The sequence below is a fragment of the Moschus berezovskii genome, chromosome 1, assembly GCF_049115385.1.
Source record: "Moschus berezovskii isolate FMDL1 chromosome 1, NW_MosBer_1.0, whole genome shotgun sequence".
NCBI classification, from domain to species: domain Eukaryota; kingdom Metazoa; phylum Chordata; class Mammalia; order Artiodactyla; family Moschidae; genus Moschus; species Moschus berezovskii.
Window position 1 is genome coordinate 151,247,084 of NC_142460.1, and position 144,179 is coordinate 151,391,262.

The following is a 144,179-nucleotide window of genomic DNA, read 5'->3' on the forward strand; positions in this document are numbered from 1 at the left end:
TGACTCTTTGTGACCCTATGGACTGTAACCCTCCAGACTCCTCAGTCCATGGGATTCCTTAGGCAAGAATACTGGAGTGGGTTGCTGTGCCCTCCTCCAGGGTTTCCTGACCCTCATCTCCTGTGTCTCCTGCATTGCAAGTGGATTCTTTACTGCTAGCACCACCTGGGAAGCTAAATAGAAAGAATGACAGTTGTCCATGACATCTCTGATTTACGATCAAAGTCTACAATCTAACAACCAATGAGGTTTTTAAGCATTTATTATTTAAAAAGATTATTTATTTTTATTTTTGGCTGTTCTTGTTGCAGCACGCCGGCTTTCTCTACTTGCAGCAAGCAGGGGCTACTCTGTTGTTGCGGTTTGCAGGCCTCTCATTTCAGTGGCTTCTCTTGTTGTGGAGCATGGGCTTGAGAGCACGCTGGCTCAGCGGTAGTGGCCTGAAGGCTTAGATGCTCCGAGGCATATGGGATCTTACAGGACCAGAGATCAAACCTGTCTCCTGTATTGGCAGGTGGATTCTTAACCACAGTACCACCAGGGAAGTCCCCTAATAAGGTTTAAAGTAGTCTGGAAGGAAGAACACTCAAGTGTATGAAGGCCAATAATAATCTTTCATTCTTCTATCTAATTAAAGAAATGAGTATTTATTGAGTATCTACTATGAGCGAAGCAATGAAGGGGAAGGATCCTGTGTTCATCTTTCCATCTTGTCAGGAACTAGGTTGCAAACATCCCTGCAAGTTTCTTTACGCTTCTGACTTCTCTCTGACCTGTGGAAATCACAGAATGGTCTGTCTTCAAGAAAGAGAAGTTTCCTTGGCATTCATGATTCCCTTGAACTTCTGTCTGGATTTCAGTTCATTTGCACCAAATTATTAAACTCCACTTATTTATTTCACCAGCAGGCTTGTGGGACAGTTTTCTTCATACAGAGGGGAGAATGGGCTGTCTTTCTGGAACATTCCGAAGCATAGTTGGAAGATGGTGATCTGATAACAATCAGAGAGAGATATGACACACCACAGATGAAAGAAGTCTCAAGAGGGTCAAAGCTTCCAAAATAATAAAAAATGGAAAGAAGGAAGATAGAAGAGGTATTTGCTACTGATGGTGAGTATGAAAATCTGCAGTCCTAATTCAGACATACAGATATGTACCTTTATGAAGAAAACTGGAAATGATAACTAAAAGGGTAAGTATATAAGATTTTTTCCTACTTCTTTAAATTTCATTGAAAGGATTATTGACTGTCTAAATAACAATAACAACAACAACAACCCACAATGGCTTGTAGGGGTTATACATACAAGTAAAATATATGACAGCAAAAGCAAAAGGCTATGAAGGGTGAAATGAAAGAAGAGATTGTAAGGTTCTTATACTATATGAATAGTGGTAAAACATCACTTGAAGGTATAACAGGAGAGGGTAAAGAGGTATAAACCTTAAAGCAACCATTAACAAAACAAAGAGCTGTAGTTTGCAAATCAACAAAGGAGATAAAATGAAGCATAAATAATGCTCGCGTGTACTCAGTTGCTTCTGTCATGTCCAGCTGTTTGTGATCCCATGGGCTGTAGCCTGCCAGGCTCCTCTCTCCATGGGATTCTCCAGGCAAGAATAATAGAGTGGGTTGCAATGCACTATTCCAGGGAATCTTCTTGACCCAAGGATCAGTCTCACGTCTCCTGTGTCTCCTGCATTGTAGCCGGATTCTTTACCCACTGAGCTACCTGGGAAGCCCTAAACAATACTCAGTTCATCCAAAAGAAGACAGAAAATGAATAAAAGGAGCACAGAACAGATGGGACAAGAGCTACTATTTTTTAAAAAAAGTATTTCTTTTAGGCAGTATAAAGTTACGTCTTGCTTTTTTAGCCAAGTAAAAAAATCCCGGGATAGATGACTTCACTGATGAATTCTATGTAACATTTAAGTAAGAAATTATATCAATTCTACACAGATTTTTCTAGAAAATGAGAGAATCCTTTCTGTCTTATTCTAGGAAGTCGATATTACCCTGACACCAAAAACAGACAAAAGACATTACAAGGAAAGAAAGCTATAGACTATATGTCACTAAATTGATGCAAAAATTTGAAATAAAATGTTAGCAAATAAAATCCAATAATGTGTAAAAAGCGGTTATACATCACTTGTGAGTTTATCCCAGGAGCAAAGTCAGTTTAATGTGTGTCAACTGATCAGTGAAATTAATGAACTAAAAAAAGAAAAACCATATAATCATCTCAAATATGGAGAAAAACACTTGATGAAATCCAACCTCCACTCCAGATAAAAACTCACAGCAAATAGCAGTTTCTTCTAAAGGAAACTTCTTCAAATTGTTAAAGGACATTTATGAAAAGACTAGAGATAACATCTTGGAGAAGGCAATGGCAAGCCACTCCAGTACTCTTGCCTAGAAAATCCCATGGATGGAGGAGCCTGGTAGGCTGCAGTCCATGGGGTCGCTAAGGGTCGGACACGACTGAGCGACTTCACTTTCACTTTTCACTTTCACACATTGGAGAAGGAAATGGCAACCCACTCCAGTGTTCCTGCCTGGAGAATCCCAGGGATGGGGGAGCCTGGTGGGCTTCCGTCTATGGGGTCACACAGAGTCGGACACGACTGAAGTGACTTAGCAGCAGCAGCAGCAGCAGCAGAGATAACATCTTAGCTAAAAAGGAAGACTGAATACATAAAATCAGGAACAAAACCAGAATGTCTGCTCTCACTACGTCTATTCAACATTGTGCTGGTGGGGTTAACCAATGAAATAGGCAAGGAAAAGAAATAAAGGCATTCAGACTGATAATGAAGTCGAGCAGTCCTGATTTGCAGGTCACATATCTGGCTGCACGTAGAAAATCTGATGAAATTTACAGAAAAGACATTGGAACTAATAAGTGAGTGCAGCAGTGTTGCAGGACACAAGAACACAGACAAGCACAAACTAGTTGTATTTCTATGTACGAACAACCAATGACCATACTAGGAAATATTTTTGAAAATGTTCATTGGAGTATAGTTGATTTACAGTGTGTGTTAGTTTCAGGTTACAGCAAAGTGAACCTGTTACACATACATCCTCTCTTCTAAAAACTGCATTAACAGCATCAAAAAATATTAAATACATATTAAATACTCAGAGATGAGTCTCTAAGTTGGGCACGACTTGGCAAATGAGGAACAATAGAAGAGGCGAATCTAACAGAGTCTGTGCAAGACTTATCTGCTACGACTACTAATCACTTTAGAGAGAAATTAAAGAAAACCTGAAAAGAGAGATATATGTTTTTCATGAATTGGAAAGCTCAATATTGTTAAGAAAGCCATTCTTCCCACACTGATCTACAGATTCAAAGCAATCCCCATTGAAATCCAAGCAAATTTTCTTTTTGGGAGAAATTGACAAGCTGATTCTAAAATTTGTGTGTAAATACAGAAGACCTAGGACAGTCAAAACAAATTTCATACAGGACAAAGTTGGAGGACTAATACTAACTGGTTTCATGACATTACAAAGCCGCAGTAGTCAAGACTGTGTTGTATTGGCATCAAAATAGACAAGTAGATCAGTAGAACAGAATAAAGTCCAGAAAAAGTCCACACATACAGAGACAACTGAATTTTCACAAACACGCAAAGGCAATTAGGTGAAGAATAGTCTTTTCATCAAATGGTGCTGGGATCTTTAGGTATCCCCAGTGGCTCAGTGGGTAAAGAATTCTCCTGCAATGCAGGAGACACAGGAGAAGTGGGTTCAATCCCTGGGTCAGGAAGATCCCCTGGAGCAGGAAATGGTAACCCACTCCAGTATTTTTGCCTGAAAAATCCCATGGACAGAGGAGCCTGGTGGGCTATAGTCCAAAGGGTTGCAAAGGGTCAGACATGCCTGAGCAACTAAGTACTAAGCACCATACAATAGGAAAATTGTGATCAACATCTTACAGGATACACAAAAATTAACTCAAAGTGAACCAAAATCTAAACACAAAACCTAAAACTATAAAGCTTTTAGAAGAAAACAAAGGAGAAAATCTTGTGAGCTTGGGTAAAGCAAACATTTCTTTAATAAGACACCAAAAAGGGACTTCCTTGATGATCCAGTGGTTACAGGTCCACCTGCTGGTGTGGGGGCCACAAGTTCTATCTCCGGGCAGGGAACTAAGATTCCATGCACCATGGAGCATATGTGGTATGTCACAACTACAGAGCCCATGCTCTAAAGACTGCGAGCCACAGCTACTTTGCCTGCACATGACCTAGAGCCCACGCATTGCAAATAGAGGATACCCCCACTTGCCACAACTAGAGAAAGCCCATGCAGAGCAAGGAGAGCCCCATGCACCTCAGCAAAGACCTAGGGAAACCAAAAAAACCCCACCAAAATCACAGTGTATAACAGAACAAATGAAAAATCTGGATTTCACTGAAGTTAAAGATGTCTGCTCTTAAAGGACCCTACTAAGAGAATGAAAAGACAGGCTACATAACGGGAGAAAATAAAACATACGTAAGATAAAGGATATCAGATCTAGAATATGTGAAGAATTCTCAAAATTTAATAATAAAAACCAAACAAAGCCAATTAAAAATAAGCAAAACATTTAACAGACATTTCCAAAAAGAAAACACATGGATGGTAAATAAACATATGAAAAGGTACTTAACGGCATCAGCCATTAAGTATCTGGAAATGAAAAACTCAGTGAAATACCACGTCACACCTAAACTTATTAAAAAAAAAAAAAAGCTGATCCTATCAAGGATGGGAAGGAAGTAGAACTCTCACACACTGGGAAGGTAAAATGACACAACAACGTGGCAATTTCTTTAGAAGTTAAACATACACCTACCATATGATCCAGCATTTTACTCTTTGATATTTACCCAAAAGAAAAGGAAGCACATGCCCACACATGAATATTCAGAGCAGCTTTATTTCTAATAGCCCCAATCTAGAAGCAACTCAAATGTCCATAAATGGCCAATGGATAAACAAATTGTAAAAAGGAATGAACTACTGCAGTGCATAAAAATATGGACACTTCGTAAAATAATGAAAAGAAACTAGGTTTTCTAAAAAGCACATAAAAATCAAATACGTTCATTAGTGATCCAAAAAATGAAAACAACAAGCTATTAAACTCCAAATTTAGAGTCCAGTTAGTGAAGACAGCACTGATGATGGGAAACTATTAGTGACCTGGAGATCCAATGAGGGAATTTTATTTTCATTTTTAAAGATTGGTTAGAAACGGCAAGTTGATTTCAATAATCAGGATCTCACTAATTATTAACTCACGTGCTCAGATGTAAATGTCCATCCTTCCATATCAACCCGCCTGCAGAGAATCCGTTTATTATTATTATTATGGACAATTTTAGACGATGAGTAGAATGAACAGTATAATAAACTCTCATGTTCCCATTACTGAGCTTCAAAATTTTTCAACTCATCACCTCTCTTATTTCATCTATAGATCCCCACCCACTCCCTGTGCCTCCAGCCCCGACATCAGGCTATTTTATCTGGAAATATTTGTTTGTATTTCTGCACGAATTGTGTTATTTTCAGTCTCTGTTTCAAATTTCTAGTAATTCAGAACCAGTCCTGGCAACTTCATCAGAAAATCTTGGAGGGGCTGGGAAGGAATGTAGGACTGCCCACACATTGATCAACTTGCCAAGAGATTTTTTTTAAGAAAAGAAAAAAAGAGGCTTATCTTCTCTGTTTACAAAAAAAAACAAACTTGCTTTTTCTGTAGCTAGTGGGTAGTGATATTCTATTAGACTCTCTGTGAAAATCCCAGGAGCTGTTGTGTAACATGACTGTTATCCAGGAAAGGAATGTGCATTTTTAGATGGAAATCTGAAATTCTAGAACACGTCCCCTGTGGGCAATCGGACTCTTACCGGCATCCACACTTGCTTTACAGGAGGCTACTTGATATGGGAAGTAACCCAACAGATGCTGTGTTCCCATGAGTGCTTCCAAGACATCAGAAATGTCTTCATCTTCATCCCTGGAGATGTTTTCACAATGGGGTTCTTTGTTCTTCAAAACCTTCAAAAATCTCTCCACCCGATTTTCTTTCTTTTCTTGTCTTTTTCTTTTCCCCTACTGTGGAACCATCCACCTTCTCAGATGCAATAGCTCTACTGGTTGCTGCCAAGGGAAATACTGCATTGAATCCAAAGTATTTTTAGTGGGAAAGAAATAACTTTGAAAACAGAAATATTATTGATACTGCTTCTTCCCCCTTTTTTTTTGTTGAATTAAGGTATGCTATACATTAAAGAAGTACAGGAATCCTAACCATATAGCTCGATGAATTTCTACAGCCATATGTATTCATGTCACCATCACCTGGACACAAATGTGGAACTCTTCTAGGACCCCAGCCAGCTTCCTCATGTGTATCCCCAAGATCAATAACAAAGGCCCCTCCGAAGTAAAACTCTTCTGACTTCTACAGTCAGAGCTCACTTTTGCCTGTTCTTGAACTCACCTAGGTGGAATTATGTATTTTTTGTGTCTTTTAGTCAACATTGTTATGAGATTCATCTATGCTATGTATAGTAGTGGTCCATTCCTCTTCAAAAAATTCATTATGTATTTTTCCATTGTATGAATATTGCCTCTGCATATTTATCTCTTCCTGTTGATGGACATTTGGGTTGTTTCCAGTTTGGGGCTGTAAGGAATAGTAATGCTCTCTTGGTCAGTTATATATATGGTAATCATTTTCTCTAAGGCTGTGTCCTTGCATTTTTACTTCCTAATATGTCTTTTGATGAAAAAGTTATTAATTTTAATGATCTATATGTGTGATTTTTTCTTTATGATTACTGCATTGTATACTCTGCTAAAGAAGTCTTGCTTACCCCAAGGACACGAAGATTTTTTCTTTTGTTTTCTTCTAGAATTTTTGTTGTTGTTGCTTTACATTTCAGGTTTAGGTCTATAATCACTTTCAACTGAATTTTTTGCCATGACATGAGATAGAGGGAAGATGTATGTTTTTCCACAAGGATATGTAATTGACCCAGCAACACTGGTTGGAAAGACCATTCCCCCCCACCCTCACTGAATTTTAGTAACACAATCCATCGACCATATTAGCAGGGTCTAATCTTTTCTGTTCATTGGTCTATTTGTTCATCCTTATACAAATCAAATGATCCTAATTTTTATATCTTTACAGTGAGTTTCAATATCTGATAATATAAGCCCTCCTACTCTTCTTTTCCTTTTTTTGATTTTTTTTAATTGGAGGATAATTGCTTCAAAATATTGTGTTGGTTTCTGCCATACATCAATATGACTAAGCCACAGGTATACCTGCATCCCCTTCCCCCTGAAACCCCTCTCATCTCCCTCTCCATCCCAGCCCTCTAGGTTGTCACAGAGAACTGAGTTGAACTCCCTGTGTCACACTGCAAATTCCCATTTGCTATCTATTTTAAGAAGATATACAGATAGCCAACAAACACATGAAAAGATGCTCAGTTCAGTTCCATACAGTCACTCTGTTGTGTCCAACTCTTTGCAACACCATGGACTGTAGCACGCCAGGCTTCCCTGTCCATCACCAACTCCTGGAGCTTGCTCAAATTCATGTCCATCAAGGAGTCAGTGATGCCATCCAAATCTCATCCTCTGTCGTCCCCTTCTCCTCCTGCTTTCAATCTTTCCCAGCATCAAAGTCTTTTCCAATGAGTCAGTTCTTTGCATCCGGTGGCCAAAGTATTACTTATTATTTGAGAAATGCAAATCAAAAGTACAATGAGGTGTCACCTCACACTGGTCAGAATGGCTATCATTTTAAACATCTACAATCAATAAATGCTGGAGAGGATGTGGAGGAAAGGGAAACTTCTTCAACTGTTGCTGGGAATGTAAGTTGATACAGCCACTGTGGAGAACAGTATGGAGATTCTTTTCATTTTTTTTTTTTTTTGATTGTTTACAGCTATTTTATGTTCTTTGCATTTCCAAGTAAATTTTGAATCAACTTGTCAATTTCCACAACACAACTCAGAAAATTATTATTGTCACTGCATTGATTCTATAGGTCATTTTGGGACAAACTGACATCTTAGTAACATTGAATCTTTCAATGAATATGGTGTGTTGCTCCACTTATTTGGCTCTTCTTCAATGTCTCTTGACACTGTTTTGTAGTTTCCAGTGTAGAGGTCCTACACCTATTTCATTAGATTTTCTTATTTTTTGTTATTATAAATGACATTGCTAACATTTCATTTCCTAACTGTTGCTAATATGTAGACATACAATTTTAAAAACATTGTTCTTGAATCCAGTGACCTTTCTAAATTCTCTTATTAACTCTAGTTTTCTATAGATCCGTCTTTATGTATACAATGATGTCATCTGCAAATGTTGGTTGTATTTCTTCTCTTCCAAATTTTTAATATTTTGTAATTTCACATACATGTCTTATGGAACTGCCTAGATTTCCAATATAATGTTGCATAGAAATAGTGGGCAATCTTTCCTGTTTGTTGACTAAGAGGAAAGCATTCGATAATTTATCATTAAACATGACATTAGCTGTAGGTGTTTTGTGGATTTCTATTACTGGATTAAGAATGTTTCCCTCTTCCCAGTTTTCTGAGTCTTTTTAAATCATAAACAAGGGTGGCATTTTAGCAAATGTTTTACATTTACATCTGGGATGATAATGGTTTTCCTCTTTTACTTGGTCAATATAATGAATTGCATCATTTTTTTATTTTTAAATCAACTCATGAAACAAACCAACTTTGGTCAGGATAAACCTTTTATCTTGGATTTGCTTTGCATTTTTGCTTAAGATCTTGTATTTCTATTTTGTGTAGTTTCTGGAAATGTTGTGTGCATGATGGTTGTTCAGGAGTGGCCAGATACATAAACTTCTGGTTGTGCCGGGTCAGACTCTGGGTCAGTGCTGGGAAGGCTTCATCTAGGAGTGGCTTCCACATTCTCATCTACTCTAAACCAGCTTCTCCTGTCACTCTGCAAGGGGCATTCAGCATAGAGACCACTTTAATCTTCCGTTCCGTTCCGTTCAGTCGCTCAGTCGTGTCCGACTCTCCGCGACCCCATGAATCACAGCACGCCAGGCCTCCCTGTCCATCACCAACTCCCGGAGTACACTCAAACTCATGTCCACAGAGTCGGTGATGCCATCCAGCCATCTCATTCTCCGTTGTCCCCTTCTCCTCCCTCCCCCAACTTTTCCCAGCATCAGAGTCTTTTCCAGTGAGTCAACTCGTCGCATGAGGTGGCCAAAGTATTGCAGTTTCAGCTTTAGCATCAGTCCCTCCAATGAACATCTTAGGACAGTCAAAATGTGCTCACACCCGGCTGATCAAAATAGCACTGCTGTTGTTCGGTTGCTAACTCATGTCCAACTCATTGTGACTCCATGGACTGCAGCATGCCAGGCTTCCCTGTCCTTCACCATCTCCACGAGTTAAACTCATGTCCATTGAGTCGGTGATGCCATCCAACCATCTCATCCTCTGTCATCCCCTTCTTGTCCTGCCCTCAATCTTTCCCAGCATCAGGGTCCTTTTCCAGTGAGTCAGCTCTTGGCATCAGGAGCTTCAGCTTCAGCATCAGTCCTTCCATGAATATTCAAGGTTTATTTCCTTTAGGATTGACTGGTTTGATCTCCTTGCTGTCCAAGGGACTCTCAAGAATCTTCTCCAGCACCACAGAACAGCTCTGGGGTAATTCCAATCCTAGCAGACCAGTGGCATCTTGGAGCTAGCTCATACTAGCCTGCAATAGCTGATGGTTAAAATTTCAGAAGTTTTGAAAGCTGGTTATTGATTACAACATTATTAAAAATTCAATCATATAAACTTGCAATTTGAAAAATTAAATTAAAAACAAAGGTAATAAAAACTCTAAACTTATCACTTTTAATTATATTACTATCAACCTTGCCCTGCTTCCCAAGAGGCGCTAGTGGTAAAGAATCTGCCTGCCAATGCAGGAGATATGGATTTGATCCCCAGGTTGGAAAGATCTCCTGGAGAAGGAAATGGCAACCCAATCCAGTATTCTTGACTGGGAAATCCCATGGGCAGAGGAGCCTGGCAGGCTACAGTCCATGGGGTCACAGAGTTGGACATGACTGAGTATGCATGCTCAAGCATGTATCTTTGCCCTATGGGTAACTGACATTTAGGTATCTATATGGCAGAAATAATATTTAATGGTTGGCCACTGATCATCTTTTCCCAACTCTGCATTTAGGGACATCATACTGGAGTTTGAAATTGGCTGTGGTGGGAGTATTTATACTATGGAAAACAGCAAACACTTCAAATCAGGCTTTTACATTTTTCTCCAGAGAGCTAGTTGTTAGACATCTGTAAAGTGTTAGTCACTCAGTGGTGTCCAACTCTTTGTGACCCCGTGGACTTTAGCCACCAGGCTCCTCTGTCCATGGAATTCTCCAGGCAAAACTAATGGAGTGGGTTGCCATTTCTTTCTCCACAGACATCTGCAAACACATGGCTATAGCAACTTCTGCATCTGCTCCCTATGTCTCTTCCCTGTTTGACACCATCACCAGTTTACTTGTTTGTATTCCTTTCCTACTAGATGATAAATTGCATAAGGGTGGAGATTTTTATTCATTTTCTTCACTGTGGTTTCCTCAGCACCACCAGCAGGGCCCGGCACATGGCAGGCCCTAATACATATTTTTCTAATGGATGAATGGACGGATGGCGAGTGTCCTCACCTTCCCCCACCTAACTCCGGCATGCACCCAGTCATCAAGCCCATGGAAATGGGCTTTTTGAATCAGCTTTCTCTTCCCAAACCCCTATTCCCAAGGTCTTCATTCAGGCCTTCCTGGTTCTTGGGACCAACAGACTTTCTCTTGATTTCCCCACCTCTACTTTTGACTGCTTGCTAAGCCCCTTTCCACAGACACTCCAGGAAGGCTGTACAAAAGCATAAATTAAGTATCTTTTCTGCCTCATGCCTGCCTTGGCTCCTGCAACAGCATTTAAGAAATCTAGTCCAGGCCCTGCACCTGCTGCTTCCTGTTAAACGGTTGCGTTATACTTGGGAAAAATACAATTTTGATGGTAGCCTAAGGCTCCTTGGAGATGCTTCAGCTGCTTAGCATTTGATGTTCAGGTGGGAGAGGCACGGAGCGGGAGGGGGGCTTTGCAAGCACCCCAAACACATATATTTGGAACAAACTGGCTTTTATCTATTTCACTAAACTTTTGGATCTTTGCAATTTTGCTTGAAAAAAGAATTTTTCAGATCTATAGGATCAAGTCTGTGGAATGTGCTCTTGATTCACATATATCCACATTCTTCTTTCTCCTCCCTGCTCTGAAGGACCTCTATGGACAAGACCAATCAGATCTCCTTGTTTGCGGTGCTCCTCAGGGCTGCAGCCTGTGGGCAGACACTAATGGAGACGGGAGGAGGGACAAGAGATGGGTCGGAGTGTTAACGCCCTTGCTCTATCCCTGCCAGACTGTGGTTGGCACAGAGGATTCCTTCATCTAAGGCCATAGCTCCTATTGGCTGGCTCTCTTATAGTTACAGATCCCCGCCTTTCCAGTTACTGTTTCCTCTCTGAGCCACCCAGACTGAGTGACATAACAATCTCCCCCACCCACCCGTGCGAGCCCAGGGTGCTTCACTCTCAATGGTTGGCTTCCCGAGCCCTGCCCCACCTCTGTATGATGCCTTTCTATCAACTCTCTTCATCCTCCCTTTAAAAAAAAAAAAATTATTTTCGGCTGTGTTGGGTCTTCGTTGCTTTGCGGGGCCTTTCTCTGGTTGCGGTGAGCGGGCTCTTTGCTTTGTCATGATGCACAGGCTTCTCGCTGCGGCGGCTTCCCTGTGCAGCACAGGCTCTAGAGGACCCGGGCTTCAGCCGCTGCTGCTCCCAGACTCTAGAACTCGGGCTCAGTAGATGTGGTGTGTGAGTTTAGTTGCTCTGTGGCATGTGGAATCCTCCCTGACCCAGGATTGAAACAGTGTCCCCATCATTGGCAGGCGGATTCTCAGCACTGGACCACCAGGGAAGTCCCAGCTTCCTTTTGGAGTGTGTTGACCGTGTCCTCCTGGAACTCCGACCCCTTCAAAGCCCTTATTCCTGAGTGCGGCGGCTTACGAGCCTTCATCCTTACTGCCCCCTGCCCCCTGCTCCCCGCTCAGCTCATCCTCCATCACCTGGCCGCTCCCTATCACACTCTGAGCCCTTTCCCACCTCCATGCACTGCTTCTGCTGGGCCTTCTCTCCTCGGGGCCCCTTGCTCACACCATCAGCAGGTACTGGGCTTTGCATACACCCATTTGCATCTCAGTCTCTCTGCTGGGGTGTGGCGGGTGCCCCTGGATGGCAGGAGCAAGACACCCCTTGGGTGTGGCACATGGCCTGACAGAGCCATTTGTTGACTCAAAGTGATGATTGAATGGCGACTCTTTCCTTTAAATGCCATCCCTGTGCAGCAAATCATCCACACATTATCCCTGTTGAATGGAAAATCCCCCAGGCATAGAAGGAGTGTATCCGAGGCCTCTGTGCTGGTTGGAAGAAAAAGGACTCATGTACCTGAATCCCCCGACATGGGCTGGTGGGCGGGGCGCTCAGCAACTCCAGGATTCCTCATACAAAAGAGTCCTATTTACTGGGTAGAAAAAACAAGTGAAGACACTGTCACCACACCAGAGTTGGCTTGTCACTGGCTTATTCACTCCCAAATCCATCAAGAAAGTGGAGGGAGCACCACTGTTACTGGCCAAACGTGTCATCTTGTGTAAGAAGCAAGGTTTCTAAATATTAGGAAACACACTGTTCTTACAGCCAGGTCTCACTATCTCAAATTCTTCCATTCAAAACCAAACCATCTTTAGTCTGTCCCATACTAGTTATTCTTCGGTTATTCTGACAGGTCATGACAGCACTCTCTGAGAAATTCTCCACATACCTTGGGCCCCCACAGAACAGGGAGGGTAAGTAGGGCTGGAATCAATCCGTCACGAACTGTGCAGCACTAAAGGAAGGGAAAAGGAGAAGGACTCCCTGGCTTTGGACTGAATCACATTGGTGACAAGCGCCATTCAAAATATTCCCCTCTAGGAGAATGCTGGGTGGGCTGGGTCAGTTTTTTTCTCTTCTATAACACACAGTTGGCCCTTTGTATTCAGGAGTTCTGCAGCCTGCAAGTCCACCAACCAGATCCACGTGCAGCTGGTTGAATCTGCTCACGTGGAACCGCAAATCGGAGGGCTGACCTCACTGCACCATCTTATACCATAAGGAACTTGAGCATCTGAGGAGTTTGGTATCTCTGGGGAATCCTGGAACAAATCCCTCATGGATACCGAGGGAAGACTGTACACGCTAACTAACCTCTTCACTGAGATGATGGACTCAAGCACCTCATCCAGGTGGGCTCAACCCTGCCTGCACACTGGACTCAGCTGGAGAGCTTTAAAAACTACCAAGGCTAAGACACCACCCCCAGAGGTCCTGATTTAATTGGTCTGGGGAAGGACCTGGGTCCTGGGACTTTTTACAGTATTCCTCAAGGGATTCTAACAGGCAACCAGGCTTGTATAATCATATAATGCAGCTCATTAACAGGAGGACCCAAGGAATCGGTCCTCAAGGAATTCACTGTCTAACCAGAGATGCTCAGGGCATCTCTGGTGTCTGGGCAGAGATCCTTGATGCCTGTGAGCTCTTTGGACATCAGTGGCTAAGCATGTGAGATATTTCAAAGTCAAATCCAGAACCAGCAGACGCCCTTTGTGAAGCCTCCCTTGGTTTGATTGTGCGTGTGTGTGTGCGTGATGTATGTCCTGGGGATAGTCCAGAGAGGCGAATGCAGATGCCTTGACCCCGACTCAGACAGTTAACGCCCAGGAGGGAGGTTGGCAGTGAGAGGTCCCCTGTGTCTTGGGAGGGGTGGATCACAGAACAGGGGCCCCTTCTCAAGGGGCGGTCACTACTCAGCCTCTGCCAGCATCACCAGCAAGGAATGTAGGTTTGGTCTTACCACACCTCCCTAATTTTTAAGAGGTCAGAAATCTGGATTTTCTGTTCAATTACTTGATTTTTTTTCTGAGTTGGGCTCAATTTCAGTAAATCACACACATACTCGAAGTAGGATGACAAAACCCATCTGCAGACTGGGATGGGACCCAGGCCCCCAGAACTAGAGGGAACAGTAGACCAACTCTCTGTGTTTTAGATTAAAAGTGGAGATTTTCTCTCCTCACTGTGGACCAGGGGAGTAATGTGCAGGCTCTTTTGCCCCTTTGCTGAGGCACAGGTGTGACTTATGTTGAATCGAGGTTCCGGGGAGTGGGTAGAACTGTCCTGGCACAGATCAATTGCCATGTGACTCTGCAACCTGCTGCCTGTGACATTGTGAGGTGATATAACCATTGTTTCTTGGTGAGAGAAAGCCCCCCACTAAAGTAGCCAACTGCTGCCATGAATGATGGGAAGAAAGTAAGGGAAGGAGGGGTGGCTCCAGAAATTGGGAATGTGGCACTGGGGGTAAAGAAAGAATGGTGGGACTGATGGGAGGGCACTCGGCAGGGCTCGGGTCTGTGGGGAACCCGGCCCACCATATGCTATTTTGCAGATAATTAAAAAGTGATTAGCAGGACTTTTGAGTATGTGCGTCCGTCAGGAACCTCAGAGAACGTGCCAGCGGTGAGAGGGCCGGGGGCTGGGTGATGATGGACGCTGGCCCTGGGTGGTGAGGAGGTGCCCAGGGTGTCCACCAGGGAAAGGCTCTCAGAGTGTGTGTGTGTGTGTGTGTGTGTGTGTGTTGGTTGGTCAGTCACTAAGTCATGTGCAACTCTTGCGACCCCATGGACAGTAGCCCACCAGGTTCCTCTGTCCATGGATTTCCCAGGCAAGAATAATGGAGTGGGTTACCATTTCCTTCTCCAGGAGATATTCCTGACCCAGGGATCGAATGGGCATCTCCTGCTTGGCAGGCACATTCTTTACTACTAAGCCACCAGAGAAGTCCGAGTGTGTGTGTAGGAGGTAGCCTGGACGTGTGTTGCACGTACGCAGGCGCTCTGAATGGGAACCTGGGGCAGAGAACAGAACAGGGGCTCCCGACCTCAGCTCAGCTCACAGCGGGGCAGAACCTCCTGCTTGGAGCAGAATGGGGCTGCCGGAAGTTCCCCTCATCGGAGGGGCCCCACCTCCCACTCCCTATCACTTGTTTGGCTCCCTTGTGTTTTTCCAGAACTCGGCATCTCTCCAGAGGCCTTCCTTGGTTGCCCTCAGCAATGGGATCCCACTGCTCCCCACTCTGGTGCCCTTGGCCCAGCTCATCTTTTCCCTCTGATGTCATCTCACAGTTGTTTTGCTTTTGCGTCATCACCTTTTCCTTAAAATGTGAGCTCCATCAGACAGCCCACACCTCCCTCCTATCCCCAGGCAGTGCTGGGTGCATGCAAATGCCCAACAATGCCTGCAGAATGGTCAGGGAGTCAGAGGCGTGAGTTTCCAGAGGATCCAGGAATTCCTCCCTGCTACTCGCCTGCCTTCCCTCCCCGGATTCTCCTTGCAGTTTCCATGGGCACCCTAACTGTAGATGGGACTCCCTCTACCCCTCACCAGGCCTTTGCTGAGTCCATGTGTTTGGTCCCAGCGCTGTGTGGGAAGGAGCAGGCCCAGGCCCTACTATTTCAAGGCTCATGGACCGAAAGCAAATGAGGTCACAGGGCAGAGAGGGGCTCCAGTTCACGTGCTTGGGCAGGGGTCCTAGGTGTCAGGAGAGGCATCGCCAGCCCAGGAGACAAGGAACTGATTCTCAGAGCAGGTAGACTTTGGTGGGTGGGTTTAGCAGGGCTTTGTGTAAGAGAGTGGCTCAGAGCTCTTTGGGGAGGGTGATCCTGGAGAACGTGATGTGGGGGCTGGGAGAGCACTGCTGAGGGAAAGGAATTACATGAGCAGGATAGTCGAGCTGGAAAGCTGGTGCTGAAACTGGGAACTTATGAGTTGAGAAAAGGGTCCTTATCCTCCGGTAACCTGGTCCAGCCCATATATTGTGTAGAGAAGGGGGTGACTTATCCAAGGTCACATCATATATAAATCTGGATTCAAACCCAGGCTTCTGACCCCAAAGCCGGAGGCAGAGCCCGCCTTCTACAACCCAGACCTGCCTGAGACTGAGTCTTGGCCTGGGGTCAGAGTGGTGGAGGACACGGCCCCTGGGGATGGGTGCAGCATGTCTGGTTCTTTTGGTCTGTCCTCACCAGGGTTGTCTTCCCTAAAGAAACAGGTGTGGAGTGCCTCTTCCAGGAAGCCCTCCCTTCAGGTTCTATCTGCCCCAGTCCCTTCAAGAGCTCCCTCTTCCTTCATTAGGCTGTGCCATGAATGACTCCATTGGGGATGGATAGATCTGCTTGAGCTCACGGTCCTCAGAGGCTGGCAGAGTGCGTGTTGATGGTCTGTACTGCTGAATGGATACTGTACCAGTCCTGGCCTAGACCCCAGCCTGAACTGGCTCCTGACTTCCTTCCAACTCTGAGCCTGGTTGACCCACACACTCACCCTTTGGCAATCTGCACTGCTCCTTGTTGATGGCATGTCCTGCCAAAGTTGCATCCAACCCCACTTTTGGGTCACTTTGAAACTGTTGGCCCTTCGGGTTTATCCTGCTCCACCCTGTGCTCCCTGAAGAGCCATCCCATGGATATCACAGCGCTGGCATCCATAATTTGGCCTGTTTTTCCACCATGGTAGTTAGCCTTACATGGCCCCCAGTCCCAGGCTCATTCTCTTGGCTGGGGCAGGCCTTTGTAAAATGCCTAGAGTCTGGGCTCACATGGGGACAACCAGACAGAAGAGATGGGACGTGCCTGGAGACGTAAGCACAGGCCTGCCTTCTCAGGGTTTGGCAGCTAGGCTGACAGAAGTCACTCTCCCAGCCCCTCCCCAAAGAGCAGTGAATAAACAGCTGAAGGACTGAACGACAGACTTTATTAGAAACGCTCTTCATTCATCAGTCAATTCACATTAAGGTGGCAGGAGGCAGTGCCGTCTGGGGCTCTGGTGTCCCACAGTTGTGACAATTTCCAGTTAAAAATCGGTCTGGGCAGGGAGTGTTGGAAACACAAGAGATGCCCTGTGGTGGCGGCGGTGGCGGCAGCATGGGTCCCCAGGGAGGACAGGCCAGGCCGGTGAAGAAGGTGCCCCATGCCCACCCTTCCACTTACAAGGCTTCCCCGTGGCCCCAAGCTGATAAATACACAGCACGTCACACACGCACGCGCACACACACAGACACACACACGTGAAACAAGCAAACTCGCGAGAGTCTCCTCAAGTGAAAAAATAATTCGGTCAAATAAAGCTTTGTGGCAGCCAGGCTGCATCCTGAATGGACAGTTGCCTGGAGACCCTCAGCCCCCCGGGAAGGCTCCCCAGCCAAGGACATCACCCCCTCCGGTGTCACAAGGCCCCCAAGCCCCCCATTAGCACCTGTGGACTAAGTACTGCCCTCACCACACTCCTCTTTTAAAATGCATCGCTACTTAAAATAACAACAATAAAGGAGACACTCATTCCCTGGGGTGAATTTGTCAGACTCAGCTTCCCTGAAGAGAGGTGCCCGGAGCATCCAGAGACTGGGGGTCAGGGTGGGGAAGGGGAGCGCATGAGCGGGGAGGTAAACAACATTCAGAGAGGTAAGCTGGGACGAGTCTCAACACTGCTTTGTCCGCTCGCCAATTCCACAGCTGGGCATCCCTGGGTCACAAGTCTTTCAAAGGGGCAGAGAGTCCTAAAGTGTCCTGACAATCCTGCTGCTCTGGGAGGGCCGGGGGCACAAAGGGCACGCATCAAGCTGCTTTCACCATTCATTATTCAGAGGCAAAGTTCTCCCCAGAGCAGGCCAATTTTCCCCTGGCCCTGTCTGCAGTGGGGCCACAACACAAAGTCTCCTGCCCAAATGTTTTATTCATTCTCTTGAATAAGGAAACAGGTTCGCGGATCAATATCGGTGGCCGCTGTGTCCTGCTCAGCGGGGCAGGATCTCCAACCCGGCGCAGGCTCCGGGCTCTTCCTGGCTTCCAAAGAGGTGTCTGACTTGGGAGGGTGGGTTCCAAGGCAGCAAATCCTTTTGGCAACAGACACTGTGTTTTCAAACTGGGGACGACGTCCTGGCCTTTCAAAGAACTGAATGTCCCGGCGAACCAGGGTGGGGAGGGAGACTCCTTCCTGATGTACTGTGTGACCGAGAAGGGACAGGCCCAGGCTGTGGGTGCCCCCGCTGCCCCCGGCTCACTGGTACTGCAGATAGTTCTTGAGAGACTGAGGCAGGGGCAGGGAGCTGATGTCCTGCAGGCGCTGGCGGCCCAGGGCCAGGCGGATGCATCTCCGGCACAGGTCCATCAGCGGCAGGGGCTCGGCTGCAAGGAGAGGGAGGAGGGTTAGAGCCTGTCCTCACATCTCTCCCATCCACCCCACGCACAGTCCCGGATGCCTACCCCCGGGGCTGCCCTTCAGCACCCTGAGCTCCTCTGAAAAGCTTTCTCTGGTCATATTAGGGGAAACTGAAGGCTTAGAGCAGTGTTTTTCAAACTGTGGGTGCAACAGACTAAAGACCCATGAAATCAATTCATTGGGTGGTGACCAGCCATAAAGAAAAGAAAGGGAAAGAAAAGAAAAAAACAGAGAGGCATGCCCACAGTAAGGGGTGAATACTGTTCCATGAAAGCTCTCTTTCCGAGGTAGGTGTTCATTGTGTCTCAATGCGAAAAATACTCCTCATTGCAGGTCATGATAAAAGTGAGAGCAGCTGACCTAGGGTGTATCCTCTTAGAAACAGGTGGGGCGGGGGCTATTTGGAATGTCTTTAAACCCGCAAACTTCTCCTCATAATCTCCTTTGATAGTCAGTGGAAGAATGCATTTTCTTCTAATGTCTGTTTCTGGAAAAAATTCATGAACTAAAAGTCATCCACTGTGGAACCTCTGGACATAGGACCAAGCTTTAACTAGGTTTATTGCAGACACACTTGCTGCTGCTAAGTCACTTCAGTCGTGTCCAACTCTGTGTGACCCCATAGACGGCAGCCCACCAGGCTCCCCCGTCCCTGGGATTCTCCAGGCAAGAACACTGGAGTGGGTTGCCATTTCCTTCTCCAATGTGTGAATGAAGCTCTTATTCTCTTCCAGGCCCTCTGACTGGACTCTGGGGATACCGAGAGTCCAGTACAGAGAGCTCTAAGCCAAGGAAAAAGACAGCCCTGAAAGTGGAGGCAGGCTTGACGTCTGGAGGTTTAAATACATGAATAACTGTAGTAGAGTGTGACATATGCAGTAATTGTTACATGTACAAGGACAGAAGCCAGGACATTGTTTGAAAAGCTTTAAAGGGAGGATACCTGAAATGGGGTTTTGAAGGGTGAATAGGAGTTTTATGTGATGTGAGTTGGGACATGTTCTAGGCAGAGAGAACAGGTAAAAGCATAGAGGAATAAGATAGGACAGGCTGGGAGGTCTGAAGAGAGGGGAATGGTGCTACTCAGCTGGATCAGGGATGAAGAGGATGCTGTCATTTGCTGTCTCATGTGGCTTGTGCAGCCCTAGTTTTCCCAAGCCCACAGGAACATGCTAGAGGCCTGCAGCTGCATCTTAGCACTTTTTTTCGGTCAATAGAACATGTGATGTTTAAAAAGCATTCTATAACATGCTAAGATACAATAAAACTGTAAGTGGTAAGCACTAACACAAGAGCTGTGACAGGAATAATATCACAAGGGAATGGAAAGAATGGGGGAATGTTGAGAGTTATAGGAATTTTCATTTATTGGAGTTGCAGAGTTAATGAGAAGAACCCTTAAAATCAAAGCCAGACTTGACTGCTTCATTGGGAGCCACACACAAGAGCATACCTAGCCGTCCTTCACGTGGGGCAAGGCTGCCTGGTGGCATATCTGGGTGGAGTGTTGGTGGTTTTAAATGCTCTCACCTCTGTATCCTCTTTCGATCCTCATACAAACTCTTGAGGCTGACCAGGGAGGCCCAGACATCCCTTCTTTCCCAGGCCTAGAAAGCAGATCACTCACCCAGAGTTTTGTGGTCACACGGTCAACATGCTTAGGCCAACACCTGACACCCACCTCGAGATGTCCTTATCTCTACCCTAGCAACACCCCTGCACCCAGCTCTCCTCCCCCTTTTCCCACCTGGTTCTCATCCAAGCTTTGCACGCTCCCCAGAATTAGGCCTCTGTGGACCCCTTTCCCTGCCTCTCCACCTGAACTGTCCCATCTTTGACCTCTTGACCTTCCCATGATCTTTTAGTTCCTGTAGAACCAGTGCTTGCAGCCTGTGCCACTGGACATTAGGGAGAAAAAAACCTTAAGTCCTTATTTAATGAGAAATTGCTACTTACTTACCAGGCAACATGAGAGATGAAATACAGTTGTAGCTACTGTTTACTGAAGGTGTGTTATGTGGCCAGGTGCTGTGCTAAGCTCTTTATCTGTCCCAACTCATGTGCTCTTTAGACTTCCCTGGTGGCTCAGAGAGGAAAGAATCTGCCTGCAATGCAGGAGACCTGGGTTCGATCTCTGGGTTGCGAAGATACCCTGTAGAAGGGAATGGCAATCCACTCCAGTATTCTTGCCTGGAGAAATCCATGGATGGAGGAGCCAATAGTTCATGGGGTCATAAAGAGTCAGACACAACTGTACCCACTCACGTGGGAATTGGGTAGGAGCTATTATCATCCCCATTTTAAGGAGGAATAAATAGAAATACAGAGCAGGTAAGTTACTTGTCCAAAGACACACAGCTGGTAAATGGCAAAGCAGGGAGTTGGACTCAGGCAGCTAGAAACTGAAAACTGTCTAATCTCTTAGCCACATTTATTGAGCTTCTATTCTGTCCCTTTGCTATGTTAGGTTTATTTCATTTAGAGTTGATGCCATCCACTTCAGAAAAAAAGGATACTAAGGCTCACAAGCTGGAATCAAGATTGCTGGGAGAAATATCAATAACCAAGTGAAGAGGAACTAAAAAGCCTCTTGATGAAAGTGAAAGAGGAGAGTGAAAAGGTTGGCTTAAAGCTCAACATTCAGAAAACGAAGATCATGGCATCTGGTCCCATCAAGACGGGAAAACAGTGGAAACAGTGTCAGACTTTATTTTGGGGGGCTCCAAAATCACTGCGGATGCTGATTGCAGCCATGATACTAAAAGATGCTTACTCCTTGGAAGGAAAGTTATGACCAACCTAGATAGCATATTAAAAAGCAGAGACATTACTTTGCCAACAAAGGTCTGTCTAGTCAAGGCTATGGTTTTTCCAGTGGTCATGTGTGGATGTGAGAGTTGGACTGTGAAGAAAGCTGATCGCCGAAGAATTGATGCTTTTGAACTGTGGTATTGGAGAAGACTCTTGAGAGTCCCTTGGACTGCAAGGAGACCCAACCAGTCCATTCTAAAGGAGATCAGTCCTGGGTGTTCATTGGAAGGACTGATGCTAAAGCTGAAACTCCAATATTTTGGCCACCTCATGTGAAGAGTTGACTCACTGGAAAAGACTCTGATGCTGGGAGGGATTGGGGGCAGGAGGAGAAGGGGACAACAGAGGATGAGATGGCTGGATGGCATCACCGAATTGATGGATGTGAGTTTGAGTGAACTGCAGGAGTTGATGATGGACAGGGAGGCCTGGCGCGCTGTGATTCATGGGGTTGCAAAGAGTTGGAGACGACTGAGCGACTGAACTGAACTGAACTGAACTGAAGGCTCAGAGGGAAAGAGGCTTGTCTGGACAAGCACAGCACAAAAACTTGTATGTGGAACTTCATACTGCTTCCTTTAAACACCATGCAATAATGAAAGATCACTTAAAGTATGAAGAAGGAGAGGGTCTCCTGCCTCTCAGGCTCACACAGTCCGAAGACTCTTACTCTGGCTCCGACCACTTTTCAGGTCACCGATGCCCATCTCTCCCACCATGAGGTCTGCACCCACCTAAATGGGCTGCCTTAGGGCCTTAGGAAGCATCACTATGAACAAAGCTAGTGGAGGTGATAGAAATACAGTTGAGCTATTTCAAATCCTAAAAGATGATGCTGTCAAAGTGCTGCACTCAACATGCCAGCAAATTTTGAAAACACAGCAATGTTCACAGGACTGCAAAAGGTCAGTTTTCATTCCAATCCCAAAGAAAGGTAATGCCAAAGAATGCTCAAACTACCGCACAATTGCACTCATCTCACACGCTAGTAGAGTAATGCTCAAAATTCTCCAAGCCGGGCTGCAACAGTACGTGAACCGTGAACTTCCAGATGTTAAAGCTGGATTTAGAAAAGGCAGAGGAACCAGAGATCAAATTGCCAACATCCACTGGATCATGGAAAAAGCAAGAGAGTTCCAGAAAAACATCTACTTCTGCTTTATTGACTAACCTAAAGCCTTTGACTGTGTGGATCACAACAAACTGTGGAAAAGAGATAGGAATATCAGACCACTTGACTTGCCTCTTGAGAAATCTGTATGCAAGTCAGGAAGCAACAGTTAGAACTAGACATGGAACAACAGGTTGATTTGAAATAGGGAAAGGAGTACATCAAGGCTGTATATTGTCACCCTGCTGATTTAACTTCTATGCAGAGTACATCATGAGGAACACTGGGCTGGTAGAAGCACAAGCTGGAATCAAGATTGCCGGGAGAAATATCAATAACCTCAGATTTGCAGATGACACCACCCTTATGGCAGAAAATGAAGAAAACTAAAGAGCCTCTTGGTGAAAGTGAAAGAGGAGAGTGAAAAAGTTGGCTTAAAACTCAACATTCAGAAAACTAGGATCACGGTATCTGATCCTATCACTTCATGGCAAATAGACTGGGAAACAGTGAGAGACTTAATTTTTGAGGTCTCCAAAATCACTGTTGATGGTGACTACAGCCATGAGAATGTTTCATTTTCACACTTGCTTCTTGGAAGAAAAGTTATGACCAATCTAGACAGCATATTAAGAAGCAGAGACATTCGTTTGCAAACAATGGTCTGTCTAGTCAAAGCTATGGTTTTTCCACTGGTCATGTATGGATGTGAGAGTTGGACTATCAAGAAAGCTGAGCACCAAAGAATTGATGCTTTTGAACTGTGGTGTTGGAGAAGATGCTTGAGAGTCACTTGGACTGCAAGGAGATCCAACCAGTCCATCCTAAAGGAAATCAGTCCTGAATATTCATTGGAAGGATTGATGCTGAAGCTGAAACTCCAATACTTTGGCCACCTGATGCGAAGAGCTGACTCATTTGAAAAGACCCTGATGCTAGGAAAGATTGAAGACAGGAGAAGGGGACGACAGAGGATGAGATGGTTGGATGGTATCACCGACTCAATGGATATGAGTTTGAGAAGGCTCTGGGAGTTGGTGATGGACAGGGAGGCCTGGCGTGCTGCAGTCCATGGGGTTGCAGAGTTGACATGTCTGAGTGACTGAACTGAACTGAAAGGGGCTGCCCTGCCACCAAGAACGCCTTTTCCGCTCTCATACCTGCTTATTTCAATGTGGACCCTGCCAGCCATATTCCTCTTCTCGCGTTCTTCAGGGCCATCAGACACCCCCCTCCTCTGGTATATGCCCTCTGGGGGATCTCCAGGAATTCGAAGTCCCTGATTTCAAGCTCCAACTCTGCCAGCTCTGTCTGGCACTGGGAGCGCTTGTTTCTTCACTTGTAAAATGGAGCAACAATCCCCAGGTTCCCAGAGAAGATTAAAGGAAATGACAGAAGCACAGCGCCTCACCCTGGGCATGGTGCATAGCGGGAGCTGGGGAAACTGGTCCCCACTCTTGGTGTACTGGTGGAACAGGCCTGGGCACCACCATGATTGGAAGCGCTCTCTTCCTTCACCCAGACAAATGTGGCAAGGACTTTCCATTTATTTATTTATTTTACCTTAAAATATTTTTAGGGCTTCCCTGGTGGCTCAGTGGTAAAGAAGCCACTTGCCAATGCAGGAGACATGCGTTCAATCCCTAATCCAGGAAGATCCCACATGCCATGGAGCAACTAAGCTCATGCCCCACAACTACTGAGCCTGTGCTCTAGAGCCCAGGAGCTGAAACAACCCAGCCCGTGTGTTGCAACTACAAGGACAAAGCACTTAGAGCCCGAGCTCCGCAACAAGAGAGGCCACCACAATGAGAAGCCGGCACACTGCAACCAGAGAGCAGCCCCCGCCAAACAGACCTAGAGAAGAGCCCTCAGAGCAACAAGAATTCAGCACAGCCACAAATGAATACGTAAAAACAATGAACTTACAGAAAGTTACTATGGTACAAAGAACTTTTTTCCTGACCCATTTGAGAGTAAGTTGCCAACCGGATGCCCAGTCACCCCTAATTATTTTAGTGTGCGTTTCCTAACAAATGCGCAATGGGGTCATTCTCCTGTGTGCCCCACACTGCAGTCATTAAACCAGACTATGTGGCACTACTGCCATGGATTAATAATACTCAGGCCCCATTCAAGGATCACTCACAGTTTCAAAATGTCCCTTCTAGCAAAACAGCCAGCTAAGAATCATTCGTTGCATTTAGTTGTCCTGTCCCTTTTATCTCCTTATTCATTGTTAAATTACAATTACAAGGAGATGGTGAATTTAAAAGACATCAGCCTGACGCATCTGTCTTAGGGCCCCCAACCCCCAGCCTGGGCCTGTCACAGGGGGATGGCCCAGAAACTGTCTATTAAATGAATGAATTGACTTGCTACTTTGGAGTGTGTCTTCTATAGCTGTTTCAAGCTGTTGAAATAAATTGCTCTCAACTGGCAGGGTTTCTGACTTAGCTCCCCATACTCCTGTAAACCCCCTGAGAAAGGGCAAGAGGCTTGTGATGAGGGTTAAATGAGTTAGAAAGTATAATGCACTTGGCACAGTAACCAGCACACAGTGGGTGTCAGACATTTGGCACCTCTGACTATCTCTTCCCCATCCAGGTCACTCTTTGTGAGGATGAACTTGGGCAGGGCTGTTAATGAGATGGGGTCTGCTGGGAGGCCGGGCTTCCCCGGTGGCTCAGACGGTGAAGAATCTGCCTGCAATGTGGGAGACCAGCGCTCAAACCCTGGATTGGGAGGATCCCTTGGAAGGGGGAATGGCAACCCACTCTAGTACTCTTGCCTGAAGAATCTCCATGGGCAGAGAAGCCTGGCGGGCTATAGTCCATGGGGTCACAAAGAGTTGGATATGACTGAGCGACTGAGCACTGCTGGGAGGACAGCAATTCTTTCTTTGAGTGATGGGAGATGGGTTAGCATTTTGCAACAGGAAAATTTGGAGCTCTTAAGGTTTGACAATCACTGCCAGCATTTAAGAGCTTTTGTAAGAGCTTTTAAAGCTCCAAGCACATACTAGGTCTTCAATGTCCAGAATGCTAAGCCTAGTCAGCAAACTCAATTCTGTGTGTTCCCTGCCCACTTAGGAGCTGAAGAGAGGGAAAGAGCTCTGTTTTTCCCCATTCCTCCATAGTCACTGAAATCAATCCAGAGCCCAAACTCCAAAGGAAGTGAGGGAAGCGAGAGGGGCTGGAGTTCAGAGTATGCCTTTAGCTCTCAATGTGAAATACAAACCATCTCTCCTAATTTCTGAGGGAACTTTAATTGATGACTTCACAGCAATCCCAAAGCACACAGAGAAAGTTCCTGCCATGGCTGTGGAGCTTCCAGACCTCTGAGGATGTCCAGCGTGGCCTGGGCCATCCCCCAACTCCTCTTTCTTGCTCCCTCTGGCTTTGGAGTCATTCTCAGAACTGCCAGATGTCAAGGCTTAGAAATGATCACCCAGGTGGGAAAAGAAATACAGCATCTTTCAGTGTGGGAGCCACTCTCAGAAATATTTTCTGACAAAATTGAATTTATAAAGGAATCATTGTTTGCAAAACTGAATTTCCAAATAACTAATAAATATATGAAAAAGTCTCAATTTCAAGAAGTATCAAAGAAGTTTGAATTAATACCATGATGTGACTCTGCTATATGCCAACAACAATGGCTGAAGTGAAAATAAGGTAGTGGTAAATGCTGGTGAGGATGTGGAGCAACTGGAGCGCTCATATGGCTTCAGGAGGGTGTGTTAACTGGCACAACCATTCTGGAAAACTGGGAGTGTCTACTGAGACTGAACCTATGGCCCACAGCCTCTCCTGGCATATACAGGCTCACCAAATGCATGTGCTTGGATGCTTCAAGAATTCTACTCTCCACCCGTGGTGGAGTGCACGTACAAGCTGTGTCTCTTCTTATGGTGTGGTATGTGTGGTGTTTCGTCGCTAAGTCCCTTCATTCTCATGGGTGATTAGTAGTCTCTCCTCATGCTGTGTGTGCTTAGTTGGTCAGTCATGTTCGATTCTTTGTGACTCCAAGGACTGTAGCCTGCCAGGCTCCTGTGTCCATGAGATTCTCCAGGCAAGGATACTGGAGTGGGTTGCCATGCCCTTCTCCAGGGGATCTTCCCAACCCAGGGATTGAACCCAGGTCTTCTGCATTGCGAGTGGATTCTTTACCAGCTGAGCAACCTGGGAAGCCCCCAGTCTCTTCTTATAGTAGAATACAAATCAGCCATGAGAATGAAGGAACCACGTGTGTGCATGCTAAATCGCTTTCAGTTGTGTCTGACTCTTTGTGACCCTTTGAACTGTAGCCCACCAGGCTCCTGTGTCCATGGGATTCTCCAGGCAAGAATACTGGGGTAGGTTTCCATTCCCTTCTCCAGGGGATCTTCCCAATCCAGAGATCGAACCCAGGTCTCTTATGTCTCCTGCATTGGCAGGTGGGTTCTTTACCACTAGCACCACCTGGGAAGCCCAAAGGAACCAAAATTACATTAAAAAAAAAAATGGGTGAACCACTCTTAATAATTCGAAGTGAAAGAAATACCTATGTTGAAACCTTATCTGTATAGAGCTCAATAGCAGGATGATGAAATTGGGCAGTGGTGACATTGGGCGTGAAATCGGGCATGGTAGGGAGCAGTGACTGGGGAGCAGTGGATATTGTTCTGCTCCTTGATTTTGAGTTCTGGCAATACTAGTGTGTTTAGTTTGTAAAAATTATTAGGCTTATCATCTGAAACTAGTATACTTTCATCCTATATGTTATACTTCAAAAACAAGTTTATATTAAAAAAAATTAATCACTGGCTGCATTAGGAATGCCTTGTCCCCCTGGTGGGTGGGTGTGGACACAACACAAGCAAGGCACCTTCCCACCTTCTGGCCTCAACAGACAAAGGAGGTGGAAGGGGCTGGCTTGGAATCCCAGCTCCTGCTCTCACCACCAGTGGTCCAGAGAGCTGGCTCATCCTCCCAGAGTCACATTTTTCTCATCTGTAAAATGGGGGTAGCAACACCTCTATCTATGCCTTGTGACGATGGTATGACACAACATGCTTCTTGTTACAAAGGCGTTCTCTCTACAGTATGTCTTATGCCATCAGCCCAAGAGGAACCTTTAAAAATAGTAAATAATTTACTTATTATGGTCCTAAAAATGCCCCAGTATGTCATCCTAATTGACAACAATGCTCTGCTCTTGACGAAGACTTACTGGAGCCAGGGCTGGATGTCTGGTTCTGTGCTAAAAATATCACAAGGCAATCATTTCCAAAGTTCTCCAGTGAGCTGAGTTTTCGATAATTCTCCACCACTTACCCCCTGCATGATCCACAAAACTTCCCAGGAGCTCTGTTTTCTTGTCAATAAAACGGGTGCATTAGCTCATCTGGATTTGATGGTCTATGTGAAGGAAACAGTGGAGATCTAGGCACTTGGTGCCTTAAGCTCTTTATCTGGGCCCCTAGAAGCCTCCTCTGCTGATGGTGAGGAGATGCCAAGACACCAATTATCACCCTACCCCCATTCCTGCAATCATATTTTGGAAAAAAAAAAAAGATGAACATTTTTAAGGTCAAGATAGGAAATTCTTTTGAAACAGTTTAGATGATGGTCAGCAGATAGGGGAAGCTTTCAGTGACAGCTCTGAAATCTGAACTTGACTAGACACTTTGTTTTCAGGGATAGAAAGGAGAAGACACACATGAGGGCAAGCACACCCACATTCTACATGTCAGACACTGTACTAATCACTGTCCACAGACTACGGTTTTGGTGTCTAAGGACTCACAGCATTGCCTGCATGCCTCTAGGCCTCCCTTCATGCTGTTCCTTCAGCTAGAACACCCTTTCCTGTACTGCCTGGCCAGACATCTGTAGGTCCTCTTTCAGGACTCAAATTAAGTGTCACCTCCTCCCTAATGAGGTGGTGCCCCCACCCTCTAGGACTGCATCTGTCAGGTGTCAATCCACTTACCTAACTATACAAATGGATGAATGTGTCATTACCTGCTCACTTCTAAAATACAGCACCCCTCTACCAACTGGCCCTCTCACGGCCAACAGAGACCTCAACTTACATCTAGAAAGCTCATAGAATCTGGAGTTTTCTCTTAGCAAGCTTCACTGTTTCTGTAACAAAAAAGGTTGTGACTACAGCCGGAACAAAAGCAGCATCTTCAGATGAACAGATGCTTGTTCAATGCCAGCAAGCATCATGGGCACAGACACTTCTATCAGGTGGAAGTGCCCGAGGGGCTGGCCCACCCACCAGCTCCCTGACCCAGGACTCAGCAGTAAATAATTCTCACCTAAAGACTCCACGGTGCTCCCAAGCAAATAGGAACTACACTGCCATGGAGTGAATAGCAGCTGCATTTTCAGATGTGTTCAGTGGCTCTAAAAGAAGAGCCTCTGTCCACCCAGCCTGAAAGTTACTTCAGGAGATACTCCAGCAAAATGAAAAAGGAATTCAGAAAACCTGATGGCACAAGCTTCCAGGAAATGGGGAGAGTAAATGGAACACAGACACAAAGGAAGGCAGAATAAGTGATATGAAGGCCCGTTAGACTGTGACGCTTGGAAGAGCCTCCAGCCAGTGGCTATCGTGTCTCTAAAGTGCTGCCCCGCGTGGTGCTCCATGCCTCCTGACCTCTGACCCCAGACCTCGGTTTCCCCAGCCTCAGACCTTCCACTGTGCCCTCTGGAAGTGCCGCTGCACACAGATATGGCACCCCACCCTAATGAACCCAGCACCCTCTCCCAGGACACCCCTGATCCTTCAACCTGCCCTGGGGGCTGTTGGTGACTCAGGGCAGGAGGTGGGCAGGACCCCTTGCTTCGTCAGCCACACACAAAGTTCTACAGCCTCCATCTGCTGTGAGAAGTCCCAGCTCCTCCGTGGCTCACACCATTTGGCTCCATGCTCTCCTGATCCTCAGTGCTGTCATCTGCTGACCTCTAGCCCCTCATTTGTCGGGGCTCTGGCCTGGCCTCCCTGGTCCCTTCTCCACCGATACCTGCCACCCCCTGAAGATGGACTCCTCCACAGGCACAACCCTCTCAATCACTCAACCTCCTGGCTCGGGACTGATTCATTGTCAGGGCCACGTTCCTCCAAACCCACGTCCTGGGCCACACCACGGACCTCAGCATCGCCCTTCAATGCCCCTTCCAGGAGCCAGTGACCGCCGATCAGCCACCGCCTCTCCCCTTCCCGCCATGACCATTACTGCGCTCTCTGTTGCTTGGCCCGTTGGCACTGCTTTTCCTCGCCTCCCTCCTCACCAAGCTGAGCAATCCATTATTCCTGGGACGAAGAGTACGGGGGCAGGCAGGCAGGTGGGATGGGGTGGCCGGGGAGTGGAAGTGCAGGGCTGGGGGCTGGACAACGAGCTGGGCGCAAGAAGACTCTGGCATTCAGGTCATGTGCGTCCTGTTCCACCTCACAGCTGACTGGGAAGAGACAGAGCAGCTGGCATCCCTGGGCTCTGGCTGGCCTCGGCCACCATCTGGCACAGTGGCCTTCCCATCCTTCTCGGGGCCTCGGCTTCTACCCGTGTGGCAAGTGGATTGGCAAGAAGGCTGGGGGTCCTTTCCACCAGCTGACGCTTGGCAGCACAGAAGTCGCATTTCATCTTGGCAGTGAAAGGACTCTGACTGAACCCAATCAAATTAGGCTTCAGTGCACAAGAAAAAGTGAATGGCAAGGCCAAGGAGACCTGTGAGATACATGTTAGGGGAGCCTTGGAAACCCAGGGTCGTGGCTCCCAAGCTGTTGGCACATGCCAGGTAGGCTTCCTGGGGGAGGTGATGCTGAGGCTGGCTGGTGCGTGTGTAGTCACCTCCAACTCTTTAGAGCCAATGCATGCAGCCCACCAGGTTCCTCTGTCCATGGGGATTCTCCAGGCAAGAATGCTGGAGTGGGTTGTCATGCCTTCCTCCAGGGGATCTTCCTAAACCAAGGATCGAACCCAAGTCTCCTGCATTGCAGGCGGATTCTTAACCATCTGAGCCACCAGGGAAGCCCAAGAATACTGGAGTGGGTAGCCTATCCCTCCTCCAAAGGATCTTCCCAACCCAAGAATAGAATGGGGGCCTCCTGCATTACAGATGGACTCTTTACCAGCTGAGCTACCAGGGAAGCCCAAGCCTAGCTGGTTACAACCTGCTATTATTTGGAAGGCAAGGCTGGCAGCTCAGAGGCTGTACCAGGTGAGGCTCATTTTAGCCACAGAACTGTCAAAAGAACAAGGGATCTGCTGACCTGAATCCTCTGTCTATGGATTTTTCCTCCACTGATACTCTCTGCCCTGCTGGCCAAGATCTCACTAGGGCTGGAGGTGCTGTTCCGCTTACTCTGCAGCCATGCCTGGGCTTGCCAAAGCCAGGAGGTGTTAGCTGCTGCGCTCCCTCAGCTGTAAGGATGAATGAATGGCTCCAGGAGTGTGCTGGGGACTTCCCTCCTGGGGGCTTCATGGCCTTGGCCCCTGATGAGGCGTCTCAACCTCCAAGCAGAGGCAGCCTGGAGAAGCCTCTATGTTCTGGGGTTGGGAAAAAGTGGGGAGAAGGAGGATGCTCCCATCTCCTGCCCAGTTTCTGAGAGCCAGGCTGGGGTGTGGGAAGCTGTAGTGGAGAGGGTTCCAAGTTCAGCTTCCACCCTAGTACAAGGCCAAGGCCAGTCTGCTTCAGCAGCAAACTTGAACCGTGGAAGATAACTTCACTGGTCCATCCTGCAGATGGAGAAGCCAAGGCACAAAAAACATCACTGTTTTAATGAAAGCCTTCTCAAGAAGGGTTTGGAGGGATACCCGAGTTCTAACGTCATGTTTGTGGACTCTGAAGACAAAGTCTTGTATAACTGATGCTCATCACTCAGGCATGTATTCATCAGACTTCTACATATAGACATGCTTTGCAGGTCCTGAGAACTCAGCCAGACACACAGAGATTCACAGGATGACAGACAGGACAGGGAGACTGAAATAAGCCCAGTGGGGTCTATGCTTAAGAGAAGGAATTGTAGTGGGAGCTGTGGGAGCCAGTAACAGGGGCCGCCTAAGCCAGCCTGGGAGTGTCCAGGACGGCTTCCTGGAGGAGGCGGCAATTAAGAGAAGTTTAGCTCTCTTAGCTGAATAAGAGTTAGCTCCACTGATGGATAAGAAGGATGTCCGTTGCCTCTGAAGGCATACCTCTAAGATGTGTTCAAAGAATCTCTCTTGTGTAACATGGGGGAAAGTTCACAGTTTTCCCAGCACATACTTTGAAGGAACAAGAATCACTTGTTAGAGAAAATGTAGTCTGTTAAATTTTAAAAAGTCAGTGTCCATTTCTCACTGGAGATGGCTGTACCCTAGGGGTCTTAGTCAAGTGCCCATCTGGGTGACTGGGGGCACTTGGGGATGGACCCACCCCACGTGACATCCTGGGCATCACCTGACGTCGTGGTGACGTCGTCCTCGCCCCTGAGGACCGTGAGATCCCACAGGCAGGGCCTGGCTCTTGTCCTTGTGCCCAGCCCCATGGCTCTGCTTTGGACATCGTGGGTGTTGGGTCCATGAGAATGGGGGGCTGGTGTCTGGGACACGGGAGGCAGCTGCAACGAGCCTTCATCTCTACAAAGTAAACTATGGCCCAGCTCTTCTGGTGCAAGGAACGAATTTAAAAGTAGCCTTTTCCTACCATCCAGCTCAAGAAGCCTCCAGCAAGGTTCCTGCAGGCAGACAGAATTAGCAACACTCTGCTCCGGCTCCTTGGTCTGGAGCTGGAGGGATGCTCCTGACTCAGCTGAAAAATTTCCCATAAAGTCTGACAGTTTTCAGTTTGGAGCCTGCCCCAGAGAGCCGCACGATGGCTGGACACCCTGCCCCTGGGCTAGGACAGCCCCTGGTCATGTGGGGAGAGGAGCCCCGGGGGAGCGGGAGGAGGCCTGGTTGGCGTGCACCCTACACCACGGGTCATCCCAACACCCTTAAGAAGTTTTCTCTGCTGCTGCAGCCATGGGAGCAACCCGGCTGCCCTTACTGAAAGAAGCACGTCCAACATGGGAAGACTAAAGCGGGAAGCAGGGTACTCACCCCATCCAGGGCAAGGTTGGGGGCCTCAGGGATGGGACCCCCATTCCTCCTGAAGTGTCTCTTTTAAAGAAGAAGAATGAGTGTGCGGAGAACAGGAGTTGCCAACCTGAGAGCAGGTTTACTTAAAATTATGGTAATGAACGGGCTTCCCTGGTGGTTTAGATGGTAAAGAATCTGCCCGCAATGCAGGAGGCCCTGGTTCAATCCCTCGGACAGGAAGATCCCCTGGAGAAGGAAATGGATACCTACTCCAGTATTCTTGCCTGGAGAATTCCATGGATAGAGGAGCCAGGTGGGCTACCGTCCATGGGGGTCTCAGAATTGGACACAACTGAGTGACTAACACTTTCACTACTCACAGGGTAATGAACACAGTGTGGTAGGGGAACAGAAGGAGCAAACTAGAAAGTCGGAGAACGAAATAAAACAAGGCATTATCTAGACACATACTATATGTGTCTAAAAAAATCTACAAGGAAGGGCAAATACAAAATTCAGGAGTGGTGGCTTTGAGGCAGGGTGTGGGGGTTGGCAAGGCTGGACCAGGGAGGCACAGAGGTGCCTGGTTGTCAATATTCCAGTCCGAGGTTGGCTGATGGACTCATGGTGGCATTAAATTAGAGAGAAAGAAATATAGAAATCACCAAAGTAGAATGGAAGAGGGCTATCCACGGGATCAGTGATGACCGTGTATTGCACCCAAAGGCTATGTTTAACAATAAACAAATGACCAGTGCTGTGTATCGGAAGTTCGTGTGTGCGTGCTAAATTGCTTCAGCTGTGTCCAACTCTTTGCAACCTTATTGACTATAACCCGCCAGGCTCTTCCATCCATGGGACCCTCCAAGCAAGAATACTGGACTAGGTTGCCACGCCCTCCTCCAGGAGATCTTCTCAACCCGGGGATCAAACCCACATCTCTTTGTCTCCTGCACTGGCAGGCGGGTCTTTTACCACTAGCACCACCCAAGAAGCCCATCAGAAGTTGTTAAAAACAAAAAAAGGAAAAAGGGCAAAAGTTAATGAGGAAAATCACAAGTTGGCCTCAGTCTGGCTCAAATGAGAGCTTGACTAGAAGATGAATTACAGTTAAATTCTAACTGATGGGTAATTACACTCCTGCCTGCTGAGAATGTAGTATAGCTCGGGAGAAGACATCACTTCACTAGAAAGGAGAAGCACAGGTCTGGGGTGAGAAGACATGGAGTTAAATCTGGTCTCACATGGCAGATGTTCCCTTTGTAGAAGGGTGACAACCCCTGCCTCACAGGGGAGCAGGGAGAGGATGAGAGGGTGGCAGAGGTACCCAGCATAGGACCTGGCATATGTGGGCCATATATTTGCTTTCAGAGCAGTTAGTCCTTCAGGACAAAATGAGCCTAGGTGTGAGCTAAGTGAGCTGGTGTGGTGAGCTTAGACCCCGACACCCCGTGTGGGATGCCCATATGTCGACAGCCACAGATAATTCTGACCAGAGGTCCGAGCAGGCCAGCACAGCCACTGCATTAGGAGCAGGGGTCTGGACCCAGCCCCAGGGGACCCTGATCCAGCCCTGTCCATCAGCCTCTTCTACTTTGGGGGATGTTCCTTCCAGTCTTTTCATCAGAAGCATGAATGTTGGTAGGTTTTCAAAGCCCATCTTGGTGTTCTTCCTGGGCTCTTTGGTTGGACTTTTGGAAATAATCATAGTTATGAACAGTCATAGCAAGAACCTCCCTAGCACTTCCTATGTCATGAGATGTCCCGAGGACTTTATATCTTACTGTACGTGCTCCTCACTATGACTCAGTGAGGCAGCTACTATCGTGAGAGCCCGTTTACAGACTGAGGAGACAAAGGCCCAGAGTAACTGGCTGAAAGCTGCAGTTAAGTGGTGAAAGTGGGACTGGAATTCAGGCGGTGTGGTTCGGGCCATATTCTGTAGTCACACACTCTTGGGAGGTGGTGAGACAGTCTGCACTGGAAATGCAGCCCTACTGATTCCATCCCTCAGGGGCAGTGCTCCCCCCTGAACCCCAGACCCTGGCCCAGCTCCAGGAGGTGGTGCTAGCTTGCTGTCTGTGCACTAGAGGTCCCTGAATGAACCAGCGATGGGCCCCTGGCCCAACAAAGTCCAGCCCTGGCTGGCAGGTAAGCTGTGAGGTGGCCCAGGTGAGGGGCTCTGCCTATGGGGTCAGTTACTGATGGGTTGCCGAATCCACCTGGTTCTGTCTGGGATTTGGCCTGAAGACCTTGGAGAGGAGAAGGAAACAGGTGCAGACCACACGAGGGGGCCTACCCGCTCCGGGTCCAACCACAGAACCACCCACCCCTTCCCACGCAGCCCTGGGGCTACGCTCCTCCCAACGGCTCAGGCCGACTGGTACAGTTGACTCCTGTTTTCTAGCAAATCGCCAAGGTCAGGCCAACTTCCTTCCACTTGGGAAACGGCATCACTTCAGCCTCTTGCTAAACAGCATCAGCCCCAGGGGTTTAATATGAAGGCCTTCTAATGGATTTATTGTGTTTATTTGACCTTTCCCAGTGTGAGCTCAGAAACGGGCCCAGAGGAGGATGGGGGAAGCTTGTTTTTCTTAAGCTAAGCGAGACTGATGAGTACACTGAATTCTTGGACGGAGTCTGCTGAGGTTTCCCACCCTGGCTCCCCGCTCTCTTAGTCAAAAGATCCAGTTAGACTCAAGAGGAATCCCGTGTTTATGGGATAGCTCTGGAAGAAGATTGTGTCTGCTAAGAAGTGGTAAATGATGAGATCTGCAAATGAATATTTTCAGTATGTAAAGAGCCCTGATAAGGGATAATAGCTGGCAAATTCAGAAACGACCACTCTATTTCTAATTCTAGTTTCAAGGCAAATGACTTCTTGTTTTTAAACAACTTTTTAAAAAGCTAATGGCCACCAGTGCATGAATGAAAACCACTTCTAGTATCACAAGTACATCTGTGTTTTAAACCAGAGGCTGCAAACTCCAGTGCCTCACGACCAGGCAGGTACCCAAGTGACCAGTGTGCAGCAGATGGAAGCGGTGGGCAGGGGGAGGGTGGTGGCACCCACAGACACCAGAAACACACACACCAGGGGCCACTGCTCAGCTCAGACCTCGGCTCCAAGCAGGAATGTGGGCCCCTGTTACCAGATTCCCTGCCTTTTCCAAAAAAGCCAAGAATTCAAAATTTCTACATGACATTTCTGAGTTACTGTAATTTAATATGGCCACACAAAATATTTCCAGGCCCAGACACAGCCCTAGACAGGCAGTGCCACCTCTACTGCAGACTGAAGCTTATCTACCACGGTGATGGGAAGTTGGAAGCTGCCCCTCGGGGGCAGCTCATCCCCCATGACCTGCCAGAAGGTCTGATCCAACCACAGAGGCACAAACTCCAGTGGACCCAGGAATTTGCTCACTGTCCGTCCATGGCCATAACATCCACAACTATATGTAAAAACAAACAAGCAAACCCGAGCTTCACAAAAACCCATTTTCTCTCTGCAGTCTCAGCGTGGATTTTGAGAGTCCAGACTGGGCATATCTCACCAGACACACCCACTCTCTTTTCCCCTCCAGTTCTTCACGTGGGTACCAGGCTGGTGTGTGCCAGCGTGAGGACGACAGGAGTCGGGAGCACTGCAAAGACCCCCACTGGAGGATGGAACTGCTACCACCACCACTACAGCAAATATGGGGTTCACGCCGCAGGTGCTGTGCGAGTACTGCCCTTGGGTAGCCTGGTTAGTCCTCAGCACCTCTGCACATGCCCCGTGTGCCCACATTAGAGCCAAGGAGGCTTAAATGCAGAGAGGGCTTGTGTCTTCTGGGAATAGGCAGAGCCATGGGCTCCACAAGACACCCCTCAGTGCCCAGAACACTTCTGCATTTGGTATAAGCCACCTATAATACCATTTTCCTGTAAAATCAGACAACTTCTTATTTCTTATTTTACTCTAGACAAGGAATGGCAAATGATAGAGGGTTATGAATGAAAACATATTCGTAGAGAAAAATGACATACAAAATCAACCTTTTTGATTGTGAGCTGAGAAAAATGCAGAAAAATCCCTTAGTTCAAGGTGTGGCAAAACCACATCCCCTTGACCTTGGATAATAATAACAACCTAATAACATTGGAAGGACTGATGCTAAAGCTGAAGCTCCAATACTTTGGCCACCTCATGTGACGAGTTGACTCACTGGAAAAGAGTCTGATGCCAGGAAGGATTGGGGGTGGGAGGAGATGGGGACGGCAGAGAATGAGATGGCTGGATGGCATCACCGACTCGATGGACATGAGTTTGAGTGAACTCCGGGAGTTGGTGATGGACAGGGAGGCCTGGCGTGCTGTGATTCATGGGGTCGCAAAGAGTAGGACACGACTGAGCGACTGAACTGAACTGAACTGAATAATATTGTATTATTAATACAGTATTAATAAAGTTATTAATAATCTTGAAAGTTGCTAGGGGATAGATCTCAAATGTACAAATAAGAAATGGCAATTATATGAAGTGATGGCAAAAACTTCATGGCAATTAGAAGGGGAAGAAGTAGAAGCAGTGACAGATTTTCTTGGGCTCCAAAATCACTGAGGATGGTGATTACAGCTATGAAATTAAAAAACACCTGCTCCTTGGAAGAAAAGCTATGACAAACCTAGACAGAGTTGGACCATAAAGAAAACTGAGCACCAAAGAACTGATGTTTTTGAACTGTGGTGCTAAAGAAGACTCTTGTGAGGCCCTTGGTCAGCAAGGATATCAAACCAGTCAATCCTCAAGGAATTCAACCCTGAATAGTCCTCGGAAAGACTGATGCTGAAGCTGAAGCTCCAATACTTTGGCCACCTGATGTGAAGTGCCGACTCACTGGAAAGAATCTTGATGCTGGGAGAGACTGAAGCAAAAGGAGAAGAAGGAAGCAGAGGGTGAGAGGGTTAGCATCACTGACTCAAAGGACATGAATCTGAGCAAACTCCAGGAGACAGTGGAGGACAGGGAGGCCTGAAGTGCTGCAGTCTCTGAGGTCGCAAAGAGTTGGACATGGCTTAGGGACTGAACAACAGCGATAACAGATTATATGAGGTGATGGACATATCTGCTGACACTACAGTGGCAACCATTCTGTGATACTTAAGTGTATCAGATCAACACATCTGACTCTTAAACTTACACAAGGTTATATGCTAATTGGATCTCAGTGGCATCCCACTCCAGTACTCTTGCCTGGAAAATCCCATGGGCGGAGGAGCCTGGTGGGCTGTAGTCCATGGGGTCGCGAAGAGTCGGACACGACTGAGTGACTTCCCTTTCACTTTTCACTTTCACACATTGGAGAAGGAAATGGCAACCCACTCCAGTGTTCTTGCCTGGAGAATCCCAGGGACGGGGGAGCCCAGTGGGCTGCCGTCTATGGGGTTGCACAGAGTCGGACACGACTGAAGCGACTTAGCAGCACCAGCGAAGCTGGGGAACTAAAAGACTTCTCCCCTGATTTAGATAGCAATAATAATAACCTAAGGCAAGTAGCAGCTGCCCACTGCTGAGCCCTGCCTCTGGGCTGAGCCTGGCCTGGTCCGACCTCAGGAAGCTTAGACGCATCATCGCACTGGGCCGACACAGTGAGTATAGACCTGGTACCGTGTCCTGGGTTATTTCTCAGTGAGGAAAATAAGCACCGAGGCTGAGCTGCCAACACAAAACTTCACAGAGGGTAGGGAGGGCGGACTGATGTGCGTTCTGTGTTTGTTGATGATCCTCAGGAATCCTGCGTTTCTTGAGGAACTGCTGTGTCCCAGACCAGGTGCCAGAGAGCTGGAAATGAGTCAGACGCCCTCAATCTGAGAAGTGCACAGCTTCCAGGGGGTCTTGGGAAGTGAAAGGTGCTTCCCCCGTACCATTCTCAGAGTGATTAAGTTCACCCCTGGGATATTTCCTGCATACACACAGGTAGCCTGTTCATTGAAGCCTGGGGACAACTTCCTTGCACTGAATTTTATTTTTTTAATTAAGGAGAAGTTTGCGTAACATTGGGCTTCCCTGGTGGCTCAGAGGTTAAAGCGTCTGCCTCCAATGCGGAAGACCTGGGTTCAATCCCTGGGTCGGGAAGATCCCCTGGAGAAGGAAATGGTAACCCACTCCAGTATTCTTGCCTGGAGAATCCCATGGACGGAGAAGCCTGGTAGGCTACAGTCCACAGGGACGCAAAGAGTCGGACACGACTGAGCAACTTCACTTCACTTGCATAACATTGGAGTACGAATTGGCAACCCACTCCAATATTCTTGCCTGGAAAATCCCATGGACAGAGGAGCCTGGAGGAATCCAGTCCATGGGGTTGCAAAGAGTCGGACAAGAATGAGCGACTAACACTTTTCCATAACATAAAAGGAACCATTTTAAAGTGACTCAGTGGCATTTAGCACATTCACAATGTTATGCAACCACCACCTCTGTCTCGTTCCAAACCCTTCTCATTACCCTCAAAGGAAACCCTGGATCCATTAGGCATTTCTCCACAGTCCTCCTTCCCCCAGTCCCTGGGTATCACTAATCTGTGTTCTTTTTCTATGAACTGATCTATTCTGTTAATGGGATCATACAGTATGTGACTTTTGTACCTGGCTTTCTTCAGTCAGCATAATGTATTTGAGGTTCATCTATGTTGCAGCATGTATCAGAATTTCACTCCTTTTAATGACTAAGTATTGATAATATTCCATTGTATGATATACCCATATTCGATCATCCACTGATGGACATTTTGGGGTGTATTCATCTTTTGGCTATTGTGATCAGTGCTTCTATGAATAACAGTGTATAAGCATCTGTTTAAGAATCTGTTTGCAACTCTTTCAGGTATACACCTAGAGCTTCCCAGGTGGTGCTAGTGGTAAAGAACCTGCCTGCTAATGCAGGAGACATAAGAGATGAGAGTTCAATACCTGGGTCAGGAAGATCCCCTGGAGGAGGGAGTGGCAACCCACTACAGTATTCTTGCCTGGAGAATCTCCATGGATAGAGGAGAATGGCGGGATACAGTCCATGGGGTCACAAAGAGTTGGACACGACTGAAGCGACTCAGCATGCATGCACACATACACCTGGAAGTGGAATTGCTGGGTCATGTTGATTCCATGTTTAATTTCTTGAGGAACAGCTAGACTGTTTTCTATGCAGTTGCATTGCTGTACATTCCCATCAGCAGTTTCTCCATAACTTCACCACTTCTTATTTTCAAAAACTTGAAATAAGTTGGATAAGACTTTTGAAGTCTTATCCAGGTCTGACTCTGCCACAAACTCATTGTGATGTTAATAACATAATAACATATATAATAATAATAATAACAGCATTTCTGGTGTGTGTACTGTACCAAGCACTATTTTAAGAACTTTCATAAATTAACTTATTTAATTCCCACAGTCATCAATGTCTTCTTTTATAGATGAGGCAAGTGTATCACAGGGGGATTATAACAGGCCAAGGTCACACAACTTGTGCGTTGAGATTCCAACCCAGGCAGCTTTAACCCAAGTCTAAGGGGCACACACGATGACAGTTTTCAGCCTCTGTGAAGGGGAAGGGCAGGTCTCTTTGCCAAAGCACAAGAATCCTTTCGCCAAATGAAATTTTACATAGAACCCCAGTCTATTTAGCAGATAGAAAGGAAGCTGCTTGGAGGGTGAGGTCCCAGTTTCCAACCTTAAGGTGGGGCCTTGAGAACTTTGGAGGAATAGGGTTTTGGAACCTTCTTGCAAAGTCCACGATTCCGAGTGAGATACTAAGAAGTGAGTGATAAGACAAAACCTCTTGTCCCATGGCTGGCAAAAGCACACCCTCTGCTTTTAATTTAATGTGTGAGAACAATACCTTAGATTTATGAAGTATGTTGTCTTTTCTGGGGACCTGCACAAGCATCCTATTTGCTGTTAGCATGAATCCTTCCACAAGCACACTCAAGGATCTATGAGGTCCTAAAGAACCTCTACTGACTAGGACAGAACGCTCAGGAACAGGGTGATGGACTGATTTCAATCAGGCGCTAACAGGAGCGCCCCACTACTCTCCTGCTTTGGTTTCAGCTCTTTCCGGCCTCATCAGTACAACCTAGTGACCCAGCGTAACCCCGGTGACTGTGCACTTAATGTGTGCTGGGCCAGTGCTCTGAATTTCTGACACATGCTCACACATTCTCCCTTCATGCTCACGACAACCCCTTGAGGGAGGTGTGACAGATCTGTGGTCTCTTATCCAAAACCCTGGGACAGATGGTTTGGGAATTCAGAGAGTTCCAGAGTTTAGTGATTAGGTGGCACATGCCGCTTGTTGCCTAACATCCCAGGGGACTGGGGGCAGTGCTTGCAATCACACACGTTGATATTTCTACAGCAAAACCTATGAATATTCACACTGAGTGAAATCAGAAATGACTAAAAATAGCCTCCCATCAGTGCTGGTTGATCTGGCCGTCAAAGGAGTTTGCCCTAAACTTAGAAATGAAGTTCTGTTTTTCAGAACATCGCCCTGTGCCAGCACCTTTATCTGACAGAGAAATGAGGCTCTAAGCGGAGGAGTGGCTCACCGAGCAAGGGTGACACAGCTGGTGAGTACCGGAGACAGGACTCAAGCCAGAGGTCTGACTTGAGAGCCCACATCTAAACATGGAGAAGCAGCACAGACTTCTGGGAGAAACAGCTGAGTACTTAGCTCCCTGCTCTGCCACTTAGGAGCGGTGGGATCTGGCAAATCGCTTCACCCTGACCCCTCGACTTCTCCAGAGGTTGTTAGAGGACTGCTCTCAAATTTTCTAGCTCTCATCCTCCGCATACAGGGTCACCATGCCCTTCCCCACTCACTGAAGTTAGGTGCAGCCATGCGTCTTTGGCTAACAAGTGGAAGTACGTGTCACTTCCAGCTAGAAGCTTTAGCAGCTGGTTGGTGACCATTAGGGGCTGCTCCTTCTGCCGTGGTCCCGAAGTGAGGACACAGAGGGATGAGCATGCACAAGGGCAAAGCCAAATAAATCTTGGTTGTTTGACATTAGTGACTTGGGGCTTGTCTATTACAGCAGCAAGACCTGGCCCATCCTGACGGGACAGGCTCCTTCTCTAGAAACAACCGGTGTGAAGCATGAATCAGGTGGCACAAGTAAAACTCCTAGTGGTGCCCGGCAATGACATTAGTTGACTCCTTTTCCCATGCTGGGCATGAATTCCCCTGGGGTAAAGAATGGTGAGGGGGAGGGAGGGAGTGGCTGGAGGCAGTAATAGCTACCTTGAACCTTTTAAATAACTGAAATGACTGTTAACCCATGAAGTATGCTTGGAAAAGATTTTGTGGCTGTTTCTGATGTTTTGCAGAGAAGGCAATGGCACCCCACTGCAGTACTCTTGCCTGGAGAATCCCATGGAGGGAGGAGCCTGGTGGGCTGCAGTCCATGGGGTCGCTAAGAGTCTGACAGACTGAAGCGACTTAGCAGCAGCAGCTGATGTTTTGAGTCACAGGTGTGCCTGATCCACCCGGGCACTGATGGAGAGGATGGGGCCGTGCGGGGGTGGGGACAGAATCCCAGCCCTGAGACAAACAGCTGCACAAGAACTCCAGGTTCCTGATGGGAGGGACAGCTGTGGACCCAATATCCCCAAAGGCTGTAAAGGGCCCGCCTGTGTCAAGAAGGGGTCAGGAGGGCCAGGCGGCCTGCTGACTGCTGAGCACAGAGGAGGCATCGCTGCCTCCCAGAAGGACCACCAGATGGAGGGAGAGAGGCTGCGGGGAGGAGATTCTCCGTGATGAGAACGCGCAGTCGCCTCAGGACTTGTATTAAGACCCCATTTAGCAACACCGATTAAGGAGCTATAAATAGCACCTGGGCTCTCTCACAGGCCATAAAACACACTTCCCTGCTTCGCTCCCAGCCGGCAGCCTGCCCTGCTTAATTGGGGCTCAAAATACCTGGAAATGCCACTTTTGGAAGGAAGGCCCGCGTTGTCATAGTGACCAGTTGCTGAGCTAGGGTTGGGGCGAGGCTGGACGCGGGGCGGCTTGCCGCAAAGGTGGGAAGGAGGAGGCGGAGGGGAGGGCACACGGCGGAAGGTTCCTAGGAAGTCTGGAACCACGCCGTAAGAGGAGGCGCTCTGTCCACCAATGGTCTATAATGACCGCCCCAAACGGCAGCCTCACCCCCACCCCTTTCCAATCGCTGGTCTGACAGATGAGGGCCGGAGCGGCAGAGAGGTGGGCCTGGCTGGCCCTTCGTAGATGGGAGGGCAGAAGATGTGAGTTTCAGTCCTGGCTCAGTCGATAGACAGCTGGGAGACGGGGGCGGGGGGAGCTTTCCACCCTCTGGGCCTCTGGCCTGGCGCGAAAGGTCTCTAAACTCTAAATGCACGAGCATCGGGAAGAAGGAAGAAGCCCATCGTGTGCTGAGTCACCTCTACGTTCCAGGCAGTGAAGAAAGCAGGGTGCACGGCAGCAGCGAGGGGAATGCTGCTGTTTGTGTCGTTTGGAAAAATATCTCAGAAGAAAATGTGAGAACTCTGACAAGCGCTGGGTGCTTCTGGGGAGGGTGGCTGGAAACGGGTGGGCAGGGGACTTACCACTGTTTTTTGAATTAAGCCTAATGAATATATTTGGTATGTGGCTTAGTCACTACGTCATGTCCCACTCTTTGTGACACCATGGACTGTAGTCCTACAGGATCCTCTGCCCATGGGATTCTCCAGGCAAGAATACTGGAGTGGGTTGCCACTGTCCTACTCCAGGGTACCTTCCCAACCCAGGGATTGAACCTGCATCTCTTATGTCTCCTGCGTTGACAGATGGGTTCTTTACCATTAGCGCCATCTGGGAAGCTGTAGGAAGAAGCACTTGCAGTAGAGGTACCAGCAACCTCACTGTGAGGGGCCTGCCCACTATTCTGCCTGATTGGGGAAAACTGATTCTGTGGACTGTTCACCACAAAGGTGTCATCCAGGCCTTCACTTCAGTTGCCTTCCTGCCTGCACGCTCAGGAATCCCATGCTAATGAGGCACCCCAGAGAAAGTACTCCCAGGGAGTGTCTTGGCTCTGCAATTTAACTGCCTGGAGAAACTCAGCAAGGCCTTGACCCTCACTGGTCCCATCCACAGTCCCATGAGGGACTTAGCCCAGGGTCCCCCTGATCCTCTCTGGTCCCCATCTATACCAGTGGAGGGGGCTTGGACCAGGTCCCTAAAGCCTTGCCTATTTGGAACTCTATCTGGAATTTTAAACATCAGCCCAAGCAGGGCAGAACAGTGAGAGAAGTCCACTCTAGATAAACAAGTCTCCCAGTGAACACCCGAGAGCAGAGGAGGATGTGTAAGGAAGGTCCAATAGTTATAGCAAGATGTTCACATGCAGGCGTGTGTGTTAGTCACTCCGTCGTGTCCAATTCTTTGCGACCACATGGACTGTAGCCCACCAGGCTTCTCTGTCCATGGGATTCTCCAGGCAAGAATACTGGAATGGGTTGCCATTCCCTTCTCCAGAGGATCTTCCCGACCCAGGGACTGAACCCTGGTCTCCTGCTTGAGCTACCGTTTGAGCTACAGGGAAGTCCAAGATATTCACTTGCAAGGCCCACGTGTAAATCCTGAAACCCTAAGGAAACAGCTCTCTTCTTTCAGGTCTCTGAAGTCACCACTGAAATCTGTCTTCAGCCTGTCTGTCCTCTGTGGATGGCAGCAGGAGAGGACAGGATACAGTTGTTACCAAATGAAACTTCCCAGGCAGAATGAAGTGATGCCATCAGAAAGACAGCCCTGATAATCACCCTGATTTATCTCAAAGGTCAATCACTTGTAAACCTTCATTTTACTAACCCTTATGTTAGTTACTAATGGATTTCTGATGGTTTTGCCTCCAGCATTCTTTACTTCCTCCTTTAGTAAAACATCTTTGGATTCCATAGTGGAGTGTGTTTGTTCCTGAGACTTGGCCCCTTCCCAGCTCCGTAGGTGGAGCCTTTGACAGGGACTGAGACAGTTAGCACATTCCAGTGGCCATGTGATTGGTTGAGGGAGGGTCATGTGACCCAAATGGAGCCAATCAGAATGCATTCCAGGGCATAAGCATGCTGGCTCCTGCTGGATCAGGAGGGACGTGGAGCCCCCAAGGGGCTCCTGTGGTTGTTTTGCGACCCTAGAAAGAAGAGCCCAACCATGGGGCCTCCATCAGAATGTGTGTAGGAGGGGCCAAGGGATGATGCTCTGTGGCATTGATGTGGAATCCCTTTCTTTACTTAGACTGTGTCTTTTCATGTAGGTTGAGAGTATGAAGGCTGAAAGCCACCTGAGACACCCCGAAGGCTTGAAGGAAGAAGGGCTTGAGACAAGACAAGCTGGGCCCCAGGCTGAGCAGCTGGAGTTTGTCCCCTGAGGATAGATACTCCAAGATAAAGATAATAGCAGGAACAAGAAGGAGCTGAGTCCTGTCCAGATAAAAGATAAAGGTGATAAGTGCTCAGCTGTGTCAGACTCTTTGCAACCCCAGGGACTGGAGCTGTCCATGGAATTTTTAGGCAGGAATACTGGAGTGACTTGCCATTTCCTTCTCCAGGAATCTTTCCTACCCATGGATCAAACCTGTGTCTGGCATCTTTTGCACTGGCAGGCAGATTCTTTACCACTAGTGCCACCTGGGAAGCCCTAAAAGATAAAAAGAGCACACATTTCTCATTCTTGAGGTGAAGGAGACCTTCCCAACTACGCATGTGCAGAAAGGCTAGTGCATGTGCTAAGTTGCTACAGTCATATTCCAGTCTTTGTGACCCCGTGGACTGCAGCCTGCCAGGCTCCTCTGTCCATGGGATTTCCCAGGCAAGAATACTGGAGTGGGTTGCCATTTCCTTCTCCAGGGGATCTTCCCGACCCAGGGATCGAACCTGCGTCTATTATGTTTTCTGCATTAGTAGTTCTTTACCACTAGCACCACCTGGGAAGCCCTTTGAGGTCAACAAGGGAGGGGGCATCATCCCATAGTAAGTGATGTCAAACTCCCCATAGGCCTCTTAACTAGAATTCATCTTGGCTAAGAGATGCACACACACAGGTGAGGACCCTGAGTTAAACCAAATATGGACTCATAACCGAAGTAAGATGACTGGCCAAAGGAAATCCAGAAGAACCCCATATAAGTGATTTAAACTACCACCAGCACATGACTGTCTGAGTCTGCCCATGTGTGTCTATTCACAAGTACTCTTTTTTTTTTTTTCCTGCTAATCAACACTTTACTTGTTTTACTAGTTTCCATCTCTTTGTGGAAATTCATTTCTCCAAAGCCGCTGGGCCAGGGGCTTGTCACTGGCCCTTGTCCCTGGTGCGCTAGTGGTTAGAATTTACTGCTCTCATTGCTGCAGCCTGACTTCAATCTCTGGTTGGGAAATTGAGATCCTGTTTCAAGCTGCTGCGGGCTGAGGCCACTCAAGATCAGGCTGAGAAATAGAAACCCGATCTAGATCCTGGTAACAGTGTCTGAACCCTGGATACAGGTGAAGTTGAAGCCAGATTCACCCCAGGAGTAGTCACAGTGATAAAAGCACATTATTAAATAATAGCAAGCCAAACAACTGCCAAAGGATTGATCTCCAAAATATATAAGCAACTCATGCAGCTCAATACCAGAAAAACAAATAACCCAATTAAAAAGTGGGCTGCTGCTGCTGCTGCTAAGTCACTTCAGTTGTGTCCAACTCTGTGTAACCCCATAGATGGCCTCCTACCAGGCTCCCCAGTCCCTGGGATTCTCCAGGCAAGAACACTAGAGTGGGTTGCCATTTCCTTCTCCAGTGCATGAAAGGGAAAAGTGAAAGTGAAGTCGCTCAGTTGTGTCCGACTCTTAGCGACCTCATGGACTGCAGCCTACCAGGCTCCTCCATCCATGGGATTTTCCAGGCAAGAGTACTGGAGTGGGGTGCCATTGCCTTCTCCAAAAAGTGGGCATAAGATCTAAACAGACATCTCTCCAAAGAAGATATACAGATGGCTAATAAACACATGAAAAGATACTCAACATTGTTCATTATTAGAGAAATGCAAAACAATAATACACCAAGGAATCACCTCACACAGGCCAGAATGGCCATCATCAAAAAAAATCTAAAAACAGTAAATGCTGGAGAAGGTGTGAAGCAAAGGGAATCCTCTTGCACTGTTGGTGGGAATGCAAATTGACACAGCCACTATGGAAGACAGTATGGAGATTCCCTAAAACTCTAGGAATAAAACTACCATATGACCCAACAATCCCATTACTGGGCACATACCCTGTTGTTGTTCAGTTAGCCAGTCTTATTCTTTGCAAGCCCATGGACTGCAGCACAGCAGGCCTCCCTGTCCCTCACCATCTCCTGGAGTTTGCCCAAGTTCATGTCCATTGCATTGGTGATGCTGTCCAGCCATCTCATCCTCTGACACCCTCTTCTCCTTCTGCCCCCGGGCTTTCCCAGCATCAGGGATTTTTTTCAATGAGTTGTCTGTGCACATCAGATGACCAAAATACTGGAGAGTCAGCTTCAGCGTCAGTCCTTCCATTGAATAATCAGGGTTAGTCTCCCTTAAGATTGACTGGCATATACCCTGAGGAAACCATAATTGAAGACACATGTACCCCAATGTTCATCATGGCCTGGAGTCTGAGAGGATCCCAAAGTGAGAGCCCTCAGTGGGCCAAGCTGCTCACTTGTAGGAAAAGGTGCCACCTTTACAGAGTAGCCTGAGGGCTCCAGAAAGTCCTACTTGCCCAAACTGGCTTCCCCCTGGTGCCTCAAAAACTACCTGAGCTTTTTTTTTTTTCAAGTTTAATGCAACATAAGAGAGCCAACAGGGACTTCCCTGGTGGTCCAGTGGCTGAGACTCTGAGCTACCAATGCAGGGGGCGTGAGTTTGATCCCTGGTCAGGGAACTAGATCCCACATGCCAAAACTAAGACCCAGCGCAGCCAAATAAATATATATACAGTTATCATTTTTAAAAAGAGAGAGAAGAGTCAGGGAACGTCTGTTGTTAGAGGGGCTCTCCAGGAATACCAGTTAATGCAGGAGCTGCACGGCCAAGGATCTGCTGTCCGGAGAGCTGAAGCGGCTCAATGCCAGCGGGGCGGGTCCAGAGATGGACTACAGCCCGTGGGTTCTCACTTCCAACAAGGAGTTCCGCCCACTCTCAGCCGCTGTCGTCTGGTTAAGTGTTTGCTCTTCCAAATCTCTCTTCCCGCTATGAGAAGGCTCTGCCACCAGGTGGCGATATGGAGTCACCACATTCTGTGAGGCAGGAAGCGGGCCTCGTGGATTTGCTTTTACATAAAAGCATCGTCTCAAACGATAATCAGCTATAAAATTATGATTAACTTGAATAGAACCTCCGGGACAAACCAAAAGATTACAGGCTGGTTACATACATTGTGTCCTCTTCACCAACTGCTTGCCTCTTTCTAACCCTGCTGAGCAGGGAGTGAAGCCAGGCTTTGAAGTCAGACTGGCCTGTGTGAAACCCAGCTCTGCCGTGTCTCAGTGTAGGTCTCAGCTGCGTGTCTCTGCAAGTCACTCCTTTTGAGCTCCACAGCCCCTCTGTAACCATGGGTCCACTCCTACTCTGGACAGGGCTGCTGTGAGGAATTTCCTTGCCGCATCGCCAGGGCTAGCATGCAGTCAGTGTTCAGTAGGTCTCAGCTGAAGGAATGAAGGCAGCGCCTCCTGAAGTGCCCGGCATGAGACGGCAAACACGCGATAAAGAACATTTCGTATTAGAGGCGGAAGGGAAGCCCGTCTACCAGTGAAACTGTGGGGAGTCTGCAGGGGGTGTGAGAACTCCCTGGAAGCCCTGCAGGAATGCCAGGATGTCCGCGGCTGCCCACCTGCTCGCTGTCCAAGACTGATGCTTTTCAACCTCAGTGCATATCACTCCCCCCATCATGCACCTCGGTTCTGAAACCCTTCTAGAATCCTCTCTGCCCTGGGAGGAGGGTCTGCAGGACAATCCCCATTCACCTTCTCGGGGAGCTCCCTGACCTCACCTGTGAGCAGCGGGCTAACAGTCCCCAAAGTGTGGTAGTACAGAAGATTCTCAGGGTGAGGGGTGGGGAGGGTGGGATGAACAGGGGGATGAGCACCGACATGTATACACTACCATGTGTAAAGCAGAGAGCTAGGGGGAAGCTACTGTGTAGCGCAGGTAGCTCAGTTCATGCTCTGTGCCGGTGGGGTGGAAGGGAGGTCCAAGAGGAAGGGGATATATGTATACGTACAGCTGATTCATTTCATTGTACAGCAGAAACGACCATAACATTGTAAAGCAATTACGTGCGTGCCTGCTAAGTCAACTTCAGTCGGGTCCGACTCTTTGCAGCCCTATGGACTGTAGCCTGATAGGCTCCTCTGTCCATGGGATTCTCCCGGCAAGAATACTGGAGTGGGTTACTATTTTCTACTCCAGGGGATCTTCCCGACGCAGGGATCAAACCCTCCTCTCTTACATCTCCTGCATTGGCGGGCTTGGGTGGGGGTGGGGTATTCTTTCCCACTAGCGCCACCTGGGATGTCCAATTAAAAAAAAAGATTCTTGGGGAACAGGGTCTCCTCTTCTAACACAGGCTTGAGGACTGACTTCCCAAGCTCTGGGCCTCACTCTCTGTCTGCAGAACCTGCAGCTGGCTTGGCTGGTGCCCTCGACCCCTCCAGAGCTGGGGTCCTGGACCGCCCCTCCCCCTCGGGCTGACAGGCCTTTCCAGGGGCACAGAATTCTCTTAACTTCAAACTTCTCAACTCTAACGGAGCAAATTATGTGACGCTTTATTTTTCCCGGGTTGAATGGGCAGAGCTAGCACCTCATAAAGCAACAGGGAAAATATTTGCCTGGTTTTGTAAGCCGGGGCCACAAAGACTTGCTTGTGATGGGTGGCCCTGCCCAGGTCTGGGCAGCAAGGTCTGCAGACAAGCCCTGCTCGCTTGACACCAGCCACCTGTGTGCAGGCCACGAGGCCTGGCCATCTCCTCCCACACACTTCCAGACTCTGAGCTGCCAAAAACAACGCCAGCTGTCGGCCCTGCAGGGGGGATCCTCCTGGGCAGGGAGGCCCTCAAAGAAGCTTCTGTGGACTGGTCAGCAACCCCCGCCCGGGAGATGTCTGCAGTGTGTCTGGGTCTGGTCTGTCCCCAGGAGGCTTCCCTCAGGGAATCTGCCCACTGACTTCCTTAGTACTTCCCAGCCTCCTTGCCTTTGCTCCCCTATCCGCCCTGCCTGAACCGCTTCCCCCGTGCATGCCCCTTCCCAGCCCCGCACAAAGTCCTCCTCTCACCCAACCGCTCTGTCACTCTATGCCCACAGAGACCAGTCCCTTTCAGGAGCTCACAGCACTCCCTGCCCATGCCCGTTAATAATGAATCGTACCTTCTTGGGGTGCCTCTTATTATTTAATGCTGGGATGATTTATTTCACTGACACCTCATTTATTTGAAACTTAGGGAAAGAGCTTTTTCAACATCAGTAGATTTTTCTGATAAATTATCCATTTAAGTATTAGTTTACCTTTAGTCTTATCTCTTTGGGTGGGAATTTTTCTAAAATACATTATTATGCCTTCATTAAAATTTTTTTCCCAGTTTTACTGAAATATAAGTGATATATGGTACTGTATAAGTTTGGGCTTCCCTGGTGGCTCAGCAGTAAAGAATCTGCCTGCAGTGTAGGAGATGCAGGTTTGATCCCTGGGTTGGGAAGATCCCCTGGAGAAGGGCACAGCAACCCACTCTGGTGGCACGGCAACCCACTCCAGTATTCTGGCCTGGAGAATCCCTGTGGACAGAGGAGCCTGGTGGGTTATGGCCCATAGGGTCGCTAAGAGTCGGACACGACTGAAGCGACTTAGCACGCATGCACCCACTGCATAAGTTTAAAGTGCACCACAATTATTTGATACATGTAGATATTGCCAAATGGTATTATGCCCTCCTCTTAAAGGATTTATCCCTAAATGTAATGGAATCCATTTTGGAGGATTCAGAATTAGAAAAGAAAATGCCTCTTTTGGTACCAGGACCTGGCTCTGTTCTGTTCCCAGGGTGGGGGTTGTCCCGCCCCTTCTGCTGACTGGCCCAAATGGCCATGTTTCAGAAGTTCTCACTTGCTGCTGCTCTCCCGTGTCCCTCCGTGTGGGCAGGGGTCCATGCTGCAGGGGGTGCCCTTAGTGTGCTTGCCTCTGACCTCACGCTCCCCCCACACCCCCACGTACTGTTTCTATTCTGCAAAGGGAGTGGGAGGCAGATAATAGAGCCTGTGTATGAAAGCAGCGTGTGGATGAACAGCAAATAGTATCTGAGAAGAGTTCCTTTCAAGGTCCTAAGCTGGTCTTTCTGTTCATTCTCAGGGGTGGTATTATGTGGAGCTGAGAGTGCCACATAAGTGCACTGTTCCTGTGCTGATGCGTCCTTGGGGGTGATCAGTAGGGTCCCCTGTGCCCATACAGAGCCTGACCCAGAGCAGCTCAGAAACAGGACTCAGCTGGCCTGCTCTGGGATGTGTGACCCGGATGTGGCTCATCCCAGAGCTCTACCATCAGCTCTTACTTCAGAATCAACTGTATCCTGAAGGGGTGGCTGGGCCTGCAGGTGGAGCAGGCGCAGTCCCAACATGGGCTCCCAGTGTCTGTGGCTCCAGGTCTCTAGTGACTGCTCTCTCCAGGGGATGAACCTTTGGGACAGGTAAGGATCTCGAAAGCCTTGTTGCAAACAATCGTTGCATCTGATCTCTGGTTCGTGGGAAAACAGAGATGTCCAGCAACTTTATGTGGCATACAGAACAGGCGTGGCCACTAAGGAAACATCTGGTTTCTTACAAGTTACTATGGTTGGTCTGGGCTGCAGTAAATTCTCTTCTTAAGGCCTGGGAATAGAGGGGAGCTGCACCAAGGGCAAGCTGGGTGCAATGACTATATAGACTGTCAGGATCTGGGAACAGGGGAAGGAAGGGCCTACGAGGCCCCTGGAGCCCAGCTGGAAGGTGGAGGCAGAGGTGTGGCCTCTGTCCCACAGGCAGGGTGGCCTGGCTGCCGTGAGGTTGATGAGCTCTGCTAAGCAGTGTGTGATGTTACTTTCCTCCAGCCATTTTAACCATGAGGCATCTCAAAGGTAACACTTGGCCACCTGGCCTTGGGCATTATTGGTAAACCTGCAATTTTGCCCACACCCCCAAATTATCGTTATTCAAAATTCTTAGGTACACCAAGCTTTACTTCCTGCTTGCTTCCTTTAACCTTTGTGAGACCCTGCCTGCCCCCACTTCCAGCTCTGTTTCCTGTCGTTCTCCATGTGTGCCACCTGGATCTCCATTCCTAAACTGTCCCAGGCTCCTTCCTGCCTCAGGACCTTTGCACATGCTGCTCCTTCCACCTGGAACACCCTGTCTTACTCTCAGCACACAGCAGACACCTTGCTAGTTAGTTCATTTCAACTCTGAGCTTACAGGGTCCCTAGATTGGCCTTCTCTGACATCTAAGACAGACCAGGCCCCTCACACTCTCAGCACCCTCTGCTTCCCTGGTGTGCCACCTAACACAATAGGAATCACAGAATAATCTCTGTGCTTGGCTGTAACATGTCTCCCTGCTGAGTTCTAAGTTCCATGGGGTGGGGCCTCGAGCTGCCTGTTCATGGCCTTATCTTTAGCACCTAGCGCCATGCCTGGTACATGGTTCATGATGAGTAAACACTTGCTATTAATCAGTCACACCCTTCATTCCAACTCTAGCCATGCTGAGCTGTCCCCAGACCCCAATCCTTCTCAAAACTCTAATTATAGAACTTCCCTGGTGATCCAGTAAGGTTAAGACTCCATGCTGCCAATGCAGGGGGCATGGGTTTGATCTCTAGTTGGGGAACTAAGATCCCACATGCTTCATAGCATGGCAAAAAAAAAAAAAAAACCCGACCTAAAATCAAAACTCGAATTTCTTGCTCTTCTGCCTGGATACAGCTTTCTTGCCTAGGTCATTCCTGCTCTTTGGTGAAAGTCACTCAGTCGTATCTGACACTTTGTGACCCCATGGACTATAGCTCACCTGGCTCCTCTGTCCATGGAATTCTTCAGGCAAGGATACTGGAGTGGGTTGCCATTCCCTTCTCCAGGGGATCTTCCCAACCCAGGGAATGAACCTGGGTCTTCTGGTTCAATCTTCTGTGGGTCTTCTGTGTTGCAGGCAGATTCTTTACCATCTGAACCACCAAGGAAGCCCCGCTCTTTGATGAAGGAGTAAATAAATCAATGAACCACTAAATAAACTATCAGAATTTCAGAGATTTTATATTTTCTAAGGCCTGCCGCTGCACAACTGAAAAAGCACTAAATGCGTGGCAAAAGAAGTATTCGCAGAGGAAAAGGCCCTTGAGTGGGAGTACTGCCTTCAACAAAGCTCAGTGAGCATACAAGCATCCCTGTAAAATGCTTTGGGAGAATCCTGAAAAGTCTCTTGTGCGCAAAGACTGGTGAGTGGAAATGGGTAGCAAGGAACCTACAGTGATGAACTTGAGATGGCGATGCATCACCATGCATCTTGGATTTAGCGTGCTGCTTGCTATTCAGCTTAAGGAAGGGGGAAATATCTGTAAGGTGGAAAGGACCTCGGCATCTGTCATCTGAAGAGTATTATGCAGGTAGTAATAAGAGCTGGGGCTTCCCTGGTGGCTCAGTGGTAAAGAATCGGCTGCTAATGTGGATCGTCCCTTGATCCCTGGGTCAGGAAGATCCCCTGCAGAAGGAAATAGCAACGCACTCCAGTATTCTGGCCTGGAGAATTCCATGGACAGAGGAGTCTGGCAGGCTACAGTCCACATGGGGTTGCAAAGAGTTGGACATGACTGAGCGACTGAACAAGAGCTACCTGGCAGTGACCACATCAGGGTGCCAGCACTATGCTGGGAAGTTTATATGTCTTATATTATTGGCTTCCCAGGTCTTTAGACAGGTCTTCCCTAGTCTCCCAGCCTGAAGGCCTGCAGCAGCCAGAGAGAAAGGAAAGGGCCACTCTTGGACCACTCAGACCAGGCCACTAGGGCACATGTGTCAGTCTGCTGGGGGTGGTGGATGACTTCCCAGGTCCCCCATCTTTTTCCACGGAGACCTCCCCAACTGCCGGCCTTGGAAAGTCTTCGGGGCATGGACAAGGCAGCCCCGTCCACCTTCCAGCTGTTCTTTTGTATTTGCAGAGCTGCAGTCTCTTGAAGCCTGTCTTCTGCCTCCTTGAAGTTACATCCCTGCATGGTCACCATGTACCTCAAGCAGAGGAACAGTTAGTTGACTTGCGCCCTGGAAAGGGGGGCCTCTGACCCCTTCACAAGGACTCCTTGATGGTTCACACAGTAAGCATGAACAACAGGAGTTCCCCAGAGTTTTACTGCGTGGTTCCCTCAGTGGGTACCAAGGCCACTCACCTTCTCTCTTTAGGCTCCAGGCTCACACCCAGGGCAGCTAAGTCCTGGGAGCCAGGGTGCCCCTTCTACAGGCTCTGCCCCCCTCTCGTCCCTCTCTGCCTGTTCAGGCCCTCTTGATGCTGCATTCCTGAGCACATGGAGACCTGTGTTGAGCAGACGAGGCTTCACCCTCCATATTAGTTAGCTAAGGCTGCTGTTACAAAGTGCCACAGACTGCGTGGCTTACGCAACAGGAATGTATTGTCTCACAGTTCCAGAGGCTGGAAGTCCAAGACCAGGAGTCAGCAGGGTGGGTGGGTTCCTTCTGAGACTGAGAGAGCCAGAGTCTGTTCCAGGCCTCTCCCCTAGCCTCTGGTGGTTCGCTGCCGACCTTTGGTGGTCCTTGGCTGGTAAACACACCACATTGATTTCTGCCTTTGTGTTCCCATGGCATTCTCCTAGTAGCTGTGTCTCTGTGTTCTGCTTTTTATAAGGACATCAGTCATATTAGATTAGGGCTCACTCTCATGACCTCATCTTACTTCATCTTCATTGCATCTTACTTCCAAGTGAGGTCACCTTCTGAGGTACGAGGGGTTAGGACTGTAACACAAGAATTTTAGGGGACACAAGCCAACCCATAACGCTCTGTTTTACTTTACGCAAGGAAAGACCAGCGTGATGGAGGGAAGACCAGGAAAGGACATAGTCCAGCATCTGACTGCAGCACAACTGGGTTGACACCACTGGAGAGCAATGAAAGAGAGTCAGACTTCGTGCAAAAGGCAGCTCGGGGTGGGCGGGCAGAGCCCTGGGAGCCAGAGCAGGGGGCCACATGGCTGCTGTGGGGCTGACAACCACTACTGCCGTACACCCACGGCTCCTCAGGCCAGGGCAAGACCAGCCAAGACAATGGTGGGGCACATATCTGGTGACCACACAGTATACGACAGACCCTAACAGAGGGGATTTGCAGAAGGTAAACATAGGTTGTAGTGGGTTCAGATCGGGGGCCCCAAGAGGTCAACAGTCTCAGCACAAGCCCATTCTAATGCTCCAGTCTCTTGTTCTTAACTAAACCTGAGTTCACAATAAAATACCTATGCAACAGGGCTAGCAACCAAGCTCACAAGATAAATCTCCTCTAAGGATACAGTCCCTGAGACTCTGCAAGGTACCAACCAAAAGTTCAAAGCTTTAAAATATATATATTAGATTAATTCATTAGAGAATCCTTTTCTGTAAAATCAGCTGGCAGTCAGTATCAGCAATCTGAAAAGCAGTTCTTATTTCTTGAGTCATTATTTTTACCCCTAACGATCCACCATGCTGATATAAATAAAAAGGACAGCAAGTATAAGCAAAAGCATTATTTGTAAAAGGGAAAATTGGAAACAACCTAAATGTGCAAAAGTAAGGATGGTTAATTATATTATGATATAACCAAATGGTGACAAATTATTTAGTCATTAACAATTATATTACCCCACCAACACTACCCAAACGTACACTGTTCTAAAAGTACTGGCCAAATAACTGGATAAGAGAAAGAAAGAAAAAAATATCATTATCTGCAGATAATATGCTTATAGACCCAGAATACCCAAGGGAAGCAAAAGAGAACCTACTAGAGAAATAAGAATTCAGTGAGGCAGAAAATCACTGGTAATCAAAAATCAACAGCTTCCCTCTAGATACATACCAAGCTAGGAAATATAAGGGAAGACAGGATTTCTTCCATAATAACAACAAAAATGATGAAATACCTAGGGCTAAACACAACGAGATATGTGTAAGACCTGTAAGAGTAAAAATTGAAATCAGGCAAAAGGACATATCAGAAAGCTTGAAAAAATGGAAAGACATATTTTATGCTTGCAGTGGAGTACTCAGTAACTCAAAGCATGCCAATTATCCCCTGAAATAATCTATGAATGCAGTATGATCTCAATTAAAATACCTGTAGGATTTTCGGGGACCTTACCAAAATGATTAACTAAGGTTTGTCTGGAAAAGTAAACAGAAAAGAAGAAACAGAAAAACACTAAAGGAAACAGTAATGAGGCAGGAGCTGTACTACTGGCTATTAAAACATTTTTAATCATAGCATTACAGTAATTAAAGCCATGTGGTCCTGGTGAAGGCCTAGACCGATGGATCAATGGAATGCTGCATTTCTCCAAGAATTGGCAAAAAAGCTGCTTCTTATAAGAAAGCGGTCTGGTGGGGAAGGAAGGGCATGGGTTTGAGAGCCAGACAGACTTGGGCTGTCCTCCCAGACTGTGTGGCCTTGGATGCTGGTGGCATTTGCTCTGAGCCTGTTTTTGTTTCATGTGAATATTGTGAAAACTTAAAAAGGCAATGTATGCAAAGTGCTCAGTAAAGGGTCTCAAACGTACTGGATACTCACTGAAAGGCCACTATTACTATCAATAATTTATTCTTATTTTTTACTTTAAAATTATTTTAACTTTTGAATATCATTATTACCACTTTGCCACCCAATCAGAGCCCCTGGGGCCCTGCGTCCTGCAGCAGAAGTCACACCCCAGCTCTCCATCTGGTCCTCCCTCTGCAATACAGCTGCTTGCACATCCCTGAACCTCCTCATTGAACAGAGGGAGGCCAATCTCTGTCCTTCATGGGAGACAAGCAGAGAGTCCAAGCAAAGAGTCCTTAGGAGACCTTCTGAGAAAGGGGAGATACTTTGGGAAATGGGAGTCTTCTGAGAGAAATGTGGGCAGCCTTGGAAACATAGGCTCTCTTGTTTAAAAAGCCTGTCGTGGCCCCAGGACAGGATCACTGAAGTTTTCCCCTTCTCAGAGTGGGTAAGAGCAGTGACAGTGGTGGAAATGGAGGAATCAGCATGGTGGGTCTGGGGGCTAACAAAGGCCCTGGCCTGACTTCAGGGCTGCCCTACATTAGGGCAGAGGGCCACTGGGTCACGCAGGGACTGGGAGCTAGTGGTTTGGCCTGGTTCTGGTTAACTACGCAGACTTTCAATAAAGAATGGAACAAAAAAGAAATGGTATTCCTGGGCTTCCCTGGTGGGCTCAGTGGTAAAGAATCTGCCTGCCAAATGAGGAGACATGGGTTTGATCCCTGACCTGGGAAGATCCCATATGCTGAAGAGCAACTAAGCTCATATGCCACAACTACTGAGCCTGTGCTCTATGGACCCCACTCCCTGCCACTAGAGAAAAGCCCCAGCAGCAATGAAGATCCAGCACAGAAAAAAAAAAAAAAAAAATTCTTTAAAAAAAAAGAAATGGTATTCCAGAAATGATGAATCTGGAAGCCATGTACCGAAGACACCTGGTTAAGGAAGGTCATCCACGATGCTGATGCAGCTAACCAGGAGAGAGGGGAGACCTGTTTCAATCACTGGGGCACTTCAGGCACAAGGCTCCGAACCACAAAATTTTCAAGGGGTTTAAAAAATGTTTGAGACCTGGGGTGAATTTATTGCTTCAAAAGCTACTGAAAGAAAGTGGTAAAATTAAAATTAACACATGCTTAATCAAATATTTACCAAAATAAAAAGTACAGTGTCAAGAAGTCAAGAGCAACTCAACTGACAGTCACACATTCATTGTATTTACTGTAGGATGTTGTACATTTTAACATATTTGTTACAGACTTTACCATGCATGTAAGCTGAAAAAGACAGATAATACAGAGCATGGAAACAGAAAACCCAAATGCCCTCCATATTCTAGGAAATTTGGTATAGTGCAGTAAGGTGAAACCCATCAAGGATTCCTATAAAGGCCTGCTTTTAGGCCTTGGAAGTAAATCCGGCTGGCAGGACATATCATTCTGTGACATAATTCTCTGCAAAAGAGAGTCACAAGCTTCCTGAGACTGGACAGTGAGAGCTGCCTGGTTTTTCCCAGTGTCTCAGTGGTAAAGAGTCCACCTGCAATGCAGGAGACAAATCTAGTTCAATCCCTGGGTCAGGAAAATCCCCTGGAGAAGGGCATGGCAACCCACTTCAGTATTCTTGCCTGGAGAATCCCATGGACAGAGGAGCCTGGCGGGCGACCGTCCACAGGGTCGCAGAGAGTCGGATACAGCTGGAGTGTGCACAGCAGAGACGGCCTCAAAAGAAAGGAGGTGAGGCCCCGCTGTCACTTGTGTTAGAGAAGTCCTGACTATGCGCGCACCGTCTACCTCCTCTGGCCACTAAACTCACTCGCTGTCTTATTAACCGATTAAGTTGCTTCTACCGCTGGCCCTGGGTGGTCACCACAGTCCAGGTTTTCCTCTTCCAGAGGAAAGCATATAAGAAGCGTCCGGCTGAGCAGAAGACACCCCCAGTTCTGTCCTGGGTGTTATTTCTACCTCTGCTACGCTCTTCCTATAACTTCCTGAATCCATGCACAGACTCAGCCCAGACTTGCATCTCGGGGTCTCCTGGATGCCCACCAGTTTGAACCCAAGATCTTAATAATGAGACATCTGCCTCCTAGTTCTTCCTTATCTTGGGAGTCCCTCTGCCCACAGTGCCAGCCCTGTGTTACCCTCCAGCCCAGCCTCCTAAGCAGAAAGCACTGGGCAGATTACCTGAAATCGTCCAGGGGGCCAGGGCGCCAAGGGTCCCAGGCCATCCCTATGTTCCAGGTCCCAGCTGCTTCCCAGGAAGTCTGGGTAGGCAGGGGCCATGCCCAGTCACTCCCCTCGCAGAGAAAAGTGAGAATTCCCTCCTTCTTCCTGATGTCTGGGGCTCTGCAGCCAACAGAGCCAGATGACATTAGGATTTATATGAGTTTTGACAACATCAAGTCCCAGCAGAGTCTCAGGGGAGCCGGAATGGAGCAGGTGGGGGAGCGAGGGATGAATAAGTCTGTTCTGAGCCCCAGGACAGCCTCTTCCATTATGCATTTGTATTCATCCCGTAGCCATGGCGCTCCAGGCAGCCGCCCAAACAATACAGAGGACACAGCTGTTGAGGAGCTTACAGTCTCAAATTTTCCGCCTCAGAGTAGCCCGGAAATCCCTTCCTGAACATGCCCTCCGCAGTCTGGGCGGCGGAGCAGGCCTCTCCTGGGGCGATGCCCTCCCACCCTGCATCGCTCGGTGCAGCGCCCCCCACGGGCCGGGTCTGCTGTCCCCACTGTCACCTCCAGGCAGGCCCCAGGGAAGAGGTGTGCATTCTTCAAGTGGAAACAGGCTAGTCAGAATAGATAGACAGTCAAGACTTTATCTGACATGCTTTCTCCTAAAATGCCTCCCTGCCGGCCCCTGAGGCCACTGCTGAAGCCCCCTTGCTCTCTGAGAGGGAGAGTGCAGCTGCAGGGAAAACTGTGTAGGGTAGGGACAAGAGTCAGAGGCAGGAGGGCAGAGGTGACACTAGGAAGGTGTGTTCTCACTCCAGCCACTGCTGAGCGCCAGCAGCAGGACCCCTGGGGCCAGAAGCTGCGTTGGGAGACCCCAGCTGAGGATGCGGGGCTGGGGTGCTCACATCCCACTTCCAGAAATGACTGTGGGGCTCCCTGGCAGGGGGTGGACAGCAGGCCATTTGTTTGCTCAGTCACCCAGTCATGTCCGACTCTTTGCGACCCCATGAACTGTAGCACGCCAGGCTTTTCTGTCCATCACCAGCTCCCAGAGCTTGCTCAAACTAATGTCCATTGAGTTGTTGATGCCATCCAACCATCTTGTCCTCTGTTGTCCCCTTCTCCTCCGCCTTCGATCTTTCCAGCAACAGGGTCTTTTCTAATGGGTCAGTTCTTTGCACCAGGTAACCAAGGTATTGGAGCTCCAGCTGGCTACCATGGCCAAAGGGAGCCTTCAGGGCCAGCGCAGGAATGGAGGACAGAGGGTGGAGGGATTCACAGGGCCTCCCCTAGTCTCACCCTGCGAGGAAAGAGGACTTTCTACTTGGTTTCTTATACGACTTGTGGGGTGGGCTAAGCAAAGTCCAGGAGCAAGCATAAGATCCAAGACATGCTCTCCTCAAGCCAACTCAAAAATCGCCTCCTCTGAGAAGCCTGCCGTGTTCTGCCTGCCCTTCCTGAGCTCAGGGCACAGAGGTGTGGAAGAAGCAGCTTTGCTGCCCCACTGCCTCCGAGGCGAGTGTGGGGACAAGGAGCTGCCCGTCCTGCCCTGCTGGGCTGGTGAGGGCTGGCAGAGTCGCTCCTCGGGGTGCCCGCGGGGGCAGCACAGACCTGCCCGGGGCCGGAGCACGAACTCTGTGACTCACCGAGCTCCCAAACTCTGGCTCTGCAGTGGAGGGGGCGGTGGACAGTGCCCGGTCATCTGCGGCCGGCCAGCGGGAGAGCAGAGGCTGCCCCCGGAGGGGCCACAGGAGGAAGAGGAAAATGGGCACGATTGTGTCCGCAGCAGAAGGTGACACTGGACCCCAGCTGGCCCTGGGCGGCCAGGCTGCCACAAGGATTGTTCCAGACACAGGGTGAGCATGGCCAGCTATTAGTAACTAAAGGGAACCTGGCCAGGCCAGGGTGGCATTTGTTCAACAGCCATGGCACGCCGGGCACCTGGGTGCCTTCTATAGACACCACCACACCAAAGCCCCCTGATGTCCCAGAAAGAGGGTGCTGCTGCCCTCCACTTCCCAGAACATGGCCTAGGAAGAACATGGCCCAGAGCCTGCTCAAGGTCACACAGGAGGTTTATGTGGGATTAGGGGAGGGTGTTGGGGTTCTGAAGGGGTGGCTCAGGCTCTGGGGGACTGAGGGAATGGCACATGGCTCTTCACACCCAGCTTGGCTTCCGGTCTGAGCCTCTGGAAGAGGCTGAGCTGCCGGTAAAAAATGTGTATGTGTGTGTGATCGATGTGTGTGGGGGGGAGGGATGGGGAGCGGAGTATGCAGTGGGGCCTGGCAGCTGGCACATGGCCCTTCTCCAGCACCGCAGGGTGGCAAGGTGGCTCTGGAGATCTGGAAGCTTCCCCAGCTGCGACTAATTTGCTGTGGCCTTGAGCCCCACTTAACCTCTCTGGGCCTCCTCTTTGTCACCTATGGTGGAAGCCTGTGATGATTAAATTACACCTCCATTAGTCCAGCAGAATAAGCATGCTTTGGGAATGACAGAGACTCTGGTTTGGATCCTGGCTCTGTCACTTATTAGCTGGGTGACCTTGGGCAGGTTAAGTGACCTCTCTGAACCCAATTACCTCATCTGTAAAGCAGGGAGTAATGTCTGCTTGGCAGATTGCTGGGATGATTTACAATAGGAAAAGTGCTTACCACAATATACAGCATTACTACATATTTTATTATTGTTGTTGTTGTCATTATGGCCAGCTGGCATTTTTAGGTTTAAGTTCCAAGAAGCCTTGATTTCTCCCTACAGACTCTATTATGAAAAGAAGAGCTTCATCGCCCTGCGTGACTTTTGCAAATGTTCCCACATCGGTGGAGCTGCCTGGCCTCCTACCCTCCTCTTCCCCTTCTGAGTGGGGATCCAACACCTTTCATCTCCAGGCAGGTCAGGCTCAGCCCTACCTTCCCTCTGTTCAGAGCCACAGTGGGGCCCACAGCCCTCTCTGAGTAGGGCTGAAAGAGGGAGGCAGAGGAGAAAGAGCATCAGATTGTCCTGGAAATAGCTGTGTGACCTTGAACAAGTTGCTTTACTTCTTTGATCCCTTTAAAGCGGGGAGAGCAGCCCCTCCCTACAGTGGAGCAGGGGTGAAGGGGCTGATAAAATCTTGAGTATACATTGGCACATGGGAGGGGACGCCCTCCCAGTGGAGGGGGCACTGCCTCCTCTCTCTCCCTGCTGTGGGTCAGTACCAGGCCGTTCACCCTGCCTGTTTTCCTCCCTGCTCTTCCTTTCCTGGGGAGCTGAGGGCTGGACGCTCACTCCAAGCAGTCAGTCTACTTGGGAGGCCCTTGGAAATGCTTCAAACCCCACAGCAGGGGACTGAGCCCCTGTGCCAACCACTCCTCCGGAGGACTGACCCATGAGCAAAGCCAGGATCTGCCCGAGCTGCTTCAGCAGAGTCTAGCTGCGTCCCTGTCTCCAGGCTCACTCCTGGTGGACAGGGGCACAGAGGTGCCAACTGTATCAGTGACGAAGGCCTTCCACGCAGAATGTCCTAATCAACCCCTTGTGACAGTCGAGAACGGAAGATGTGGTTAAGGACGCAGCAGGGCTTGGTTGAAGGCAGGTTGATTTCACCCTGGAAGTCTTCCTTTGGTTTGCTAACAATGATATCGTCTACTATTTATCAAGTCCTGTTTTGTGCCACATACTTTATATCCAGTCCACGAACGATGCTAAGAATCGAGCCTCCCGCCCCACCATGAGGAACAGGAAACCGAAGCTCAAAGAGGTGAAATAACCACACAAGGCCTCCCAAGCAGGCACAAAGGAAGCTGAGATTTGAACCCCACTCAGCTGAAGCTGAAGTTCCAATACTATGGCCACCTGATGCGAACAGCCGGCTCACTGGAAAAGACCCTGGTGCTGGGAAAGATTGGAGGCAAAAGGAGAAGCAGGTGGAAGAGGATGAGATGGCTAGATAGCATCACCAATTCAATGAACACGAATTAGAGCAAACTCCAGGAGATAGTGAAGGACGGGGACCATTGCATGCTGCAGTCCACGGTGTCACAGAGTCAGACAAGACTTAGCGACTGAATAATAACAGCTCGACCCAAAGCCAACCCAGGCTTCTCATGCCCAAATCGCTAACTCTGGGTTCATGGCTTCTTCCAAAGTTTGTCTGCGGCTGGGCTGGACGATACATTGACCCCTAAGACAAGCAGCAGCAGTGGGGTGGGCTGGCTGCAGTGAAAACCAGGCTTGCTGAAGCCGCAGGGATTTGAAGGAGCTCTACCTCTACCTCTGCTTTTAAAAAGGAAGTCTTTCAACAGAAGGAAGCTGCCCTGTCATGTCACTATCGCTGTAGGTTTCAGCCTGTGTCCCAGGTTTTTCCACCTGAACTTGAGCCCCGGCACCACCCGCAGTGGGCATGGCCACTGGGGCTTGTCCTGAGCAGAGCTGGCATCCACATTCTTGCAGGCAAGCAGCACCTGCTCTGCTTAATTAAGTTGTTTGCCAGCATTAACAGGCTGTGGCAAAAAGATCAGAGCAGCTGGAGTCTGGGGTCTGCACTCAAGCCCTGGTTCTGTCGCTAACATGTGGTAGAGAGCCACGCACCTCTCTTAAAACTCCCTGAACCCCAGGCTTCTTGCTTGCCAGAGGGGAAAAATACGTCCTGTCTTATTGCTCAGGACACTTTGGAGGGTCAAAAATAATTTTTTCAAAGTGGACTTTAAAGTTGAAATGCACTTGTAAATAAAATGAATTATGTTTGTTGAGACAATAATTTCTATCACTAATAACAACTCTTATTTATGGTACTCCTGCTGCTGCTGCTAAGTCACTTCAGTCGTGTCTGACTCTGTGTGACCCCATAGACGGCAGCAGACCAGGCTCCGCCATCCCTGGGATCCTCCAGGCAAGAACACTGGAGTGGGTTGCCATTTCCTTCTCCAGTGCGTGAAAGTGAAAAGTGAAAGTGAAGTTGCTCAGTCGTGTCCGACTAGTAGCGACCCCACGGACTGCAGCCCACCAGGCTCCTCCATCCATGGGATCCTCCAGGCAAGAGCACTGGAGTGGCTCGGAACTGCCTTCTCCGTGGTGCTCCTACTCTATGTTATTTACTATTAGAGGCTTTGTTGTTGTTCAGTCGCTAAAGCTATGTCCGACTCTTTGAGCCTCCGTGGACTGCAGCACGCCGGGCTTCCCGGTCCTTCACTATCTCCTGGAGTTTGCTCAGACTCATGTCCATTGAGTCGATGATGCCATCCAACCATCTCACCATAAAGAGGGCTGAGCGCCGAAGAATTGATGCTTTCGAATTGTGGTGCTGGAGAAGACTCTTGAGAGTCCCTTGGACAGCGAGGAGATCAATCCAGTCAATCCTAAAGGAAATCAACCCTGAATATTCACTGGAAGGGTTGATTTCCTCTAGGATTGACTGCTTTGATCTCCTCCAGTTGAGTGACTTTCACTCACTTCACATTCATTGGAAGGACTGATGCTGAAGCTGAAGCTCCAATATTTTGGCCATCTGATGGGAAGAGCCGACTCATTGGGAAAGACCCTGATGCTGGGGAAGATTGAAGGCAGGAGGAGAAGCGGGCGACAGAGATGAGAGGGTTTACACGTACCATCTCACATAATCTCCACAACAGCCTCTTAGGAGGTATCAGTAGTTATGGTTTTTATCCCTGTTTTACAGAAGGAAAGACTGAGGCTTGGTTTCTGAGCATTACAGAACCCCAGGGCTTGTCCTGGAACCTCTTCCCTTCAGTAGTGACATGCATCCCCCAGGAGATCTCACACTGTGTCATGATTATAAACACCATCGGCCTATACAGCACCTCCTCTTGGATGCCCTGTGGGCATCTCAACCCTCACAGGTCCCAGGTCGAGCTCCTGACTGCCACCCCTAACCTGCAGTCTTGCCCAACTCGAATAAAAGCATCTTCATCCTTCTAGGTGCTGGGGCCCCAAAACTGGAGGTCATCCTGACTTCTTCGCTCACCCCCAAGAGCAAATCCTGTTGGCCCTGCTTTCAGAATACATCCAGCATCAGCTGCCTCTCATTACCTCTACTGTTCCCATCCTGATCCAAGCCACCAGCATCTCTCATTTGTACTGAAAGAGCCTCCTAGCTGGCCTCCCTGCCTCTATCCTGCGCCCCTATAATTGATTCCGAGAATATAATTAAAGTGCCCCTGTTAAAACCTAAGACAAATCAGGTCACTCCTCTCTTCAAGTGTCTGCAGTGACTCCCCACCTCAGAGAGAGAGCCAAAGGCCATCCTTGGTCTGCCTTCCCCTGCCTGGCTCCTCTCTGGCCTCACCCTGCTCCTCCTCTCTCCTCTCTCCAGGCGACCATGTGACTCAGGGCCTTTGCACCTGCTGTTGCTTTTGCCTGGATAGCCCTTCCCAGACACATCCACATGGCTCATTCCTGCTCCTCTTTCAAGTCCTTCATTCAAATGTCACTTTGTCAACAAGGCCTTCCTCAACCACCTTCTTTAAAATTGACAACTCCAGCTTCCTCCAACACACTCCAGCCCCATCTCTGCTTTATTTGTCTCCATAACACTCAGCACCACAAACAGTTCACTTATTAGCTGATTCTCTTTTTAAAAAATGTTATTTATTTGGATGCGTCCAGCCCTAGTTGGGGCACAGAGGTTCTTTGTTACATCATGCATGATCTTTCATTGCAGTGTTGCAGTACGCAAGCTTAGTTGCCCCATGGCATGTGGAATCCTTGTTCCCTGATCAGGGATCAAACCTGTGTCTCCTGCATTGCAAGGCAGATTCTTAACCACTGGACCACCAGGGAAGTCCCATTTATTGGCTGATTCTTCTGTCTCCACCTACTAAAATATAAGCTTCATAAGGATAGGAATTTTTGTCTGTTTTGTCCCTGAAGTTCTGTACCCTCAGTGTATGGAACAGTACTTGGCACATATAAGGTACTCAATATGTGCAGAATGAATGAGTTTTTAAAAAATTACTTGCCCAGGGTCATATGGTAGTAGAATTGGGGTCTAAATTCTGGACTGACCCTTTGTATATTCCCAATCTGGGAGGCGGTGGGAGAGAAAGAAAGACAGAGAAGTGTTCTGCTTAGTATTCTTCTTAATTTATAAGCAGTCTGGAAGGGCAGCAGGAGCAGAAAAAAGTGGTGGGTGGTCAGCATCATGGGTCATGCGTGTTCCCATCCCTCCCACACGGTGGATGTACCTACGTCTCACTAGCTGCTTTAAAGAAACAAAAAGAGCAGTTCCAAGGAGACTCTAAAGTGACTTTCCCAAGGTCATCCAGCTGATTAGTGGCACAGCTATCAACACCCACAGATTCTGAAAAGATTTCTGTGAAATCCCTGAAAATTGGTTTTTCATAGATAACTGGCTTTTGACAAATTTCCTAAGGGATAAGGTAAGGGCTTCGGTCCAAGTGTGTCCATTGTCTCATCTGGTCCCTGACCCCGAGGCTGCTGGCAGGCGCAGGCCTGCTGTGGAAGTCTGCAACAGAAGAATTCATTGCAGTCGAGGAAGACGATCGGCTCAGTTGTTAGAACACCCCGGCTCGCTGTGCTACCCTCCCCACCTCTCCCCCGTGAGCTTTCGCACCTCCACACCTCTGCTCCAGCAGTCCTCACAGCCTGCCTTGCTCCTTCGAGCCCTACCTGACGTGGCACAAGTCCCTTCCTCTGCAGGGCCCTCCCCGGTTGGATACCTTTGTCTTTGGTGTGCCCTCTAACCCTGCCTGCGGTCTTTGGGAACCTGGGGCTCTTATTAGACGGTCCCACTCCTGCTGAACATACAGGCAGGACCGTGTTGGCCCATCTTTGCAGCTGCAAGGCCCCCACCCAGGTCTGGCTTGCTGGGGGAGGTGGAGAAGGCTCAGCCATTGTTTACGGAGTGAAACTGACCCCTGGACGAGGACAAGGATCTGTCACACACTCCCCTTCCTTGAAGGAAGGAAGCTGGTCCCGTTCTTAAGGGATGTGGGTGCCCCCATAAGCAGGCCTGAGGTCACCAGCAAGGCTCCTAGACGCACCAAGCGACACCTGAAACTCCCAGAAGTGTCTCATGCAGTTACAAAGGAAGCGCACTGCAGAATGGTCCCATTTGTGATTTTTTTTTCTTTTCAGTTTTAGTAAATTTATTGAGTAGATGAAATAAGACAAGCATAAAGGAACCAGATATGAATCTGGAAACCAGTATTTGGATCCAGACACAGATGCCCTTGCATATGCCTAGAACATGTCTGAGATGCTTTATAGAAAAGTGGTTAGAGTGGCCCTGTCTTAGTTGGGGGTCCCCAGAGATGAAGCTTTGGGTGCAGGTAGTTTGGCGGGGGTGGGGGTGGGGAGGCGATCTCAGGAAATAAAAATGCTGGTGAGGAGAGAGTGAAACAGGAAAGGGAGGCGAGACTAGAGAGTCTGTGTTAATAAGCAGACACAGCTGGAGGCTCCTGCTCAGAGCCTCTGAGCAGCTATGTAGAACATGACTGTGTAGAACTGTCCCACTGGAGGCTGGGGACATGCATCCACTGATCCCTGTGCCCCCAGTGGTTGAGGCAAGCCCTCGAGGTTGAACCCACATCCAGCTGAGTGGCTGCCTGTGGCTAGGGGAGAGCAGATGGATGCTGCCCTGCAGGAAGCTCTGGGCCTGGGACAGCCCACCAGTGTGGGGCGCAGGGAATGGGGTGGGCTCCCCAAGAATCAAACACGAAATGCGGATGGCTGGAGAACGCCTGGACTTTTCATAATTCTATCCTTTCGTGAGTGTGGATTTGGAAAGGCCAGGAAACACAAAGATGCAGGGAATTCATCTCTTTTCCAGCCACTGAGATAAGCAGCCTGGAGCACCGCCTCCCAGTGTTGTATTTCAGTGCTCACAAAGTTCCCATAGCTTTATTTTTTAAGATTCATGCAGTTCCTATAGCTTTATGCCCTCTTTGTGTGTCCCCACGAAACACAGGTGATACCTCCCCTTAGAGCTGGTGCTAATGGCTCTGCTGTCAGGTGAGGGGGAGGGGCAACCACCAGTCCACTTCCAAGCCAGGCTTGGGAAGGAGTTTGGGTCCAGATGGAGCTCATAGGGGAGGGAGGGCCCCCACCCTGAAGTGCAGAGCAGATTCATCACTGCCAGCACTGCTGCCATCCAGCTATTAAACAAGGTGCTGCCCAGGCAGCCAACAGGGCCTTAAATCTCTGCCCCAGGGTCACTTCCATTTTCCTGCTCACTGAGCACGACCAAACTTTTGCTTCCTAAAGAAAAGTCTATCCTTCAAGGTTGTAAGTGCAGAAACGTCCCACCACCGCCATCCCTGCCACAGACAAGGAAGTGGATTCCTCAAGGAGGCGGCTGGAGATGTCACCATCCCTCCCCTGCACCCAGCCCACATGCCACCTGCCCACTCAGCCTGGCGGGGCCAGCTTAGTACTCAGCTCTGGGCCCCCGTCCAGATCTGCCACTCCAGGCTTGATCACCTCAGGCAAGCCCCTGCACCTCTGGAGCCTCTGATTTGCCACCTGGAAAACAGGTATGTCACACCTGCTTCCCAGGACAATTTGAGGATCAACCAAGATCATAGATGTGAAGCAGCTGGCACACTGCCTGACCTTGTTGGGACCCCAAAACTGGGGGCCCCACCAGCACACCCTGGACTTCCCACTCCTGCTGGGTCCCTCCTTCTGGGTCCACCTCCCTACGCGGCCTGCCTTCCTCCACCGTCTGCTCTAGTCTTGTCTGCCCACGATCCTCCCACCCCACCCTCTGCTAACTAACAGGGACTCCTCCTGAAACCTGGCTCTCACCATGCTCCTCCAGCCCCTCCCACGCTTCCCACTGCCTCCCTGCAGATCTAAAGCTCGAGGGAGCAAGCCCCACACTGTCGCCCTTCCACGGTCACACTCCTGCCATGGGAGCCCCACAAGGACATTCTCCTCCAAGACGGGCCCAAAGAGCTTGTGGGCGAGGGTCAGGGTCAGGGTCAGGGTCCTGGTTGCGAATCTGACTACAAGGGCTCGGAAGCCCTGGTCCTCTGTATTGCCTGGAACCTCTGGCAGCTGTCCCTGAAGCTCTGGGCAGCCTCCACCCCCAGCCCTTCCCCACTTAAACCCAGGGCCTTCTCCTCTTCAGGACCAATCTCCCCATTGCAGGACCACTTGGGCTGGGGGCCAGCGAACCCAGGAAGCCAAATCTCAGCTTCATTTTCACAGCTGTGTAACCCTGGGCAAGTCCCTGGGTCTCCCTTTCTCCAGGAAGAATGTCACTAGCAACCTAGCTGTCTAGTGTTCTTAGGAAGAAGAGGAGCTGTAATGGAGCCTGGAACATGGTATCATTATTATAACCGCCACCACAGTGCTAAGGTACTGACTGCGTCCTGCGTGTCACTTTACAGCGATTCCATCACTAACCCTCACCCTGCAAGGCAGGTCCTATTATTTTTGCTTTATAAATGAGGAAACTAGGGCCCAAAGGAGTCATTTATCCAGAATCCTAACCCAGGCCTGGTGGTGGCACTTAGTCACTCAGTCGTGTCTGACTCTTTGCGACTCCATGGACTATAGCCGATGGGATTCTCCAGGCAAGAATACTGGAGTGGGTTGTCATTTCCACCTCCAGGGGATCTTCTCGACCCAGGGATTGAAGTTGGGTCTCCTGCACGGCAGGCGGATTCTTTACCAGCTGAGCCACCAGGGAAGCCAGGCCTGCCTGGCCCCAAGGGCACCTTTAGACCTGTTATCTCCTATAGGCACAGACGATGCGCCAGGTGTGTAAGCCCTTTGTGGCATATTTAGACGGGAAAGGAGTGGAAGCAGCGTCAGACTTTGTTTTTCTGGGCTCCAAAATCACTGCAGATGCTGATTGCAGCCATGAAATTAAAAGACGCTTACTCCTTGGAAGGAAAGTTATGACCAACTTAGACAGCATACTAAAAAGCAGACATTACTTTGCCAACAAAGGTCCATCTAGTCAAGGCTATGGTTTTTCCAGCGGTCATGTATGGATGTGAGAGTTGGACTGTGAAGAAAGCTGATCACCAAAGAATTGATGCTTGAATTGAGGTATTGGAGAAGACTCTTGAGAGTCCCTTGGACTGCAAGGAGATCCAACCAGTCCAACCTAAAGGAGATCAGTCCTGGGTGTTCATTGGAAGGACTGATGCTAAAGCTGAAACTCCAATATTTTGGCTACCTCATGCGAAGAGTTGATTCACTGGAAAAGACTCTGATGCTGGGAAGGATTGGGGGTGGGAGGAGAAGGGGACGACAGAGAGTGAGATGGCTGGATGACATCACCGACTTGATGCACATGAGTTTGAATGAACTCTGGGAGTTGGTGATGGACAGGGAGGCCTGGCATGCTGTGATTCACGGGGTCACAAAGAGTCGGACACGACTGAGCGACTGAACTGAACTGAACTGATGATATGTATGAGCCTTACAACCCGTCAAGGTAGGTACTATTATCATCATCACCTCATTTCACGGATACAGGGAAAGGAACTGGGAGGTAAAGTAACACACAAGGTCGCGCAGCAACCAGCAGCAGAGCCAGAACTGGAACCCAGGCAGTTTGAGGCCAGAGCCTCTGCTGCCCTCGGTGTCTCTTCCCTCCTCTGCCGTCTTGTATTTCCTGTGATCCTTCCAACAACCCCTCAAGACAGGGAGTATTAACCCCAGTTCACAGCTAAGGAAACCAGGGCTCTGACACTCAGCGGGTGTAAAATTAAACCAGGAGACAATGCATTTCCAGCTGTGAAAATAAAATAGCTCAGAACTTTCCTCAAATTCTTTCTGTATTATTACCTCTGGAAAAGCTCTCACTGGGGGATGAGGCTGCAGTGACCTCGGTGACCCTGTATTCCTTTCTCATCCTCCTAGTCCACGTTCTCATGGCACAGCCCATCCTGCAGACTCTAGGCTTGCTGAAGGGCAATGGACGTCTGGAGGATGCAATAGATCAGATACAAGATCAGACTGTAAAGTACCAAGAAACCCTTCACCTAGAATTCTGCTCAGCTCTGGGGCTTTGGAAAGTGGCTGGCCATGTGCCTGGCTCTGTTTGCAAGAACTGCACCAAACACCTTGGGAATCCCTGGGGAGAGGACCTTCTGGCAGCAGACCAGCAAGGCAAACACTGGGAAGCAGGCTGTTGGCTCCATGCCCACGATGAAGGGAGACATCATTAACTGAGCAGTGTGCTTTCCCACAAAGCCAAGGTAGAGCCTCCAGAGCCTTTGCGGAACAATGTTCTAGTCAGCACCTATTGATCAGAACTACATTTCTCAGCTTCCTTGCAGCTAAGAGTGGAATGTGATAATGTTTTAAACACTGAGCTATAAGCAGAAGCACAGTAGGGCATTTCTGAGACAACTTTTTAAAAAGAGACAGTGTGCTCTCCAGCTCTTTTTCCATCCTACTTCCTGGAATGCAGGTGCCAAGGCTGGAGGTCTGGCAGCTATTCTGAACCATGAGGTACCTTTAAGACAAAAAATCACAAGCTGGGAAGGTAGAGTAGCAAGCAGGTGGAGCCTGAGGCACCGATTACCTCATGGAGTCCCACAATATCCTTGGATTCCTTATTTTCAGACTTAAGTGAGAGAGAAATGAACCTCTACTCATGTTTAAGCCGGTTATTAGGAATTTGGGGTTGTACACAATCCAACCTAATTCATACTGATATAGCTCTAAGTCCCCCATCATCCTCCAGGTAAACTTTCTGCCTGCTCTCCAATTTGCAGGCTGCTGAATCTATCAAGCTGCTGGTACCTGTGGCAAGCATTTCTCTGTCTGAAACACACTTGCCCATTCCTCTACTTGGTGAACACCAACTCATCCCTCAAGACAGTTCAAGTGCTCCTGCCTGGGAAGTTGTCCTGGATTCCAAGGTTATAGTGCATCCACCTTTTGATTTCTAATGGTGCTCTGGGTCCCTTGCTCACCCTGTCCTGTGCTTAGCTTTAGCTGTCTCAGGGAGCTCCTGGTAGCAAGGCAATGTCCAAGCTTCCCCATGAGCCCAGGCAGAGGAAGCACAGTGAATGCTTACAGACAGAGTAAACACTGCATGAATGAGTGCCTGGAGGGTCAGACATTCTATGCTATAGAAGCTCCAGCAACAGCGGTAGCTAGGGAAGGCTTCCTGGAGGAGGAGGCAGACCATGGCGCAGAGGCTAGCTCAGGCTACTGGACCAGGCCACTACCTGTGGCATAGAAAGCAGACACCACTAACTGTCAAGAGCTCTTTATATGGCTTAATGGAATGTCTCCAAGATAGTCTCTAAGTGTCTCTGAGAGGTCACGGCCCCCAGCTGCTGCCAGGCCTGGATCCCCAATTGGTAGTGATTGACAGGGCAGCTGCCTGAAGAATCTCCGAGGCCCCACGTCAGGCAGGGAGGGGTCAGGCATTGTTGGAAGCTGAGCCTCCTCTGTGCCGGCGTTGTAGAGCCATCTGGTTTGGGTCAGAGGTCTCCAGGGACAGGTTTGATTTATAGGCCGGTGCAGCCACCCGGGCGGCATGGAGGGAGGGCACAGGGAGGCCAAGGCATGGGAGTGGGGGAGGAAGCGGGAAGGGCCAGAAGGGGCCCCCTCAGAGGCTGAGCGAACACTGGGCCTCTGCTCTCAGGCCCGAGGGTCTCGGGTTGCTTTTAAGAGAGAAACATCGCAAGAAAAAGTACTGGAGGGCCTCCCTGGTGGTCCCGTGGTTAAGAGTTGACCTTGCAACACAAGGGACACTGGTTTGATGCCTGGTCCCAGAAGATCCCATGTGCCATGGAGCAACTAAGCCGTGGTCCACTACTACTGAAGCCTGCATGCCTGGAGCCCGTGCTCTGCAATAAGAGAAACCACCACGATGAGAAGGCCGAGCACCGCAAGTAGAGTAGCCCCTGCTCGCCATAACTAGAGAAAGCCTGTGTGCAGCAAGGAAGACCCATCACAGCCGAAAATTACAGAAACAAATACATCTTTTAAAGAAAAGAAAGTACTGGAAAAGCAAAGCAGTCTTTACTGTGTGCTCACTGTTCAGGCTGTATGTGGGGCTGCTGTTATCTGGGAGAGCAAAGGAATGAACCCCAGTGCAGCCCCACCCACAGCGCTGAGCTGGGCTTGCCAAGCAGGCAGGTCCCCTGCCCTCTCTCTGCCATCCTCCACAGCCATCATCAGCTGCACTTTCCAGATGATGACACCAACGGGAAGGACAGAGGGGCCCCAGCCAGGAGAGGCAGAGCTAGGATTCCAACCTGACCTCAGAGCTTTTCCCTCTGTCCTGCGGAGTCCCCAGAATGTTCCAGAGGTGGAGAGGTAAGCGGGGACCAGAATCTAATGAGGGGGAACCACAGAGAAAGACGCTGGAGCTTTGGTCTTCAAGACTGTGGTCGTGCCTTCAACTTTGAGTTAGAAAGCCCTGCAGGCCCTCACCCACCCAAGTGCACTCCAACCGTGCAGAGCAGAGTTGTCAGGACCAACTGAGGTCACCGAGGAGCACTTCACAAACCCCGCAGGCATCTCTTGGAGCCTGGAGGAAGGATCGCACTCAGCAGATGGAGAAGATGGCATCCGGGCAAGGAGCCATAGGCGAAAGTGTAGAGGTCAAATCTGCCTGGTGAGACGCGGATGCTGGCCTGAGGACTGGGGGCCAGCTCTTGTAACAGAATGATAAGAAGCCAGCTCTGGTGAGAGAGGGCACATACAAGGTACATCTCCTGGAGTCTGCCCTGAGAAAGGGGTGCAGCAAAGAGCCCCCACTCCCCAGGGCAGAGCCATCTGTACTCTCAGAAGGCTGAGAACATGAGCCCCTGTGGGGCTGATGCTTTTCCCATGTCCTCTGCTGGATGTGTCCTGGGTCACAAGAAGTACTGCCCAGGGTGGTGGGGGTGGGTAGCGTGGGACTGTCTCCTCAGACACCACGGAGCACAGTTCCCCAGGAACCCTCCAAACAACCTGGGGGCAGCCGTGTGCCTGGCACGCCACCCCTCCATCTTCTTGGATATGTAAGATGCCCCCACTGTCTAGTGAGGGCACCTGGGCTCAGAAGGATTCTGTCTGGCCCAGGTCACAGAGTTCTGCAAAATCCGGCCCTGAGCCTTCACCCAGAGAAGCTCAGATCTTCACACTGAGGCAAAGCAAGGAGCGCAAGGAGCATTTCAGGCATTGAGAAACCTCACTGTGATCAGATGAAAGATACCAGGGGTGAGAAGGGGACCTTCAGGACATTTGAACCTGAGAATCAGACAGATTAGGGTCCACATTCCAGTTCTGGGTTTCCCTATCCATGAAATGGGGATGTTAACATGACCTACCAAAAAGGAGTTAATGGAATTGCATATATATATAAAGCATTTCTGGGGCAAGGAGGTGTTCAGCAAATGCTTACTTTGACTTATCTTCATGAACACTTCCGTCAGGAAGCCCATCAATCGTATGTCACGACAAGTGGCTCTGGGGGGGTTCAGCTCCCCTCTCTATGTTCTGCGTGTGCTGGTGGGGACTTCATGAAACGACAGAGCCAGACCTGAGCCATAAACCCATCCAGGGCTGGGATGCAGCAGGCAATCCATTATCCACTGTCAGCCAGACATGTCACCTCCCCGCGAGGAATGCAGATGAAAGTCCATTTCATCATGAAACTAGACACCAGGCCACTTCCTGCCAAGAGCACACCAAGTGCACCCCTGCTCTGGCCTCTGACCTCTGCCCTTGGATTGTTTATATACTGGGGCTGGGGTCAGAGCCGAGAGGAGCCCATGGGTTCAGAAAATGACAACCAGATCCAGGCAGACACACACGTGTGTTAGGGACAAGGAAAATTGTTGGAGGACTCCTGGGGCATGACTACATGCTGGGGAAAGGCCACCAGGTCAGGAGGAAGAAGCAAGAGCTGCAGCCCCTGTGCAGCAGCCACTGGTGCTGCTCTGCCCAACTGCAGTGGGATGGCGTGGACAGAAGCCGCCTGTGTGCAGGGACGAGGGAAGAACACACCCACCCTTTCTCCAAAGAGCCTGCTGCCCGGATGGAGAGACAGAACAGACACTTCAGAACCTTACCACCACCACTGAGGCAGCTACGATTACAAAAGGTGAACCATCAACAGCGTCTTGTGAAACAGTCTCTACCTTGATCCAGGCCACCATTTACAAAGAGCTCTCAAGAGTCTGTTTTATTTCATCTCCATTAACAATCCTCTTTCTCATTCCTTCCCTTTCACCCACTAGGAGGAGGAGGCTCAGCTGGCTCAGGGATGCTCCAAGGACACAGATCTAGTAAGGGGCTCTGCTGCGCCCCCAACCCGTGCCTGGGGGTCCTGGGTTCTTGCCTCTTTGTTGCAGCTGTCCCTCCCCCAAGAGCGCTCCTGACCCCTGCTGTCCCCTGGCCTCCTCCTCGCATTCCTGGCATACCTCCTGTCAGTACCCCGCTCCTGGCTTTCCCCACCCAGGACTTAACATTCTTTAAGGCTTCCTGGTCCTGCTGCTGCCTAGTTCTCCAGCGTCCTTCCTGACCCCCATCCTTGAGCTGGGTCCTGGAATAGCTCATGGGAGAGTGGAACCTCCTCGCAGCCCTGGATGGAGAAACAATGGCCTACGCCCTCTCCATGGGGCTCCCCAGTCCTCCCAGTGGCCCTCAAGCAGCGCTGCCCACTAGAGTTGGGCATGAGGATGGAAATGGTCTACACCTACCTTGTCTGACATGGTAATCACCTGTGGCTTTGGAGTCACTGAGTATGGCAAGTGCAACTGAAAAACTGGATTTTTAATTTGTTTCTAATTAATTTAAACTTAAATGTAGATAGCCACGCCTGGTTGGTGGCTTCTGTATTGGACCAGAGGGCATGTAAAATCTGTCATCCAAAAAAAATCAAATGTGCACTCTCTGGATATTAGATCACAAAGAATAATGGAGACCCTTCCAGGTCATCTTGTCTAATCCCTTCCTTCTTGTGATGGAGAAACAGAGGCTCAGAGAGGGGAGGTGACTTGCCCAAGGTCACACAGCTGGTTGCCAAGCTGGAGCGGCTCAGCTAGGTTTTCTGGCTCCCAGTCCTCCCTCCCTCTTTTCCAAGCACCTCCCAACAACCAGTACCTGTATACCTGGGGCATTAGTGCTTAGCCACCCATACCCCCTCACTACTTGACTGCACCCCCACTCACCCAAGAAGCCTCTTTCAGCCAGGAATCCTGCCTGAGTAGCTGACTTCCAGCCAGTGCTGGGTTGATGGCAAGATCCACTGCAACTGGGAAGTTAATAACACACACACAAACACTCCTTCCAGGGCCCATGGATTCAGCAAAGGAGAGACAGCCAAAATCCGTGTTTTCACACTCTCCCTGAGGGACACTGGTCAGGCAAGTGCACTAAGTGACCAGATCCAGGACTCCCACAACCAAGGGAACCAGCAGGTGGGACCCGAGCCAGAAGTACCAATCAGAGGGCTAGGGGGAACCTCTATCTGCACCTGAGAAGTGCTGGGCCCATCCGAGACTCTCAGGACTTTAAACCAAGACCTGGGAAGATAGAGTGTTGGCTAATAGTGAGCCGGAAGTGGTCAGAGACCAGGGGGTGGTGTCGGGGCCATGGTGAGCGAACCCCAAGGGATGCCCAAATTATGAGGGAACAGAGAAGACACGGGAGAGGTGGGGCACAGTGGTGGGGGAAGGGGTCTGGGGGCAAATGTGCAGTGGAGGCAGCAGTGGGGTTGCCAGAGAGCATCCCATTTCTGGGGTCCACCCACCACTCACGCCACCACACACTTGCCCCCTTACCCGAGGCAACCTGGATCCATCCTGAGGACTGGAGGTCCAAGGGAGCCTCAACTAAATGTCCCCTCACCCCCCACATTCTCAGGGGTTGGCCCCCAGGTGAACTCTGAATGGCCCTGGGCTGTGACTCTGACCCCTGTAACACAGGTAGCCACCCTCAGGGAGAAGATCCCATGTGGCCCTCCCAGCAGGGGCTGATCACAGGCAGAAAGCTATCGTCCACCTTACTGAACACCAGGGCAAAACTGCTCTAATCCTAGGACACACCTGTGGGTGCATTTTGAGAGAGAAACATCAGCCAATAGGACAAGATCTGGAAGGCAGCTGTGGCTTCTAATGGATTGACTCGGATGGGTTCATGCTTCTACTCTAATGACTCCACCGCCGGGAGGATCACGTCTCTGCTGGGGTCACAGCCTCGGGTGGGCTGCCTCGTCAAGTGTGGTCCTGGGGGCCCAGGATGGGGCAGCCTGTACCCACTGGGGGGAGGAGAGGGATGGGGCTCCCGGCAGGCGGGTCAGGACGTGGGGCGCGCAGCTCTATTTATGGAAAGTGGCTGCTGCGAAGGATGAAGAACTGGGGAGAACCGGCTCAGTGGTATTTTCCAAGCTCACGCTGTCTCGGCTTAATTTCATCCCAAGCAAATAAATCATTAAGGAGGCACCAAGTCCTGGAAGATCTGATGAAGAAGGGCCATTAAACGGCACAGCCTTAACGTGAATTATGGAAGGCCTCAGACAAGCAGCCTTATTAGTGTCTGGGCTAAGCCGTAACTCATGCTAACCGCCCCCTTGCCTTAACCAAGTGACGAGACAGGGAGGGTCAGCCGGCTCCCCGGCCGCAGGCACAGTCCAGCAAGCTGTCTGCTCTCCCCATGTTTTAAATAACGTCCTGCAGATGTGCTTACTCCAGCCACTGCCACCCCAGCTGCACCCACTCTCACGGGCAGGGGTGAGGATGGATGGTCTGGCTGTTGGTGTATGGGTGTTCACAGGCTGGGGCTGTGGGAGCTGGCGACACCAGCGTCGGGAAACCCTTCTGATGAGCACCCGAGCACCGAGGTCTGGGACCACCCACAGAGCCACAGAAGACTCACATGACACCGGGCGTCATGGAGGTGAGAGGTGTGGGTTCAAATCTGCAGGCTGGCTGTCTCCCAAGCTCCTGCCCTGAGCAGGCTCTTCACCTCCCTTGGCCTGAGTCTCCTCACATGGGAAGTGGGATAGCAACGCCTTCTCATCCGTGGATGAAATGGGATAACGTGCACGGGATGCTCACTAGCGTTGGCAGGGGCCTGGGGAGGTTTAAGTCGGATGATGCACCCGCTGTGCTAAGCAGTGTCTGGTCTCTTCTAAGTGCTCACTCGAGGGCTGTTTAACACAGAGCTGTTTCTATTTGCAGTAATCCTTTCCCCAAAGAAGTTGCCCTCACGGGAAATTCATGGATAATAGTGCGGATTCACTTGGGTACATCACGCTGGCAACTGTGAGAATTTTGGTCTCAGGACACAAACTGAGTCCCTCAGTGGTTGGGGAAGAAAAGGACACGAGAGAAGTGGGGCGGGATGGGGAAGGGGCTTATGCAGCAGGCACAGCTGGACTGCTGGGAGCGGGGGGATGGGGGTGCACAGGACTCGCCCTTGCATCAGCCAGGAGAGAGGGTGGCAGGCAGAGAGCCGGGCTAGGCAACCCTGGGACTTGCTGGGGCGGGGGAAGCGGGCCATTTCCAACAAAGAAAAGAGGTCAGCATAGGCCAAGGGGATTAGCCGGGCTGCAGGCTCAGAGTGGGGTTAGGCACGGGGAGGGGATGGGGAGGAAGGGGAGTGGGGGCCTTGCATGTGGAGGCCTTGCCCACGCCCCCAGTTCACTGCCCCTTCCAGTGGCACCCACCCCAGTCACACCGATGCCCATCGGCAGGGGTGAGAACAAACAGGCTGGCTGTGCTGTAGTTGAGGGTGTTCAAATGCAGTGGCAGCTGCTAACACCTGCTTCAGGAAATCCTTCTGCTAAACAGACTGCCTGATGCCTCGTCATGACCATCACCAGGAGCTCGTCAGAAAGGCACAGCCCAGAGCCCTGCCCAGACCTGCTATGTCAGAAGCTGGTTTTAACAAGATCCCCAGCTGACTTGAGTGCATGCGAAGGTCTGAGATGCTCCTCTGACAGCAAGTCTATGGGAAAGTCCCAGCATCACACCCACTGAACAGGTCTGAGAAGTCAGGAAACCTACGCCCGGGCCATCCAGGTAGTGGAGAGGTCTCTTACAATTGGTCCTGACGGCGCTGATCCCCCAGGTGCTGTGTCTGAGCAGGGGTAGCAGGGTGTCTGACATGTAGGAGGCGCTGAGAGGCCAAGGAGGGTCTTCCTGTGGGTGGAGGTGGGGGTGGGGGAGCACCTGTTCTAAACTCTACCCAAGCTCCAGAGGCCCTTAACCCCCATCCGTCCTGCTTCTCCTAAACTTCCGTGTCCTCCTTCATCGATGTTGGGCTTTTTAATACAGGCTCATAAACATAAACCGCATTGAACCTCACCCTCATTTTTCTGGTGAGGTGCATTGCCAAGCGGGCATTGGAGGCCTGGGTTTTAGCTCTGGTTCTGCCACTAAAATTATCAGGTGACCTTGGGCAACTCCTCCTGGCTCTCTGGTCCATTCAGCTCCCATCTGTAAAATGTGGGTCTTGCATGGGCTGTCCAATGGCATGTTCCAGCCCTAATGCCCGGTGAGGTGGTGGGGGGGCGGTGCTTTCACCCCCTGCCAGTCCCTAAGAGGTGAAGACTGGCCGCCCCATCCCTTTCCCTTTCCTCCAAGGTCCAGTAGTGGCCAGTCCACAGCCAGGCCTCAGAGGCACATACTGCCCCTCAGGCCCACCACCTCACAGCTCATCTCTGCTGAATATACACATGGGCATAACTGGTGAGGACACTGCATGTTTGGATGCCCGTGTTGAAAACACGCTCACCAGGCAATTCACCACTGAAAGCTACAGAGTGCGTGAAGCAGACACTTTGGCTGGAAACCTTTAAAACTGCTCAGAGGGAAGGCTGAGCACTCCCAGCTCATTTGTGACAAACTCACAGTGGCCTCTGAACCTCTGGTGGCATTTCCATCATGTATCTCAAAGAGAAAAGCGACATAAACTTTCGCAAACCTCCCTTGTGTGGAATCCATCAGTGTTCACAATGTGGACCCACATTTAACAACAATAATTACTTCCACATCTAGTAACACTAAAGAATTTTACCAACCTATGGGAGCTGTAATAGTCCAAACTGGTAATTTCTAAACCTACCTTTTTCAGTACTATGTGCCAGGCAGCAGTCCAGTCACTTTCTATATGTGACCTATGAACCTGATGCCTTTTGGCAAAGGAAATTTCTGTTACTATTACAGTGAGGACACTATGGCTCAGGGGTGGTGACTTGGGTCAGAGCTAACTAGCTGCCAAGTCCTGATTGAGTCCAAGGCTGGGAGATCCCAAGCTGCAGTTCTTCCCACGACCCTAGGCTTTGCCGCCCCAAGAAAGATGACAGCAGCTCCATAGTGGCCCATGGTGACACTTGTCCCAAATGGGCCTGCATTTCAAAGCTCCCTTCTGGGATTTCCCAGGTGTTCCAGTGGTTAAAAATCCATTCTGCAACGCAGAAGACGTCGGTTCGATCCCTGGTTGGGGAACTAAGATCCCACATGTTGAGGAGCTAAGCCTGCATGCCAAGACTAGACAGTGAGTGTGCTACAGCGAAAGATCGCTCATGCCACAATTAAAACCCGATGCAGCCAAACAAATAAAGAAATAAACATCATCAACAACAACAGAAAGCTCCCTTCTGCAGGCAGGACTTACTAGTCAAGAACCTACTCATGACTATGTTAAGTGTGAAAAGAACTCTCAAAGCAGGGGCACATTGTCTGAGCGAAACCCTTTTATTCAGCTGAAAGTCTGTTCCTTTTTGTGGGAAACAAAGGGTAGCGGCCAGTGTCTGAATGCTGAGACCCTGAATTGAGCTGCTGGGCCATCACACAGCCTCTGCTTGGCTTGGGTACGGGGACAGATGTGCGGTGCAAGACGCACAATGAGGGGTGACAATGGGTCGCTCCGGGGTCAGGCTTCAAGGGGACGGCAGCTCTGAGTCCTGCCCACTCCCATCCAACCAACTATGACTCCAGTCGCCCTGCAGTGGAGAAGAGAAAAGCTAACCAGGTGGTGGGAGCTCAGTACAGTAACACACACTGTTTGAGCACCCACTGTGTACTCCGCTGCAGGGGTGGCTGAGGAGACTAGGATGCACTTCTGGCCTCAAAGAACTGCCACTTTTAGCAGTAGCAGCAGCAGCAATAACAAAATAGCAAGACAGCAAAACAAGAAAGTTAAAAAAATAAATAAGTAAATAAATAGAAAGGATGTTGCGGTAAGAAAGGTGTGCTTCATTTATTTACTTATTTTTGCCTGTGCTGGGTCTTCATTGCTGCCAGCAGGCTTTTTCTCCAGCTGCAGTGAGCAGGGGTTACTTTCCAGTTGTGATGTGTGGGTTTCACATTTTGCTGACCTCTTGTTGAGGAGCACCGTTTTTAGGTGCATGGACTTTACTTGCAGCACACAGGCTTAGTAGCTGTGGCTCTTGGGCTCCAGAGCACGGGCTTAGTAGATGTTGTGCTCGAGCTTAGGTGTTCCGTGGCACATGGGATCTTCCTGGACTAGGGATGGAACCTGTGAGCCCTGCACTGGCAGGTGGATTCCTAACCAGGGAAGCCCAGAAAGATGTGTTTTAAGAGTTTCATTCTGCTATTCACTGCCTTGAGAGAAACTACTGCTGTTTTTCTGAGTTTCCATTTTCTAACTATAATAATAAAATAATGAAAGGTAAAAAAATAAATAAATAAGCAAAACACTTCTTATGGACCTGCTCTTGCCTGGAGAATCCCCATGGACAGAGGAGCCTGGCTGGCTATAGTTCACGGGTCGGACACAAACAGTCGGACACGACTGAGCGACTAAGCACAGCAGACCTGCTCTGTGCAAGAAAGGGCCCAGTGGTCTCACTGTGCTGACAGTCATCCCATATAGAGATAGACTGAACTGACCGAATCAAATGATCATAGTCCAACAATGAGTCTGAAGCCATCTTAATACAAAATTAAAGCAACTGTGCTATATTTTAAATCAGAAACCAAATCACTCATAAGCATTCATCAGGTGCCAAAGACGAGCTCAGCACTGGCGCAGCATGATGGGTAACGCAGGAGATACTGCAATATCAAAGGCTCCCCTCCACCCCACACCTAATGTGAGTCGCATTCTGGCTCACGCTGCATTTCTACATCCATCTTCATATTCACAGCAACTCTGCAAGGTATATTTAATTATTCCCACTGCACAGAGGGGAAAAACTAAGGCTCGAGGATGTCAATTAGCCAGCAGGGGTAAGAAATAAACTTCAAATCAGGATCAAACGTTTACCCTCAAAGACTGGAAATTACCTAGATGTCCAAAAGTAAGGGTCTAGATAATCAAATTATGATACAACCATTACACAGAAACCCATGCAGCTGTTAATAAAGAATGAGGCAGCTCTATGTTAATCAGATTAAAAAAATCACCAAGATCTACTAAGAGGGGAAATGAGATGCAGAGCAGCGTTCACCGTAAGATCATGCTCGTGTGAAACTTCTGCAAGAACATGGGAAAGAGGGACAATGATGGTTGCCAGCAGGAAGAGGCTGGGGAGCTTTGGGATGGGGGTATTTCACCAGACAGTCTTTTGTAACATTTAAATTTGTTGTCACATGCACTGTTTGCCTTTCAAAAGTAAATGCACACATATTTTTAAATCCCTCTGGGGCTTCCCTGGTGGCTCAGTGGTAAAGAATCTGCCTGCCAATGCAAGAGACACAGGGAAGATCCCACATGCCGAAGAGCAACTAAGCCCACGCCCCACAACTATTGAGCCTGTGTTCTAGAGCCCAGGAGCCAAAACTGCTGAGGCCATGGGCCACAACTACTGAAGCCCGTGTTCCCTGAAGCCTGTGCTCCACAACAAAAGAAGCCCCCACAGTGAGAGGCCCGAGCACTGCACCTAGAGGGCAGCTCCCACTCGCCGCAACTGGAGAAAAGTCCTTGCAGCAATGAAGACCCAGCACAACCAAAAATAAATAAAATTATTTTAAAGATAAGTAAATAAAGTCCCCAGTCTGCCCATTTCCCCACACATGCCTCCTGGGTGACCATCTGCGCCCTGGGGAACTTCACACCCACCTGGAGAAAGAAGGCACACACATGTGGAAAAGTAGTGAGTGGAGTGAGACAGGAGGAAGACTCAGGGTTGAACTGGGGGCTCAGGGGACAGAGCCACGGGCTGAGGGCTGGGGGGAGATGGAGTCAGGGCAGAGTGATAGGGCACTGGTCAAAGGGGAGACCGGGCCTGGACCTGAGTCAGGAAGGAGGAGAAGCACGGTCCGGATGTCAGGGCGGCTAGGAGCACCGTGCCACCAGGAGACACACGGGAGTTGGGCAGGAAGGTCGTGAGTACAGAGCAGACAGCTCTGGCAAGGGGACAGTGTCCTTGCAGTCATCCTGGTAGAAAACTCTCTCTGGCCTTCATCAATACCAGAAGCCTTGGCTGGCCGCCAGGGCTTCTCTGCGGAGCTGTTGCACCAATAAGTACTTGTTGGCAGATCAATTAAACCATCTAGGAATGACGTCTGGAACGACAGGGTCCCTGGCTTGAGGAAGGTAGACAAGCCCACCCTGCTCATCAGGCCTGAGACGCTAGAGGCTCTCAGCCCCCCAACCCCCAGAAAGTCAGTGCTGGGCTCAGAAACCTGTTCTTTGGAACGGGTAGGCAGCGTGGAAGCAGGGCTGGCCCAGGCAGGAGGCAAGGTGCAGCAGTGCCCCAGGCTTCAGCACAGCCCTGCCAGTAGCTAGTTGTGGGACCCTGAGCCAACTCTTCAACTCTCCAGGGTGCAGTTTCCCCATCTCTAAGATGGGGATAATAACAATAACATTGCCTCGAGGTTCACTGTGTGGACTAAAAAAAAACGTGAGTAAGACACTTGGCCCAGGGAGTAGAAGCTAGGTGGTACCCCTCCAAACATAGAATTACACGACTCCCAAACCAAAGCTTCTGTGTCTGAGGCCCCATTCCTCTTCCTGGGTCACTCATGCACTACTTGTGCGTGCGTGTTAAGTCACTTCAGTTGTATCCAACTCTTTGTGACCCCATGGACTATAACCCGCCAGGCTCCTCTGTCCATGGGATTCTCCAGGCAAGAATACTGGAGAGGGTTGCCATGCTCTCCCTCCAGGGGATCTTCCCGACCCAGGGATCGAACCCACATCTCTTATGTCTCATGCACTGGCAGGCAGGTTCTTTACCACCGAGCCATCTGGAAAGCCCTCACATACTACTTACCACCCAAGAATTCCAAGACAGGAGACAAAGCTGTTCTGTCAGGCCTCCTGGCCGCCAGCATGTGGAAGGAGGAGCCAGGGGCTGGGGAGCAATTCCGGAAACCAGCCTGGAGCAGATTCCAAAGGCCGGGCCCACCCCAGGGACGACCCTCACAGCGGCCGGGAAGCTTTCAGTGATATTCTCCTGTGAGTGACCAAAGCACGCCTGATTTACAGACACTGCTGGGGCTGTCTTTATGCAACAAACTTTTCAGAACATCCCGCAGAGTTCTGTGCTAAGCCAAGAGCTTTGAGGGCTGGAGGTGAAACCAGTGGGAGGGACAGAGTCTCAGGGCCTCCTCCAAACTCACTGCCAAAGGAAAGGGTTCCATCCTTTGCTGAGTGGCCACCCAGCCCGATGGAGCAGCCTCTCCCGTTCCTTCCCTTTTACCTGTAAACATCTGCATAAGGAACCCACTGGTCCAGCCTGCCTCAGTTTGATCCTGTTATTAGCTGTGTGACCTTTAGCAACTTACTCAAGCTCTCTGGGCTTCAGTTTCTTTATGGGAAAATGAAGATGATCATATAGGTGGTTAGCTATAAAGAGTTGTTACAAGGATTAAATGAATTAAAATGTGTAAAGTACTTAGAATCTAGCCCAGCCCACACTAAGTACCAGAGAAGTGTCGCTTGTGGGTGATGGTGTCCCTGATGTTATTTGGCCCCAGACACAGGTAGCCTGAGCCAGCTTGCCAGTTTGCCTGGCCTCGGTTCTGTGCTTCTCGACTTACTCAAATGGCAGAGTCCCTGGGCATCCTGTAGTTCTTTACTGTAAACCCCCCACCCCAGATGCTCAGTTGTTTTGCTCCAGGGTGTAGCCGAAGAACACATTTGTAATAGGAAAATGCGCTTCCGGGAGCTCTTGGCCTCCACAAGCACATACTTCAGAGTCACAAGCAGTTAGCTCTTCCTAAGTCTTGCTTTTATAGTCGTAAAAATTAAAAAACTGAGAAAATGATGTCCATTGACTTCCTTCCTACATATTGGAGGAGGCTCTATTGAGGCCACTTTGGTTTTTATCCTTAGGTGAACCCCCGGACCTGGCCCAGCTCACCTAGTTAATCAAAGCAGCGAGCAGCAGTCGCTGTGGGCTTGTTCTGTGCTGGCGAGCTTTACCATGGCTGTTTCACAAAGGAGAACACTGAGGTCCACAGGGAGGAGGTAATCCTTGTCCACGGCCTCCTGGTGAGTGCTGGGGCCAGACTCTAAGCCCATCTTTTCTCCCCCGCCGTGATCTTGCAGGGAATCAATCCATCCCAGAGAGGAACTCCGTCTGCCTCTCTGCTCCATTAACCTCTCTCCGTGACTGCAGTCCCCTAATCCCCTGGTCAGGGCTGAATTTGGGGACCTGCCTTCATGGCCACAAGCAGTGTTGCTCAGACTTCTTCTCATACTCAGAAATCCATCTTGGGTCACCATACCTGCCCAGGGACTCCCTAGGGCCAAACCCCTCTCAGGGTCCAGGAATCCACTGGACTTCAGTCCAGGTTACTAGCTATAGGCATTACACAGTCCCCTCTCCACCAGTCCCTGTCAGACTCCCCTCGGCCTGTCCTTTGGTGGTCCACCCTATAATCAGGTCTTGTCCCATTGACCAGGGGTCTTTCAAAGCCCAGAAAAGCTGAGCTCCCCCTCTGGCAATCACACCCTGCCAAGATAGAAAACATCACTCCTATCTGAGAAGAGGCCAGGATCTCAGTACTCAAGTCCCAGTGGGAAATGCCCAAGGCTCACATGACATGATATCCCCACCTCCCCTTGCCTCCTGGATGGGCATTCTAGCCTCTGCCAAAGGGAAAAAAATCACAGCCAAAGGGGAGGATGGAACATTCCAAGTTTCAGTCTCACCAGGCGTCTCCAGCCACCTGAAGGATCCAAAAGCCCCAGATGTTGGGACATGACTGTCCTTTCCCATCCAGACTCTGCCCTCAGCAGAACACCAAGGCCTGACTGCTCTTGATCCTATCCTGCGTGGGGGAGCCACTAGCTGCAACCCTGTTAGCACCTTAGTTCAGTTCAGTTCAGTTCAGTTCAGTCGCTCAGTCATGTCAGACTCTTTGCGACCCCATGAATCACAGCACGCCAGGCCTCCCTGTCCATCACCAACTCCCGGAGTTCACTCAAACTCATGTCCATAGAGTCGGTGATGCCATCCAGCCATCTCATTCTCCGTCGTCCCCTTCTCCTCCCGCCCCCAACCTTTCCCAGCATCAGAGTCTTTTCCAGTGAGTCAACTCGTCGCATGAGGTGGCCAGAGTATTGCAGTTTCAGCTTTAGCATCAGTCCTTCCAATGAACACCCAGGATTGATCTCCTTTAGAATGGACTGGTTGGATCTCCTTGCAATACAAGGGACTCTCCAGAGTCTTCTTCAGCACCACAGTTCAAAAGCATCAATTCTTCGGCGATCAGCTTTCTTCACAGTCCAACTCTCACATCCATACATGACCACGGGAAAAACCACAGCCTTGATTAGACGGACCTTGGCTTGTAGCTAAAAATGAAGCAGCAGGTAATACCCAAGTGGAATCAATACCCAAGGGAAAGCCCACCTTGGGGGCCCAATTGTTGGCTCAGGTAGTTCTGCTGAGTATCAATGCCAGCCTTTCATCCCAGCTATCATATTATTGGCGCCACTGCATGAGACCTCACAGCAGGTATGAAAAGGACCTGATACTGTTCCCTTTTACACATGAGTAAAATGAGAACTAAGACATTAGAGTGGCTCACCAAAGACACAAAACCACTGAGCACTGAGGATGCAGTGGGAAACAAGGTATGTCAGATCCCAGAGCCTTGGTACATCAAAGCCATCCTTCTAGTCCAGTGAGCAATTCTGGCAAGTAGATTTCCCAGTTCCATTTTACAAGAGTATTTGTTAGCAAAAATAAAATTTGCTGTTGCTGTTGGTTTTCTCAGCACTGGGGTTTGTCTGGTTACCACATCACCTAGCATTCTCCACTAGAGGAGACTAAGCTAGCCCATCTCAGGACAAATATTCATCCTTTCTTTATTTAACCAGTCAATCAGAGAAAAAACAGAACAACACTTTGCCATTCAATGTCAATCTTAGTCCAACAACCTAGGAAATGAAATGTGAGCAAAAGTGTTGCCAATTAAACCACAGAGCAGAGCACACCAGCCACTTCCTGGTGGCCTGCCACCCTTGAAAATGGTTAACCCAGCTCGAGTCAATGGCAATTTTACTTGAGTATAATCTTGTCCTTGACCTCTTTTCTGGAGTGTTACTCTCAGTCCCTTAGCTAAAGTGGGGAGCACGGGAAAAGAGTGGGCTCCAGAGCTGAGAGAATTAGGTAGGCCCGGGTTCTTGTTCTTGGTAAGCTCCGCTGTTCAGTTTCCTCTTATCTAAAAGGGGGCAGTTATATCTCTGGTTTAAAGTTAATAAGCTGGAATTCTGGCTTTAAATGCCCACCTCAGGAGCTTCATCAGGTGTATGGCTTTATAAGTCAAGTGGACAAGGTATGTGCAAGCCCACAAGTGCCCGACTCCAGGCTCCACACAGCCGGGATTCAATGGGAGGCAGACAGTCACGTGCACCTCTGTCCAGGGGCCACCCTGCCTCCCTGAGTGACTCCCTCCTAAAATAGACAACTGTTTTTGTTACCAGGGTTTTAAGCTAGCTTCACAGGATGACTGTGTATATTAAATGAGAGAAGGCCTTAGAGGTGTCAGGAGTCAAACCCAACAGCCTGTGGGCTTATCTGCAACCTGCAAGGAGTGCTGTTTGTCCACACGGTGGCTTTAGCAGCTGCCAACTAGAAAAATGGGAATAGTTTGCACAAAATCTAGATTGCTGGGTCCTCTGGAAAGAAGTCAGAAGATTCCACAATTTTTGGCTCTCATTCCCAAGAGGCAATAATCAGCGAGATGCCCCCTTTAAGAGACAGTTCAGCAGGAAGACCTACATTTGAGTGTTCAGCCCCTACCTACAGCAGGTATTCAATAAATGATAGTTACTATCATTACTTATTATTTATCAGTAACTTGAGTGCAAGAGATTCAAGTGCAGAGACTGTCTTCCACTTGTCTTTCTTCTCCTGCTGTGAACTTGAAGCCAGGTACACAGGAGACATCATTTGGCACAATCCTTACAGAGACTGACTTCCCTGGTGGCTCAGATGGTAAAGCGTCTGTCTGCAATGCGGGAGACCCGGGTTCAGCCCCTGGGTTGGAAAGATCCCCTGGAGAAGGAAGTGGCAACCCACTCCAGTACTCTTGCCTGGAAAATCCCATGGACAGAGGAGCCTGGTAGGCTACAGTCCATGGGGTCGCAAAGAGTAGGACACCACTGAGCAACTTCACTTTCACTTTACAGAGACTGAAAGGTTTGTGACTAGCACCGACAGTTCTAAGCACTGTCCTCAGCACTTTGTTCAGCCGCTCAGTCATGTCCAACTCTTTGCGACCCCATGGGCTGCAGAGTGGTAGGATTCCCTGTCCTTCATCCTCTCAGGGAGTTTGCTCAAACTCATGTTCATTGATGTCATCGGTGATGCCATCCAACCATCTCATGCTCTGTTGCCCGCTTCTCCTGCCTTCAACCTTTCCCAGCATCAGGGTCACTTCACATTATTATTATCTTATTTGATTTCTCATAACAACCCTGAACTAGATTACTATCATTGAGTCACTTCTGCAGAGAGGGAACCTGAGGCACAGCCCAAGCTCACCAAGTGAGCAGAAAAAAGTCAAGATCTAAACCCAGGAGCCTGGCCTCAGGGTCTACCCTCACCAGCAGTCCATGTGGCAGGACGATCCCAAGTTCTGACTGTCCGGTGGGGCCTCACCCGCTTCCCCTTCCCCTCCGCCTCCCCTCCCTCTCCAGTTCCCCTAGGGACTGGCAGCCTCTGGACCCATCCCTGCCCGCCCCCACCCCCACAATGCCACACAGCAGGCTGCACTTACGATCAAGGCCATTGATGTAGCGCATGGTGACTTCGCAGTGGCCCCACACAGCACTCACCACCGGGTAGAGCTTCTTGCCCTTGAGGCCACGGAAGGCCACGCCCAGGTACTGGCCGTCCACGACGAAGCTGAGTGTGCCCTCGTCCATGTCCAGCACCACGAGCAGTGAGTCGGGCAGCGCAAAGGCCTCCTCAGGCCCCAGGAACGCAGGGTAGGCCACGCCGGGCCGGTTCTTGCCGTCGTGGTAGAGGCGGCTGCGGCCCAGGTCCCAGCCCCAGGACTCGGCGTCGCTGCCCACCAGCGCGGTGTAGCCCACTGAGTGCAGCGGGGCCCGCGCCGTGGCCACGCCCACCACCGCGTGCGTGCCCCGCTGCCGCGCAGGCCAGTGGATCTGCCAGGCGTGCAGGCCGCGCGCGTGGCCCACCTTGCCGCGGATGCCATCCGTGCTCTGCGCCACCGGGTGCCGGTGGAAGGTGAGCCGGTCGTCATCCTTGACGAAGACGTTGAGCGAGCGGTCCTCGGGGTTCCACGCGTGCCGCAGCTGCACCGCCAGCCCCGCCGCCGGCATGTCCAGCAGCTGGTCCAGCCGCGCCGGCCGCCCCGGCTCCTCTCCCCGCAGCTCGCGCTTGGCCGGCCGCAGCGCCGGCTCCCGCACCTCCACCGACTTGAGGCTCCCCGAGAGCTTCTGGCCCATGGCTCGCTGCCGGGACGGGGCCGCTGCGGGCCACCGCTACCTCCTGGGAGCTTCCACTCCCCGCAGCCAGGGATGGGCCACGGGGCTGGAAACCAGGCGTCTGGACCAGACACGCCCACAGCCTCCACGGGGCTGGGGCAGGGAACCAAGCTCCTGGAAGGAAGCAAAGGACACGGGTTATAACAGCAGCCTCGACAGCCATCTATGCCCATGCCTTGGCTGGGCCCTGGGCATGCATTCATAATAATAACTAATGAATAGAATGATATATGGCACTTATCTAGAACTCACCATTTGCCAGACACTGCTCTAAATGATTCACATTTATTAGTTCATTTAATCCTTAAGCCCTCCCAATAAGACATTCATTATTATTCCCATTTTATAGATGAGAAACGCATAGGTCATAGAGGAGATAAGTAATTAACCAACGTCCCACAGTTAAGCAGGGGCTGAGCCAAGATCCACACTGAGGCCATCTGGCTTCAGAATTTGCATTCTGCTCTTGGAGAAATCACAGGCCATTTTATTTTAGAAATAAGGACTGAGCCCAGAGAAGTTGTGATTTGCTCAAGATCATAGAGAACCCCAGTGCACTTGGTCCCAAGAAACAAGCCCTGTGCCCTAGGTAGGGGGGACACGGTGCTCATGACAGGGGCGTTGGAGATGTTTAGGGTGTGGTCCATTGGTTCCTATTCTTCGCTGCCCTGGGGAGCTTAAATAGCATTTAAAGTGCAATCAGGCTTGAGAAGCTAGACACTGAGCAAAGATCCACCAAGGTCACCCAGGGACATGGACAAGGACATAAGGCAAGCATCTGAGGATAGGGTGAAGTCTGCATGGTAAGGTGAATTGGAAGCAGGGTGATGAGAGAGTTGGTGTTCAGGCTCTGGAGCCAGAAAGAACTATATGCAAATCCCTCTCTCCATCTCTTAGCTGTGTGTCCCCAGGAAGGTTCTCTTAGCCTCTCTAAGACTCCAGTCTATAAAATGGGGATAAAATATTCCCTCCAAGTGGTATGGGAAGCTAAGAGACAATATCAGAAGCCAAACCTGAGACTCTGCCGGCAGATTTTCCTTTCTGGCTCTATCTTCTGGACATCTTGCATGTACCCCTTCCGTTTGGATGGGCAAGCTCTGTCTTTGAGCGTATAAACCCCATTAACATCATTGACCCTGGACAGCCTCCTCTGAGACGAGACCCTGGTTTCCAGGGAGGAGAACTTGGCCACCATCAGTAAGAGACCAGCCAGAGTCCAGGGTTCTTGGGGTGTTTGGATGGACCCTGGGTGTGGGGAGAGATGGAGAGCTGAGCCCTGCAGCCCATCTAGAGCAAAGGCGTGTGTCTTCCCCTCCCTGGTCTGAGAGTTGCTAGGTTCAGAACATTTTCCCCTGAGACAGACCAGGAGGCAGACATTTTCCATGACCTGCTCTGCCTGGCCACGCCGTTGCACCCAAATAGTGGTCCAGTCCCAGCCAAAGTGCCATACAGCACTGGCTGCAATAGTGTGCATTGCTTTTTTGAACCTTCCAATTTTATTCTCAGCTCCTGTTTTCTTTCCTTTCTATTGTCAGACCCCAGCTTCAGCTCATGCCAACCTTATCCAGAGAGCTCTGGCTGATGTTTAATCTAAGAGGATACCAGCGTACATGAAAATATGCAACACTAGACATTTCTAAGATAGCAAAATAGTTACTCCTCTTCTTATCCAAAATCACCCAAAATAAAGGAGAAAGAGAAACAGGAATGCAGATTCTATCTTCAGCAAAACCAGAACACATTTGTAATCCAAACCACAACTTATAAGGAAAGGCTGCCAAAAAACCGATCAGGGGCTGCCAAAAGCAGTGAGGATCAAACGGGTATGAGGAAACACCTACAGAAGACACCTGTGGCTGCAGATCGCTGATGAAGATGGCAGAGTCAGCCAGGAGCGGGCACTCCCTGAAGAAGAAAACGAAGATTCCTAATTAAGACCGGTGGGTGGGTACAGGGTGTGTGTTCCAGTGATGGGATCTGCCTCTGACACTATAGGGAAAGCGGAGGATGGGACTAACAGAGAAAACTACCGTCCGCCATCTTCACAGGAAGCAGTGTGCTGGTAAGGAAGGGTAGCAGAAGGGCCGGAACTGTGGGAAGCCCATGGCTGTAGATCCCTGCTGACTGGGTAGAAGCTAGACCAAATCGTTGCCACAGGCCTGTGAACACAGTTACCACGAACCAGGAAGCAATCCTGCTCCTAAAATACCTCATGGCACTTCCTCTACACACACCGCCTGTAAAATGCTGATCAGGAAGGTTCACTTCTTCCAAAGAGAAGCAGCACATGACATAGTCAAAGATACTGGAAAAGAAAGAAATGAGGAAAAGAACAGGAAAAAAAAATGGCAAACCAAGAAAACTCACCAGAAAAAAGCTGTCACAAAACAGATGAAAATTGTGACCAAATTTGTAAACTAATTTTGTGATCACTTATTTCATAAGGGAGGCAAAAGTACAGCAGCCTTCACAAAAAAAAGATTAAATACATTTTACACAGTTCAAAGGCAACCTCCAGAAGAACTCAAAATAAAACACAAACCTTCCAAATTGTCATAAAAACACAGCACAAAATAAAACAGACCATGCACCAAAAGATTTTGCTTTAAAAAGCAGTAGAAGCAAAAACACAAACACATAAAACTAAGACCAAAATCCTATATATTATATCAATGAATGGCCATAGGAAACTCCTAAAAAGAAAAGACTTTAAGGTTGGAGAACAAGACAAAACCCTCAACCATATGCCGCATTTAAGAGACACAAAGCAAAGTAAGTCAACAATGTTGAAAATAATAAGAAAAGAAAATATATACCAAATAAGTGCAACCTCAAACTAAGCAGGTACTGTGACCTTAATATGAGACTGCTGCTGCTGCTGCTAAGTCGCTTCGGTCATGTCCGACTCTGTGTGACTCCATAGACGGCAGCCCGCCAGGCTCCTCCGTCCCTGGGATTCTCCAGGCGAGAATACTGGAGTGGGTTGCCATTTCCTTCTCCAACTAAAGTTAATTAAGGGCAGATGATTTTAATGAGACAACACTATAACAATAAAGAATATAATCCACAATTGAAGATTGACTACATTAAATAACAACACGAAAATTCAAAGCAAAAGCTACAGAAAATACAAGGAAGATCAGATGCCCAGTAGAGGCAGATGATTTTAATTAATCTTTTTTTAGCTTATGACAGATCAACTGACCAAATTAAGTAAAAAAGTATAAAAACCAAAATTACATACTTAATAAGACAGATTTATAGATGTAACAAGACCAGGAGCTGACTGTGGCTCAGATCATGAACTCCTTATTGCCAAATTCAGACTTAAATTGAAGAAAGTAGGGAAAACCATTAGACCATTCAGATATGACCTAAATCAAATCCCTTATGATTATACAGTGGAAGTAGGAAATAGATTTAAGGGTCTAGATCTGATAGATAGAGTGCCTGATGAACTCTGGATGAGATTTGTGACATTGTACAGGAGACAGGGACCAAGACCATCCTCATGGAAAAGAAATGCAAAAAAGCAAAATGGCTGTCTGACGAGGCCTTACAAATAGCTGTGAAAAGAAGTGAAGCAAAAAGCAAAGGAGAAAAGGAAAGATATAAGCATCTCAATGCAGAGTTCCAAAGAATAGCAAGGAGAGATAAGAAAGCCTTCCTCAGTGATCAATGCAAAGAAAATAGAGGAAAACAACAGAATAGGAAAAACAAGAGATCTTTTCAAGAAAATTAGAGATATCAAGGGAACATTTCATGCAAAGATGGGCTCGATAAAGGACAGAAATGGTATGGACCTAACAGAAGCAGAAGATATTAAGAAGAGGTGGCAAGAATACACAGAAGAACTGTACAAAAAAGATCTTCAATACCAAGATAATCACGATGGCGTAATCACTCACCTGGAATCAGACATCTTGGAATGTGAAGTCAAGTGGGCCTTAGAGAGCATCACCACGAACAAAGCTAGTGGAGGTGATGGAATTCCAGTTGAGCTATTTCAAATCCTGAAAGATGATGATGTGAAAGTGCTGCACTCAATATGCCAGCAAATTTGGAAAACTCAGCAATGGCCACAGGACTGGAAAAGGTCAGTCTTCATTCCAATCCCAAAGAAAGGCAATGCCAAAGAATGCTCAAACTACCGCACAATTGCACTCATCTCACACGCTAGTAAAGTCATGCTCAAAATTCTCCAAGCCAGGCTTCAGCAATATGTGAATCTTGAACTTTCAGATGTTCAAGCAGGTTTTAGAAAAGGCAGAGGCACCAGAGATCAAATTGCCAACATCCGCTGGATCATGGAGAAAGCAAGAGAGTTCCAGAAAAACATCTATTTCTGCTTCATTGACTATGCCAAAGCCTTTGACTGTGTGGATCACAATAAACTGTGGAACATTCTGAAAGAGATGGGAATACCAGACCACCTGACCTGCCTCTTGAGAAACCTGTATGCAGGTCAGGAAGCAACAGTTAGAACTGGACATGGAACCACAGACTAGTTCCAAATAGGAAAAGGAGTAAGTCAAGGTTGTATATTGTCACCCTGCTTATTTAACTTCTATGCAGAGTACATCATGAGGAATGCTGGGCTGGAAGAAGCACAAGCTGGAATCAAGATTGCTGGGAGAAATATCAATAACCTCAGATATGCAGATGACACCACCCTTATGACAGAAAGTGAAGAGGAACTCAAAGGCCTCTTGGTGAAAGTGAAAGAGGAGAGGGAAAAGGTTGGCTTGAAGCTCAACATTCAGAAAACGAAGATCATGGCATCTGGTCCCATCACTTCATGGGAAATAGATGGGGAAACAGTGGAAACAGTGTCAGACGTTATTGTTTTGGGCTCCAAAATCACTGCGGATGCTGATTGCAGCCATGAAATTAAAAGACGCTTACTCCTTGGAAGGAAAGTTATGACCAGCCTAGATAGCATATTAAAAAGCAGAGACATTACTTTGCCAACCAAGGTCCGTCTAGTCAAGGCTATGGTTTTTCCCGTGGTCATGTATGGATGTGAGAGTTGGACTGTGAAGAAAGCTGATCGCCGAAGAATTGATGCTTTTGAACTGTGGTGGAGAAGACTCTTGAGAGTCCCTTAGACTGCAAGGAAATCCAACCAGTCCATTCTAAAGGAGATGAATCGTGGGTGTTCATTGGAAGGACTTATGCTAAAGCTGAAACTCCAATCCTGTGGCCACCTCATGTGACGAGTTGACTCACTGGAAAAGAGTCTGATGCTAGGAGGGGTTGGGGGTAGGAGGAGACAAGGATGACAGAGAATGAGATGGCTGGATGGACATGAGTTTGAGTGAACTCCGGGAGTTGGTGATGGACAGGGAGGCCTGGCGTGCTGTGGTTCATGGGGTCTCAAAGAGTCGGACACGACTGAGCGACTGAACTGAACTGAACTGAACTGAATAGTAGTTAGTAGAAGAAGTTTAGTTGTTAAGTTGTGTGCAACCCTTGTGACCCCATGAACTGTAGCCCACCAGGCTCCTCTGTTCATGGGATTCTCCAGGCAAGAATATTGGAGTGGGTTGCCATGTCCTCCTCCAGGGGATCTTCCCAACCCATGAACTGATCCCATGCTTCCTTCATTGCCGGCAGTCTCTTGCATTGCAGGTGGATTCTTTATCTCTGAGCCACCAGGAAAACCAGTTAATGTATATGTATTTCTAAAAGAGTTCCCATATATTAGGTCACAAATAAAACCTCACCCAAAAAGCAGAAATAATATAGAATCTGATAATACAGAAGCTGACTTTATTTTTCTGGGCTCCAAAATCACTGTAGATGGTGATTGCAGCCATGAAATTAAAAGATGCTTACTCCTTGGAAGGAAAGTTATGACCAACCTAGACAGCATATTAAAAAGCAGAGACATCACTTTGTCAACAAAGGTCCGACTAGTCAAGGCTATGATTTTTCCAGTAGTCATGTATGGATGTGAGAGTTGGACTATAAAGAAAGCTGAGCGAAGAAGAATTGATGTTTTTGAACTGTGGTGTTGGAGAAGACTCTTGAGAGTCCCTTGGACTGCAAGGATATCCAACCAGTCCATCCTAAAGGAGAGCAGTCCTGGTTGTTCATTGGAAGGACTGATGTTGAAGCTGAAACTCCAGTACTTTGGCCACCTGTTGCGAAGAGCTGACTCATTTGAAAAGACTCTGATGCTGGGAAAGATTGAGGGCAGGAGGAGAAGGGGACGAAAGAGGATGAGATGGTTTGAAAGCATCATCGACTCAATGGACATGGGTTTGGGTGGACTCCGGGAGCTGGTGATGAACAGAGAGGCCTGGAGTGCTGCGATTCATGAGGTCGCAAAGAGTCAGACACGTCTGAGTGACTGAACTGAACTGAATACAGAAGAAAAGCTAGAAATTAATCACAAAATTATGGATGACAAAATTCTATCTTTGAACATTTTAAAAAACTCTATTTTAAACAACTTGGATCAAAAAGAGACCTTCATAGAAACTGAAGAGTATCTAGAAAATAAAATATAGAAAACATTCCATATATTAGAATCTGAGGGATCCTATTAAAGTAGAGCTCAGAGGAAATCATGGCTGGTGTACTCATATTAGTGAATGAAGAAGAGTGAAAATATATAAATTAAGTATAACAAAATAGAAAAAGAAAAAGATCTAATAAAAAAAACAGGGTTTCCCTGGTGGCTCAGTGTTAAAGAATCTGCTGGCCAATGCAGGAGACATGGGTTCAATCCCCGGGTCGGAAAGATCCCTTGCAGAAGGAAATGGCAGCCCGCTCCAGTCTTCTTGCCTGGGAAATCCCATGGGCGAGGTCCCTGGTGGGCTACAGTCCACAGGGTTGCAGAGTTGGACACAATTTGGCAACTAAAACACAACAAATTGAAAAAACAGAGCCTCTGGTGGTTCAGGATTATAAACAGCTCTGTGGCCCACACAGGACATTTCTAAGGAAAATGGCTTTATCCTTACGTATACTATGCCAATTTTGGAACAGCTGAAGAGACAACTTTACTGGGTTTGAAAGCAGTCACTTTCGGGTCATGGAGGTCTGGCTGCTTTCCTTTCTGGCCTTGAAGCCTCTGCCCCATTAGTGGTGGGGGGGAGGGGAACCTCAAAAGTTGCTCCCACTGGCAATAGTGAGGTGGACACACATCATCCCCTTTGCTGCTCCCCACAAGACAGGATCAAAGCAGAGTGCTCATGTCCACTAATGGTCATTCACTAAGGAAAGCTAGTGACAGCATAACATAACAAAGGGCAGGGTTTCAATCCCTTCCTGTCCACTGGGCCCTGCGTAAGGGCTCAACCTCTCTGAGACGCATCTGAAAAGCACTCTATGTGCTAACCTTGCCTGTCTTTGCAAGGATCAGGGGAGACATCTGTCTGGAATGGCACAGGCACCTGGGAGGCACCAGGTGATTGTTACATGCTCCTTTAAATTGTGCATGTCCTCTGCCCTAGCCATTTAACCACCTGAATGCATCCCAAGGGCTTCCCTGGTGGCTCAGTGGTAAAGAATCCACCTGCAATGCAGGAGATGTGGGTTTGATCCCTGGGTCGGGAAAAGCCCCTGGAGAAGGAAATAACAATCCACACCAGTATTCTTGCCTAGAGAGTCACATGGACAGAGGAGTCCGTGGACTATAGTCCATGCGGTCTCAAAAGAGTCGGACATGACTAAATTCGAGCGCCGAACTTGCAAAAGCTGGTGTTCCCCCTTGAAAACCCTGCACAGCCAAAAATAAAAAAAAAAAAAAGGAAAAAGGGCATGAGCTAGGATTTAGCTACAGAAGCAAAGGGCAGAGTGGTTCATAGCAACAAAGGACAGAGATCAGTATAAATGCTCACAATAGGAGGTTTTGACTTTTTCTCGGGTGCCCAGCTCCCAGCCAGATCCACTCTGCCCATACCTGTCCAGCACCCAAGTGGGACACTGCCTCTGCAGTCCTCGCCCCAGAGAAGTTCCAGATCCTGCAGTCTCCTACAACTGTGACCCAACTAACAAATGAATAAAAGAGGGACTGTGTTACATGGGCTTATTCCCACGGAAGCTGTCAGAGGCGGAGGTCAGGATCAGCATGACCAGCTAAAGACAGGGCCAAGGCCAGAGCTGGGAGATAGAAAGTTACTAATGCAAAGTCCCAACCTCTAAACCACGGTGACACATCAATCTTCATGTCTTTGTCCATACACAGTTGGAGCCCCAGACCTTCCTTCCTCAGCTTCCCAATCCTGCCTGAGAGCCCCACCTCCTCCAGGAAGACTGCCCTGATCCTCCGGGCCCCTAGGTACCTGTCCCTCCTAAGTCAGCCAGGACTTTCTGGTCCACTATCCTGTTTTTTTTTTTCTATCTCGAGGGACATTGCTCAGGGGACAGGAAGCTTCCCCTGGGCTTCTTCATAACCCTCCTCCACCCCCCAAGCACAAATACAAGCACAGTGCTTTGAAGACAGGGCAGAGGACATGTATGGTGTAAAGAGATTCTGGCCTTCAGCAAGGTCTCGCTTTCTGTTCTCTCTAGAGGATTCGGCAGGAAAAGGTCCGGGGTTGGAGTCAGGAGATGGGAACACGGGGCCTTGTTCCCCACTAACACAGTCACCATTTCTGAGTCTGTGGGTCATATCCAGTCTGCCCCTTGTTAGATACTGCTGTGCTCCCTTCCTGCTTCCAGCCGTCATCTATTCATTTGAGAAAGACTTGGTGGATGGCTGCCATGTGCCAGGTTCTTTACTGCTGAGAGCTAGGGGCATGTAATAGTGGCCACGTCAGGCTCAGCCCCTGCCCCCTCTCTCCAGCCAGAGGGAGTGAGGACTTGTCACAGTTCTCCTCTCAGCTCCACCACAGCAGGTGGCACTGGACTAGGCATAGACGAGATACAACAGGGTCTAACTTCCTGGTAGGAGTAACATCAGCTCTCAATCCAGCAAGCGGAGGGCATACTGAACAGTGCCTCCATCCCATTTCCTCAAACCAAACTTAATTTCTTAGGCCATGCTTGAATGGGGATGCTTAATGACATTATCCGGAAGGATCCGCCCCGGGGCTTCAGTGATGGCTGAGCAAGAAAACAAAAACTCAAATTGTCAGTTGCCCTTCCCAGGACCCTGGCGGGTGTTGCCGCCCGAGAGGGAAATGAGGAGACACAAGGCGTGGATGTCGCACTTCGTAAGGAGGCTCAGCTGTTTGCAAAATGTGATACTCAAGTCTTCAGAGGCCCGGGACCCAAAATCCCATTCTCGGAGTCTTGTCTGCTAGACTTAGTCAGGCATGGGGTCTGCCAGGAGACAGGCAGGATTGATGATGACTGGGTGAAACGCCCTCCCCTCAATGTGGCCTCTGTCTTTGGACTTGCTAGGGAAGGGGTTGGGGGTGGATTTCATTCCTTCATTTAACCAGCAGTAACCGTGCGTCCCTAGAGACGGGAGGATTCAGGAAGGTCTAAGACCCAATCACTTCCCGTCCAGAAGACCTCAGAGGGGTCAGACTCAGTGACAAGTCTGAATAATGACAAGGACTGTAAAAGCAGTGCAGTTTGATACCACCTGAATCCCTATAATAGACTGACTATTGCTTTCAAACATATATGACAGCTCTTGTGAAATGCAAAGCTGATCTAATCACATTCCCTGTTTAAAATCCCCCACAGGCTCTCCAGGGCTTTCAGGAGAAAGTACAAACTCCTAACCCTTGTTATTGTTGTTGTCTAGTTGCTAAGTCTTGTCCGACTCTTTCATTGACTGTAGACCGCCAGGCTCCTCTGTCCATGGGGTTTCCCAGGCAAGAATACTGGAGTGGGTTACCATTTCCTTCTCCTGGGGATCCTCCTGATCTAGAGATCAAACTTGCTCTCTCCTGCACTGACAGGCAGATTCTTTACCACTGAGCCACCAGGGAAGCCCCTCCTAACCCTTCCCCCCACAAAAGCTCCGCAATGCTTTCTTGGCCCATCTCCCTCTGTGAAGCCCCTCACAGCATCCCCATTAAGCTGTGTGAATTCCCCCACAGGCACCACAGGGGCCCACACACTCGTGTCCTGAAACTCTGCTGCCTTCACCCATTCACTGTCCCTTGCACACCACTCCCACATATCCTCACTTGGGTAATTCATTCAACTCGGGAGTGCCTCTGGGGAGCTCGTCATCCTGTGCTCTGAGGGCCCCTGCACCTGTCTCCATCACAGATTTATCACTGATGTTTCCTCAGCCGCCTCCCTCCCTGAGACGGGGGAGAACTCAAGAGCAGGGGCTGGGTCCGCCACCAGAGTCCTCAGGACTCTGCAGGGCTCTGGATCAGAGGGAAAGTGGTGGGCGCGAAAGCATGAGCAAAGGAATAAAAGCAAACTGCTGCCTCGAGAAAGAGCCTCCACTGAGGCATGACTGAAAGAGCAGGGTACCGTGGGCTTGGGCGAGTCAATCGCTTACACCTTTAGCCCTCAATTTTCACCTCTGCCTAATGGCGCCAATGGTACCTGCTTGGACCTGGTTCGACGGGGATGTTCCTGGATGTTCCTAAGATTTTCTTGGCATAAACATTAAGTAAAGAGGCTATTCTATTCAAAGATGCTCCTTGAGAGTGAACCTGCCAATAGTGAATGAGCCAAAGAACCCCCAAGCTTTTATTCACTGGCGTCCATTAGCTTTTCTCTCTGTAGGCATGCATGGAGGTCATGCAACAATTGGCTGGGGCAGGCCTTTTCTTACCAGGAGCTCACAAAGAGAGCCATATGTCCAGCTCCAGGTGGAACGGTCTCACGCCCGTCCGCCGGGAGCATGAATAATGAGGCTTCCCTGCACCTCTCCTTCTTGTGGGGTTTCCATGGGAATCCTCCCACGCGTGACAGAGCCAGGAGCCCCCAAGGCATACGCTCAGGCTGTCAGTCAGCAAGGAGCGCAGGCGATGGGATGAAGAAGGTTTGCTAGGCAGTGACCACGCCAGCTTGCTCTGCAAGGTCATTTGAAAGAGACACACCTCTAAGGCAGCGAGGCCAGAGGCCCTACATCCAGGTGCATTCCTGGCAGAGTCTGGTTCCTGCTCCAGCTGCCCCTGTGCCCCAAGCATGTGTGGGTGGCTCTGTGGGATAGCTGGCCTCTGTGAGGCTGAGCAGACCTACCTAGGAGAAAGTGGCTGGGGGTGGGTGAGGCCTAACAGGACCCTCAAGGAAAAACTTCAAGGAAGAAAACACAGTGACCTTCATGTCTAGCCTGTCATTTATCTCCCTAACCGAACTTCGCTCACTTGGTATTACTGGTTGTCTGAAATCTCAGTGCCTGAATGAAAATGGAAACTGTGCATGCCTCAGGCTTGGTCTAGGAGATCATAATAGGAACCTGCTGGAATTTCTGAAGGTCCTTTTATTAAGCTTCAGGTGTCGCTGGGAGCATTTTTGAGATACTGTGGGGGTTGAGGGGGGCTACTAGAGAGGAACAGGGGATGGAAGGAAATGGGGAGACAGGGAGACCCAGAGAGAGAGAGGAGAGACAGGGAGCCCTGGGGAGCAGGGAGCCACTATGGCCCCAGGAAGCCATGTGACGTGGCATCTCACAGAATGTGGCTGACGGGCGAGATGTTTCTGTGGACAAAGCCACAGTCTGGTTTCTGGAGAAGGCAGAGCTCCAGGCTCACCCATCAGTGACTTTTCACATCCCTGAAAGCTGGGTGGAGGGTTTGGGAGCTGCTCTGGGCCCCTCCGCTGCGCACGCCAGCACACGGAGGTGCAGAGCTCCGGGCAGTTGCCTGCAGCCTTTCTGCTCCAGGGTGCACCTGGCCTGCCTCGGGGCTCCCCCACCACTGCCTCTTCAGTTCTGCTGCTCCCTCTCTGCGTGCCTCTTCTCTCGTGATTGGCATTCCCAGCCCTCTGCGGATTCTCTCAAACTGGGTCTCCAGCCCTGCTCTCTCTCCTCAGCACCAGACCCGCCTACTCGGAAGCCTCTGGCCACCCCAGATCACCCCAGACTAGCTGCTCCTTCAAACGACGCTGTCAAGCCAGGTGGTCTCTTTCCCCGTGGACACGCCCACCCATTCTAGATAGCAGCCGTGGCGGCTTAGAGGCCGCAAGCACCTCAGAATCTACACGCCCAGGGCTGAAAGCAGCCTCTTCTCTGGCAAACCAGGTTCCTCTCTGCACGTCCCCTTTTCTGCCCCATCTCCCTGTCTCTGGGTCTCTCTCAGTGCCTTTGGCTCTCCCTTAGCTCAGATCTTGCCTGGATAACTACAAGGGTCTCCCGGTGGCCCCCCAAGCCACCATCCATGCTGCCACAGGGTACATCTGACCGAGGCACCCACTCACCTTTTGTTCAGCTCTCCAGGTGGCTTCACCAGGGAGAAGCTATACCCCTTTCCTTGGTACATAAGAATCCCCAAGACCTGTCCTTGCTTATTGCTCCCATACCAGTCTCCCAGTACGGCCCCCATCAGAGCAGTCACAGTAGACTCCTCTCACAAACCCTATCCTGCCCATCCTTTCTCCTGGGAGCCTTCTCACCTTCCCTGGCCTGACTGCTATTCATTCTCCTCAAACTTCCAAGTGGGGCTGGGCACTATCTGTGGCATTCCTCCATTGCCCCGTGGCCTCATCCTGCATCCCCAGCCGTCTTCTGTACCATGGGCTCTGTTTCTTGCTGGCGAGGCCAGCGCCCATCCACCCAGCCTCTGCCTCCTACCAGCACCTGCTAGCTCTCTGCTTCGGGCTGAAGAAGACACTTCCACTCCCCACCTCTTGTACAGTTTGCCTTTTTAACAACAAACAACATTGTTCTCTCATGATTAAAGTACACGTTTTAAATGGGGATTAACTCAGTATGTATAGCAAAAAAAAAAAAATCACACACAGTCCACACCACCCAGGAAAGTTCTTCTGAGGAAGGTTCACGACACCTGATTTGGGTCTTTGATCCTGTTTCCCAAAGGACTCAACAGAGATGACTTTTTCCTACAGCTTCAGAACAGATACCCGCTGTGAGCCTTATTTATGGGCCATCTTTTATTCAAGATATTTTATTTAAAGTGTGTTGCTGGGGACTTCCCTGGTGGTCCAGTTAAGATTTTGAGCTCTTAATGCAGGGTACCATGGTTCACTCCCTGGTCAGGGAACTAAGATTCCACATGCTGCAACTAAGACCCGGTGTCAACTAAATAAATAAAGATTTTAAAAAATAAAGGATTTCTCTGGTGGTGCAGGGGATAGGAATCTGCCTGCCAACGCAGAGAACACAGGTTCGAACTCTGGTGGGGGAAGATTCCACATGCCAGGGAGCAACTAAGCCTATGTGCCACAACTACAGCGCATCTAGAACCTGTACTTTGCAACAAGAGAAGCCACTGCAGTGAGAAGCCCATGTACCAGACCAAGTGGCCCCCACTCACTGCAACTAGAGAAAGCCCGCGCAAAGCAGCAAAGACTCAGGGCAGCCAAATATAAATAAATAAGTAATTAAAAAAATAAATCAAATGTGTTGTTATTTTGTTTTTTATTGTTGATCTTTCTTGACAAGTGTGTATGGTCACACTCACATCAGTCGTGTGTATGCACTTATGTGCTTGGTTTTTAAAATGACTCTGAGGCAGAGATGTCTGGTAACTTTGCTTCAGGTACCTCCACACCCCCTGATTTTCTGCACCCAGTGGCCTGTTCTAGCTGCAAGATTGCCTGAGACCCTTCTTTCCTGTACCAACAAAGAAGGGGCCCTTGAAGACCCTGGCTATGTAACCACATCAGGCATCATTCTCTCAGGGAGAATCAAGTAGCCCCTGTAGCGTGAAGGGAACTAGGTCTTTTCCCAAAGAGGAGGGGAACTCAGCACTGGCCCAGGTCTTGGCCACTTTCTGGATTAGAAATGAAGCTCCCCAAGGACAGGCCTGTCCAAGTGAGGAGGATCCAGGTTTGATAAAAGCCAAGGAAAAAGTCTTTGAAGTGTTGGAGCAAAGCCAAAAAGGTCCAGGGTTGGAGGTTAATAAGAGAGGAAAACAGTGAGAAAGGGGTGAAAGGGAGCAGGAACCAGACCTGTAGGTCTTTCAGTTCAGTTCAGTTCAGTTCAGTCGTGTCTGACTCTCCGCGACCCCATGAATCACAGCACGCCAGGCCTCCCTGTCCATCACCAACTCCCGGAGTTCACTCAAACTCATGTCCACAGAGTCGGTGATGCCTTCCAGCCATCTCATTCTCTGTCGTCCCCTTCTCCTCCCGCCCCCAACCTTTCCTAGCATCAGAGTCTTTTCCAGTGAGTCAACTCGTCTTTGGAGGCACCTTAATCTTACTCCTGGTCAGCCTCGAGGAGATTCTAAGACCAGGAAGAATTTGATCTATCTTATATTTTTAAAAGATGTTTCTGATAAATGATTAGTATTTGCTAATGTGATATGTGAAAATTGTCTTGTAGTTTGAATTTGAATTTTTCTTATTGAGTGAGGTAGAGCAGCTTGTTATATGCTTGTTATTTCAGTTTTACTTTGTGCGTGTGAACCGTGGTCTTTTTCTTGTTGACTTGAGGACATTTTTACACATTTAAGAGACGAGCCCTTTGTGACAGGAGTGACAATTCTCCCAGTTTGTCACATGTCTTTTCACTGTTTCTGGTGATGTCCCTGTAGACTTTCTTCTCATATAACCGAGTTTACTAGTCTTTTAAGCAAAATAGAAATACAGCCTGGAGAGATATTTGAGTAGAATGGTCAGCAAACAGAATTTTGTTTGTTGTTTGCCCAAGGTGGCTTAAATTCCTTTTATTGGTACTTTTAAAGGAAGTTTGTAAAATGAAATCTATCAGAGGGTTATGTATCTCAGGAGGATGGGGTCTCGTGTCAAACATCTTTGTATCAAGCTACCAACACCGTGTCTTTCTACAAACTCCATTAATCAGCAGCACTTTTTGAAAAATGGAGTTGTGGAGGATGAAGAGGGATCCCCCATCAGTCTCAGTGACAGAGACTGCAGAACTGGTTTGGAGGAGAGGGGCATCACGGGGGAAAGAGAGGGAGAGGCGGGAGAGAGGTGTTTCATGGGCGCTTCTTCCTTAGGTGCAATGACCGCCTGGAGCGGGGAGGGGCGGGCAGCTCCCGTGTTCTCCTTTTAATAGCGTTTCCCCCAAGCTCAGGCACGTCTTCCTGATTTATGCTCATCGATTGCAGGAGGACGGAAGGTGGATGGACGATGGAAGCTCTGATTCCTAGAGAGGAGAGAACTCCTACCTTCAACCCCCAAACTCGCCCAGGAGGAGGTGGGGGCAGATGAGGAAACTGAGCTGGGAAAGATGAGAGTACTTGTCCAAGGTCACACTGCGGGCTGATGGTGGACGCGGAATTCGAACTCAAGCCTTAATCCAGAGCCGAGAGCTCTCCATCTCCTAGCGCTACGGCCCAGAAGTGCCCTCCTCTCTCTGCCAGTCCGCAACAGCCCATGCTCCTCCATCCCGGAGGCGGGAGCGGCCACTCCCCCCTACCCCTCCCCCCAACCCCTCTTCTGCCTCCAGGGAGAGGTCCTGGGCTCGGCGTCCCCTCCTGGCTCCGAGCCCGTGGCGCGTCTTGCGCTACCAGGGCGGACACATTTGCCGCGCTCCAGGCTCTGGCCTCCTCCCTTCTTCCCAGATCCCACTCCCCTCCCCTGCCCGTGACTCACACTGCACGCGACCCCCTCCCTTCCAAAGCATCGCCAAGTTTGTCTCCAAGCAAGGCCAGGAGCTGGCCCCAAGCAGCGCTCGGACCGGGCGACCAGCCTCACTATCCAGCGTCAAGAGTAAACAGTAACAACAGCACCCATTTCACCAGTGCCCACTGCGTGCCAGGCGCTTGACTTCCATCGCTCTGAACTCCCCCCGCCCCCCAACCCGGACGAACAGACTCCTGGATATTACTGTCCCCAATACATCGACGAAAGAACTGCTGCAGCTCCGGAAAGTTGCATGACACGCTTGGGTTCACACAGCTAATAATAATGCTGGCTAACGTTTGATCGAGTGGTTCTTATGTGTCAGGAACAGGTCTACGTACATTACGAGGACCACCCCATAGATGCTACTAAGAGCCCTATTAAAAGGGTACCATTATCATCCCCATTCTACGGATGAAGAAACCGAGGTTTGGCGCCTTGCCCAAGGTCACTCATTCAGTGAATGACAGATCACGGACCTAAACCCAGGCAGGGTGACTCGGGCGGGGTCGGGGGAGGTTAGTTTTTTGTGCTGTCTCCATTACGCAGAAAAGCGGCGGGCTTCGAACCTATGACACCAGGAGACGGCCCCAAACGCCCAAAGGCAAACCAACCAGCTTGGATTGCCACGGCCCGCAGAGAGGAATTCCCGGGGATCTGGACCGGACCCACGCCAGGAGGGCGGACTGTGGCCAGTGCCGGCCCGCACGAGGTCCGCGCGGCCAGACCTCGGCTCCCGGCGCCCCTCACCAGAAGATGGAGAATACTCACCATAAAAGAGAGGGCAAGCGCCTGCCCTGGAGGAATCGCCAGCGCTGGCAGGTCCTGGACTCCGAGGAGAGACGTCTGAGGCCGCTGCCACCCGCTCAGGGGCTCCCGAGCGACCCCGAAGACGCCGGCTTGTTCCCCGGGGCCAGGGGCGCGTCCTCACGGCTCGAGCCCCGCAGCAGCGCCCCCTCTGCCCAGCAGGGTGGCCCGGAGTTGGAGCGTTCTTGGGGAAGTTGGCGCTCCAGCGCGGCGGGAGGGCGCAGGAGGTCGGGTAGGAGAGGGGAAGCGTCTTTCTGCGCGGATCCCGGGGGTGCGCCAAGGCCCGCGCTCCAGCGGTTCCTAAGCTCCGCGCTGGACCTGGAGGGCGGCGAGTCCCGATCTCAGGGCGCACGGGCCGCGCCTCTGCCGCCCGCCTCTGGCGCGCCCGGCGTCGTCCCCCTCGCCCTGGGCGCACGCATTGGTGTTCGAAACTGGGGCCCGGGTCCGGGCTACGGTGCGCTCATCACCCTCCCCAAGGGGCTGGGCGTCTTTGTGCGCGGGGCGAGCCGGCCGCCGCGGCCAGCTCTGGATGCTGCAGCCGCCGCCGCCTCCCCCTCCTCCTCCGCCGCCGCCCGCTCCCCGCCTTCCCGGCCGGCCCAGAGGCTGCAGCTGAAAGCCGATCCGGCTGAGCTCATCCCTGAAGGCCACTAATCCAATAGCCGCGGAAGGCGCGGCCGCCGGGAACGCCCCTTCCCCCACCATCCCGCGCCCCGGCCCGTCCCAGCTCGGGCCGCTGCCGGCGCCGCCACCTTTCCGAGGCCACCAGCTGGCGGGAGAGGGAAGTGGAGCCCGCGGCCGCGTGCCGAGTCGGCGCGGTCGCCATTCACCCGCCCGCTAGCCCGCGCACTCCCTCACTCACGCACTCATTCATGCGCGCCCCCCCAGCCCCATTCATTCAAGCGCGCCGGGAGCGCCAGGGTGGGTGCCCCTAAGCCGGAGGAGACACACACAGTCATTCGGCAGCTTTGCTGTCTTTACCCAACTCGTGTGGGAAATAGCAGCCAGGGAAAGAGCTTGGTTTAATGACCTCTTCCTCAGGAGCGTGTCTATACTTTATTTTTTTTAAGGTCAGATTCCAGCTCATCTTCTAAAGTCCAATTTCGTACCTCTCCTGCTTCTCAGAGCCTTCCCCCGACCACTCGAGGAGCAAAGAGGTGTTTCTACTCTGCCTGCGCCAGGACTGGAGGTGGGCCGCCCGATTGCCCGCCTGGAGCGGAGGAAGAGGGCGTGGCCAGAGCGGAGGCCAAGAGGGTGCTTGTAGCATCTGTGCTCTCTCTGGAAAATTGACAGTTACTGGTCTGGGTGGCTTTTGTTCTCCCAGAGGTGAGCTTAGTTCATTCCACCATTATCTGGTCTGACCTCAGCCCTCTCTATGCTGGATACCAAACGGCCTAGGGGCAGAGCGCCGGTTCATCTGGGACACAGACAAGTAAAAGGTAACTCAACCTAGGGAAACAGATGGCAGCTCTGGGGCTCCTTTTTCAGGCTGGGAAGGGCAATCTGGAAATTCTTCCTAGTAGAGGTGGCTACATGAATTAGCCCTGGGGACAGAGGGACAGGGTGGTCATCTGTCTAGGTAACTATCACAGCATGGAGCCTCTGGTATGTACGGGAGTGTAAACGATAAGGTAAGATGTGGCTGGAGGGATGGTCAGTGGCTAGGGTCTTGGAAGTCAACTAGAGTTTGATCTTTCCTCAAGATTATTTGAGGCCTTTAATCAAAGTAGTGCTTTATCAGATTTACATTCTCCAAAGATCTCTCAGCGGCGTGAATGGATGGAGGAAAGCTAGCTTGGAACTCCTGATACAGTCCAAGCAAAAGAGGACGCTTCACAAACCAGGTTAGCCATTGGTCGGACAGCCAAAGGGGGTATTGATCAAGTATTTATTTGCACTTATCTTACTGTTCTGTCATTGCCTTTTTGTACGTGACTCCCTCCTAAAGCTGTGAACCCCTTCGAAGGGCAAGAATGCATTTTATACGTGTCTGAATTCTCTATACCCAGCCCAGAAAAGATGTACTTTGAATTAACCTGAGTGGCATTCTGACCTGCACTCACATTTACTGTATTTGGGGGGTCTCCACAGCAGTCCTTTCTATCCCCCATCAGGAAACTCCTGGATCACCTACTCTGCAAGCTACTGAGGGGACTATGGACACAGATGAGGGGCAAGAAAAGAAAATCTGGGGGAAAAGATACAGAAGCCAATGGGAATTGAAAGAAGATTTTCAGTGGTTTCTCCACCTGAACCTAGTCTGGCTGCTGACAGGGTGGGGGAGGGAGGGATATGCCCATCACTTGCCCTCTTTGTTAGGAAATATCACAACAGCTTCAAGGACAAGATACGGAATTAACAATGGTCACAGTTTGAGAAACTAATTTTTCCCTGGGGGTTCCAGATAGGTTCAACCTGCTGACCTCTCCAGATGTGCCTTTAGGCTCAAAGATGTAGACACACCACCACTCCAAGTGTCCTTAAAATACTCCAGCCCCTGTATACCAAGCAAAATGACTTGTCATTTTGGGAGAAGTCAGAATAGCCTGGATGCCATTTAATAAAAGTTCACGTTTAGGTAAGCAGCCTCTAAGATGTCTCCAGCAATCTCTGCCCCTTGGGTTCATACCCTTGTGTAACCACTCCGTTTAGGTGTGGCCGGCCTCATGGACTTGCTTCTCACCAAGAGAATAATGTGCAAGTAATGGATGGCCCAGCCAAGATGAGGTTATAAAAGATTGTGGCTTCGGCTTTGAGCATGCACGCTCTGTCTTTTGCATGTTCGCTCTCTCTTTCTTTTGAATTAGCTCTCTGGAAGAAGTCACCTGCTATGTGCTGAAGCAGCCTTGTGGAGAGGCCCATGTGGTGGGGACAGAGACTGCCAACAACCATGCGAGTGAACTTAGAAGCTGATCCCACCCTCCAGTCCTAGCTGGGCCTTCATATAAGAAGGCAGCCCTGTCTGACACCTTGACCGCAATTTCATGGGAGACATCGAATCAGAGAAACTCAACTACGCTGTGCCCAGATTCCTGACCACAGAAACTGTAAAAGAATAAATGTTCATTGTATTAAGCTGTTCATTTTCAGGGGTAATCTGTTGTGCACCAATAGATAACTCATGCAAGATGTTCTTAACTACCCAAGGGCGATTCAAAAAACAAACCCTTGAAGAACTAGCCAGTCTCACTCCAAAGAAAACACATATTTCACGGGTATGGCCAGGCAGCCTTTGGGTTTAATTTCAATTCAGGCTCTTTGAGTCTTAGCTTTTTCACTATAAAATGGGGACAGAAGGATTTCCTGAGTATGGTTATGTATTGCAGCATTTACATACAGAGTAGGTACTCAATAAATCTTTTTCTTCTACGTCTCAGCGGTAGACAAAGATCCGCAGCATTCTTGGAATTCTTGGGCTAAGGCAAAGCTAGGCCTGGAGCAGAAGGTCCATGGAGGGGCTGCTACTGTCAGGGGTCCAGAATCGCTGTTTATAATGCAAAGCTGTGGATTTCCGTGGTGGACCAATACTTAAGAATCCACCTGCCAATGCAGGGAACACAGGTTCGATCCCTGGTCTGGGAAGATCCTGCATGCCGCAGAGCAACGAAGCCTGTGGGCCACAACTACTGAAGCCCATGCACCTGGAGCCCAAGCTCTGCAACTAGAGAAGCCACCTCAATAAGAAGCCTGTGCACCACAGTGAAGAGTAGCCCCCACTTGCTGCAGCCAGAGAAAGCCCTCGTGTAGCAACCAAGAGCCAGAACAACCAAAAAGAAACTAATTAATTAAATACATTTAATACAAAGCTGTGAACCCCACCATTTGCCTGCCTCTTTCTCCCAACTGACTTGGAATCTACTTACTGCTGCTGCTGCTGCTAAGTCACTTTAGTCGTATCCGACTCTGTGCAACCCCATAGACGGAAGCCCACCAGGCTCCCCCTTCCCTGGGATTCTCCAGGCAAGAACACTGGAGTGGGTTGCCATTTCCTTCTCCAATGTGTGAAAGTGAAAAGTGAAAGTAAAGTCGCTCAGTCATGTCTGACCCTTAGCGACCCCACGGACTGCAGCCTACCAGGTTCCTCCATCCATGGGATTTTCTAGGCAAGAGTACTGGAGTGGCTTGCCATTGCCTTCTCCGGAATCTACTTACTAGGTTTCAGCAAACATGGTCTCCTTCACAGTAACAGCTGTAGTTTAATAGAAGTTGAGGAAAAACTCTCAGTCCTGAGAAATTCTGGCAAGTGAGGCTTGCTCCGAGGAGGTGTATGGCAGGGAGGAGGACTGTGCGGTGTGCCGGTGGCATGTCTTCTGCCCTCCCTCAGAGGAAACCTCGTTTGAACCTAGCCTAGGGCGTGGGAAGGTCCTGTCTGAGATTAGTCCCCTCTAGTGCTTCTGCTTGCGTGTGTGTTAAGTCACTTCAGTATTGTCTCTTTGCGATCCCATGGACTGTAGCCCCTCAGTCTCCTCTTTCCAGGGGATTCTCCAGACAAGAGTACTGGAGTGGGTTGCTATGCCCACCTTCAGGGGATCTTCCCAACCCAGGGATCGAACCCGGGTCTCTTAAGTCTCCTGCATTGGCAGGCATGTTCTTTACAACTAGCGCCACCTGGGAAGCCCCTCTGCCGCTTATGCACCACTGTCTCCTTCCCTAACGGGCCTGCTTCCTCGCTTCTGCTCTGCAGCCAAAGCTGTCTTCTCAAAGTCACCCCTGCCACCCTCTTCAGAGAATGGCCCACAAGATGGTTTTCCCACTTCTTAGCTGAATCTGGCGCTAGCCTCAGTTTCCTGCACCTTTGCTCTGGGTCAAGCCACACCGAGACCCCCTGAGCTACTCCAGGGAGCCACGCTTCCTCCCTGACACCAGCCTTTGAACACTCTGACCTTGCTCCCTGGCATGGATTTTGCCTAGGTAACTCCGATTCTCTGTCTGTCTGCACGCCCTCTGCTCCAGGAAGCCTTCCTGACACCCTGGGCTCAGGGTCCGCTGTCCTGTGTGTGCGTGCCCTCTCACCTGTTCCCCCCACCCCGGGGTCCCCATTCCACTGTTGCTGCTGCCTCTTTTCTTGCCATCCTCTCCTCCCCCAGGATGTGAGCACTTCCAGGGCAGAGCTGTCTTTTTCTTCTTTACAGCTTTTGCACTCCCACCTCCCATCTCCATTTTCATCTCACTAACTTCTCTTCCACTTACATCTCACTGATTTCTCTAACACGCTCCTCCCCAGGACCCCTCCCGCTGTGGGTTAGGGCCCCTTTCTTGGAGCCCCACAGCAGCTTGTTGTCTTCCCTCTATCTGCACTTTGCAAACGCTTTGGGAACTGTCAGACTCCCGCAGCAGACAGTAGCTCTCCTAAGGGCACAACTGTGTCTGTTTCACCTCAGTGCTACTGGCCCCCAACCTAGTGCCCGGTATGCAGCAGACAGCCAGTACACGTTCATGGAAGAAATGACTGAAGGCAGGGCAGAAGGAAGGAAAGACAGAGGCTGGCAGGAGGAAAACCTATCTCCATTACCCCCTTCCTTCCTTCCTCTCTCTCCCTCCCTCTCCCTCCCTCTCTCTCTTTCTTTCTGAGATCAGTGCTGAGAATTGGATTAATCGTAGTCCTTGGTTCATGACACACTTTCATCATTAACCCATGCATGGCCCTTATGTGTTTACATATGCGTTCATAATATTAAATATGTAAGCGCACGGTGTCCAACCCATGGCACCTGCGTCTCCCATGTGCTGCTATCCTAGCCCATCTTTCTGCCTCCTTGTCACATAAAACTACTCTTCTGATTGTGAAGACTTATCATTTTCTTAGATTATTTTTTTCAAGTATCTATACAGTTAACCCTTGAACAAATCCAGGGGTTAGGGGTGCCAATCTCCTCACAGTTTAAAATCTTTATGTAACATCAGAGTTGGCCTTCTGTGTCTGAGGTTCTACATTCAGGGGTTCAACCAGCCACAGATCTCGTAGAACATATTTGTTGAAAACCATTCACATATAAGTGGACTTGTATGGGTCAAACCCAGGGGTCAACTGTGTGTGTGTGTGTGTGAGTGAGTGTTCATTTGCTCAGTTGTGTTTGACTCTTTGCGACCCCATGGGCTGTAGCCTGCCAGACTCCTCTGTGGAATTTTCAAGGCAAGAATACTGGAGCGACTCCAGGAGGTCTTCCCGACCCAGGGATGGAAAATGAGTCTCTAGCATCTCCTGAACTGGCAAGTGGATTCTTTACCAGTGTGCCACCTGGAAAGCCCAGTTTGTGTATATACATGTATATGTATGGTAGGGGTGGTGGTTCAGTTGCTAAGTCGTGTCCGACTCTTGTGACCTCATGGACTGTAGCCTACCAGGCTCCTCTGTCCATAGAATTCTCCAGGCAAGAATACTGGAGTTGGCTGCCACTCCATCTCCAGGGGATCTTTCTGACCCAGGAATTGAACCCGGGTCTCCTGCATTGCAGGCAGATTTTTTACCGACTGAGCTATGAGGGAAGCCCTTGCTTAAACATTATTTAGTTTTACTTGTTTTTTGACTTTTATTAAAAGATGCTATACTGTATGTAGTTTTCTAGGACTTGCTTTTTGAACGCAACAAGATTCATCCATAATGATGCATGCAACTGTAGCTCATTCATTTTCTTGGCTATGGTAGCTTATTGTGTGAATAAACACAATGTTAAAAAAATATTCATGACACTTGTTAAAGATGTTAAGGAAGACTCTTTGGTGGGGGGTGGGGGTGGGCCGGTGGTGGTGTGTGGACTACAATGGGGTTTCATAGCTGGGGAGGGACATCAGGCTCAATTTGACTACAAGGACAACTAGGGATTTATAGCAAGGAGCAAGGTTGAGAGTGGGATCAGTGGATGGAAAATTGCTGGAAGCAAACACAGAGGTAAGATGGATTCTTGCTAGACTGACTCAACAGAGTCCTTGTTGAAGGCAGATCAGCCTGAGGGATGAAGTATTTGATCAGATACTGAGGGTGATCAGATGTAAAAGTGTGGGAGGGTTTTGCTAAACTGATTTAGCAAGATTCTTACTCAAACTCTACAGGGACACAGAGGGAAGCCAAAGATCAGGCCTGGATGAGCAGAGGAGACATTCAAGTTTGGTCAAAAGAAAGCGTCTTTGCCAGCAATTTATTTTTTCACGGTCCTTTCAAAGGGTGTTGAGATTGAGTCTTGTTTGGGGGGTATTAGGAACAGTGCTGCTATGAACTTTCCCAAGCAGTTTCCCTCCTCCATCCATGCTAATGTTTTCTTGGGCCCGTTTGTAGGAGTGAACTTGTTGATGCACTGTCTAGCATGGGCCAGCCCATCCAAAGAAGTTCTAAAAATTGTTTAAATCTTCCACATAAAATGTCATCAGGGAGATGCAAATCAAGGCAACGAGATGCCACTACAGTTCTATTAAAATGGGAAAACCCCAGAACACCGATGGCGCCAGCACTGGCCAGGATACGGAGCAACAGGCACTCACACACTGCTGAGGGGACGCACAATGGGAGAGCCCAGTGGGAGACACTCTGGTTCTTTCTTACAAAACGAAAGCACTCTTACTATCGTTCATTCATTCATTTCGGTTGCTCGGTCGCGTCCGACTCTTTGAGAGTCCACGGACTGCAGCGCGCCAGGCCTCCCTGTCCATCACCAACTCCCGGAGTTCACTCAAACTCATGTCCATTGAGTCGGTGATGCCATCCAACCATCTCATCCCCTTCTCCTCCTGCCCTCAATCTTTCCCAGCATCAGGGTCTTTTCCAATGAGTCAGCTCTTCGCATCAGGTGGCCAAAGTACTGGAGTTTCAGCTTCAACATCAGTCCTTCCAATGAATATTCAGGACTGCTCTCCTTTAGGATGGACTGGTTGTATCTCCTTACACTCCAAGGGACTCCAAGAGTCTTCTCCAACACCATAATTCAAAAGCATTCATTCTTTGGAGCTCAGCTTTCTTTATAGTCCACCTTTCACATCCATACATGACCACTGGAAAAACCATAGCTTTGACTAGATGGACCTTTGTTGGCAAAGTAATGCTCTGCTTTTTAATATGCTGTCTAGGTTGGTCATAACTTTCCTTCCAAGGAGTAAGCCTCTTTTAATTTCATGGCTGCAATCACCATCTGCAGTGATTTTGGAGCCCAGCATAAAATCTGCCACTGTTTCCACTGTTTCCCCGTCTATTTCCCATGAAGTGATGGGCCCAGATGCTATGATCTTAGTTTTCTGAATGTTGAGCTTCAAGCCAACTTTTTCACTCTCCTCTTTAACTTTCATCAAGAGTCTCTTTAGTTCTTCTTCACTTTCTGCCATACTTTAACTATACAGTTCAGCAATCACACTCATTGGTGTTTACCCAGAGGAATTGAAGTTTTGACACAAAAACTTGCACATGGATGTTTATAACAGCTTTATTCATAATTCCCAAAATTTGGAAGCAACCAAGATGTCCTTTGTAGGTGAATGGTTAAATAAACTGTGGTACATTCACACAATGGAATATTAATCAGTCATGTCCAACTCTTTGCCACCCCCATGGACTGTAGCCCTCCAAGCTCCTCTGTCCATGGAGTTCTCCAGGCGAGAATACTGGAATGGGTTGCCATTTCCTTCTCCAGGGAATTTTCCGACCCAGAGATCGAACCTGGGTCTCCTGCATTGCAGGAAGATTCTTTGTTGTCTGAACCACCAGGGAAGCCATATTATTTAGTACTAAGAAGAAACAAATTCTCAAGGCATGAAAAGACATGGAGGAAACTCAAATTTGCATTTCTTACAAAGTGAAAGAAGTCAGTCTGAAAAGGCTATATATAGTATGATTTCAACTATATTAGAGTCTGGAAAAGGTAAAAGAGTATGGAGACAGTAAAAAGATCAGTTAGCCAATGGTTAGGAGGGAGGGAGGGATGAATAGGTGGAGCGCAGGTTTTTCGAGCAGTGAAACTACTCTGCGTGATGCTGTCATGGTAGATAAAGGTCATTAGACATTTGTCAAAACCCATAGCATGTATACCAAAAGCGACTGTAAGACAAACTACAGACTTTGGGTGTTAATGATATGTCAATGTAAGTTCATCATTGTAAAACATGTACCACGCTGGTGGGGAATGCTGATAATGAGGGTGGCTTTGCGTGTGTTACGGCAGGAAGTGTATGAGAAAACTCTGTACCTTCCACTCCATTTTTCTGTGTCCCTAAAGCTACTCTAAAAATACAGTCTATTTTTAAAAAACTGTTTCAGTCCACAAAACATGGAGGGTTAAATGCACCGAAAATAATTTGCATCATTTACAGGTTACCACAATGATTGACCTAGGGATCCCCAACACTATTCCCTGGGACTCATTTGCATACAAATGATTTGCATACTGACATAGTTGCAGATCTCAGGTTATTCCATTCCTCTTCTGGTCGCCGTTTATGTCCTAGATAAGCAGAGCTACTGGTGCCCAGAGGACTGAGCACCCCAGGACTCTGGGTTATACTGTAGTTAATATGCAGCAAGAAAGTAGACAAGTGTGACTCAGTGACAGAGACACCCAAATTCATCCAGTGAATGCTGAACTTGGTGCAGGATAAGATATTAAGGACACACACAAGCATGCACATGCACACCTATGCCCAGAGTCCTGGACCCTGGTACACTGGGATAAGGTAGGAGACAGAGGACAGATCACAGCAGGGTCACACCCAGGGTTTTAGCCTTCTAATCAGTTTCTGTAATCCTGTTTATATAAAATGGTAGAGATACTGTCTACCCCATAGAGTTGTAAGGATTAAAGGAGGTGCTGTCTATAAGGGCTTGACGAATGTTTGTTCTTCATATTGTGATCTTGCATGAGTTACCAAATGCCTGGAAAATGGAACTAATAAGTGTACCTTTATTTAGGGGACTTCCCTGGTGGTCCAGTGGTTAAGATTTTGCCTTGCAATGCAGGGGATGTGGGTTCGATCCCTGGTTGGGTAGTTAAGATCCCACATGCCTGTGGCCAAAAAAACAAAACATAAAGCAGAAGCAATATTGTAACAAGTTCAAGAAAGACTTTTTAAAAAAAGTACCTTTCTTTAGTGGCATTTCTCACATTGAAATACTGAGCAGTTGAACCACCTCTCCAAGCCTGAGAAGTTCCGCTCCACATGAATCCAAGCAACTCTGCTTCCTACAGATGAACAAAAAGCCCAGTGCCCATCAGACTTCCTTGGTGGTCCAATGGTTAGGACTGCACTGCCACTGCAGGGGACACAGGTTCCATGCCTGGTCGGGGAACTAAGATTGCACATGCCAGGCTGTGTGGCAAAAAAAAATGCCCAGTTCCCAGTCATAGCTCTCAAATCTCTTGCAAACGCTTGTTGCACTTTATTTTTGGTAAAATCCAGCAAATAAAACCCCTTCATGTCCTAGCCTTCCTTGCCCTGGATGCGGCTGTGATCTGGATTCTGCCAGACAAACATACCAGTCAGATTCAGAAGTTCGCTCCTCTAGAACACTCTCTAGGCCTACGGAATCCCCTCTGGCTGGTACTTCTGGGGAAGTGAAGGAAGCTCTTCTGGAATCGGAGTGAGAGTGGCAGCTTCCTCATCTCATTTGTGGCAGAAGCTCCCTTACCAGACCCATTCTGTTGACAGAATTATTTTCCTGAAAGTACCATCCGGAGCCTAGTTTTCAACAATCCCAATGATTCCATAAGCTATTTATTCTGCTTCACTAAGTCCCCACCTGCATGAAATAGGTGGAGTGGATTCTACTGTTGGCAACTAAGAACTCCTTCTGTTACCTTCCCTTTTCCAGTCTTCCTGACAGTTTGACTAATCACACCCTTTCTCCTGGGTTTTCAAAGCTGGAACCAGCTATTCCAAAAAAAAGCAAAGATGGTGGAGAATTCGTTTTGAAGGAGGCATTGGCAGCACCAACATCCAGCCCCCAAGGATGTCATCAGCTGTGGTACCCACTCCCACATCCAATGATCAGTACTATCAATGGCAGCTCAGTAGATTGGGTTTGGGGTGTGATTCCAGCTGTATTTCTGAGCCCTGCATGTGTTGTTGATTTTGTTGTTCCTGCCTTTTTTATCATTTTTTTCTTTTTTCCTGGATTTTGCTCTCTAGCCTTCCAAGTCATTCTGTGATTTCCCAATTTTCTTTCTTCTTAAATATAGTCATAGAGTGAATTATACTGATTGGGTTTTGAATGTGGAACTAGCTTTGCATTCCTGGGATAAATCCCACCTGGCTGTGATATATTGTCCTTTTACTACATGGTTGGATTTCCATTAGTGTCTATATTCATGAAGATACTGTCTGTGCTTTTCTTTTCTTGTAATATTTTTGTCTTGCTTTGACACCAAACTAAGACTGGATTTCAAGAATGAGTTAACAAATTGCACTAAAAAGGAAAAAGAAAAAGAAAGAAAAAAATGAGTTAACAGCATTCTTCTTTGTTCTAAGAAAAAAGAAATATAGAAATGACAATATTTCTCCTTAAATGTTTTGTGCAATTCACCAGTGAAATAATCTGGCCCTGGAGTTTTCATTACGGGGAGAGTTTTAAACAGAAATTCAATTATTTTAAAATAGATACAGAGCTATTGTGTTTGTTTCTTTTTGGATGAGCTATAGTAGTTTATATCTTTCAAGACATTTGTCATGTCAGGTAATTGTTGACTATATTGGCATTGAGTTCATAATTTTTCCTTATTATCTTTTTATTACATGAGAATTTCTGTAGTGATGTCAACTTTCTTGTTTCTGATACTGGTATTTTGGGCCTTTTCTCTCTTATTTTGCTTGTTTGCTAGCAGTCTGGCTAGAAGTTTATCAATTTTATTGATGGCCTCAAATAATCAACTTTTGTTTTCATTTATTTTCTCTCTGCTTTTTTTTGGCTCTCTTTCCTTTCTTGTACTTACTTTTGGCATCCATTTGCTCTTTCCCTTAAGGTAGAAAGCTGAGATCATTTATTTTAGACCATTTTTCTAGTCTAATATGGGCCTTTAGTGCCATACATTGTTTTCTAAGTACTGCATCTCACAAATTTTGCAACATAGCATTTTTATTTACATTCAGTTCAAAAAACATTGTAATTTTTTTTTCTTTTTGACGCATAGCTTACTTAGAATTTAGTTATTTTGTTTCCAAATATTTGAAGATTTTCCAGACATCATTCCAGGATTGATTCCTAACATTTCTGTGTGGTCATTCTTCCTATAACTTGAATAGTTTTAAGTTTACTGAAATTTATTTTATGGCTCAGAATACAGTTGAGCTTTATAAATGTTTTGAGTGCCCTTGAAAAGAATGTGTGTTCTGCTACTATCGGGTGAACTGCTCTGGAAATACTAATGACATCAGGTTAGCCCTGTTATTCAAGTCTTCTACATTCTTACTGATTTTCTGCTGATCTGTTCTGTCAATCATTAAGAGAGGGTATATAAGTATACTTGTGAATCTGTCTGCTCCTTCCTCGTTATATCTCTTTGTTTCATGTATTTTGAAGCCTTGTTTTAGGTGCATATACTTTTGGGGTGTTATGTTCCTTTATGAACTGACTCTCTTTGTGCCTGCTAATACTCACTACGGGCTTCCCTGGTGGCTCAGAGGTTAAAGCATCCCTCTCCAATGCAGGAGACCCGGGTTCGATCCCTGGGGCGGGAAGATCCCCTGGAGAAGGAAATGGTAACCCACTCCAGTATTCTTGCCTGGAGAATCCCATAGACAGAGAAGCCTGGTAGGCTACAGTCCACGGGGTCGCAAAGAGTTGGACACGACTGAGCGACGGAACGGAACGGAATACACACTGCTCTGAAATACCTTTTGTTTGCTATTGTTAAATATGCTTTCACTTCTTTTTAATTTTAGTGTTAGCATAATATATCTTTTCTATCCTTTTACTTTTAACCTGTATGGGTCTTATAGTACAGGTCTGATGGTGGTGAGTTCTTAAAGCTTTTGTCTATGTGAAAAAGCCTTGTTTACCCTCACTTTTGAAAGCTCTCTTCTTAGTAAGGAATTTTAGGTTGACGGGCTTTTTGTTTTTCTTCCATTGCTTTAAAGGTGTTGCTGCATGGTCTTTTACATTAAATTGTTTCTGACCAAAAAAAAAAAAAAAAATCTGCTGTTATCTTCTTTGTTCCTCTGTATGTAATACGTTCCCTCCTTTCCCTGGCTACTTTCAATTATTTTTCTTTATCAGTGGTTTTAATCAATTCAATTATGATGTGTCTTAGTGTAGTTTTCTTTGTGTGTCTTATGTTTGAGTTTCTTTAAACTTTTTAGATTTGTGGGCTTAGAGTTTTCTTCATATTGAGAAATATGAGGGCTCTTATTTCTTCAAATAGTTTTCGGCCCCATTTCCTTCAAGGACCCCTACTCCGCCTGCACAGGCTGCCTGAAGTTGCCCCATAGCTCACTGTTATTCAGTTAGAGTTTTCATCTGCTTTTTCTCTGGGCTTCATTTTCAACTGCTTCTATGTCTTCAGTTTCACTAACTTTTCCTTCTACTATGTCTGATCTGCAGTTAATCCTGCCCAGTGTATTTTCATCTCAGACACTGTAGATTTGTTTCTAGACCTTCAGCCTGGATGTGGACACAGTGGGGGAAAGGGATGGTGGGACGAACTGAGAGAGTAACATTGACACATATACACTTATTGTTGTTCTTCAATCCCCAAGTCATCCCCACTCTTTGTGACCCTGTGGACTGCAGCATGCCAGGCCTCCCTGTCCCTCACCATCTCCCTGAGCTTGTCCAAGTTCATGTTCATTGAATCACTGATGCCATCCAACCATCTCATCCTCTGTTGCCCTCTTCTCCTTCTGCCGTCAGTCTTTCCCAGCACCAGGATCTTTTTCCAATGAGTTAGCTCTTCACATCAGGTGGTCAAAGTATCAGAGCTTCAGCTTCAGCATTAGTCCTTCCAATGAGTATTCAGGGTTGATTTCCTTTAAGATTGACTGATTTGATCTCCTTGCTATCCCAGGGATTCTCAAGAGTCTTCTCCAGCACCACAGTTCAAAAGCATTAGCTCTTCAGTGCTCTGCCTTCTTTATGGTCCAACTCTCACATCTGTACATGACTACTGAAAAGACCATAGCCTTGACGGTATGGACCTTTGTCAGCAAAGGGATGACTCTGTTTTTTGATACACTATCTAAGTTTTTCATAGCTTTCCTTCTAAGAAGCAATCGTCTTCTCATTTCAGGGCTGCGGTTATCATCCACGTTGATTTTAGAGCCTAGGAAGAGGAAATCTGTCACTACGTCCACCCTTTCCCCTTCTATTTGCCATTAAGTGATGTGACCAGATGCTGTGATTTTAGTTTTCTTAATATTGAGTTTTACCTGTCTTTTTCACTCTCTTCTTCCACTCTAATCAAGAGGCCTCTTTCCTCTCTGCCATTATAGTGCTATCATGTGTGAAATGGATAGCTACATGTGTAAAATAGATAGTAGCTAGAGGAAAGCTGCTCTCTAGCACAGGGAGCTCAACCCAGTGCTCTGTGTTGACCTAGTGAGGTGGGGTGGGAGGGAGGTTCAAGAGAGAAGGAATAGGTGTACATGTAGCTGCTTCACTTTGTTGTACAGCAGAAACTAATGCAACATTGTAAAGCAATTCAGTTCAGTTCAGTCGCTCAGTCGTGTCCGACTCTCCGCGACCCCATGAATCACAGCACGCCAGGCCTCCCTGTCCGTTACCAACTCACGGAGTTCACTCAAACTCATGTCCACAGAGTCGATGATGCCATCCAGCCATCTCATTCTCGGTCGTCCCCTTCTCCTCCCGCCCCCAACCTTTCCCAGCATCAGAGTCTTTTCCAGTGAGTCAACTCACTGCATGAGGTGGCCAAAATATTGCAGTTTCAGCTTTAGCATCAGTCCTTCCAATAAACACCCAGGATCGATCTCCCTTAGAATGGACTGGTTGGATCTCCTTGCGGTACAAGGGACTCTCAAGAGTCTTCTCCAACAAAACAGTTAAAAAGCATCAATTCTTCAGCGATCAGCTTTCTTCACAGTCCAACTCTCACATCCATACATAACCACAGGAAAAACCATAGCCTTGACTAGATGGACCTTTGTTGGCAAAGTAATGTCTCTGCTTTTTAATATACTATCCAGGTTGGTCATAACTTTCCTTCCAAGGAGTAAGCGTCTTTTAATTTCATGGCTGCAATCAGCATCTGCAGTGATTTTGGAGCCCCCCAAAATAAAGTCTGACACTGTTTCCACTGTTTTTCCATCTATTTCCCATGAAGTGATGGGACCAGATGCCATGATCTTTGTTTTCTGAATGTTGAGCTTCAAGCCAACCTTTTCACTCTCCTCTTTCACTTTCATCAAGAGGCTTTTGAGTTCCTCTTCACTTTCTGCCATAAGGGTAGTGTCATCTGCATATCTGAGGTTATTGATATTTCTCCCAGCAATCTTGATTCCAGCTTGTGCTTCTTCCAGCCCAGCGTTCCTCATGATGCACTCTGCATAGAAGTTAAATAAGCAAGGTGACAATATACAGCCTTGACGCACTCCTTTTCCTATTTGGAACCAGTCTGTTGTTCCATGTCCAGTTCTAACTGTTGCTTCCTGACCTGCATACAGGTTTCTCAAGAGGCAGGTCAGGTGGTCTGGGATTCCCATCTCTTTCAGAATGTTCCACAGTTTATTGTGATCCACACAGTCAAAGGCTTTGGCATAGTCAATGAAGCAGAAATAGATGTTTTTCTGGAACTCCCTTGCTTTCTCCATGATCCACCGGATGTTGGCAATTTGATCTCTGGTGCCTCTGCCTTTTCTAAAACCAGCTTGAACATCTGGAAGTTCACGGTTCACATATTGCTGAAGCCTGGCTTGGAGAATTTTGAGCATGACTTTACTAGCGTGTGAGATGAGTGCAATTGTGCGGTAGTTTGAGCATTCTTTGGCATTCCCTTTCTTTGGGATTGGAATGAAGACTGACCTTTTCCAGTCCTGTGGCCACTGCTGAGTTTTCCAAATCTGCTGGCATATTGAGTGCAGCACTTTCACAGCATCATCTTTCAAGATTTGAAATAGCTCAACTGGAATTCCATCACCACCACTAGCTTTGTTTGTAGTGATGCTTTCTAAGGCCCACTTGACTTCACATTCCAAGATGTCTGGCTCTCAGTCAGTGATCACGCCATCGTGATTATCTTGGTATTGAAGGTCTTTTTTGTACAGTTCTTCTGTGTATTCTTACCACCTCTTCTTAATATCTTCTGCTTCTGTTAAGTCCCTACCATTTCTGTCCTTTATCGAGCCCATCTTTGCATGAAATGTTCCCTTGGAATCTCTAATTTTCTTGAAGAGATCTCTTGTGCGGCTGCACGGGCGCAGGAGTGCCGCGAGGAGCTACTCCACGTTCAAGGTCAGGAGGGGCGGCCTTGAGGAGATACCCCTCATCCAAGGTGAGGTACAGCGGCTGCACTTTGCTGGAGCGGCTGTGAAGAGATTTTCCACGACCAAGGTAAGAGAAACCCAACTAAGAGGGTAGGTATTGCGAGGGGGCATCAGAGGGCAGACACACTGAAATCATAATCACAGGAAACTAGTTGATCTGATCACATGGACCACAGCCGAATGTGGTCCACTGGAGAAGGGAATGGCAAACCACTTCAGTATACTTGCCTTGAGAACCCCATGAACAGTATCAAAGGGCAAAATGATAGGATACTGAATGAGGAATTCCCCAGGTCGGTAGGTGCCCAGTATGCTACTGGAGATCAGTGGAGAAGTAACTCTAGAAGGAATAAAGGGATGGAGCAAAAGCAAAACCAATACCCAGTTGTGGATGTGACCGATGATAGAAGCAAGGTCCGGTGCTGTAAAGAGCAGTATTGCATAGGAACCTGGAATGTTAGGTCCATGAATAGAGGCAAATTGGAAGTGGTCAAACAGGAGATGGCAAGAGTGAACATAGACATTCTAGGAATCAGTGAATTAAAATGGACTGGAATGGGTGAATTTAACTCAGATGACCATTATATCTACTACTGTGGGCAGGAATCCCTGAGAAGAAATGGAGTAGCCATCATGGTCAACAAAAGAGTCCGAAATGCAGTCCTTGGATGCAATCTTAAAAATGACAGAATGATTTCTGTTCGTTTCCAAGGCAAACCATTCAATATTACAGTAATTCAGGCCTATGCCCCAACCAGTAACGCTGAAGAAGCCGAAGTTGAACGGTTCTATGAAGACCTACAAGACCTTTTAGAGCTAACACCCAAAAAAGATGTCCTTTTCATTATAGGGGACTGGAATGCAAAAGTAGGAAGTCAAGAAACACCTGGAGTAACAGGCAAATTTGGCCTTGGAGCACGGAATGAAGCAGGGCAAAGGCTAATAGAGTTTTGTCAAGAGAACGCACTGGTCATAGCAAACACTCTCTTCCAACAACACAAGAGAAGACTCTACACATGGACATCACCAGATGGTCAACACCGAAATCAGATTGATTATATTCTTTGCAGCCAAAGATGGAGAAGCTCTATACAGTTAGCAAAAACAAGACTAGGAGCTGACTGTGGCTCAGATCATGAACTCCTTATTGCCAAATTCAGACTGAAATTGAAGAAAGTAGGGAAAACCACTAGACCATTCAGGTATGACCTAAATCAAATCCCTTATGATTATACAGTGGAAGTAAGAAATAGATTTAAGGGACTAGATCTGATAGATAGAGTGCCTGATGAACTCTGGACGGAGGTTGGTGACATTGTACAGGAGACAGGGACCAAGACCATCCCCATGGAAAAGAAATGCAAAAAAGCAAAATGGCTGTCTGAGGAGGCCTTACAAATAGCTGTGAGAAGAAGAGAAGCGAAAAGCAAAGGAGGAAAGGAAAGATATAAGCATCTGAATGCAGAGTTCCAAAGAATAGCAAGGAGAGATAAGAAAGCCTTCCTCAGTGATCAATGTAAAGCAATTACACTCCAATAAAAAAGAAATTCAACCTGGACCTTTTTTGTATCTCCCATGTCTTTATTTAACATATTCAATCCTTCCTCTAGAATCTTGAACATATGGAATACAGTCATACTTTTCAAAATGTCCTTATCTACTACTTCTGTTATCTGGGTCGTTTCTGGGATAGTTTCAGTGGATTGATTTTTCTCCTCCCTTTGGGTTATGGGGTTGTAGGTACCTGCTTCTTTGCATGCCTGGTAATTTTTTTCCCACTGTGGAGCAAGACCCTTTAGTATTTTGCCTGAGGTCCACTCTGGCTGTTCGGGAGAGGCGTTATTTCTAGTCTTAGGTGAGCTGCAGGGATTGTTCCCTCTAGTTTTGTTGGTATTACTTCCCATGCCTTAGAGAGTTTCATCTTATGTATGCTCTGACCTGTGCTCAACTGCATCTTTGAGGCACACCTTTTGAAAATCTCCCTGGTTCTCTCTCTGTGTAGATTTCTCCTTTCTAGTATGCTTCCCTGAAAAGTTTAGTTGCCTTGGCCTTCTTGCTCTCAGCTCCATATTCCCAAACCAAGGAGATCACTAAGCTCTGCCAGGCTTCCCCCTTTTTTGCACCATGACCTGGAAGCTCCCATATCTCAGAGATTACTGTCCTTAACTGCCCATCATCTAATATCTTAAAAACCACAGTTTTATATGTTTCATATCCTTTTTAGTTCTTTCGGGTATTTGAGCACATCCAGCCTCTGTTGTTCCCTCTTGGCTGGAAGCAGAAGTCTCCCTCTTGTACTTCCTTTTGTACACAGCCAGAGTAATTTTCTGATGTTTACAATAGAAAACACTGGATGAAACGCTACCTTGCATGATTAATGTGAAGATTAAATGAGAGAACACACACGGATACTCAGGATAGTGTATCAGTGCTGATATGTCAGCACTGCCCAAGTGTTCAGTTAATGTTGATGTACTTGTCAGCTTTTGCTGTGTCAACAAACAACATCCACACCTCAGCGACTTACAATAACAAAACATCTAGCTCACGGTTGATCTGGTCTACTGGTCTGTTTGTCTGTCATGACTCGGCTGTGCTTAGCTCCCCTTGAGCACCAAGCTTTCTTATTCTGGGAGGCAGATTGATAGTAGCATCATCTAAGAAGACAAGAACATGAGACCAAATAAATCATGAGATGCATTTAATGTTCCTGCTCTGATGTGGTGCCTGTTGCATCCTCTCACATTCGATTGGCTATCCTTAAGTCCATGGGATACCACTATACTCCATCCTTGGAGAGTTCTGGCAAAGAAGAGAGGTATGATTCTCTTACAGAAGAGGGAGCTGATGGTGATGGTGGTGGAAGTCACTCAATCCCCTCCAGGCTCCTCTGTCCATTAAATTATCCAGGCAAGAATACTGGAGTGGGTAGCTATTTCCTTCTTCAGGGGATCTTCCCCTCCCAGGGATCAAACCTGGGTCTGCTGCCTTGCAGGCAGATTCTTTACCATCTGAGCCACCAGGGAAGCCCAAAGGAGCTGATACTTGGGAACAAAACATAATTTACAATAGCTGGTGATTGCTATGAACATCTTCTGCAAGTAAGTTTCTCTGTATATTTTTACTCAAAGCAATACTTTGTGAAGAGCACCGGGGTGAACACATCTCTGTCCATTAGCATTTCCTTTCTTCTAGGTACATATCTGTCCTCTGACTCATTTGCTATTGCCCAGTGGACTCTGATTACTGCAAGAGGAGGGACAATGCATTCAAAGTGGGCTCAAAGGCATTGAGACAGATGGACAGTGAGAACTGGCAGCTCAAGGGCAAACAGTATCAGTGGTCTGGCATTGGGTGGGTAACTGAATGACTTTCTTCAGTCTTCCACGTGCCCCTTCTGTCTTAGGCATCCAAATCTTTATCCCTTATCTTTGGTGCAGGAAACAAGAGTCCCATGATGTATCTGAGCAAATCAGTCCATCCTTGCAGGATGCCAGGTCCCTTACATGGAGCAGCTATTCTAAACCTTGTGATGACCTCATTGGGTTGCTCTGTTTCACACGTGAGGAAATAGACGTACAGAGAAGTTAAGTGACTGTTAAAGGTCACAAAGCTAATAAGTGGCAGAGTTGGGGTTTGAACTCAGGTCTGTGTGTGCTTTGGGTTATAATTATTTATTTTTGTTTTATGGTAATTATTTTGGGCCCTTAGTGGGATTTTTTGTTCCTGGAAAGCAAGGATTGCATCTTATGCTTCTTTGGTTCATCCATAGAGTCCAATACAGAGATTGAGCACTGTACAGGTGCTTAAAAACATTACTAAATGTATTTGTAAAGAGAGAAGCAGGGCTCCCCTGGTGGTTCATAGTGGTAAAGAACCTGCCTGCCAATGCAGAAGACATGGTTGGATCCCTAACCTGGGAAGATCCCACTTGCCTTGGAGCAACTAAGCCTGTGTGCCCCACCTACTAAGCCTGTGCTCTATAAGCCACAACTATTGAAGCCCATGCTCTATAACCTGTGCTCCCAAACAAGAGGAGCCACCATAGTGAGAAGCCCACACACAACTAGAGAGTAGCCCCAACTCGCAGCAGCTACAGCAAGTCCTGTGCAGCAACAAAGACCCAGCCCAGACAAAAAGAAATAAATTTTAAAAAAAGTGTTTTTTTTAAAGGACAAAGTTAATGACTCAGTGCTCCTTGAGTCCTGAAAAACACACCAGGTGTGGTTCAGGAGAAAGTATTTCTCCTTTCTGCTCTCATCCCTTGGTGGCCTAATCCTCATAACTGGTTGAGGGCATTGTGGGGATGAGAGGATATGATAAATAAGGCTTTGTCAGGGCACAGAAGGAAATCCACGAAGCTGTGGAGGTAGAAGGAAAAGTACATTTACTGTGTGCCTCTGTGCTGGGTTTTCACCATTTATTATCTCATCAAAGGCACATACTATCTTATGGGGCCAGATTTCTTAACCCCATTTAATAGCCAAGTGAAAAGAGATAGTGAAAGAAGCTCAGTCGTGTCCGACTCTTTGCAACCCCATGTATTATATAGTCCATGGAATTCTCGAGGCCAGAATACTGGAGTGGGTAGCCTTTCCCTTCTCCAGGGGATCTTCCCAACTCAGGGATCTAACCCAGGTCTCTCACATTGCAGGCAGATTCTTTACCATCTCAGTATCAGGCAATAATAAATAATTTGGAATCTCAATACAGGTCTGACTGACTTCAAAGCTCCGATGGTTGCCTCTACACCCCACTACTGACATGGATAGCACCCCCTCCATTGAGAGAAAGCCAGATCAAGCCATCACTGAGGCTGGCTGGCCTCAAGCACATGGGGATTAAATAACTGAGAATATATTCCACCCACACAACTGAAAGTTACCTGCTTCACACTACCTGATCCATTGCCACTGTAGACTTTTTATCAACTATTACCTGTGTGGTAGTCAAGCAGTTCATCTTTTTCATTGAATCATCTCATTATGTTCTTGACATAGTCTCTCATTTCCTCTGAAAATAAAATGGTTTAAGATGAAATCTGAAATTACAGTGCCATCTATTAAAAGGACCTGGGATTCCTGCAGCATTTAAAAGAATGTGTAATTGCCGATTAAAGAAAACCATGCTATTGGACCAAATGATTGATTAAAAGCTAATTTGGAGGAATTTTCTGTACACCATCATGGACAGGCTCACACTGGAGCCAAAGTGATCCGTGTGAGGCTCAGAGAGGTTAATAACTTGTCCAAGGTCACACAGCTAGCATTCTTCTGACATAGGAGGATATACATTTGAAATGTATTACCCAGGGACCTGACACAGACTAGAGTGTGTAAGATTCTAGAAGGGTTCAGATGATTTCATGGGCAATGGTGGGCTTCCCTGGTTCCAGTATTTATCATCTTGTCACTGGACTTTGGCAGTTTATTAATTCATTTTTTAATATTCATTTATTTGGATGTGCCAGGTCTTAGCTGTGGAACGTGGGATCTTTGATCTTTGTAGCAGCATGCAAGATCTGTAGCTGTGACATGCAAAACCTTAATTGTGGCATGTGAGATCTAGTTTCCCAACCAGGGCTTGAACCCAAGGCCCTGCATTGGCAGCACAGAGTCTTAGCCACTGGACCGCCAGGGAAGTCCCTTAGCAGTTTAGATTCCTCTCGCTCACCTCACTCCCTTCCCACAATGTTCTCCAAATAACACCCTGAGAGACTGTGGCAATTATTATTGGTTGCCCACCAAAAAGGCTCCTCCATCCTTTTGGCATTACCAGAATGATAGCTTTAATCCAGTAACAATATATCCAGGGAGCAATCTTGATAGGTTTCAGCCTCTCCTTGCAAATACACACATAAATAAATAAGTCTTGTGTTTTACTTAGTAGATTTGGTTTGCTATAATAGTATGAGAGTTCCAGAAAAACATCTATTTCTGCTTCATTGACTATGCCAAAGCCTTTGACTGTGTGGATCATAATAAACTGTGGAAAATTCTTTAAGAGATGGGAATAGCAGACCACCTGACCTGCCTCTTGAGAAACCTGTATGCAGGTCAGGAAGCAACAGTTAGAACTGGACATGGAACAACAGACTGGTTCCAAATAGGAAAAGGAGTACGTCAAGGTTGTATATTGTCACCCTGCTTATTTAACTGATATGCAGAGTACATCATGAGGAACGCTGGGCTGGAAGAAGCACAAGCTGGAATCAAGATTGCCGGGAGAAATATCAATAATCTTCATATGCAGATGACACCACCCTTATGGCAGAAAGTGAAGAGGAACTCAAAAGCCTCTTGATGAAAGTGAAAGAGGAAAGTGAAAAGGTTGGCTTGAAGCTCAACATTCAGAAAACAAAGATCATGGCATCTGGTCCCATCACTTCATGGGAAATAGATGGAAAAACAGTGGAAACAGTGTCAGACTTTATCTTTTTGGGCTCCAAAATCACTGCAGATGCTGATTGCAGCCATGAAATTAAAAGACCCTTTCTCCTTGGAAGGAAAGTTATGACCAAGCTAGATAGCATATTAAAAAGCAGAGACATTACTTTGCCAGCCAAGGTCCGTCTAGTCAAGGCTATCGTTTTCCCAGTGGTCATGTATGGATGTGAGAGTTGGACTGTGAAGAAAGCTGATCGCTGAAGAATTGATGCTTTTGAACTGTAGTGCTGGAGAAGATTGTTGAGAGTCCCTTGGACTGCAAGGAGATCCAACCAGTCCATTCTAAAGGAGATCAGTCCTGGGTGTTCATTGGAAGGACTGATGCTGAAGCTGAGGCCCTAATACTTTGGCCACTTCATGCGAAGAGTTGAAAAGACTGGAAAAGACTCTGATGCTGGGAGGGATTGGGGGCGGGAGGAGAAGGGGATGACAGAGGATGAGATGGCTGGATGGCATCACTGACTCGATGGACATGAGTTTGAGTGAACTCTGGGAGTTGGTGATGGACAGGGAGGCCTGGCGTGCTGTGATTCCTGGGGTCGCAAAGAGTCGGACACGACTGAGCGATTGAACTGAACTGAATAGTATGAGTACAAGGATTCTGAAACTATTTTCTATGTTTTTAGATCTGAACAAATAAATGAATATACTAATGTTGGGAATCAGAGTTCTCACTATGGAAGAAACAAACCTGAAATGGAATAAAGCAAGCAAAGCACTACAGAGTTTGATGGGAATTAGAGACTAGAACATGACCCTTTGGGGTTCCCTGGTTGTTCAGATGGTAAAGAATCTGTCTATAATGCAGGAGGCCCGGGTTCCATCTCTGGGTGGGGAAGATCCCCCAGAGAAGGGAATGGCAATCCACTCCAGTACTCTTGCTTGAAGAACTTCATGGACAGAAGAGCCTGGTGGGCTACAGTCCACGGGGTCGCAGAGAGTTGGAAACGACTGAGTGACGAACACTTTAACGTCACTGTTTTTCTAGCTTTGCCCAGTGAACGGGCCTTGAAGTGTTGACATAATGGCAATGAGCACACTCCAGCACACTGTTTTCGTTTCTGAAAAGCATTCTTAGACTTCCTGACGATTCAGTGATTAAAGACTCTGTGCTTCCAATGCAGCGCGGTGCAGGTTCAATCCTTGGTCTGGAAACTAATATCCCACAGGCCATGCGGCATCTCTCATTAAAGGTAATTTTTTAAAATAAATAAAAATTTAAAAATAAAGAGCATTCTTTGTTAAAAAACAAAACAAAACAGGGGTCCTTGAAGAAATGGCTGATTCAAAGACTGGGGCAGGGAAAGTACAAGGTGAGTCTGGAACATGGACTGTGACAGAAAATAAGAAATATTAATAATAGGAATAGATCAAAAGTACAAGGAGACACCCAAAGGCAGTAAACATCCAAATGTATGACAGTTATGGGTTATAACCAACTGAATATATTATAATAAGAATCTATAAGTTCATCCAAGTCTGTGCATATATGCGTTAGGGACAGCTCTCCCCTGTTGTAGAAAAATGCAGAAGAAATGACGGTATTAGAAAACCGCTGTTTTGCTGCCATCCTAGTGAAAGAGCTGGGCAAAAATCATCAAGGGATGCTAAAATATGTGGTTGAAAGTCTAATGGGGAAGAAGATATTTACAGTCTCAACAAATTTCTCCACCAAATAATTATTAGTTCCATTCCGTTCCGTTCAGTCGCTCAGTCGTGTCCGACTCTTTGCGACCCCGTGGACTGTAGCCTACCAGGCTTCTCCGTCCATGGGATTCTCCAGGCAAGAATACTGGAGTGGGTTACCATTTCCTTCGCCAGGGGATCTTCCCGACCCAGGGATCGAACCCGAGTCTCCCGCATTGGAGGCAGACGCTTTAACCTCTGAGCCACCAGGGAAGCCCCAATTATTAGTTAGAAAAGGAAAAATAAGAATTTGGCAAGCACCCTTTTAACAAAATGATCAAAGCTAACACCACCAATAATGGGACAAATCAACCTTGCTGCCTCCTTATATTTTTCACTTCTGGCCCAAAGTGCTTAACCTAAAACTAATAACGAGGAAATATCAAGACAAACCTAAATTGAGGGGTATCCTACAAAACAATTGGCATGACTCTTAAAAATGTCAAAGTTAGAAAAGAAAAAGAAAGGGTGAGGAAACATTCCAGATTAGAGGAAGTTAAAGAGACCTGACAACTAAATGTAACATGTAACCTTGGATTGGATCCTGGACCAGAAAAAGGTTTGGACAATTATAATATTGATTATAGATTAGATGCTAGTAGTTTTCTGCGTTAAAATTCCTGCTGTTCTGTGGATCCATCAAAGAATTTTTTGTTTGGGACTTCCCTGGTGGTCCAGGGGTTAAGAATCTGCATTTCACTGCAGAGGGGGCACAGGAAAAGTGCCCCTGGTCAGGGAACTAAGATCCTGAATGCTGCTCAGTGCAGCTTTAAAAAAAAAAAAGACTATTTTGTTTTTAGCGATTATTAATACATAGGAAAATGTTCAAGGATAAAGGAGCGTGATGTATGCAGTTTACTCTCAACTAGTTCAGAAAAAAACATTATGACACAAACATGGCAAAATACCAACAACTGGTGAATTGTGGTACAACAGAGATGGCCACACCCTTATTGCTACTCTTCTGATTGGGTTGCTTATTGTTTAGTCACTCAGACTTATCTGACTCATTGTGCCTCTATGGACTGTAGCCCACCCGCAAAGCTCCTCTGTCCATGAAATTCTCCAGGCAAGAATACTGGAGTGGGTTGCCATTTCCTTCTCCAGGGGATCTTCCTGACCCAGGGATCAAACCCACCTCTCCTACTTTGCAGGCAGGTTCTTTACTGCTGAACCACCGGGGAGATAGACTAATTCCTATCTTTAAATCTGAGCTGGACTTAGTCACTTGTTAGACCACCAGGCTGGTGGGAAGCGATACTCTGGAACTTCCTTGACTATGTTATGAGAAGCTTTGCCTCTGCAGTCTGGGCCTCTTGGAAAGCTCTCTCCAGGGCCCTTGAGCTGCTCTAAAACATCGAGCAGCTCCCTGAGACCATTACACTAGAGAGCCCATGCATAGGGGCTCCTGTTGACACTTCCCACTCAGCTCAGCCTTGCTGCTCTCCCCACCAAGGTGCCAGACTTGTGAGTGAAGCTCTCTTGGATTCTCTAGATCATTCCATCCACGAGCTAAATAGCATTCCATGACCTCTGTCAACACCACATGGAACAGAAATCACCTAGCTGAGCTCTGCCCAAATTCTTGACACAGAAAATCATGATACCTCCTATAATGGTTGCTGTTTTAAGCCACTAAGTTTGGCAGCAGGTTTTTTTTTTTTTTTTTAAATGCAAAAACAGATAACTAGCACTAGGAAGAGTGACTTTTTTTAAGAGGGTATTCTTTGTATTGTTTTCACAACTTTTCTGTATGTTTGATGTTATTTTTACATTAAAAAAAATTCAGGGCCATCAGTTCATGGTTAAGATGGGTGTGTATTTTTGCTTAAACCAAAAGCTCTTTTTTTCTCAGCAGGAAAATCATTTAGCAATTCCTTAAATCTATGCCAACTTCTAGACCCAAATTGAACTTTTCGAGTGAAACCTGGTGAGTCAAGACCACAAAGGGGTTTGTTGAACTTTGAAGCTGAATGTGGAAACCAAAACTCACAAAGTGGAAACACACCTGTTACATGTCTCACTTCTATGCTCCATCACCGTGGATCCAACTGCCTCTTCTCCTCCTCCACCAGATACGTCAATGACACTTCAGCTCATCATGTCCTAATCCTAACTCACAGTCTCAGCAACCTAAGACCCAACCCCCACTGAAATAAACAAACAATAAATACATAAATCCCTAGTCCTCCTTTAGTGTTTGCTATGTCAGAGAGTGGCTGCTCCATTCCTTTTCAAAATCAGAACCAGGATCTGAGACTCATCTTTGTTGCCTCCCTTGCCTTATACTCCATCTTCAGCCGCACTGGCTTTGCCTCTTGACCTTTCTCCCATTTATCCTCTTCAAGCCAAGTCACCATCACCTTTCACCTTCTAACCACTCTCCCTGGATTTAATCTTGCCCTCTTGAGAGTCCAATCTTCAGTTCCCTGGGCAGCAGCCACATTTAGAATACAAATCAGATTATATCACTTTCCTGCTTAAAAACCATTCAAGACTTCCTTTTGTTCTTGGACTTCCTGCAGGAAGCCATAAAGGAAAACTTTAAAATTTAACTGGGAAAATGTATAAAAGAGGCAAAAAAAGAATACACATGAATGATCATAAAGCAGGCTAAAAACAAAGAATAAATTGGAGGGAAATATTCGCAACACCATGTGAGCAACAAAGAGCCATAGTCCTCATTATATAAAAGACCTAACAAATCGACACAAAAAGGATCAGATTCCAATAGCAAAATGGACCTAGAACACATTTAGCTCACAGGAAAGAGGAAAATGGAATAGAAATACACAGAAAAGATGCTCAACTGCACTCATAATTAAATAAATATGAAACTAAGGAACAAATGAAAATGTTACATATCAGGTTGACATAGATTCATAATTTTGAAAACACAAAATGTTGGGTTTCCCTGGTAGCACAGTGGAATGTGCCAATGCAGGAGACATGGATTCAATCCCTGGTCTGGGGAGATCCAACATGCCAGCAAACAGCTAAGCCTGTGCACCCCAACTATTGAGCCTGTGCCCTAGGGACTAGGAACAGCAACTAATGAAGCCCACACTCTAGAGCCTGCGCTCCACAAGAGAAGTCATCATGATGAGAAGCCTGCTCACTGCAACTGGAGAGTAGCCTGCATGTAGCAACGAAGACCCAGAACAGCCAAAAATAATACACACATTTAAAAAAAGAAAGAAAATACAAAATGTTGATGAAGGTATAGTGCTCAGTTGTGTCTGACTCTTTGTGGCCACATGGACTGTACACCACCAGGCTCCTCTGTCCATGGGATTTCCCAGGTGAGAATACTAGAGTGGGTTGCCATGCCTTTCCCCAGGGGACCTTCATGACCCAGAAATTGAACCCAGGTCTCCTGCATTGCAGGCAGATTCTTTACCGTTTGAGTTACTTTGGAAGCCCGATGAAGGTATAAAGATTCAGACAACTCTCTACACAGTTTGTATAATCAAGGCCATTTTAAGACCTTTAAGACTTCAGGCACTCTTACTGTCAGAAATCATGCCCTCCATCATATGAAATACACATATATCCTATATTAAGTATAATTTTTGCTGATATTGAAATATTGAAAGGGTTCTAATAATCTGCCTTTGAAATTACTTGGCTGTAAGTAATCCTTATGATGAGTTGTTTAATTTATGATAAGCTATTTAATTTATAATAGCCTATTTCTCAACAGTCATTATACATAGTTGTGAATTCTTGCAAAATAAGCAAAATATATAACCTACAAATTGTTTTCAACTCTAACGAACTCTGTATGAATAATAGCATTACAAGTAATACATTGTAGAGATATTTAATTAAATATTTATTGATCTCAGATTTGCAGTTTCCCTGTGTCAGGAAGCTAATCCATACTGTTCAGTGCTCAGACATTTTCCTAGGCTGCTGAGGCTAAACTATGTCTATAGAACACTTTAGTGGTAAAAGGGCCCTAGACAAACATCTCCATAGGACAATTAGATAATGCCTTTCAAAATTATGAAGGAGCATACTTTTCACCAAGAAATTCTTCGGAAGTAAATTTATTCAGAGATTGAGTAAATACATAATGTCACATCCATGCATTGGGGTACCATGCAGCCCTTGGAAAAAAACCTATGTGTGTCCAACTGTGCTGACATGGAAAAGTCTCTACATGTGTTGTCAAGTGGAACAAGTGAAAGTGTGAAATACTGCAAGTAAAACCCCATCTGCCTTCCCCTCATATACCCATTGTTTCTTAGAAATATCTATACAGTGTATTACACGTACGTTTGTGAAATTGTTCTAGAAACATATCTGAGAAACCTTGACAACGGTCATCACTATGGCCTGGCACAGGGACAGGGAGAGGACACCGAGGTTTTTTTGACTGTAACTCATGAATCACTTTCTTAATGACTTAACAAAAGGGTAAAAGGGGTAAAAGAGGAAGGAGACTTGGGAACAGGAGGAGAAGGAAAAAACAAATTCCTAAACTGGACCACAACAGATTTCCCAAGCTGGGGCTCCGGCAGAGGAACCGAGAACACCCAGGGACTCTGACTTTGAAGGCCAGTGGGATTTGATTACAGAACTTCCACAGGACTGAGGAAATTTGGATGGCACAAACAAAACCTTGTGCATACGAGGACCTAGGAGAAAAGACAGTGTCCCCACAACAGACTGAGCCAGACTTGCTTGTGAGTGTTTGAGAGTCTCTGGTGGAGGAGCAGGTTGACAGTGGCCTGCCTCGGGGTCAGGGACACAGATGGCAGCAATCCTGGGAGGTGCAGCATGCTGGCATAAGTCCTTTTGGAAGAGGTCGCCATTACCCCTACCATAGCTTGGCCTCAGGCCAAGCTACAGGGAGGAAACACAGCCCCACTTGTCAGCAGAAAATTGGGTTAAAGATTTACTGAGTGTGGCCTTGCCCACCAGAGCAAAACCCAGATTCCCCCACAGCCAGTCCCTCCCATCAGGAAGCATTCACAAGCCTCTTATCCTCATCCATCAGAGGGCAGACAAAATGAGACCCATAATCACAGAAAACTAACCAAACTGATCACATGGGTCATAGCCTCGTCTAACAGTGAAACTATGAGGCATGCCCTGTAGGGCCATCCGAGATGGATGGGTCATGGTGGAGAGTTCTGACAAAATGTGGTCCCCTGAAGAAGGGAATGGCAAACCATTTCAGCATTCTTGCCTCAAGAACCCCATGAACACTATGAAAAAGCAAAAAGATATGACACTGGAAAATGAACTCCCCACGTTGGTAGGTGCCCAATACGCTACTGGAGAAGAGTAGAGAAATAGCTCTAGAAAGAATGAAAAGACTGAACCAAAGCAAAAATTATGCTCAGTTGTGGATGTATCTAGTGGTGAAAGTAAAGTCTGATGCTGTAAGAACAGTATAGCATAGGAACCTGGGAAGTTAGGTCCATGAATCGAGGTAAAGTGGAACTGGTCAGACAAGAGCTGGCAAGAGTGAACATTGATATTTTAGGAATCAGTGAACTAAATGGATGGGAAAGGGTGAATTTAATTCAGATGACCATTACATCTACTACTGTGGGCAGAATCCCTTAGAAGAGATGGAGTAGCCTTCATGATCAACCAGAGTCTGAAATGCAGTACATAGGTGCATTCTCAAAAAGGACAGAATGATCTCATTTGTTTTCAAGGCAAACCATTCATATCATAGTAACCCAAGTCTATGCTCCAACCACTAATGCTGAAGAAGCTGAAGTTGGAATAGTTCTATGAAGACCTACAAGACCTTCTAGAACCAACACCCAAAAAAGATGTCCTTTTCATCATAGGGGACTGGAATGCAAAAGTAGGATGTCAAGAAATACCTGGAGTAACAGGCAAGTTTGGCCTTGGAGTGCAAAACGAAGCAGGGTAAAAGCTAACAGAGTGCTGCCAAGAGAACACACTGGTCACAGCAAACATCCTCTTTCAACAACACAAGGGAATACTCTACTCATGGACATCACCAGATGGTGAACACCAAAATCAAATTGATTGTATTCTTCACAGTTGAAGATAGAGAAGCTCTGTATAGTCAGCAAAAACAAGACTAGGAGCTGACTGTGACTCAGATCATGCATGAACTCCTTACTGCAAAATTCAGACTTCAATTGAAGACAGTAGGGAAAACCACTAGGCCATTCAGGTATGATCTAAATCAAATCCCTTACAATTATACAGCATAAGTGACAATTAAATCTGTCAGGCAGAGTGCCTGAGGAACTATGGATGGAGGTTTGCAACATTGTTCAGGAGGCAGTGACCAAAACCACCTGCAAGAAAAAAGAAATGCAAAAAGGCAAAATGATTGTCTGAGGAGGGCTTACAAATAGCTGAGAAAAGAAGAGAAATGAAAGGCAAAGGAGAAAAGGAAAGATATATCCATCGAATGGAAAGTTCCAAAAAATACCAAGGAGAGATAAGAAAGCCTTCCTAAGTGAACAATGCAAAGAAATAGAGGAAAACAATAGAATGGAAAAGACCAGAGATCTCTTCAAGAAAATTAGAGCTACCAACGGAACATTTTATGCAAAGATGGGCACAATAAAGGACAGAAACAGCACGTACCTAACAGAAGCAGAAGATATTAAAAAGAGGTGGCAAGAACACACAGAAGAGCTACACAAAAAAGTTCTTAATGACCCGGATAACTACGATGGTGTGATCACTCACCCAGAGTCAGACATCCTGGAATGTGAAGTCAAGTGGGCCTAAGGAAGCATCACTATGAACAAAACTAGTGAAAGTGATGAAATTCCAGCTGAGCTATTTCAAATCCTAAAAGATGATGCTGGTAAAGTGCTGCACTCAACATGCCAGCAAATTTGGAATACTCAGCAGTGGACACAGGACTGGAAAAAGTCAGTTTCATTCCAATCCCAAAGGATGTTTAAACTACCGCACAATTGCACTCATTTCACACACTAGCAAGGAATGCTTAAAATCCTTCAAGCTAGGCTTCAACTAGCCTAGAACCAAGAACTTCCAGGTTTACAAGGTGGATTTAGAAAAGGCAGAGGAATCAGATATCAAATTGCCGACATCTGTTGGATCATATAAAAAGTAAGAGAGTGCCAGAAAAACATCTACTTCTCCTTCATTGACTTTGCCAAAGCCTTTGACTGTGGATCACAGCAAACTGTGGAAAATTCTTCAAGAGATGGGAATACCAGACCACCTGACCTGCCTCCTGAGAAATCTGTATGTAGGTCAAGAAGCAATCAGACATGGAATAATGGACTGGTTCAAAATTGGGAAAGGAGTATGTCATCTCCTTTGTATGTATGGCTGTACATCAAGGCGACAATATACATATTGTCACCCTGCTTATTTAACTTATACACAGAATACTTCAGGCAAAATGTCAGGCTGGATGAAGCACAAGCTGGAATCAAGATTGCCAGGAGAAATATCAACAACTTCAGATATGCAGATGACACCACCTTTATGGCAGAAAGCGAAGAGGAACTAAAGAGCCTCTTGGTGAAGATGAAAGAGGAGAGTGAAAAAACTGGCTTAAAACTCAACATTCAAAAAACGAAGATCATGGCATCCTGTCCCATCACTTCATGGCAAATAGATGGGCAAACAATGGAAACAGTGACAGATCTTATTTTCTTGGGTTCCAAAATCATTGCAGATGGTGAGGGCAGCCATGAAATTAAAAGCCATGGCATCCCACATGCCATGGAGCAACTAAGCCTGTGTGCCACAACCGTTGAAACTTTTTCTTGGAAGAAAAGCTATGACCAACCTAGACAGCATATTAAAAAGCAGAGACGTCACTTTGCCGACAAATGTCTGTCTAGTCAAAGCTACGGTTTTTTCAGTAGTCATGTTTGGATGTGAGAGTTGGACCATAAAGAAGGCTGAGAGCCAAAGAATTGATACTTTCTAATAGATGGAAAAACAGTGGAAACAGTGTCAGACTTTGTTTTTTTGGGCTCCAAAATCACTGCAGATGCTGATTGCAGCCATGAAATTAAAAGACGCTTGCTCCTTGGAAGGAAAGTTATGACAAACCTTGATAGTATATTAAAAAGCAGAGACATTACTTTGCCAACCAAGGTCCGTCTAGTCAAGGCAATGGTTTTTCCCGTGGTCATGTATGGATGTGAGAGTTGGACTGTGAAGAAGGCTGATCGCCGAAGAATCGATGCTTTTGAACTGTGGTGTTGGAGAAGACTCTTGAGAGTCCCTTATACTGCAAGGAGATCCAACCAGTCCATTCTAAAGGAGATCAATCCTGGATGTTCACTGGAAGGACTGATGCTAAAGCTGAAACTGCAATACTCTGGCCACCTCATGCGACGAGTTGACTCACTGGAAAAGACTCTGATGCTGGGAAAGGTTGGGGGCGGGAAGAGAAGGGGACGACGGAGAATGAGATGGCTGGATGGCATCACCGACTCTGTGGACATGAGTTTGAGTGTACTCCGGGAGTTGGTGATGGACAGGGAGGCCTGGCGTGCTGTGATTCATGGGGTCGTGGAGAGTCGGACACGACTGAGCGACTGAACTGAACTGAACTGAACTGTGGTGTGGAGAAGACTCTTGAGAGCCCCTTGGACTGCAAGGAACAAACCAGTCAATCCTAAAGGAAATCAACCCTGGATATTCATTGGAAGGACTGAAGCTGAAGCTGGAACTCCAATATTTTGGCCACCTGATGGGAAGAACTGACTCAGTGGAAAAGACCCTGATGCTGGGAAAGATTGAAGGCAGGAGGAGAAGGGGCCGACAGAGGACGAGATGGTTGGATGGCATCACCAACCCAACGAACATGAATTTGAGCAAGGTCCGTTAGATGGTGAAGGACAAGAAAGCCTGGCTTGCTGCAGTCCTTGGGGTCACAAAGAGTCAGACATGACTGCGTGGCTGAAAAACAACAAAACTGGAACACCAAGTCCGAGTGATCAGATCAAAGTTTGTGCGCTTTCATGAGCTAAAGGGCTTCATCTTGTGCTGTGTTCCCTCCTGGTCCTCCCTCTACAGTCTAGTTCACCTGCGTCTCTCCCTCCTGCACATTTCCAATTCCCTCTCCCATCTCTGAGTCTTTACACGTGCTTTTCCTTCTTCCTGGAACTAGGCCCACCAGCACACACACTTCATTAATTTTTACTCTTCTTTCTGATGATTTCTCATTCCTGAGGGAGGCCTTCCCAGACCTCTTGGGCTGAACCGAGCACTGTATTATTCACTCTAGTAACTTCCTATGCTTTAACTCAGGGCACAACTTTTCATCACAGTTTCAAATCCTATACCTGTGTGTTGTTTCATGCCTGGCTCCCTTAGTAAGTCACTGATAATCATATTTCTGTCTCCAGAACCTTGTCTGACACACAGTAGGTTCTCTGTAAATGTTTAATGAGTAAATGAAGCTCCTGCCCAGGGGAGGGTGGGGGGATGGGGGGGGTGTCTTCCCTTGTGGAAGCATGGCCTTGTTTAGCAAACAACATGGCCCCTCTCTGTTCTTCCAACAGGATATGAGCTAAAGAATTTGCCTTTGGGTCTTCCCTGGTGGCTCAGTGGTAAAGAATCAATCTGCCGGTGCAGGAGACATGGGTTCAGCCCCTGATCCAGGAAGATCCCACATGCCATGGAGCAACTAAGCCTGTGTGCCACAACTACTGAAGCCTGTGTTCCCTAGAGCCTGTGCTCCACAAGAGGAGCCACCACAATGAGAACTCGAGCACCGCACCGAGAGAGGAGCTCCCACTTGCCGCAACCGGAGGAAAGCCCACGCAGCAGTAAAGACCCACCACAGCCGTAAATAAGTAAATAACGTTTTAAAAAACGTTTTTTTTTAAAGAATTTTCCTTCATCACAGAAAAGCATTCCACAAAAGGCTTCCCTCTCAGCACTATTAGAACACACAAGAATGAACACTTTCTTGTAGAAAAGCAGAAGGGCTGTCAACAGGCCTTCTTTTTATATCTCAGATTTTTGTTGATGTCGTGGTTTTTAGAATTCGGCAAAATGAAAATTTCATTTTAAACTGGGCAATATTTTGTCAGATGTATGTTTAAAAAGCTTAAAATAAATTTAAAAGGAACAAGTATATGGGCAAGGAAAGAAAGGATAGTTTCACTGCCAATAGGGCCAAAAGACCTGATCCTCCCAGAGAAAACAATTAAAACTTCAGAAAAATGTACCAAAAAAAAAAAAAAAAAAAAAGGCCTGAAGACATGAAGAATGAACCAAAGCAGTATGAATTTAAGAAAAAAATGAGTGGCACAAGGTGAGTTACTCATATTTATAGGTATTAGCTTTAAAGTAAGCCTAATTTAGCTCCACATGAGGTGGGTAAATCTCTGCTAGAAAGCCTGCACTTTGGGGCCTGTGAAAGTAGAAAACGGAGTTCAGGGCAACTGTAGCCACTGAAAACTGAAGACAGATCCTGTAAAGGAGAGAGCTGGAGAGAGGAAGTCCCAAATTCAGTGCCAATCTCCACTCACATCTCTAGAATCACTGACCCATACATGCCTGGGGCAGACTGTGAGCAGCCTCGTCGAGGGAAAAAGAAGTGAAATGAGATTTGAGCTGCTACTCAAGAGAGGGAATTTGCAGTAGGAATCCAACAAAGGTAATCATCTGCTAAGAAACAAATGAATAAATATACAAACCAGAATCTTGAGTCTCTACAAAATAATGTGCACAATGTTGGGGATACAAGCCAAATGTATTTGAAATATGAAGAAGGACAGGAGAATTTAGCCCACTATCAAGAAAAAAGACCTACCTTGAGATAACTCAGATATTCAAATGAGCATGTAAGGATTTTAAAAGCAGCTATTATAATTGTATACTAGAACTCTACACGAACTCTTCCAGGAAATAGAAGGGAACACTTTCCGGCTTATTCTATGACCCAGTCCAGCATCCCCCTGATACCAAAGCCCAAGACATGGCCAAAAAAGAAAAAAATCAACAAAAACTACAGACCAATATGAACATAAACAATCCTTTAAAAAATTAACATATTTAATGCAACACTCTATTAAAGAAGAGACTACTATAGGGGATTCCCTGGTGGCTCAGTGGAAAAGAGTATGAGTGTCAATGCAGGAAATATGGGTTTGGTTCATGATCTGGGAAGATCCCACATGACATGAACAACTAAGCCCATGTGCCACAACTATTAAGCCTGTGCTCTGCTGCTGCTGCTAAGTCACTTCAGTCGTGTCCGACTCTGTGCGACCCCACAGACGGCAGTCCACCAGGCTCTGCCATCCTTGGGATTCTCCAGGCAAGAACACTGGAGTGGGTTGCCATTTCCTTCTCCAATGCATGAAAGGGAAAAGTGAAAGTGAAGTCACTCAGTCGTGTCCAACTCTTAGCGACCCCATGGACTGCAGCCTACCAGGCTCCTCCGTCCATGGGATTTTCAAGGCAAGAGGACTGGAATGGGGTGCCATTGCTGCCCAGGAATCATAGCTATGGAATTTAGCTTCCCTAGAGCGTATGCTCTGCAGCAAGAGAATGACCACAAAGAGAAGCCAACCCAGCTCACCTAGAGAGAGTGGCACCACTCTCCACAGTCAGAGAAAACTCTGTGCAGTAATGAAGACCCAGCACAGCCAATAAATAAAGAAATAAAATTATATATCTATATACATGTATATATAGAGAAGAGGCTACATCACAACCAAGTCAACCAAGTGAGGCTTATCCCAGGAATATAAGATTGGCTGGACATTCAAAAGTCAATCAAGATAATACACAACATCAACAGGTTAAAAATAAAAACTATGTGATCATCTTCAGTTCAGTTCAGTTCAGTCGCTCAGTCGTGTCCGACTCTTTGCGACCCCATGAACATCTTAGTAGATGCAAAAAAATTTGAAAATTCTTTTTTTTTCATTTATTTACGATAAAAATGCTCAACAAATCAAGAATTAGAAGGGGACAAAGGAAAATTTCACAGCCTACAGCTAAACTAATTTTTTGTGGTTCAGTCACTCAATTATGTCTGACTTTTTGTGACCCCACGGACTGCAGCATGCCAGGCCTCCTTGTCCATCATCATCTCCCGGAGTTTCCTCAAACTAATGTCCATTGAGTTGTTGATGCCATCCAATCATCTCATCCTCGGTCATCCCCTTCTCCTGCTTTCAATCTTTCCCAGCATCAGGGTCTTTCCCAATGAGTCAGCTCTTCGCATCAGGTAGCCAAATATTGGAGTTTCAGCTTCAGCGTCAGTCCTTCCAATGAATATCCAGGATTGATTTCCTTTAGGATGGACTGGTTGGATCTCCTTGCAGTCCAAGGTACTCTCAAGAGTCTTCTCCAACTCCACAGTTCAAAAGCATCAATTCTTCAGCACTCAGCTTTCTTTATAGTCCAACTCTCACATCCATACATGACTACTGGAAAAAAAACATAAATTTGACTAGACAGACTTTTGTTGACAAAGTGATGTCTCTGCTTTTTAATATGCTGTCTAGGTTGGTCATAGCTTTTCTTCCAAAGAGCAAACATCTTTTAATTTCATGGCTGCACTCACCATCTGCAGTGATTTTGGAGCCCAAGAAAATAAAGTCTTTCACTGTTCCCATTGTTTTCCCATCTATTTGCCATGATGTGGTAGGACCAGATGCCATGATCTTAGTTTTTTGAATGTTGAGTTTTAAGCCAACTTTTTCACTCTCCTCTTTCACTTTCATCAAGAGGCTTTTTAGTTCCTCTTAATTTTTACCATAAGGGCGGTGTCATCTGCACATCTGAGGTTACTGATATTTCTCTTGGCAATCTCAATTCCAGCTTATGCTTCATCCAGCTGGGCATTTTGCATGATGTACTCTGCATATAAGTTAAATAAGCTAAACTCATACCTTTTGGTAAAAAATTGAAGTCTTTCCTCCACGAATGGGAACAAGAATGTTCACTCTCATCATTACTACCAACATCATACTGGAGATCCTAGCAAGAGCAGTGAGGCAACAAACAAAAACAAAAGTCATTTAAATCAGAAAGAAAAAAACAAAACTATCTTTATTTGCCAACGATATAATCATCCAGGAAAAAAATCCCAAAGAACCAACAAAAAAATCTACTAAGACTATTAACTGAGGTGAGTGAAATCAGAAAACACAAAGTCATAATACAAAAATCAATTGTAGTTTTACATATTGCTGATCAATTATACATTGAAATTTATAAAATGGTGCCATTTATAAGAGCATAAAAAACAAAATACATAGGGACAAAATGTTTAAAGAATGCACAAGATTCGTATGAGAGAGAGTAAAGAGGACTTAAATAAACAGACACACCATGTTCATAAATTAAGAGTCATTACTAAGATTCAGTTCCCTCAAATTGATGTATAGACTGAATACAATCCCAATCAATATTACAGGAGGCTTTTTTAAATTGACAAGCTGATTCTAAAATTCATATGGAAAAACAATGAATCTATAATAGTTAACCCATCTAAACAGCTCACATTACCTGACTTCATAACTTTCTATAAAGCTATCATAATTCAGACAGTGTGAAATTGGCACACGCATAGATCATACAGACATATGGAGCCTAGAAATAGACCCATTTGTATACAGTCCATTATTCTTCAACAAAATTATTAAGGTAATTCAATGGAGAAAACACTATTTTTAAAAAACAAGCAACAAAAACAGGACCATGATCTTAAACTTGCACCAAATACAAAAATCAATCCAAAGTGAATCATAGAGTTAGTGTAACATACTTCTGACTTAACATTTAGGCCAAGATTTCTTTTTTTATTATATTTAATTAAATTAATTAATCAACTTATTTATGGCTGTGCTGAGTCTTTGCTGCTGCTCAGACTTTTCTCTAGTTGCTGAGAGTGGGGACTAACTGTTCAGCTGTGTGCACGGGCTGCTCATTGCAGAGTTTGCTCTTGTTGCAGAGCA

General features: G+C 47.8%; 1 protein-coding gene across 1 annotated transcript; it reads right to left on the reverse strand.

The window, feature by feature from the left end:
- Positions 1-17,076: 17,076 nt before the first annotated feature.
- On the reverse strand, positions 17,077-89,335 carry SPSB4 (splA/ryanodine receptor domain and SOCS box containing 4). The gene is made up of 2 exons (XM_055412775.2): positions 88,537-89,335; positions 17,077-18,457 (listed from the first exon to the last, which is right to left on the reverse strand). Exons 1-2 carry the CDS (start codon positions 89,228-89,230, stop codon positions 18,330-18,332), a joined length of 822 nt encoding a protein of 273 aa, XP_055268750.1. The 5' UTR covers positions 89,231-89,335; the 3' UTR covers positions 17,077-18,329.
- Between the last annotated feature and the right edge of the window lie 54,844 nt (positions 89,336-144,179).

Coding starts and splice junctions, on each gene's coding strand:
- SPSB4 (XM_055412775.2), bottom strand. CDS start 89,230: ATGGGCCAGAAGCTCTCGGGGAGCCTCAAGTCGGTGGAGGTGCGGGAG. Junction 18,458..88,536: donor CTACATCAATGGCCTTGATC/GTAAGTGCAGCC, acceptor CTCTCCTTGCAG/CCGAGCCCCTGCCGCTGATG.